This window comes from Schistocerca piceifrons, chromosome 1, assembly GCF_021461385.2.
Source record: "Schistocerca piceifrons isolate TAMUIC-IGC-003096 chromosome 1, iqSchPice1.1, whole genome shotgun sequence".
Taxonomy (NCBI): domain Eukaryota; kingdom Metazoa; phylum Arthropoda; class Insecta; order Orthoptera; family Acrididae; genus Schistocerca; species Schistocerca piceifrons.
Genome location: NC_060138.1, coordinates 688,721,516 through 688,865,694, shown reverse-complemented (window position 1 = coordinate 688,865,694; position 144,179 = coordinate 688,721,516). Strand labels below are relative to the sequence as shown.

Genomic DNA, 144,179 nt, shown 5'->3' with positions numbered 1-144,179 from the left:
AAAAAATGTAACTGATGAGCCAAAGGCATTCATTAAATGGAGTGACTGTATGGCTGGTGAAACTGGACAATGATTGCGTGGGGTTGTCTGCAGTACGTGCCACTGCATAAAATGGCAGTTGGCATTGAAGGACGGCTTACAACCAATGCAAATATGAAGATCATGTGCCAGTGAACCAAATGCAGTATGGCATTGGCATAACATCTTGATCGCTACGATAAGGCTTTCATGCCGCTAAGTAACCAGTGGCATCCTACAGCTCATCTTTGGTGTACACAAAGTCCCGTAGAGGTCAGTCTAGTAACTCGATGCCATTGGCTGGTCACTTATACTTTTTGATATTATATAAAACTTTAACTGAATGGCAAATAATCTGTTACTTAGATATGACTTACAATAATATCCAGCATAGTATTAAGGTTGATATTCATGCATGTATGACATGTATAACATGCGTTGTATCCCACTGGCTACAGATGACATAGGATGACAGGCAAGGAGTGAAGCTTCTGCTATTTAACTCCATGACATCACCAGATACTCAGCAGTCGACATCAGTGGGTGGTAACCCCATTTCTGCTTTATGACATTGTCTCCACATGTCATTATTGGATATAACATTGTATAGTTTTTGTTAAACTTAGTATTTGTTATATTACATATTTCCCTCTGTTCTGTCGTGCTCTAAATTACATAGTATGGTCCAAAGATGATCCATGCTGGGTCAAAACTATCACCTACGAAAAGAAGCATTTTTATGCAATCAGAACTCTCCTATATAATATTTTATTACTTTCTATGCAATGTTTTATTACTTCCTGTTAATCCTTGGATCTCTCATTCTTTCTCCACACAGTTATGAGAGTTTATATACCTATGATTCTCATCCTGTGTTGGATCTACACTCTTTAAAACTGAAGCTCTTTTGCTCTTTCCTGAGACCACCTACTATAAAAAAACTACCCAATCCACTCCACACAGCCCCTGCAACCCATATAGTAACCCCCTACATGTAATGGACTCTTGACCTATTAAACAGAACCCGATATCCCACCACACAATTGAGCAAATGAAGAACCAGGGTTTGTGAACTCTCAGAACAACTGGTGCTGGAGGTCTGAAAATCTGCATCAGTTATATTACAGGTCACTATACAAAAAAAAAAAGTTACCACTTACAAATAGAGGTGTTTTTATGCGGTCAGGACAGTTCTATATGATATTTTATTACCACTGCAATTGCTGCTGTTCCCAATATGTTTACAAAGTTAATACAAAACACTGAAGCTCAAATCATTACAGGCACTAAAAGTTAGCCAAAACTTTTACAAAGGACCTAATGATACTCAGTAAGGATATGTTAAATACAGTATAAGGTGGCGTGTTTGTTGCTATTAGAAGTAGTTTATCTTGTATCGAACATGAAGTAGAGATTTCCTGTGAGTTAGTATGGTTAGAGGTTGTGCCTGACAGCCAGAATAATTTAATAATTGGCCCCTTTTACTGAATCTATGACTCAGATGATATAGTTACCGAAAGGTTCTAAGAAACTTGAGTACCAGCTCATATGTATTCCCCACTCACACAATTATAGATGATGGTGTCTTCGATGAAAGAACATGTTCAAAGCCAGTGATTGACATAAAGCATCATCCAAAATTGTACTAAATACTTCCCAAAAATTATTTGACCAATTAGTTCTGAAGCCCACTCTTAAGTGTAAATGGATGTGAAAACATATTTGACCTCTTAGTAGCAAATAATCTGGAGCAGATAGGGAGCATCAGGATGGATACAAGGACTAGTGACCACAAGGTCATTATAGCAAGACTGAATACCGTAGCATCAAAACTCACCAAATAAATGAAAACTACATCTATTTTAAAGAAGCAGATAAAAACTCACATAATGTCTTCCTAAGGGACAATCTCCATTCCTTCTGAACTAATTCTGTAGGCATAGGCCAGATGTGTCTTAAATTGAAAAAAAAAAAGTAGTACCAATAGCAGTTGAGAGATTTATACCAAATAAATTAATAAGAGACAGAACTGATCCCCCATGCTGTATAAAACATGGCATAACATCATTGCAGAAGCAATGAAAAATGCATGCCAAATTTAAAAGGATGCAAAATCCTCAGAATTGGTGGTTTGACTTCTAATCAAATGTGTGCATATGGGTCACAGTTCATAGTAATTATAGAAAGTCATGGAGTACAATAGAAGTGATATTTCGTGTTCTCCAAGGAAGTGTTATAGACCCTCTGCCATTCTTAATCTATATAAATGATTTAGGAGATAATCTTAGCAGTCATCTTAGATTGTTCACAGATGATGTTGCCATTTAAAGTCTAGTGAAGTTGCCAGAAGATCCCAACCAATTACAAAATGATTTAGATGAGATATATGTATGGTCCACAGTGGCAATAGAACCTAAATAATGAAAAGCGTGTAGTCATTCACAGGTGTACTGAAAGGAATCCATTAGATTTCAGTTACATGATAAATCACACAAATCCAAAGGCTGTCAATCCAACTAAATACCCAGGTTAAAAAGTGTGAACAACCTAAACTGGAAAATAGCTTGTGGGGAAGGCAAACCAAAGGCTCTGTTTCGTTGCCAGAACACTTACAACACGTGTACTGTCACGGAACAGAGGAGAGAATGGCATACAAATGATACAAGTTAGAGTATGAATCATTAAAACAAAGGCATTTTTCATTGTGGTGAGATATTATGATGAAATTTCCATCTCCAGCATACCCCTCTGAATATGATGGCAACCTTATTTAGTACCACTGTACTAAAATAAGAGAAATCAGAATGCACTCACAAAGAGTTTACTGCTCATTTTTTCCCCTCATGCTTTTTGAGAGTAGGATGGTAGAGAAAAAGTGTGAAAGTGGTTTGATGACACCTCTGCACTTCAATGTGAATTGTAGAGTACTCATATAGATTTAGACAAATGCAGCCATTCTTCATCAGGAAAAAGAGAATTTTGAGATCAACTTCTCCACCATGCACACAACGCAATAGCCAGTTGCAGTACTGATGTCGACAAATAGTATCTGAATTGGTTAGTCAATGCACTACCATTATTTGGTAAGGTTTTAGTTTTATTCTGTGCATGCCACTATCACTATCATAAAATACTACTGAGTCAGCAGCCTGAAGTCCTAAATAGTTCAACATTTTTCTCTAATTTCTTTCCAAAGTTGCTCCCAACTCATATACTATACAAACAACTATGACTGTAATGGTCATACTGACAAAGCAATAGGCTGGAGCATCATGAGGTGCTTACAACCTGCCTGTTGTAGCGTTACTTCCACATAGTGCTTGTATCATTTATAAACACTCTCTATGTATTATTTATAGAAGTATCCTTATGAGTCAATGAAGGAGGTGTTTCCACCCTAGGTATATTGTTACGTTGAATGTTTATACTGACCAATTGGTGCCATGAAACACTGAGAGATTGTTTTGCTTGACATTGTAGATCACATACAATGTTTTACGGTACAAGTGCACTATTTAGAACAACCCAGGAGCCATGTGACGTAGCTTTATAAAATTACTATAGATGTGATAAGCATGAACCCCTAATTTAAAAGGAATTTAAAAGCAGAAGAAACTAAACATAGTTTCATAAAAACATCAGGAAACTGAGATACACTGATGAAATTCATGTTTGTCTGGAAGTGTTGCAGACTTATAAAAAAGGTATTTGTCTTGTGCCTGTCTGACTGCCATGAGACTAGATGAATAATGGTGTTAATCTAGCATATTTTATATGAAAAGTTAACATGGGAGAGTAGGAAATTTAAAATGAATATCATCAAGACGTTTAGATACATTGACAGAATCCTACTCAGACTGCCATGAAGGTCATGTAGAGCTCCAGCCACCACAGAGGGGGAGGGGGGGGCAGCAACCAGCAGCAGCAGCAGCAGTTGTTTATATTGTACACAGTGCTTAGTTCAGTGTTTCCTCAGGAACTTCTGTCAGGAAGTGAGTATTATCTGTGTGCTTATCTGCACTGACAACTATTTACTTAAATTTTCCAAAAACTTGCATAATTTTTTTCATGCATTAACCTTTGTATGAGTTGACTTTCCACTGAGAAGTAATTGTTTCTAGATCAGTTTTCAGTAGGCCTAACATAATTTATTTTTGTTTTAAGAAAGTGTGGATTTTGTAACACTAATGTGGAGTCAGAAATTTGAATAGAAATTTTTAGTGCTAGTATTTTATACACATTTTTTGTTTATATTTTGTGTGCATCATAACTTTGGTAGCACCATAGTCAGGTAATTTAATCTCTTGCTGAGGTTCCTTTGTTCTTTCTCAACTAGCCATGATTTCTTTTGTTTGTATTTCTTTTTTTACTTTCTACACAGTTCTTTTTACACAGTATGTACCTAAAGCACACAAGCTGTGTCCTTACTAAATAAAGGAAATGTGGAGACTACTGAAAACTAAATGTGAGTTTCACTACTTTCTAAAACCTCAAATATAACTGAATCAATCATTGAAGATAGAGTTAACAAGTAACATGAATAAATACAAGTCTTATATTGATGCCCAATTTGGTTTCTGAGGTGGGAGAAGTATAACATTGGTCATTATAGAGTACTTGAAGCTCTTGTACTAGCATATCACTGTCACAAGTATATTCTTTGGCTTACCAAAGCATTTGACACTGCTAACTAAAATATTACTAAACAAAATACTACTAAACAAGACAGAAGTACTAGAAGTAAGAGGAACAGCAGATAATCAGTTCCAGTCCAATCTGGAAAATGGAGTGTAAGAGGTTTAGATAGTTCACACATCTGCTGATGATAAATTTTTAGAAAAACAATTTCACAAACAAAAATATAAATATAGATTTTCCTCGGGGTGGTCTACTGAATCCATTTCCGTTCTTAATATGTATCAATATCTTTCCAGACATTATTACAAATAGGAAACATTGCCACTCACCACATAGATGAGATGTTGAGTCACAGACAGGCACACCATAAAGATTTCTAAACATGTGAGCTTTTCACCAAAAGATCTTCTTCCATGGTAGACAACACACACACACACACACACACACACACACAAGCACAACTCAAACACACATATGACTCTGTCTCTGGTCACAGACGCCAGACTGCGAGCAACTCTGAATGGTGGGAAAAGCAATGTGGGTGGTGTGGATAAGAAGGAGACTGGGGCAAGGAGGGGGAGGAATAGCAGGATAGGAATGGGGGATGGCAAAGTGCTGCTTGTGGGAGCATGCAGAGACATGCTGTGGACAGGGTGGAGCAGCCAGGTGCAGTCCAGAGGTTAGACATGAAGGTGCTTCTCCCATCCAGTCTGGCCTCTCTGGCCGGAGACAGTGGTCATTTCTGTGTGAGTTGCGTTTGTGTGTCATGACTACTCTAGATGACAGCCTTTCAGTCAAAAGCTCGTGTTTAGCAGTCCTTTTGGTGAGCCTATCTGTGACTCAACATCTCCTATATATGGTGTGTAGCAACCTTTTTTTATTTTATTTTGTTTATTTATTTATTTATTTATTTCATAATACTGTCAGTATTCCATCGTGGATTTTCCAAACATAGTAAGACATGGAGAAAAAGTTAGCTTTTCTAATGACAGCATCAGCACCGTGACTGATCTTGAATGATGTTTCGATTGGGGAGTATGTAATAAATTAACACTGTGTGTAAAGAAAACAAACAAGATGCACTTCAACACAAAGAGGGAAAACAATTCAGTTATACTAAGCATAAATAACAGATCTATAGATTACGTAACAGAGCTTTTATGGGTGATACTGACTGTCAATTAACATATAACGTATACACAAAGGTGCTGGCAAAAAGAATTTCATTTGGATGTTTTGCTCTTACGGTTCTATTTGTAGTTGGTAGCAGCCAATGTCTCGTAACAACATATTATTCTTACATATACTTTATTTTAAGATATGTGATTCTTTGTTGGGGATCAACGGCATGAACCATCAACACAGTTTTTAATTCGCAGGAAAGGACCAAAAAATAATAAGTAGAAGTAGAACTAGAAGTTATTCAGTATTTCAGTAACAATTCTCTCCATGATCATGGAACAGGAACAGTTTGCACTTACTTTTACCTAGGAAAAACAAACAAAAAGCTCAGAACATAATTTCCTATCAAGGACTAAAATTGTATAACAAACTGCCCATGATGATGTAGTAAAAGATTACCAAATCACATCTCTTTAAAAAGACAACTAAATCATTCTTCATTAAGTAATGCATACTACACAATCAAAGATTACTTGGAGGACTCAGAATAGCGGCTAATAATAGCAGGGGGATAACTACAACACCTCATCACTTTACAATATATGATCACAATGTAATGCATTTACAAGGAAATTGTGTGCCAAGATCTATAGTGCATAATAGTAACATCTCGTCGTTTTCCTGAGTTCATCTCACTCCATCATGGGGGGATTCTGAGTTGGTTTTTTATGTGGACCGAGGGAGGACATAAAAAACAGGCATGGGGGGTAGTTAGATGTTTACAGGCCTGAACCACTTTTAAAACATACTGGAGCTGATACAAGTGTGTAGCAACATGTTCATGGTTCAGAAGTTACCAACAGGTGCCCTTGATATGTGGAACAATGAAGAATAACCTCTTTTTTATAAGTTACCTAGAGAAAATAGCGTGTATATCAAAGGACATTGTACAGTAGATGCCAACCAAATGAGGTGCTGCAGTGCCAAGACAGTGACACATATTCAGGAGGATGGGGTTTGCTCTGGCCTGCCATTTTGATTTAGATTTTTCACAGTTTTCCTAAATCATTTCAGACAAGGCCACAGCCAACCTCTCTTCCTGATTTCTCCTATCCTCATAAAAGCATAATTCTATATTCTGTAAGCACGTATATTTGTGAGCTATATATTTTCATTTTGTTATGGCGACAAATTCTATACCATTGCAAGATGTCCCCTGGATGAACAAACAAACAAATAAATAGATATATTATATAGATTGCTGGTATGACTCCAAAACTTGCACAAAACTGAGTAAGTGTGTTTTTCCAAAATTTATGGGAAGTCCAGTATCAGAGAATCACTTTTGTTGCTTTCACTCTAGTGGATTTATTACAACACTAGTATCATCTGCAAAAAGTACCAATTCTGCTTGATGAATGATAAGTAAAACTTCATTTACATACATAAAGAATAGGAGTCAACCCAAAATTGACCCATGCTGGACTCCCTTCATGAATTCCCCTCAATGGCTAAACTTTTCTCTCCTTCCAACATTGTTTGAATTATTAGGACAAGTTTTTTCAGTCTGTTTGTTCTGTATGATTCAAGCCAGTTGCTGTAAAGCCGTCAATTCCACAAAACTTAAATTTTTTCTAAGAGAGTAACATAATCTATGCCATCAAATGCCTTGACAGACCACAAAAAGTACCAAATGGCTATGTTCAAGAATTTTATTCACCGTAGATCATTTTACAATGATATTGGCTTCGTCATACAAGATGTACTAGTACATACAGAATAATAAAATAAACTTCTGTCAATACATTATAGAATACATTTGAAGCATGGCAGTGTACCAGATTACAAAGGATTGCTTTTAAAAGTTACCGTAACGCAACAAGCTATCTTATAATCTAATATAATATGGTATTTTATTGTTTATAGTATAAACTTTGTAATTACAGATGATTAACCACAGCACAAAATAATATGTTTAACTACAGACAACTTTTAAATGCTTATATTCTCCTCAGGCATATCAAAGAATTCTTTAATGTCATAGAATGGATGATATGACAGCCAGCTGTACCACTTAATTTTAAAAGAATTTGTATCCATAGACTGAGCATGAACTGGCAGTTTATTGAACATTTTGAGTGGGTTAACTTTGTGAGAATTTCCTGTTGTCGCTAATCTGTGGTGCGGTATGTCTAAATTACCGTTAGCCCTGGTGTTGTGTTCGTGTATTTCCCTTCTGGCAATAAATTCTGAAATATTATTTTTAATATAGAGTACAGACACATAGATGTATAGACTTATAATTGTAAGTATTCTGAGTCTGGAAAAAAAGGACGACAGTGCTCCCTATGACCTCTTTTACATATTATACGTATGACTTTTTTTTGTAATTTCAATACGTTTTTGATGTGAGGGCAGTGCCCCCATATAATCAGACCATATGAAATATGTGACTGGAATAGCCCAAAGTATGTCACCCTGAGGTACTCCAAGCTCACTACCTCCCTTAGTTTCAAGAGAAGGTATGCCAACCGAGATATTTTTTCACATACATGATTGACATGTTCCTCCCAATAGTTCTGAGTCAATGTGAATACCTAATTTTTACCGACTTATTGCCTACTTCATTTGATGTTCCCATTAGAAGTTGTTGTGTTTTGTCAGGGTTGCATAGGAGCTTATTGGCTGCAAACCAGTCCAGGGCCTTATCTAGTGTTTCTTTTGTTAGGTTATTCAGATCTGAAATGTTCTGATGTGTGGTAAGTAGTGTTGTATCATCAGCATAACACACAACAGGGTGAGCTATATTTTTAGGTAAATAATTAATAGCGACCATGAAGAAGAAGGGTCCAAGGATAGACCCTTGTGGTACACCTGTGCTGATTTCCATGATGGAAGAATTTAAATTTCTGACTGAAACGAATTGTTTTCGGTTACTTAAATAAGAATTTATCACAGATAAAGTGCTCCCTCTCACCCCATAAAACTCTAGTTTCCCCAGTAGTATGTCAACAGGAATGCAATTGAAAGCTTTGCTTAGGTCACATAATACCAGTGATACCATGTTATTGTTTTCAAAAGCTGTTAAGGTTTGGTCAATGATTTCCAAGATGGCCCCTTTTATGTTCTTCCCCTTTCGAAAGCCAAACTGATTGTTACATAGGATATTGGAACAATGGAGACTGGTCTGTAGCTTTGGGGGAGATGTTTGTCTCCTTTTTTAAAAACTGGGACAACTTTTGATACCTTGAGTGCACCTGGAAAAACTCCAAATTCTACACATTTATTAAAAATATAAGTTAATGGTTTGGCAATTGAGTGTATTGTCTTTTTAATTATGTTATTTGATAACCAATAACAGTCCATACTTGTAGAAGCTGAAAATTTGGATACAGCTTTTATAACATCAGCAGGTGTGACAGCCCTCCATTGAAATGCTAGGTTAACAGGCAGTGGTGTTCCAACAAGGTTCATTGCAGATGAATTTGTTGCTTTGATACTGTTGCTTATTTCTTTAACTGAGTTTAAAAAGTACTCATTTAATTCTTCAGGATCAAGCAGAGCTGTTTCTGTGCGTTTTGGTGTATTCTCTTGTTTTATTATTTGCCAGGCTGCCTTGCATTTATTGGGAGCTCTTTCTATATAGTTCTCCACTGCTTGCATTTTTAGCTTTATAGTATTTTTTGCATTTCAGATATGACCTATGAATGTTCACACTCTGTTCTGCCCCTTGGTCAGAGGCTTGTTTATGCATCTGGTACAGCATATGCAAGTTTCCTCTAATTTCTACTAGCTCTTGTGTGAACCAGTTCAGACTTTTCTTTTTCATTTCATTTGGATATCTAATTTTTTTTACTGGTGAGCAAAATACCATAAATCTGTGTACTTTTTGAAGAAGTTACCAAAGCTAATTTCAGCTTCCCTTCTTCCAGATTGACAATTATATATAAAGTCCCAATCTGCACTTCCTAATCTATCAAAAAACATATTTATGTACTCTTCCTTCTGTCTTCGTACCACTACTACTTTAGATTCTTCAGTTTTAACTGACTGCCTCTTACAGAGTGTAAGGAGTAGTGGCTCATGATCTGCAAGTCCACTTCCTGCAAGTCTAACTGTAAAATCCTCCCTATGGAAATTCACAATAATATTGTCTATACAGGCATTCTTACGTGTGGCACAGTTATTTGTACAATAGAGGTCTAATGATCTTGGCATATTCAAAAATGTCCTAGCAACTGGTCTCTGTGTGTTTACCATTTCTATGTTGGAATCACCACATATAGCAATTCTCGTTTTACTCTTCAATATTTTTTTAATTATTAATTCACATTTTTCAATAAACAAATTTACATCACCATCTGGCGACCTATATAGACTAACTACCACTATATTTTCATTCATTAGTTTTACACAACTAAACTCCCCATCTAGCTCTGAGGAGTATGTAGATACATCAGTTCTGGAAAACATTATTCCTCCTTTGACAAAAATTCCCGCCCCACCATTCTTTCTCTGTTTTCTACATATCATTTCTCTCACAACATACCCTTGGGGAATGAACATATTTACTTGTTCTTGTGTTAACCAGCGCTCAGATACACATATAACATCTACATGCTCAGTGTTACATAAATGTTCTAATCCTAAAATTTTATTTCTAATGCAACGTATGTTAACTTGTAGAAAAGTAAGTAGTTTGTCTCTGTCTGTATTCCTCTGAGAGCAATTTGACTTTATATTTGAAGTTGTACGTTCCATTAATGTCTTTAATCTTGATGCACTGTGATCATATGTGTTATGATAGTCACATACCTGTTCATCCACTTGATGACTCACTTTGTTAACTGCTTTCACCTGTGAAACCACTGCTGATCCCACCAAAAATCCTGGTCCCACGGTTTTTTTTTTCGGGTTAACTGCCGTACTCCACATGTTGGTATTCTCATCCCTTGAGTTTGATTTGCTGTTCTTCTTTTTGCAAGTAAGTCTCTCTTCTTATATGGTGCCTTCTTTCCTGCCACCTCATTTGCTGCTTCTTCAAACTTTTGCACTGTCCTCTTGGGTAGTTTATTGCTTGAGTAATTGTCCTCTCCACACAAACAGAGTTCACTTTTAAGGATTCTGTTGTTATTTGTGCTGGAGTTGTGTCAGCAACAATTCTCACTGATTTTTTATCTGAGACTTCAGTATCCTTCCATTTAAGTTATATTGCTGTTTTGTACACTTTCCTGTTTGTTTCCACTGATTCAAAAATCCTTGTGGCGATTAGTTCTTTACCAGTTGCATTAAGTTGTTGTCGATGTGCTGTATAAAGCTCCTTGTTACTAGGAGTATCAATAAAACAAGTGTTATGGAAGCCTTTCACTATTTTTTTTAGTTTTCTGTTTGCAGATTGAATTTCTTGGTTTACACAAGACCATTCAGGCAGGTCATGTCTATGTGGTACACCAACTACAATCACCTTTGTATTTGTATTTTGTAATGCTGACAAGGCTTTATGTAGTGAACGAATTGCCAACTTGGTTTCATTCTTTGCAACATCATTAGCCCCTGCCCATATAACTGCAAAATCTTCACTTGTCAACTTATGGAGGTCATTGCATTTTTTTAGTATTACACTAGTGGGGGCACCTGGTATCACCTCCCCTTCAACATCATATTTATTTGAAGCTAAGTTTAAAATGTTTCTTGCACAGTCTCTGCCATGGCTATCTGAGGCAACGAATATTTTGGATCTCCTATTCACTGACTGACTCTCAGGAGCAAAGGTTTGCATTTTCATTGCTGCACCCATAGATTGATTTCCTTTTTGAACTGCGTTCTGTGTTGTGGTATGCACACTGTGTTGTGAATCGTGATTTATGTTGGGTGCATCAAATCTGTAGTTTTTGCACATTTCTATCTTGCCTGATTCTCGCTTCTGTAGTTCGTTTGTTAGCAAACATATAATTGTTTTCGAATACTTAAGTTACTTTCTTACTATTCTGAGTTCATTCTGTAACTTTTCGCGCACACACACGTTTTTAACGGGTCTGTTTTGATTTCGTCCATATCGTCACCGTCAGTACGAAAACAATCACTGCATTTCCAGCTTTTCACTCTATTCGTTGAATTTACACACGAATAATGGAATTTGCTGTTACATTTTACACAACACACGCCTTTTCTTGCTGTTTTGTTACAGGAACACAGTTTATTCCACGCTTCCTCACTTATTTCGTAAATAGTATTCAAAAACTGGTCGCGGCATTTTGCACTAGTTAGTTTCAAAGCACAATATGTCCCTGTTCTTTCAACAGATAGCCGTATTTTTAGTTACTCGCCGAGAACAATTACTAATCCACATATACACATCACAATATGTTTAACTTAAGCTCGTTAAACGATCAAAGTAACTTATTTTGTTCACACATTTATCAGCACACACTAGACAGCCATTCCAATTTGTAATTTGTAATTGTGTAATTTAGGGCTTTAATATTTGATGAGCAAATGTATAAAAACCACTCCCATTCAAAAACACCTCCTGAAATCCAAACTACAATGTGCAGAGTAAATTATTTCTGCTTAAATGTTGAGACTGTCCTCAAGTACGAGTCTGTTATTTTTCCACATTTATTGGAGTAAGATGTCAGTAAGGAAATAGGCCAAAAATTATTTAAGTCTTTCTTGTCACCATTATTAAAAAGAGGTTTAACAATAAATTGCATATTCTAATATGGCTGGAAAAATCTGTGTCAATGATGTATTACATAATTATATCATTAAGGACATTATTTATTAAGTCAGAAAAACTTTTCAGAATCGAGCTTGAAATTTCATCAACAACTATGAGCTGTGCTTTAGAATTTTTAATTTCATTGAAGGATGTTGGTGCTACTTCTAGTTGCTTGAAGTTTTGTGGAATGACATTTTTAACATACTATCTTGTCTCTTTGATCGAACTATTTAATTCTATTTTTGATGCTACACTTAGAAAATGATTGCAAAAAGTACTCACAATTTGTGAATTAAGAGTCACAACATTATCATTTAGTGTAATTACTATGGTACCTTGTACTCGACTGGTTGCTCTTTCACAGTATTCTGTACAAATTTAATCTTATTACGGTATCTGCATTATAAATTTATACCTGGGCATGCTTATTTCTGGACCATTTAAGGTCTTTTCTTAAGTATTTTATTCCGAATTCCAAGCAACATTGGATCTTAACTTATTCTGGATTTTACATAAATTTCCCTTTTCATCTTAAATGAGGTGTTAATCCCTTTAGTTGTGCACAGCTTACCTTCTTTATAGCGTTCCTGGGTAACTTTTTAGGACATATGCTTACAAATAGTGACACAAAGTTACTACGGGAATATATTGTATTTCAAATTAGGATCTCTTACTATAAGCACATCATCCAATATCATCTCTTTTAACTTACTCTTAAAACATTGAACCCTGTTTTTATTTATAATAAGGCTCACTGCTTTGTATAAACATGCCTAAGACCTGTGAGGTGCTACATTGTTTATTTCCATTAACTGTGCATCATGATCAGGTACTCAGTTAACAATTTGGTACACATTAATCTTTTCAGCCTGAGCACTGCGTATAAAAATATTATCAATCTGAAGTGCTGGTATTTTGCTGATCATGAGGGAAAATTCACTAGTGAAATCAGACTGAAACAGTCAAATAATGTTTACAGTTCATTATTCCTGTCGAATTCTTTTAAGAAATCTACAGTGAAATCTCCACAAACTACTAACTTTTACATTTTGTCCTACAAGTAGCTCAATAATTCATCTATATTTCTCATAAATAGCTGAATATTTCCTAGAATCGAACAGTAGATTCTTACAATTACAAGAGAAATATTCTGCAGTAATAACCACAAGCACATGCCTCTGCATTTGGATCTACACAGAAACTGCTTGTTTCAATATTTTGGCTTGTGTACATCTGTTATGTTTCAATGCCTCTTTTTCTTCATATTCTCTCTACATGAAAAAGATGCTAATCTATAACTTCTGATATCTATTTTATCTATTCCTGTGGTTACGTGGTGCTCAGAGAAGCACAGAACATTCTTCACTTCAGAATTTTCCACATTTAGATGTACAATTCCATACCAGGTACTACTGATTTAATGGAGTTCTCATCTGCGTTTGTTTCCTTAACACACAGAACATCCCAATAGTGTTTGCACTTCTCTGACAACATGTGTTGCTTAGTTCTCATGATGCTTCCTACATTTTTGTTACTAATAGTCAATGTGCTCTCTACATTTATGTTTCTAATAGTCAATGTTGGTTTTGAGCACTGGGTGAAGTTCTTCATAACTTCACCCAGTGATAGAACTATCAGCTTCTGACAAAAGTCAGCACTGTGCACCGTATGCTCACTTCCAAAGTATATGCCCACTTCCAAAGTATGTGCATTTCACTTACGATCTAGACTGGCAAAACAGAAACTCAAAACACATAAGAAGAGCAGCAGCTAGAATACACAGACATTCCTAAATATCTGAGAGTATACCTTGACAGATTTTTAAGCTACAAAAATCTCTGTATGCAAACTCCTAAGAAACTAGCAAAGAGAGATGACATTTTGAAGAAACTTACTTGAAGTATGTGATGAGCAAATGCTATTGTCCTCAGCACAAGGTAAGGCCCTGTAATTTTCCACTGCAGAGTATGTCTGCCCAATCTTGATCTACTCACATGGAAAACGTGGATATCATCCTGAATGAAACATGGCATTTAACAAGAGGCAGTATGAAGGCTACACTCCTGGACAAACTGAACAGAGCAGCACATTTCTCTGCCACATGGATTCATGATTCAGCAATAGTCTATAAGAACATGTTCAGAAGGACCTTCCATAAAAAACATGTAATGCAGTGTGCATAGAGCAAGTTTCCAGTAACATTAAACTCCACAAGAAGTTTCATGAACAGTGTGAACATGTAACCTCCAAAATGGTATGCCAAACAAGAAACTGAGTCAACATGTATCCAGTTGGAACAGGAAACACTACATACTATGAACAGGTGTTATGGTGTTATACCAGTAAAGGCAAACCTATCGAGGTGGAGGTTAGAAATTGACAGCTACATTTTCTGCTATTGTGGTTAGGCACAGTATGTGGCACATCCATTAGATTGTCCTATTGCGCCTCATACTGGTACCTTCAAATATCTATGGCTAGGAAACAATCCAGCCATTAATGTTGCCTAACATTAGGCTGAAAATTTTAGAAGAGACCATAGATGTCCCATGCCCCCTGGAACCTGGAATACAGTTTTTATTCATTACATTCATTACAGAAATCTCACAGTTCTACAATGTTCTGGGATATATTAAGTTTTTTTGAGTCACCTATAAAATTCAGTTCTTGTGGCAGCACAGATCTCAAAACTAGCCACCTCTTTATTTTTAAAAAAAGGCAATTTTAATGTCATTCTTTGGGCACCATTGGAAAAGATGATGAGGATTGGAGACCATAGCTGAAAACTCAGCTGGACACAGTACAGTAAAAGTCAAAAGTAACGAAATGGAAAATTAGTAGCTGTAGTCTGGTTGAAGAAAATAAGATTGGAACTGTATATTGCACATATGAAAATTGCTTGAGAGTGCCGTATGTTCATGCATCCATACTAAGAGCACAACTTTCCTTACCAAATATTCTTCTTTTGAGGTAGCTGATGTTGCACAACATCACTGCACTAACTATAATGTGATACAATGCATAAATTCAAATCAGGTAGGTAAAATATGTACATTACATATTAGTCAATACTAAGTCTCTGAAGTACTCACTATGTAAGTCAGTGTCAAATAACTCAGATTCAGCCATTGTTGCTTTAACATAATCAAGGAGGCTTCCTATTCTGCAATCTGGATTTGCAAGTAGCTCCTTATCATCTGAAAAAGGAAGTAAAAAATAATCGTTTCACAAACATTTATAAGATACAAGAGCCAATCAAGTTAACTAAACTGGGTAACATTTTATTCAAATAATGAATTCAAATTATTACTCATAATGTTTGAATAGCTTAGAGTATTTCATTTCTTTTTATTTTGCCATCCCATAATACTGCTTGCAGATGTAGACTAGATGAACAAAGGAGTGTACGCGATGTGCCTCGATCAGTTTTTGGTCACATAGTCAACAGTACACACAGCTAAATGTTCTCAGTAATCAATATATATCTCAGTAATCTATATATTTGCTATAATAATGTTGTTGTTCGGGTGGAACTCACAAACGTCTTTTGAAATTGAAGGGAGAATATTTACCTCCTACAATCCGTTGTCAACAACAGTCTGCAGCCAAGAGTGCATACTATTACTTGTCCAGTTAATGCTGTGCTCCCCATTTGCAGTAATTTAAGCTAATGTTCCAAACTCACTATTACTTCATAAAAAGTAAATACCCAAGCGAGACCACTAGAAACAGTTCGCAGATACGACTAGTTATCTTCGACATTCATTCAGCTAGCTGATCTTCACGCAATGCTTCAAGCCCCACATCATATGCTACATGTTAACAATTAAATAACAGTGCACAGTTATTAGTCGCAAATCCCGAAGTAAAAACTCGACTACTTTTTATTGAAATATGAGGTATTGTTGTGGTCAAGCTAAATAGTATCAATAATAAGGTCTTTGTTGATAAACGTGCTGAATAAATTTCGATTGTGACAAATTCTGATGCAGTCCACATTTTGAATTTCGCGGTGTCACTTCTTGAACAGGCTATCAATGCGCGACGAAGTAACTGTCGGCAATCTTTGTTACAGACAGAATCGTAAAAAGTATTTGAAATATTTGTGTTACCTGCATATTTTATCTTGATGAACATATTTTAACGCATGTGCTACACACTGTAGTGCATAGATATTTGTCTTTATGACAGCAAAACATCCAATAATGGGGCCAACACCCTACACGATAACTCTTCTCTTTGGTAGCCAAGGAGTATTATAATACAGTATTTTGACTTTAACTGACAAGTAGACAACCGCACACGCATAACATGGAATGTGCAGCTTAAATTGTGGAGTACAAATACTAAAAGTATACAGATAACGCATTACGTTCAGTCGTACCAAAATGCATGGAATGGGGCGGGGGCGCTGTATGCCTACGCCAAGGGCGTAGTAGGCGCTTAAAAACTGACTGAAAAAAAAAAAGTTTCAAGTATTAATCTGAAGAGGTAGGTTGAGTTCGCCTACCGCTCGTATCCGTATCTTCTACCAGGGAAAAAAAGACGCAAGTTGTTGTCACAGTGCCATTGCATCAACGAGTTATCATGGAGAAAGGACTACTACAGAACAGACATCTGTCGCTAACATGGTTTGTGTGACAACAGTGTGCTCATACATTTCACTCATGTTCAATAATGGAGTTCTCGCTGCTACTTCGGTACGGTATTGTAGGATCCAGCGTTGGCAACGGTACGATCGTAAATATAAGACAATTTAAGACGGTTTGCGAACATACGATCCACCCCTCGGATCATACGTCTGTTGTACGACCTTATGCAGCAGCTAACAAAGAAGGGCAGTCACCAAGTCGGAGAGCACAGGAGCCACCAGCAACAGCAACCACACAGATGAGGTCGTGAGGCCTGGGAGATCATCAGCAGAAGCAGTTTCCAGTCAAGAGAGATGACTGAGAACTAGGAGACCTGCTACACTAAGTGAGGATTTCTTATGGTATCGAGTAAGCAGAAAGAGGACATGGAAAAAGATGTAAGTAAAACTGTCCATCTTAAATACCAGTGTGACAATAGCGAGAGGAATATAAACATAGGACAAAGATATGGCCCAGGTTTAACGACACAAACTGAAAAAATTCACTGCATAGTACCAGAAGCAAAGGGAGCAAGTGAAACGCTTAATATATTACAGGAAGGGGAACTATTAAATTTAAAGCCAACTGTTAGAATACTTCACCAAAATGTTCAATACATAAACAATAAAACAGAGGAACTAGAGGTAATATTACATGAATATAGGCCAAAAATTCTAGTAGTTACAGAACATGGGCTAAAAATAAATCACATAGGAATGTACAACTTGAATATACATATACATGAATATAGGCCAAAAATTCTAGTAGTTACAGAACATGGGCTAAAAGAAAATCACATACAAATATACAACTTGAAGAATTATGTGAAAGCAGCCAGTTTTTGCAGAGCTTCCTATAAAGGTGGTGGGGTTGCCATTTTTTCTAACGATAAATCAACTAAAGCCTTAAATACACTCCTGGATATGGAAAAAAGAACACATTGACACCGGTGTGTCAGACCCACCATACTTGCTCCGGACACTGCGAGAGGGCTGTACAAGCAATGATCACACAAACGGCACAGCGGACACACCAGGAACCGCAGTGTTGGCCGTCGAATGGCGCTAGCTGCGCAGCATTTGTGCACCGCCGCCGTCAGTGTCAGCCAGTTTGCCGTGGCATACGGAGCTCCATCGCAGTCTTTAACACTGGTAGCATGCCGCGACAGCGTGGACGTGAACCGTATGTGCAGTTGACGGACTTTGAGCGAGGGCGTATATGGGCATGCGGGAGGCCGGGTGGACGTACCGCCGAATTGCTCAACACGTGGGGCGTGAGGTCTCCACAGTACATCGATGTTGTCGCCAGTGGTCGGCGGAAGGTGCACGTGCCCGTCGACCTGGGACCGGACCGCAGCGACGCACGGATGCACGCCAAGACCATAGGATCCTACACAGTGCCGTAGGGGACCGCACCGCCACTTCCCAGCAAATTAGGGACACTGTTGCTCCTGGGGTATCGGCGAGGACCATTCGCAACCGTCTCCATGAAGCTGGGCTACGGTCCCGCACACCGTTAGGCCGTCTTCCGCTCACGCCCCAACATCGTGCAGCCCGCCTCCAGTGGTGTCGCAACAGGCGTGAATGGAGGGACGAATGGAGACGTGTCGTCTTCAGCGATGAGAGTCGCTTCTGCCTTGGTGCCAATGATGGTCGTATGCATGTTTGGCGCCGTGCAGGTGAGCGCCACAATCAGGACTGCATACGACCGAGGCACACAGGGCCAACACCCGGCATCATGGTGTGGGGAGCGATCTCCTACACTGGCCGTACACCACTGGTGATCGTCGAGGGGACACTGAATAGTGCACGGTACATCCAAACCGTCATCGAACCCATCGTTCTACCATTCCTAGACCGGCAAGGGAACTTGCTGTTCCAACAGGACAATGCACGTCCGCGTGTATCCCGTGCCACCCAACGTGCTCTAGAAGGTGTAAGTCAACTACCCTGGCCAGCAAGATCTCCGGATCTGTCCCCCATTGAGCATGTTTGGGACTGGATGAAGCATCGTCTCACGCGGTCTGCACGTCCAGCACGAACACTGGTCCAACTGAGGCGCCAGGTGGAAATGGCATGGCAAGCCGTTCCACAGGACTACATCCAGCATCTCTACGATCGTCTCCATGGGAGAATAGCAGCCTGCATTGCTGCGAAAGGTGGATATACACTGTACTAGTGCCGACATTGTGCATGCTCTGTTGCCTGTGTCTATGTGCCTGTGGTTCTGTCAGTGTGATCATGTGATGTATCTGTCCCCAGGAATGTGTCAATAAAGTTTCCCCTTCCTGGGACAATGAATTCACGGTGTTCTTATTTCAATTTCCAGGAGTGTATAACAAAATATGCTACAGAATTGATCTTTGAAGCTACAGCACTGGAAACTAAAATTGCTGGGAATTTATGTTGTGTATTAGGTTTGTATCGATCACCAAATGGTGTAATTAAAACTTCTTTGAACAGCTGGAAGGTATAATCCAACACCTCTCAAAAAATATGCTTATTTGATCATTATAGGAGATCTGAACATAGACACAAGTAAAAATACAGACAATACTAAGACCCTACTGGGCTTATTGTGCGTATTCAATCTAACAATAAAAATAGATAAACAAAACAGAGTAACAAAGCATAGTGAAACTATAATTGATCATGTAATAACAAATATTCCTACATGCTATTGTGACACACAGGTAATAAACTCCACATTAGCAAACCATTTTGCAACCATGATAGACATAAATATTCAGTACAGAAGATATGGGAGATGAGAAGACAGAACTGCCCACATAACATAAATCAGCTAAAAACATGTTAGAGGCAGAAAACTGGGAAACAATATATGTAGCTAAAGATACAAACACCAAATGGGACCAGTTTTTTTTCTTTATTCAATTATTATTATGATTTTACATGTCCTGTTAGTAACAGGCTTGTCAAAAAACAACAAAAAAAGAATAGCTGGGTGACTGGAGAAGTAATCCATACCAGAAATATTCTGAGAGTGTATTATGACCTCTCCAAACAAAAAAATACTGAGGCCTACAACACACTGTGTAAAATAGAAAAGAAAGAGTACTGTAGTTTCATCAGAGAAACTAAACCATCATTCATCAGGATGTCTATAGATAAGGGAAAGAACTACTCAAAAGGTTTATGGTCTTTCATTAATGAAGAGAGAGGAAAAGTAATAAATCGGGCAGAGGACATCTGCCCACTGATGAGTGGGAAAGGCAGTGCAAACCCTCTAGAAATAGCCAATACATTTAACAGATATTATATTACTGTAGCAGACGAATTAATAAGACAAAATAAAACAAATGCCGTAAGTAAATTGTTAAATGCTGCACATACAAATAATAGTATGGTTTTCATACCTACAACAGATACAGAAGTGTCAAACCTAATAAAACAACTTAAAATTAAACATTCATCTGGACTGGATGGTGTCACATCACATCTCATAAAGGAATGCAGAGAATGTATATTAAAACCATTGACACACAAGCTGAATGCTGCAATAGAAGACGATATATTTCCAGATTCACTGAAAGTAAGTAAAGTGAAACTAATATTTAAGAAAGAGAACAGGGATGAATTAGGAAATTACAAGCCAATATCATTGATCTCAACATTTGCTAAAATCTATGAAATGATAATAAAGAAAATAGAATTGTAAGTTTTATAACAAAGTACAGTATACTGCATTCATCACAACATGGTTTCAGAGAAGGGAAGTCAACAAAAACAGGATCGACAGATATAATTAAGGACATTCTTAATTTACTTGACAGGCAACAAAAGACTTGTGGGATTTTTATGGACCTATCTAAGGCATTTGATTGTGTGAACCACTCAAAATTAATGATGAAATTATATCAGTATGGAATTAGAGGAAAATGCTATGACATACTTAAATCATACATTACAAATAGGAAACAATGCACGGAAATCAGACATACTAGTGGGGGAAATACAACAAACTACAGATCAGAATCGCAACCTGTTAAACATTGTGTGCCACAAGGGTCAGTGCTTGGGCCAATACTATTTATACTCTACGTAAATGACTTCTCTTACTATATAAATCAGAGACTTATAATGTATGCTGATGACACAACAATCATTTGCACAGCTGACGCAAAGGAGGAGCTTGAGAAGGAAGTACTCCTGAATATCAAAAATGCAAATAAATATCTAACACAAAACAACCTGTTTATGAATCAGCCTAAAACAATGAATGTAGTATTTCAGACCCAGCATAGTAAAAATTATAATATAAATGGAAAGACTATTAAAGAAGTAACCAGCACAAATTTTCTAGGAACTATAATAGACAAATATTTGGCATGGGGGGAGCACATAGATGCATTGTGTAAAAAGATAAACAAACAGATCTTCATCATGCATAAAACAGCTAAGACTGTGGATGATAAAGTCCTCAGATCAATGTATTATGGACTTGTCTTCCCACACTTGTCTTATTTAGTTCATATATGGGGAAGTGCACAAGCTGGCTACTTAAAAAGAATATTCACAATTCAGAAAAGGGCAGTGAGATGCATTGCAAAAATACCACCAAGTTAGACCTGTCAGCTTATATTTGAAACTATATCTCACAGAGAAATGTATATATAGTTTGAGTGAATACTAAGATGGTGTTTAATTATGTTATACCATTACTGAAATATACCTTTAAAAATTATCATTTCTGTATGTTGTTTGGATTTGTGTGTATATATAATGTGAAACATGTAATATCTTTGTATGCTTATAGACTATTTCTGTTATTTGTATGCAATGAAATCAAGTTTGATGTTAATAGCCTATTGTATGACACACCCAATACTCTCAGCCGGATTTTCAGTTGGAGTCCATGGGCAAAGAATAAATAAATAAAGAAGTAAATAAATATGAAAGTTAACTATTATTAATATTTCATTATATTAATTTTCATAGCTTGTTTAACTTTTGACGATATATTTCACAAATATGATTTTGAGCAGTATGCATGCCAGTCTGTTCAGCTGTGAGATTTCCTAATTTCATTACACTGCGGTTCCGTGACTCCACATATGACGTCGGCACCGGTCCGAGTTGACGTGCTACTCAACGTGTTTTGTGACGTCACTTCCTGCTATTTCTCATTGAGAAGCCATTTCGTCACATGAAACAAAATAAATTCTGCGAAATATCGGTAGCATGCCATATAAAGTAGAACCAATAGAAAGCAAGAACGCTCCCTACTTTCCCAACAGAGAGCAAGACACCGTATTGTGCTTATTTCAGCAGCAGCCTATGTTTGATGGGTTTTATTTTATATACTACACCCCATGCTTCTTTTAAGCACCAACACGTTGAAATGTCTCGACATGAATCGTTATCGGTACGAGTCGTAATAAAATGACTGGAAAAGTCATTTGGGTAGATAAAGAATTTTCGTTTTTAGTTATATTCACATTAGGCCTACAGGTCGTGTGTAATGAGAGTAAGCTGTTTTAAAGCAACGACCCATTTAAGATTCATGAAAACATGTCGTTCTTATTATGACTTATTATACAATTAAGAATCAATAAAAATTTGGAATATAAAATTAAAAAAGTCGAAAGTGCAGGTGCATGTAAGCTTAGCGTAGTTCACTGAGGCATTGCAATAGAGAACGAGCAATAGAGCAGAGAGGTGTTCGCGTCTTCTAATATGGAACCTTTTCTTTCACCTTCGCCTTTTCCAAACAGTTGCGAGAGTTTCATATGAAATTAGTAAAACAATTTCTGTAATATTTGAGGTTATGTTAATATGAGTACGCTCTGTGTCAAAAGTGTGTGTGTGTGTGTGTGTGTGTGTGTGTGTGTGTGTGTGTGTGATTTGGTGAACTTTTATAAGCCCTCTTTCCTGAGTGGACATGTATCTTTCATTTTTGTCATATTACACGTTCACGGGTATAAAAATTTCATTTATGTATATCACAGAGAGAACAACATGACTAGTGTGCAGCCAAGAAACGAAATGTTCCTTTTAGTAGAGCTAAGATAGGAATTCTATGCGCATCCATTTTTGTGAACAAACTGTATGCTTTGCGAGCCAAATAAATCGGACAACCACCGATGGAGAGCACAAAATCACGTCAACCAGCTCGTGCGTGTGCCAAAAACATTGAGTCTCGTGACGTGGGATATCCCATTTGCGTGCACGTCTACGTTAGCTGACTAGTCCCGTGTGCCGACAGCTTTAGGTTGTTCCAGAGATGAATCCCTGTGGGGTATTCACCGCATTGATTGCGTTGCACAGCCCGCAATGCTCATATGTAAGGTGAAAAGGATTACAGTTAAATTGTTGACTCAAGTGAGGATAGTGAGCGGTACAGCAGACGTGTTTAAATATAAGGGGAGAAAATAAAAAATATAGAAAATTCTGGGAAACTAATTCCGAATTTAAAAGTTGGATATGCGCTGATGAATCGAACTCCAGATGTGCAGGATGTAGAATCTGTAATGTATCTTTTTTATGTGAATTGGGATGCATTACAAAATTTTTGAAAATGAAAAATCATGTCAAAAAGTGAAGGGGGTGTCATCTAACTAAACACCTGGCAATACTGAGTAGATTTGTGAAATCATCTACCGCAGAAATATCTTTAAATAATCTGGCTCACATTGCAGAAATTAAATTGGCAGGATTCGTGGGAGAACACGGTCTTCCTTTCAATTTTGTAGATCATCTGGAGGGTTTAGTTAATAGTTGCTTTCCTGATTCTTAAGTCGATGACGCTGTAAGTCTGTGTCACACTAAATGTTCCCAGATAGTATAGGACGCGATAGAAGAAAGCCATAAGAAGAAACTTGCAAAAAACTGAGACATACAAAATTCAGTCCTCTTACTGATCAGCCAAAGGACGTTAAAAATTCCTGATAAAGACACAAATAGAACTGATATTAGAGTTCGGAATCTTTGTGAAATTTTTAAGCCAGGTGAGTATGAAAGGCTAGTGAAGTTGCAACAAGTAAAAACCTTTATTCGAATTTAATACTTTCATTTTATGAGTACAATATTTCTGAAAACAGTATTGTAGGATTTGCATCTGACGGTTGTAATTCTATAATGGGGTCAAGATACACTGTTGCTACTTGGTCAACTGAAAAATGTCTTGGATTAAATATTCACAAATGCATATGTAACTGGCTTCACATATGTACCAGTGAAGCTTTTAAATGTCTTTCTGGGCATTCTGAAGACCTGTCTAGGAACATTCATAATCATTTCAAACCTAGTGCTAAGAACAGACACTAATGCATTAATTTCAAACTTGTTTGTATATCAGAATTTATAAAATGTTGTATGCATCACACAGAGAAGATGGCTATCTTTGCAGGTCTTTGTAGTGAGAACGTCAGAACAGTGGTATGCTCTCCATCTCTATTTTCATTCTAAAGTCTTAGAGGGGAGGCTGTTTGCGGCAGCAGAAATTCACTGATCACTCAGTGACAACTTTTTAAAATTGTCTAATTAATTTTGGCCCATATTTTTAGCAAAATTCACAGATTTCTGGAGTGGCAAAGTTGTTATCATTAGCTTACATGACAATTTGACAAAGAGTTACAGGGAAATATTGCTTTGCTACAAGGAGTGGTGCTATGTCCAATAAATTGATTGACATTGAGCCCAACAACAAGACAAAGTTTCTTCCTGACAGCCAAGTGTATTTAGGAGTTCAAGTTCTGAACGCATTCAGAAACCAGAAACACACAGGGTGTATCAATAAGAACCATCCGATTTGGCATATCTGTATTTCTAAAACTTGTTGTTGTTGTGGTCTTCAGTCCTGAGGCTGGTTTGATGCAGCCCTCCATGCTACTCTATCCTATGTAAGCTTCTTCATCTCCGAGTAACTACTGAATTCTACATCCTTCTGAATCTGTGTAGTGTATTCATGCCTGAGTCTCCCTCTACAATTTTTACCCTCCACACTTTCCTCCAGTATTAAACTGACGATCCCTTGATGCCCCAGAACGTGTCCTACCAACCGATCCCTCCTTCTAGTCAAGTTGTGCCACAAATTTCTCTTCTCCCCAATTCTATTCAGTACCTCCTCATTAGTTACGTGATCTACCCATCTAATCTTCAGCATTCTTCTGTAGCACCACATTTCGAAATCTTCTGTTCTCTTCTTGTCTAAACTATTTACCATCCATGTTTCACTTCCATACAAGGCCACACCCCATACAAATACTTTCGGAAACGACTTACTGACACTTAAATCTATACTCAATGTTAACAAATATATCTTCTTCAGAAACGCTTTCCTTCCCTTTACCAGTATATATTTTATATCCTCCATACATTGGTCATCATTAGTTATTTTGCTTCCCAAATAGCAAAATTCATCTACTACTTTAAGTGTCTCATTTCCTAATCTAATTCCCTCAGCATCACCTAATTTAATTCGACTACATTCCATTATCCTCGTTTTGCTTTTGTTGATGTTCATCCTATACCCTCCTTTCAAGACACTGCACATTCTGTTCCACTGCTCGTCCAGGTCCTCTGCTGTCTGACAGAATTACAATGTCGTTGGCAAACCTTTAAGTTTTTATTTCTTCTCCATACTTTTTAATTACTACTCCAAATTTTTATTTTGTTTCCTTTTCAGCTTGCTCAATATACAGATTGAATATCATCAGAGATAGGCTACAACCCTGCCTCACTCCCTTATCAACCACTGCTTCACTTCTGTGTCCCTCGACTCTTACAACTGCCAAATGGTTTCTGTAAAAATCGTAAATAGCCTTTCGCTCCTTGTAGTTGACCCTGCCATCTTCAGAATTTGAAAGAGAGTATTCCAGTCAACATTGTCAAAAGCTTTCTCTAAGTCTACAAATGCTACAAATGTAAGTTTGCCTTGCCTTAGCCTATCTTCTAAGAGAAGTCATAAGGTCAAAAAAATGGCTCTGAGCACTATGGGACATAAACTGCTGTGGTCATCAGTCCCCTAGAACTTAGAACTACTTAAACCTAACTAACCTAAGGACATCACACACATCCATGCCCGAGGCAGGATTCGAACCTTCGACCGTAGCTGTCGCGCGGTTCCAGACTGTAACGCCTAGAACCGCTCGGCCACTCCGGCCGGCTCATAGGGTCAGTACTGCCTCACGCGTTCCTAAATGACTCCAGAATCCAAAGTTATTTTCCCCAAGGCCTGCTTCTACCAGTTTTTCCATTGTTCTGTAAGGGATGCATGTTAGTATTTTGCAACCATGATTTATTTAACTGATAGTTCGGTAATTTTCACACCTGTGAACATTTGCTTTCTTTGGGGTTGGAATTATGAGCATAAATGCTAACGTCAGCTTTTATTTTTGAAGCACTGGAGGGAGATGCAACACCACATAGAAACAAAGCCTACACAGTTACGCTTGAGAGATCTGTGACGTCACAGATCTGCGGCTAAATACTAGGATCTCTAATAGATTCCCAACAATAAGCGTCTAACGTTAACAGTAATGGGGACACTCGATTACTGACTAATCTGATAGATGTCTCCATGGTCGCGCTACCATGATCCCTTGCGAATCCACGATGATCATTTCTGCTGTTCAGCAAGGGAAGCTTTAAAATGACGTCGAACATATTTGGTGCGTGGCTGTCATCACAGTGATCGTTCCAAAGTATGTGAAATACATAATTCTTCGTAAGACACAACTCTCTGATTAAAAAAGTCACAATAGGCGACTAGAATGTTGTAACAAATAGCTGTAACAATTAGCCGTGTTCGATCCCTCCTCCATCTCTCTCACTCCTCTCCGACCTCCCCTCTCTAGGCATATGTTTGTCGAATAACACATGAAATTTTTCACTGTAGGATTCGAGTTGTATATTGCAAGCCGGGATAGTTTTTGGTTGTTGTTAAAATTCTTAACCTAGGTCAGAGACGATCTTCGGCAGAAATGGCAATCATCATTTAAAAAGGGAAACATTCGACGAGTTACCTGTTTTTTCATGCTTAGCATTGTGCATTTCTTCTCATAATAAAGTAAAAATGTTTACATAGGTATTTTTGTAATGCTTCAGACAAAATAAATCTGTCTGAATTTCTCATTGCAGTAAACCATAAAAAGACAGTTGCAGGGCATGAAAGGCAGAATACACATATAAACGTCATATAAATTACGTATGGAAATATTTGTTCTTGATAATAATTTTTCGAAACACATCATGTCAAGTATGAACATACTTAACTTCTGACCATTTCATAATAACTGACTCCTGACTTTGAGCTCATATTCTGGTCTCATTGCATTACAAACATAGATATGTTATATCTTTCCGGAATCTTGGAAATGTCTAATTTTATTCAGTGTGTGAATATCGTGTCTTACCTGAAATGAGGGCAACATATGCGGTAATATTTAAGAGAAACTGTGCTTTCTCTTGATTCATTCGGCGAGTGTCAACTTTAATGACGCATAAAAATCAGTCCGTGATTAGGAGAAAAATTTCCTTTTACACAGTTTAAAGATGCAACATTATTCTATTTGCAGGCAGATTTTCGTTATTTTCTGATGGCTCGTTTCATCGCTATAATGTGAAATGCAAGACGGTGCGATTAAGCTTAGCGTTGTAGCTATTGCAACAGAGAAGGCACTGGTGTTAAGCTTGAAACTGTTTGGCTACATCATATATCTATCACTGATGAATACTCCTCGAGTTCGTTAGTTAAGAATTTGTCAAGCAATTGTGTTAGTAGCTCCAATATATGCGAGGCTATGGTGTACCGTAGTTGTCATACCAGTGCGCCACCACAGTTGTAATGCGCCAAAGGCGCCTAGTCATCAGTGAAAAACAGCAACTGCATAGTCGCATTCCAGTACAGCATGGTCACATTCAGTTTTTGATGCAAATAGAGGCAAATAATACGGGAATTGCAAATAAATGCTTGATAGGCAAGCACCTCACAATAAATGAACATTTGTATAGCACATTTCAACAGTAAATGGAGAAGTCGATTGGCTAGAATAAATTGTGCAGTGGAGAATGATGACTGAAAAAAACCTGCCTTAATCGCTTTCGCTGCCGGCCTAGGTCTTGCTGCTGCTGTTATTGCAGTCATCCATTTGGAGCGACGGTTCTATTGCTATGTCAAGACGGTGGGCTCTTTGTGCTTAACTGTTTTCAGGTTAGTATACATGACTCACGGAATTCCTCCAGATACTTTGGGGACCACCTTCCAGAGCTGGGCGACACAACTGTAAATTACCATTTATTTTAAAATTCTTGTTCTCCTTTGTTACCTAGTTACAGATGCCTGGATAAGTTCAATGACATTCAATTCGCAATGCACTGTAGGCAACCACACAAGTTTTATTTCCTTCTCCACTGATTGCAATACACATTGCCAACGGTATTTCTGTGTCTTGGAGTGCAGTCGCGCATGTTTCTATAGACGAGCTGTAGTAAATTCCTCATATAATGTGGCATTACATGGAGGATCTACAATATTGTTTTCCATCCATTCAATAAAAGAATCCTGTTTCCATTTCGCATATGGATTTCGTGATACTGTATTTATCGTCATGTTATATGGATTCTGGTCTAAAACAATCTCAGATTTATTTGGTAATTTTTCGAGAATGCTCCTAAATTACTTTTTGTAGCATTTGGCATTCATTTCAGAATGATAATCTGCACCTCCTTTTTGCCCAGTGAAATATAAGCCAGTATTTTGCAGGAACCCATCTTCATTCCCAATGTGACACATTATAATCATTTTCCCTGAACTAGACTGTGTTTGAATTACTCCTTTCCAGCTGAACACTTCCTCTGTGATAAGCTTATACATTTTATCATGCATATGGCATTTTTTGTTCCTGCTAATCAAACTTTCTGGAATCATTTGCACCACACAAGCCTCATCAATTTATTAAATAGTCCATCCAGTGTTGTGGAAATGTCTTATTTCCCGCAAGAACTCGTCTCTTTTGCCTGTTACGTTGTTATTTTCCATCAACACAAGTTTTTGTCAACTTTTCATATCTGAAATCCAATTTCTGAATAGCATGCCAAACAGTTGTTTCACTCATATCAAGAAAATCTCCCACTTCAGTCTTCAACTTTTCCAACGTGTCTTCCACTGCTGTTCCACACAGAAGTCATGGATTTTTCTGCTTATGACTCCATGTGTAAACTCATCCAATACAAACTTCTTCGCCTACCAAAACTCTTTTTTGGTGATACAAGACATTAAGTTTCTCAATATTCTCACAAAATTCGCTTCACTGTGCTTTCACTAATACTGAGACATTTAGAAGTTCTCTTTACTAGCTACACTACTGGCTATTAAAATACACCAAGAAGAAATGCAGATGATAAACAGGTATTCATTGGACAAATATATTATACTAGAACTGACAGGTGGTTACATTTTCACGCAATTTGGGTGCATAGATCCCGAGAAATAAGTACCCAGAACAACCACCTCTGGCCGTAATAACGGCCTTGATACACCTGGGCATTGAGTCAAACAGAGCTTGGAGGCGTGTACAGGTACAGTTGCCCATGCAGCTTCAACACAATACCACAGTTCATCAAGAGTAATGACTGGCATATTTTGACAAGCCAGCAGCTCGGCCACCATTGACCAGACGTTTTCAATTGGTGAGAGATCTGGAGAATGTGCTGGCCAGGAGAGCAGTCGAACATTTTCCGTGTCAGGAAAGGCCCGTACAGGACCTGCAGCATGCGGTCGTGCATTATCCTGCTGAAATGTAGGGTTTCGTAGGGATCGAATGAAGGGTAGAGTCATGGGTCGTAACACATCTGAAATGTAACGTCCACTGTCCAAAGTGCCGTCAATGCGAAGAAGAGGCGACTGAGACGTGTAACCAATGGCACCCCATACCATCACGCTGGGTGATATACCAGTATGGTGATGACGAATACACGCTTCCAATGTGCGTTCACCGCGATGTCGCCAAACACGAATGTGACCATCATGATGCTGTTAACAGAACCTGGATTCATCGGAAAAAATGACGTTTTGCCATTCGTGCACCCAGGTTCGTCGTTGAGTACATCATCGTAGGCGCTCCTGTCTGTAATGCAGCGTCAAGGGTAACTGCAGCCGTGGTCTCTGAGCTGATAGTCCATGCTGCTGCAAACATCGTCGAACTGTTCGTGCAGATGGTTGTTGTCTTGCAAACGTCCCCATCTGTTGACTCAGGGATCGCGACGTGGCTGCACGATCTGTTACAGCCATGTGGATAAGATGCCTGTCATCTCGACTGCTAGTGATACAAGGCCATCGTGATCCAGCACTGCGTTCCGTATTACCATCCTGAGCTCACCGATTCCATATTCTGCTAACAGTCATTGGATCTCGACCAATGCGAGCAGCAATGTCGCAATAAGATAAACCACAATCGCGATAGGCTACAATCCGACCTTTATCAAAGTCGGAAACGTGATGATACGTATTTCTCCTCCTTACATGAGGCATCACAACAACGTTTCACCAGGCAACGCCGGTCAACTGCTGTTTGTGTATGAGAAATCGGATGGAAACTTTCCTCGTGTCAGCATGTTGTAGGTGTCGCAACCGGCGCCAGCCTTGTGTGAATGCCCTGAAAAGCTAATCATTTGCATATCACAGCATCTTCTTCTTGTTGGTTAAATTTCGCATCTGTAGCATGTCATTTTCGTAGTGTATCAATTTTAATGGCCAGTTGTGTATAATAAGGAAATGCTCGCGCCCTATTCTTTTTCGGCCTCAAAGCAAGTACGCACAACAATCACCGTAGGCTTTTCACAACGCCATAAATGATTCACGGTTTCACACAAGTAAAAGGCAACTAGTTACATTATGAGCACTGTCTTACACACCTACTCAGCAACGAATGGGAGAACGATTGTCTTCTATCTGACAGGAAGCAGAAATGTAAACATTGCAACAATCAACAATGAAATGGAAATACTGCTCAGATGTCTGGCAAGATGGCAAATGCAAGCACGCAGCCCATAGAAATGCAAAAGCAAATAAATTAAAGATGTGATGTTAGCGCTTTATATGGATTTATGTGCATAAGAACGTAACGGCCGCGAAAGTAAACAACAGAGCTTGCATTTACAGTTTTTGTCTTATTAATGTTTATCACCATTAGGACAAAACGACCAATTGGAAAGCAACAATTCGTCTGGAAGTTGAGTATGATTGTATCTTTAAACTGTGCAAAGGGAGTTTTCCTCCTAATTGTCATCTGACTTCTGTGACTCCTGAAATTTGACACTCGCCAGAACATGATCGAAGAAGCATGCTTTCTCTTAGATATTATCGCATATAGGGGCTCTTTTCAATTAAAATGTAATATTCTTACACCAAATAAAAGTAGACATTTCCCTGATTCTGGCAAGGTATAACACATCGATGTTTGTCATGTGATGTGACTAGAACATGAGCTCAAAGTCAGGGGTCAAGTATTAAGAAATGGAGTTATTTAAATCATGAATGACACAGGTCCATGCCTTCCAGAAACATTGATTATGATGAATGAAATTAGGAAATGACATTTTTTGAATAGGTATCGTGTTTGAGTTTATTCGCTCATTAACAAATGATTTTGTAGTTACGTCCCCGCACCATACCTCAAGGAGCTAATTCTGGTGCACACTTCGAGCTCTCCTCACTATCCATGGCTTCACCCATAAATATTTCCATTTCTGTTTCTTTTTAAGCAATGTGCTCACCACCAACACTAAATTAAATCCTGTTGTACAGACGACAACCATTCCCAAGCAACTACAAGGAAAAATTTTATGATAATGTAGCTCCAATGAAATACACTCCTGGAAATTGAAATAAGAACACCGTGAATTCATTGTCCCAGGAAGGGGAAACTTTATTGACACATTCCTGGGGTCAGATACATCACATGATCACACTGACAGAACCACAGGCACATAGACACAGGCAACAGAGCATGCACAATGTCGGCACTAGTACAGTGTATATCCACCTTTCGCAGCAATGCAGGCTGCTATTCTCCCATGGAGACGATCGTAGAGATGCTGGATGTAGTCCTGTGGAACGGCTTGCCATGCCATTTCCACCTGGCGCCTCAGTTGGACCAGCGTTCGTGCTGGACGTGCAGACCGCGTGAGACGACGCTTCATCCAGTCCCAAACATGCTCAATGGGGGACAGATCCGGAGATCTTGCTGGCCAGGGTAGTTGACTTACACCTTCTAGAGCACGTTGGGTGGCACGGGATACATGCGGACATGCATTGTCCTGTTGGAACAGCAAGTTCCCTTGCCGGTCTAGGAATGGTAGAACGATGGGTTCGATGACGGTTTGGATGTACCGTGCACTATTCAGTGTCCCCTCGACGATCACCAGTGGTGTACGGCCAGTGTAGGAGATCGCTCCCCACACCATGATGCCGGGTGTTGGCCCTGTGTGCCTCGGTCGTATGCAGTCCTGATTGTGGCGCTCACCTGCACGGCGCCAAACACGCATACGACCATCATTGGCACTAAGGCAGAAGCGACTCTCATCGCTGAAGACGACACGTCTCCATTCGTCCCTCCATTCATGCCTGTCTCGACACCACTGGAGGCGGGCTGCACGATGTTGGGGCGTGAGCAGAAGACGGCCTAACGGTGTGCGGGACCGTAGCCCAGCTTCATGGAGACGGTTGCGAATGGTCCTCGCCGATACCCCAGGAGCAACAGTGTCCCTAATTTGCTGGGAAGTGGCGGTGCGGTCCCCTAAGGCACTGCGTAGGATCCTACGGTCTTGGCGTGCATCCGTGCGTCGCTGCGGTCCGGTCCCAGGTCGACGGGCACGTGCACCTTCCGCCGACCACTGGCGACAACATCGATGTACTGTGGAGACCTCACGCCCCACGTGTTGAGCAATTCGGCGGTACGTCCACCCGGCCTCCCGCATGCCCACTATACGCCCTCGCTCAAAGTCCGTCAACTGCACACATGGTTCACGTCCACGCTGTCGCGGCATGCTACCAGTGTTAAAGACTGCGATGGAGCTCCGTATGCCATGGCAAACTGGCTGACACTGACGGCGGCGGTGCACAAATGCTGCGCAGCTAGCGCCATTCGACGGCCAACACCGCGGTTCCTGGTGTGTCCGCTGTGCCGTGCGTGTGATCATTGCTTGTACAGCCCTCTCGCAGTGTCCGGAGCAAGTATGGTGGGTCTGACACACCGGTGTCAATGTGTTCTTTTTTCCATTTCCAGGAGTGTAGTTTGGTCAAAGAAGTCTGACCAAATCTTTTAGGTTTTCTGTGATTTCCTTAAATTGCTTCAGGTAAATGCTGGAATGGTTTCCGTGAAAGGGCACAGCCAACCTCCTCCTCCATCTTTCTCTAATCTGATAGGACCTATGGAGAGAAAAGCAAAGAAAAAAAACCAGTTATGTGTTTGTGACAAATCTTAAACGCACCATTGCTTTGAATTAGCTTTTGCTTAACTTGCGAAGGATCATGGTAGCATGACCATAGGCACATTTATTGCATTTCTCAGTAGACGATTTTTCTTATTGTAGCCCTAAGACAGCTGTAACATGGCAGTTTGAAAGCATGGATTTGCAGTCACTATGTTTATAACAATTGTTATGACAATCTTGTATGTCATGGTTGAAATAAATGCTTCAGAGTATTAACTTACTTACAAGGGAACCTCCCCATCGCACCCCCCTCAGATTTAGTTATAAGTTGGCACAGTGGATAGGCCTTGAAAAACTGAACACAGATCAATCAAGAAAACAGGAAGAAGTTGTGTGGAACTATGAAAAAATAAGCAAAACATACAAACTGAATAGTCCATGGGCAATATAGGCAATATCATGGACAGAGTTAACTGTAATAAGTTTAGTGTCTGTGTTTTGCGACCGCACCGCAAATCTGTGCGATTAGTAGACGAAAGGATGTGCCTCTCCAATGGGAACTGAAAACATTTGATCGATAGGTCATAGGTCAACCAATTTCTCCACAGGAAAACACGTCTGATATATTCTATACGACACTGGTGATGGCATGTGCGTCACATGACAGGAATATGTTGTCGACCCACCTAACTTGTACACTTCGCGAATGGGTAAAAAGATTCTTCTACCTTGCCCGATTCAGGTTTTCTTGCGGATGTGATAATCACTCCCAAAAAATTGATCGCGTCGAACAGACGGACGGACAGGTAATAATTGTCTGAAAATAAAAAATTAAAATTTTCACTCGTGGCAAGACTTGAACCAAGGACTTCTCATTCTGCAGCTGCTCACACTAACCACGGGACCACGGCACTCCTGAGGTCACACTATGCTTGATCTTGCCTATCTTGTGCATGGACTACTCAGTTTGTATATTTTGCTTATTTTTTTCATAGTTCCACACTTCTTCCTGTTTTCTCGATTGATCTGTGTTCAGTTTTTCAAGGCCTATCCACTGTGCCAACTTATAACTAAACCTGAGGGGGGTGCGATGGGGAGGTTCTCTTGTTAGCGTCTTTTCAAAATGCTGCATATGTGTTGCATGCCCAATTCTAGGGGAAGTTATGAGAATGGTCCTAAAGATAGCATGTTTATGTTGCCGTCTGACAAAGCCTTAAGACCGAAGTGGTTCTCAGCAATTCACAGGAGAGCCTGGATCACCAGTAAACAGTCTGCTGTAAGTATCTGCACATTTATCTTGATTAATATGTGGTTACTTTTTTTTAGTAACGTAATGCTACAGAAATGAAAATATTAACCAATAGGCCTACTATAATGGAGTGTTATACAATGTCACTTTGTGCAGACTTTAGTCAGATTTCCTTTGTCAGTTTGCATCCTATCACTAGATTAACTGTAAGATGTTTAGATATGTGAATCACATTTCATTGCACATGAACTTTTAAGGAATGCCGGCGCATATGACCAACAAACTGCCTGACTCCTTATGGCACCTTTGGACCATAACATTTAAAGTGGCAAAAAAATTATTTAGTACATAGTAGTGAATACTTGTAATATGTTACTAATTCCCATCATGCCTCGTGGCCAACCGTGCAGTTTGAACATCCTTATGATGATATTATTTTATATAGTTCAATAATTGTTACCCTGTACATTACCTCGTTATGTACAGGCTGTTTTCTTATGTCTTAAGTCTGTATATCTCCAGTCCTGTGTGTTGCTTTCTGTGCCAGAGATTTGGGGAGACAGTTCCAGTGTGCAAAGGAAAGCTGACCTGTGGAAGACGATGTTTACACACTCATGAACCTAGGCTCGCTGTGCACCCAAACCTCTTGTGTTAATTGCTCCAGCACACATCTACTCTGGTCACAGGAATCTGCTCTTGATGTACATGAACAGAAGATCCAGGAATTTCTGGTCATCAGGCGATTACTGACATGGAGGCAAAAATAGTTTTTGAGGCTATGCAACCTCCGACACTCTAACAGTTTCTGCGACAAGAGAAGCAGTGCAAAACTGGATTGTGAACTTCACACTTCTCTTACTACAGTTGACTTACTTGAAACGTTTAGCCGATCCTCTTCTCTGTATATGCAGCTGTGTCGATCTCCACAACTTCTCCGAAGAAATAATGCTGGTTAGAGGAACCAAAAAAATTACTACCTCTCTCACTTGAAATAACTCAGTACTCTCATACTTCCAGTTCAGCTCAGGCGTATTTTCCTTTCCACAAGTTTCATATAAGCATACAAACTCTTGCAAGTCAACTGCACCAATACTCATTAGATACAATTAAATATAATCACAATTGCCTAGTTTTAACAACCAAACAATTTATATACGTCCCAGCGTCTTGCTTTGTTCAGAGCTAAGACATGAAGTAAGTTAAAAGTCTATATATACGAAGACAGTAACTTGTTCTCGAAAGAACAGTTACTGTTGATGACCATGCATCTTTTCCCTGGAATAAATGATGACTAACTGACAACCTCAGCTGCCGACAGGTGTTGTTGATATACCTCAATGTAGCACACATTTTCAGCTGTCCACATCGAGGTATATCAACAACACCTGTCGGCAGCTGAGGTTGTCAGTTAGTCATCATTTATTAAAAGTCTATATTCAAATGTTCATTTTTATTTTTTTTCAACAATCACACTCACTAACACAGCAAAGAATAGCATTTAATTATTCTGTGTCCTCTCATCCTCTCACACAGTGTCTGTGGTTCTTGTGGCCAACACCTGTCAGCGCTGTTCGACTGCCTCGCTTATTGTCTTCTCATTACAAACTTCCAACTTGCACACAGAAACCAGTGGCACAGTAGATACGTTTCCGCTCTCTTACTTACTTCTAAAATATTGGGTGTTCGAGATGGTGGAAGGCCGAGTCTCTCTAGAATTTTCATCGAAATTCTTGAGTCACTACAACACTTGTACCCTCATTCTCTGCCATTGTCAAGCAACCAGTTATATCAAGTCTGATGCTTCAACACAAACAGCCAGGACAGATGCTAGTGCGTCTACCATTGTGAAGCAACCAGTAGCCAAGTCTGATGCCTTGATGCAAACTCACAGTGCAGGTGCTGATGTATTCATCAGGTGTTTGCAGCTGCACCTATCAAGGCACTGCTGTAGTTATTAGTTTGCCAGAACCACCAGTGTTGAGTTCTATGGAAAAGCAGGTGACTTCTACTCCAAAAAAGAAATCTGGTTACAAGACAACTACTTCTACTTATTTACCATTTTCCCCACAGAAAGGGAAACCACTGGATGGGAAGGCAAAGCCTAAAAAGCATGATGTCAAGCCCTCTGACTGTAGTGCTTCAGTACCTTCTAATGGGGAAGACTGTTCGATGGACCTAGACATATGTTTGGGTGATCCACTGAGCCCGCCACCTTTTGAACTCCGCTCCTACGCCACAAGACTTGGTGAGGGTTAAACAAAATGATTAAGCTGGGTCCCATTCTTCAATGAAATTTAAATGGTTACTGGACGCATTTGGAAGAATTACAACTGTTTGTACAAGAACAGCCTTCAGGAGACGTACTTCAAGGTCATAAATTATCCTATACTATCAGGATTTTAACCTCCACATGAAGGATGACTTAAGTGGTGACCATGCAAATGGTGGTATGGTTGTGTTCATCAGTAAAACACTCCATTACCTTGCTCATCATCCTCACCATTGAGATACAAGTGGCTATATTGGCAATGTGTGCCATCTCACCTTATAGCATGATCTGTGGAACCCCACCACAGCAACTGCTTGATGGTACACTACTTACTTATCTCATGTTATAATAACTTCGCCCCCATTCTTATTACTTGATGACATCAATCCACATCACATGCTCTGGGGCTCTTCTACTATCTGCCCTGGGAGTCAGGTGACAGAGGCTCCAAATGTCAGTCGATATCTGCATACTTAATACTTGGGATACAACACAGTTATGCACAGTTACTGGGTCATTCTCTGCTAAAGGTCTCTACCTATGCTCTCCTGCCCTCAGAGATACCACTACATGGGAAGTGGCTAATGATTTACACTCCAACGATGACTTGCCCATCTAGATTCATCCAGCTGTAAATACAAGACCTGAATGGAGGCCACCTAAGCGGCTGTTTGGCAGTGTGAACTGGCTGCTATACAGCCAACGGTTTGTCTGCCAATACTGTTATGACACGCAGGAGTGGGTGGACCAAATCACAAATGTGATGCATCATGCTGCTGATTCCTCCGTTCCTACATCTTCTAGCCACACTAAAAGAAAAAGCGTCCCTTGGCGGAACAAGGAATGTCAGTTAGCAGTTAGGAACATGGTGCTGTGTTACATTGGTTTAGGAAAAGAACATGTGGCGTTTGTTTCCCAGCCTTTCGGCAGGCAAGGGATAAAGCTAGGTGAATCATCAAGAAGAGAAAGCAGTGCATGTGGGGAGAATTTTTAATATGCATTAACTGTTCTGTACCAGCAATGAAAGCATGGTAATTACATCTACATCTACATCCATACTCTGCAAGCTACATTATGGTGTGTGGCGGAGGGTACTTTGAGTACCTCTATCGGTTCTCCCTTCTATTCCAGTCTCGTATTGCTCGTGGAAAGAAAGATTGTCGGTATGCCTCTGTGCGGGCTCTAATCTCTCTGATTTTATCCTCATGGTCTCATCGCGAGATATATGTAGGAGGGAGCAATATACTGCTTGAGTCGTCGGTGAAGGCATGTTCTCGAAACTTCAAATTACACGATTACTAAATGATCCTGTAACGAAGCGCACTGCTCTCCGTTGGATCTTCTCTATCTCTTCTATCAACCATGTCTGGTACGGATCCCACACTGGTGAGCAATATTCAAGCAGTGGGCGAACAAGTGTACTGTAACCTACTTCCTTTGTTTTTGGATTGCATTTCCTTAGGATTCTTCTGATGAATCTCAGTCTGGCATCTGCTTTACTGACGATCATCTTTATATAATCATTCCATTTTAAATCACTCCTAATGCCTACTCCCAGATAATTTATGGAATAACTGCTTCCAGCTGCTGACCTGCTATATTGTAGCTAAATGATAAAGGATCTTTCTTTCTGTGTATTTGCAGCACATTACACTTGTCTACGTTGAGATTCAATTGCCATTCCCTGCACCACATGTCAATTTGTTGCAGATCCTCAAGCATTTCAGTACAATTTTCCATTGTTATAACCACTCGATATACCACAGCATCATCTGCAAAAAGCCTCGGTGAACCTCCGATGTTATCCACAAGGTCATTTATGTATATTGTGAATAGCAACTGTCCTATGACACTCCCCTGTGGCACACCTGAAATCACTCTTACTTCGGAAGACTTCTCTCCATTAATGCAGAAGATTTCTGGGAATAAAGGTCCATACCCACTATCTGCCATAATTATTACAGAAATAGCAAACAGCACCTCCGGAAATAGCACAGACGTTGACAAAACATTTTTGTGATTTGCCCTCCACCTATTACATCACTTTTGATTCCATCACAATAGGGAACACATGGAGAAATTGTGACTACATTTTTTATCTGACATCTTGGAGCCATATAACTGTCCTTTCTCCATGCTGGAACTACAGTCGGCACTAACTGACGCGTGTGACACTGTTCCAGGACCTGACAGTATTCAACATGACATGTTATGATACCTAAGCCTTTTCAAGCAAATATGGGCTGAAGGCTATTATCTGGATCCCTGGTGGGACACAAACCTTATACCACTTTTAAAGCCATGGAAAGACAGGTTTTCTCTAAATAGCTGCAGGAGTGTTGTGCTTACTAGCTCTATAGGAAAGACCTTTGCACAGATGATAAACTGACACCTAGTGTGGACTCTCGAAACCAAGGGATTGCTCGGCTATTTCCAATCTGGATACTGGAAATACCGGTCCGTGTCTGACAATCTCCTCCAATTAGAGGAAGTGATACAAAGATTCATTCCTACGTAAACAACAGTTTAATAGTAACTTTTTCGATTTGGAGAAAGTCTATGATACCACCTGGAGACACATTATCTTCCATAAACTACATAAATGGGGATTTCATGGGTATCTTCCCATCTTGCTGCAGTCTTTCCTCAGTGAATGATGTTTCTGGTATCGAGTCGATGCTACATACTCCAATCCATTCCCTCAATGGAATGGTGTTCTGAGCATCACCCTTTTTTCTACAGTTATTAATAGTACCTCTTCCACAATGAGGAACCCAGTCAATTATTCTTATTTGTGGACGATTTTGCAGTATTCTACTCTTCCTCCAGTCTCCCAATTACTACACATCAACTACAGCTGACCCTTAAGAGGCTGGAGTATTGTGCCTGATGCCTCTAGTTTTAAATTCTCCAAAGATAAAACTGTATGTCTTTAATCGTTCACAACAGTGTTTTCCCTACCAGAACTCCAGCTGAGGAGAACCATCTTGGATTTTATGACTTCACTGAGGTGGTTGGGCCTCACTTTTGATCAGAGGTTAAGTTGGCTGCCACACCTGTATTACCTATTATGCAGATGTATAATGGCACAAAACATCTTAAAATGTATTAGTGGTATGAACTGGGGAGCAGAATGATTCAGTTTTCTCGCACTCTATAGAACCATCGTACACACACAGTTTGACTAAGCCATCATAGTATATGGATCAGCTAGGCCTTCTTATTTACAGATGTTGGACGCTGTAAAACATGTGTTAGGCTGGCAAAAGGTGCCTACCAAACCAGTCCCATACCTAGCCACTGTGCAGAGGCTGGTGAGCCACCTCTCACCATCTGGCAAGAACTGGCTCATGGAGTGACGTGTACAAAATTGCAGTCCATCTCTGATCATCCTGCTGTCAGTGTTAAAGCTGAACAACCCATATAACACAGGTTTACTGGTCGGCAGGTTGGTAAGCCTTTTTCTGTCCACATGAAGAAATATCTTGAGGAACTTGGCATACCTCACATACCAGTTCTTAAACAGGGATGGGGCAAAGTCCCTTCCTGGATGACTGACAGGTCCATTTTTAACTTGGACACGATAGAATACAACAAGCTCACAACCCTACCTTCAGTTTTAAGATGGATTTTCAACGCCATTTTATTGGAGCACAAGGTGGTTTTTCACCGATGGATCGGAGCAAAGGGACAATGTCACTTTTACTGTTATCTTCCCACATTTTATCATTGGACTCTGCCAACTAAGCCACTTCTTTGTGTACTATGCAGGTCATGAAGGTACTGCAGCACATGAAACTTCTTTGTATGACTAGATCTACTGGAACTTGTATCTGTCACTATTGTTATGTGGCCTCTCTTTTCGTTTTCAGAACAGTACTCTCCATTCTCGAGCACCACGATCTTGTGAAGGGTGTTGTTGATCAAGCTGTTTAGCACCTAAAAATTTTAAATCCACCCATCCATCCAAACCAAAAGCTCTGTTCAGTCCCTCTGCCAATCACACTCTAAATCTTTGTGGAGTTCATGCAATCTCAAGTGTTCCCTCTAGTGTGTCCTGTTTTAGAACTGCAGAGAAGGTATATCCATTCTTCTCATCTTTTCCATGTAGATGGGCATTACTTGCAGGGGGTGAAAAACACAAGCAAAAGTTTGAAACAGTTGTCTGATACCGGAGTGGTCATTACAGTTCAGATCATCATAAAAGAAAAGATGAAAACAATTGTGAACACTTTGGAAGATTCAAAGGCAAACTTTGGTACTAGATCTGCACCAAGCTTGCTCCTTTCAACAATTGTACCTCTTTGACTGACATTAAAGTTTGGCACACAACACTGGAGGAAGTAAATGTAGTTCAATATCTACAGTTTCCAAAAATGACTTTTGACAAAGCACTCACTAAATTAAACATCCTAAATGAGTTATTAGTAATGGAACAAACTAAAATTATACACAATGCTGTTGCTTTTCGCACTAAAAAATACAATGATATGGACATAAACACTAACCAACGAGGAAGGAGGAGGTTAAATAAAATGATGCTGGGTGAACAAGCTCACAAATAAGAATTATCTTTGCTCTACGGTGAACCAACAACTACTAGCCAATTAGTCATTTAGTAATTTAAAGAAAAGTTTTATATAGAATTATTTTAGTGACATTGACAATGTTAGTAAAGTAAAGGCACAGAAACATGTAGTGTAATAAATAGTACTAACTTTCTCATGGTAAAGTTACAAAACTAACTGATATGGTTTCCAGACACATAAAATAAAACAGGACATGTGGCCTGTAATTGAAAAAGTGTCATGATGATCTCTCCATTGGCAAAGATTCTGGAATAGTCCCCCATTTGGATCTCTGAGAGGGGACTGCCAAGGGGGAGGTTACCATGAGAAAAAGCTTGAATAATCAACGGAAGGATAATGTTCTACAGATCGGGGCATGGAATGACAGAAGCTTGAATGTGGTAGGGGAACTAGAAATCTTAAAAAAGGAAATGTAAAGGCTCAATCTAGATATAGTAGGGGTCAGTGACGTGAAGTGGAAAGAAGACAAGGACTTATGGCCAGATTAATGTTGTTGTTGTGGTCTTCAATCCAGAGACTGGTTTGATGCAGCTCTCCATGCTACTCTATCCTGTGCAAGCTGCTTCATCTCCCAGTACCTACTGCAACCTACATCCTTCTGAATCTGCTTAGCGTATTCATCTCTTGATCTCCCTCTACGATTTTTACTCTCCACACTGCCCTCCAATACTAAATTGGTGACCCTTGATGCCTAAGAACATGTCCTACCAACCGATCCCTTCCTCTTGTCAAGTTGTGCCACAAACTCCTCTTCTCCCCAATTCTATTCAATACCTCCTCATTAGTTATGTGATCTACCCATCTAATCTTCAGCATTCTTCTGTAGCCACATTTCAAAAGCTTCTATTCTCTTCTTGTCCAAACTATTTATCGTCCACGTTTCACTTCCATGCATGGCTACACACCATACAAATGCTTTTAGAAATGACTTCCTGACACGTAAATCTATACTCAATGTTAACAAATTTCTCTTCTTCAGAAACGCTTTCCTTGCCATTGCCTGTCTACATTTTGTATCCTCTCTACTTGACCATCATCAATTATTTTGTTCCCAACTCTTCTACTACTTTAAGTGTCTCATTTCCTAATCTAATTCCCATCAACAGCAGCAGAAAATGGTATAACGGGAGTATGTTTTGTTATGAATAGGAAGGCAGGGCAGAGAGTGTGTTACTGAGAACAGTTCAGCAATAGGGTTGTTCTTATCAGAATCAACAGCAAACCAACATTGACAACGATAGTTCAGGTATACATTCCAACGTCGCAAGCCGAAGATGAAGAGATGAAGAAAGTGTATGAGGATACTGAAAGGGTAATACAGTATGTAAAGGGTATGAAAATCTAATAGTCATTGGAGATTGGAATGCAGTTTTAGGGGGAGTAGAAGAAAAGATTACAGGAGAATATGGGCTTGGGAGAAAGAATGAGAGAGGAGAAAGACTAATTTAAGTTCTGTAACAAGTTTCAGCTAGTAACAGCGAATACTCTGTTCAAGAATCATAAGAGGAGGAGATATACTTGGAAAAGGCCGGGTGATACAGGAAGATTTCAGTTAGATTACGTTGTGGTCAGACAGAGATTCCAAAATTGGATACTGTATTGTAAGGCGTACCCAGGAGCAGACATAGGCTCAGATCACAATATATTAGTGATGAAGAGAAGGCTAAAGTTTATATTTGGAAAAGGCCGGGTGATATGGGAAGATTTCAGTTAGATTCAGTTCAGACAGAGTGTCCGAAACCACATACCAGATTGTAAAGCGTACCCAGGAGCAGACATAGACTCACATCACAATAAAGTAGAGATGAAGAGTGGGCTGAAGTTTAAGACATTAGTCAGGAAGAATCAATACGCAAAGAAGTGGGATACGGAAGTATTGAGAAATTATGAGATACAGTTGAAGTTCTCTAAAGGCTATAGATACAGCAATAAGGAATAGCTCAGTAGGCAGTACAGTTGAAGAGGAATGGATATCTCTAAAAAGGGCCAAATCAGAAGTTGGGAAGGAAAACATAGGTACAAAGAAGGTAACTGCGAAGAAACCATGGGTAACAGAAGAAATACTTCAATTGATCGATGAAAGGAGGAAGTATAAAAATATTCCGGGAAACTCAGGAATAGAGAAATACAAGGCGCTGAGGAATGAAATAAATAGGAAGTGCAGGGAAGCTAAGACGAAATAGCTGCAGGAAAAATGTGAAGACATCGAAAAAGAAATGATTATCGGAAGGACAGACTCAGCGTACAGGAAAGTCAAAACAACCTTTGGCGACATTAAAAGCAAGGGTGATAACATTAAGAGTTCAATGGGAATTCCACTGCTAAATGCAGAGGAGAGTGTGGATAGGTGGAAAGAATACTTTGAAAGCCTCTATGAGGGAGAAGATTTGTCTGATGTGACAGAAGAAGAAACAGAAGTAATTTTAGAAGAGGTAGGGAGGGTCCAGTATCAGAATCAGAATTTAAAAGAGCTTTGGAGGACTTAAGATCAAATAAGGCAAAAGGGATAGATAATATTCCACCAGAATTTCTAAAATCCTTGGGAAAACTGGCAACAAAACGACTGTTCACGTTGATGTGTAGAATGTATGAGTCTGACGACAAACTATCTGACTTTCGGAAAAGCATCATGCACACAATTCCAAAGACTGCAAGAGCTGACAAGTGCGAGAATTATCGCACAATCAGCTTAACAACTCATGCATCCATGTTGCCTACAAGAGTGATATACAGAAGAATGGAAAAGAATATTGAGGGTGCACTAGATGATGATCAATTTGGTTTTAGGAAAGGTAAAGGGATGAGAGAGACAATTCTGACGTTGCGGTTAATAGTGGAAGCAAGACCAAAGAAAAATCAAGACATGTTCATAGGATTTGTCAACCTGGAAAAAGCGTTCGACAATGTAAAATGGTGCAAGATGTTCAAAATTCTGAGCAAAGTAGGGGTAAGCTATATGGAGAGATGGGTCATATACAATACATGCAACAGCCAAGAGGGAATAATAAGAGTGGTGACCAAGAACGAAGTGCTCGTATTAAAATGGGTGTAAGACAAGGGTGTAGCTTTTTACCCCTACTGCTCAATCTGTACATTGAGGAAGCAATGATGGAAATAAAAGAAAGGTTCAGTAGTGGCATTAAAATTCTAGGTGAAAGGATATCAATGATATGGTTTGCTGATGACCCTGCTATCCTCAGTGGAAGTGAAGAAGAATTACATGATCTGCTGAATGGAATGAACAGTCTAATGAGTACAGAATATGGATTGACAGTAAATCGAAGAAAGACGAAGCTAATGAGAAGTAGTAGAAATGAGAACAGCAAGAAACTCAACATCAGGATTGATGGTCACAAAGTAGATGAAGTGAAGGAATTCTGCTACCTAGGCAGTAAAATAACCAATGATGGACAGAGCAATGACGACATCAAAAGTCTATCAGCAATGGCAAAAGGGGCATTCCTGGCCAAGGGAAGTCTACTAACATCAAATATTGGCCTTAATTAGAGAAAGACATTTCTGAGAATGTATCTGGAATACAGCATTGTATGGTAGTGAAACATGGACTTTGGGAAAACCGGAACAGAAGAGAATCGAAGGATTTGAGATGTGGTGCAACAGACGAATGTTGAAAATTGGGTGGACTGATAAGGCAAGGAATAAGAAGGTTCTGTGCAGAATCGGCGAGGAAAGGAATATATGGAAAACACTGATAGGAGAAGGAACAGGATGATAGGACATCTGTTAAGACATGAGGGAATGGCTTCCATGGTACTTGAGGGAGCTGTGGAGGGCAAAAACTGTAGAGGAAGACAGAGATTGGAATACGTCCAGCAAATAATTGAGGACATTGGTTGCAAGTGCTACTCTGAGATGAAGAGGTTAGCACAGGAGAGGAATTTGTGGGGGGCCGCATCAAACTAGTCAGAAGACTAATGACAAAAAATTAATTTTCTATTATTCTGTTCTTTATACTCTTATCACGTAACTGCTGTGCTAAATGCTGATTTGCATTCGAAGTTTCTCAGTGATCTACTTTAAGCATGTATATTACAGTTAGCAGAGCATGAAAGTACACAAATTATAAAAACCGATCTTTTTTGTCAGCCATTGCATCTATATTATTCATTTTTTTAATAAAATGTACACTACAAACACACCAATTTAAAAGCAGATTGTGCAGCATCACTTGGTTTCGGCACCCCAGGCCTCCAGTGGGTTTAGTCCACCACTGCACCAACCACACTGTGTGTGTTTGCCAGTAAAGGATTCTGGTGTGTGTGTGTGTGTGTGTGTGTGTGTGTGTGTGTGTGTGTGTGTGTGTGTGTGTGTGTTTCAAATTATTGACACTGCTTGTCCTCGTCCTGCCCATGCTGCCATTGTTCTTTGCTCAGTCAAAAAAGTTGAACTCACTGAGATGAAACGTCCCTTGTGAGCCTATTCACTGAGTCTTTGAGATCAAGAAGCCACATTCAGCCTAAATAGTCAGTTATTATTTGTAAACACCTGCTGTAAAGATAGCAGCAGAAGTATGTTCCTACATATGTTACTCTCAATAATTCCTTTTTTATAGTGGAGTAATTCCTTCTGGGTCTCAATGATGGGATGTTAAGCAAATAGATGTTCTATTCCACTTCCTTCCTGTGAGAACACACGTCCTACTCTGAAAGTGCTGGTGTCACATAACATGATACAGGGTTTCTCATAGAATCACTGTGCAAGTATGGGGCTAGACATAATAAACTTCTACAACAGCACAACAGTTTCTTTGTACTTCACAGTCCAGGAGAACATTCCTCCCTTTTTTTAGTCATTGCACAAGAAACCTTGCCATTTTTGAGTAATCAGGCATAAATTTCCACTAATAATTTGCCACACCAAGATACAATTCCAACTCTCTTATCACAGAATCTGCTGGGAAAATATGTACAGCTCTTACATGCTCCACATTGGGCTTGATTCCTTTCTACATAATGATATAACAGCACCACACCACCTGCAGAGCGAAGTGACATTTCCCAAACACAGGATTGTACATGCAGCTCTGAGTCTTTCTAGCACACTCAGCAACTTTACAATCTTTTCATCAATATTATGAGAAAAACCAATTATGTCATCTAGATAGACCATACACTTCCCACACGAATCCTCACAAGACTCTGTCTGGCACATATTTAAATGTGGAAGAGGATGGGCAGGCCACTACAGTATACTCCTAACTAGTTTTTAGAATTTTCAGTTCACAAAAAGCCTCGTTCATTAACAGAAAGCTATTAATGATATCTATCTGGACCTGCCTGGAGAAATTTTGGAAAAACATTCTCTCTTCACAGATCAAAACAGGTGCAACATATCTGGTTTTTATGTATACTAACTGAGTGGGAGAAAATCGATAAGGGTACTCAACATAAACTATTGTAAGCAGAGTAAAGCAGGGACATACGTCATGGTCTGGGATTATATAAGTTATGGAGGTGTTTGAACATAGTGATAAATTATGGAATTTTTAATATTTTGTTATAAAAACATTCTACGAAATAATTACTAAATGTATAGATGCTTGAAACTGACTAGGAATCTAAATTCCAACAGGATAATGACCCCCACTGAAGGTCGAACACACGAATGATTGATCTGCAATGCACGTCACTTACAAACTACTACTCCATTACCTAGCATCAATAAAAAAATTGTGGTTCACAACTGGCAATGAAATCAGGAAAAGGCAGTGCTCATTGCAAAATAATAACCTGAAAGATGAAAACAGCTTGGGGCAAGAGAGAACCAGAAGTCACAGCTACTCCTAAAGATTTCATTGCCTGAACACTATAGACAATAACAAGAGAGAATGGACTCCATATGAAATAATGAAGGCTCAGGAAATCCCAATGAAGCAATACTTTTTATTTTATTTGGTATTATTGTTTCTCCTTCATTGTTTAATCTTTTAGAGGAAATAATTTTAAATTTTTGCTTCATGAAATTAACATTTGTAAGTTCTTTGAAATTTGTTAAATGTAATACAAGGTCTTAATTTCGTGCCAATTGTGTGTTGGAGTGAAATGCGGTTGGCATTCCTACAAACACCTGAGTTTAATGTGTAACTGTCTGTCTGTTATTATTTGGTGCTGTATTGAGTACAATGCTGGGTCACAGTTTGAAAATTTTGAGATGGCAGAGTTAGAGGAGCAATGTGTCTGCATTAAATTTTGCTTGAAACTCAAGACATCCTTTACAGACATACACCAAATGATGCAGGAAGCCTATGGTGATTAGTGCTTTAAGCTCTACTTAATGTTATATGGTTCCCATGGTTAAAAATGGCCACACAGAAGTTAAAGATAACCCTTGTTCAGGACACCCTTCAATGTCTACCGAAGATGCTCTTATCATGTCAGGAATGTCAAGATATTGTGCATGCCATCGAAGACAACACTGTCCAAGAGATTGCAGAACATAACTTTTCAGTTGGATCATGTCATGAATTCCTGACATCATCATTTTTGGAATGCATCGTGTTCTGCCAGGTTCATCCCATGGCTCATGAGCCATAACCAGAAAGTTCTTCAGCTCGCAATCTGAGAAGAGCTTCTGGATTGCACAAATGAGAACAAGCTGTTCTTTAAGAGAATCATAGCTGGTGATGAGATGTGGGTCTACAGTCATGACATTGAGACCAAGCTTCAGCCTTCACAATGGGTCGGGAAAGGTTCTCCAAAACAAAAAAAGCTTGTCAGGTCATGTCAAGTGTCAAAGCCATGCTCATAGTTTTCTTTGACTCTGTTGGTGCGACTATTGTACAAAAAACGAAATCACTGTGTTGCTTCATCCTCCGTACTCTTCAGACCTGGCTACTGCAGACTTTATTATTTTCAAAGTTGAAAATGCTGTTGAAAGGATAAAGCTTTGCAATGATCAGGGTGTATATGTGGACAAGGAAAAAAAAATTCTCGGATTTCCCAGTAAAAGATAAACTTTCTCCCGGGTGGAAAATACACTTTTTCCATGTTAAGTGACAGTATACTAGTCTTAAAAACTGTAAAACTTACCAAGCCTTTGAATGATTATGGTTTTATGCACTGGTGTAGAATTTCCTGACACTTTAGGAAACTAAATTCAGGAAAAAAACACGTTTTGGAAAGATGTCCGATGTGCAGCAACATGTATAGTGTGTATTTTCTTGTTACGAGAGTATAAATTCGAATTTCACCAAACATCGCATGTTACTTTCCAGAGCATTGTAATCGAGATTGCGATGTGAGTTTGTAAGCCAGTCATAGCTCATGTCACGTGATCTCGCCAGCTGATGACAGCAGATATTTAGAGCTTAGGACACGTAATGTAGTCAGCCAATAGCAACATCACTGCTAAGTAGTACGAACACAAAAAAAAGAAAAGTTAATGGTTTAAATTAATATACGTAGTCTTGTTACAAGAGAAGCTAAGCTTTCACATATAATGTTGATCTTTTTTGTGCATGTTACACTTTAAGATACATTGAACACATGTGCCAGTAAAATTTTTAATCACGACAAATGTCTGGTCTTGAAATTATTCAAAATGGTCATTCTCAAAGCATTGATTTTTAAATGAGAGCCAAATGCTCTGTAGCAATGCAAGATAGTGGCACCCTCCCCCCCCTTTCCTCGAGCGTTTTAGGTAGGACCCCAAAAATTACAATCAACTTTTCAAAAATATGTTCATTTTGTAGCACACATCTTTCTGAAGTGTCTGAGACATAAAACATGTGTTCGAGGAAACATGAGACATTTTATTTGGTCGTAAGTGTGCCAAAGTGCAGTGCCACAACTCTTCACACAGCTATCTTCTATTACACGTCACTGTATTTCGCTCTGTGGAATTCAAACGTGTAATATTTTGTAATGGGTGCCATCAAACTATATTCAGGACAGTGGAAATTGAAATGTCCTGTGGTACCTAGCTCTCTTGCTCCCAGGAGGTCGGTTTGAAAAAAACACTCACAATTAATACTGGATGGAATTATTTGTAACCATAAGAACAAGAACTCTTTATTACCTATTAGCTAATAACTTGCTGTTTTGTGTGACATAAAATTAAATATAGAATACATAAAACCAGTAAAGACAAAAGACAAGCCAGACAATACACAGATCTTCAGTCCTAGCATTTTTCTCTACTCTTGCTACAGCTTTACATGGCGTGCTTTCCTTTCTATGAAAGAATCTATTACCTCATCAAAGCTCGTCAAACTTTTTGCTACATGAAAAAATGAAATGTCGCTGTCTAATATTGAAAAAGCTGTTAATACAAATTGTAACAAAGACTGGTGTGGTTTCTCGATCTGATTACATGTATTTTGTCACTGTCTGCCAGATAAAACAAAATAGGCCTGCCTAATATTGCAGCAATTGTAATACATGCCAAATAAACGAGACATTTTGGCACAAATTGTTATTTTTTATAACACGACAGAATATAATTCACGAAGTACCAAGTAACAGGCTATTAGGCCACCTCACGCAAATAGTTTTATGTTAGACAATAGTTTCACATTTCGTTCATACGCTCCTGCTTCTGAAGCACGAGATCAAAAAGTAGTAGTACGACGCGTTTCCTGCTCTTCTCCCAGAATACAACTTTAGCAGATGCTATCCGGGGGCTGTACAACTGGCTCTTACTAGTGTAACAGTCTGGCCAAACATTTTCCGTCAAAATTTCATTTTCTTGGATACACTGAGAAGATAATACGTAATCTTTCTTAGCTCTTATTCCTGTTACTCATTTATTTCCATTCTGGTAGCCTCAACCTACGGATTTCGCAAGTAATTATAACAACACTGACAATTCCCCAGTTAACCATATAAACAGCAATTGGCATTCAACCATTCGGCTTTATTCCGCTCAGCTTGTGTAGTCCCGTCCCGTTTCATGCGCAGGAAAGTTTATTTGTAGATGTGATGGGGATTCCCCTGGCAGAGACATCACATACATTATACACACATTCAAAAATCAACTTATGATCCATTCAGAAATCAACTTAGAATTTGTCCAAAAACCTATAGGGATGAGTTTCAAAATCATATGAACAATCGATACACCAATGTGCGCTGGATGCTATGCGCTTTGTGAAACAAGTTCTTTTTCCTCAAGAATATGAATATGACTGCTTGTGCATGAAACTAAAGGACTTAGTAAGCTGCATAGGTACATGTAACAAAATAATTTTCTTTTAATAAGATATGTAGAGAAAGTATAAATACATATATAAATATGTACATATCATATCATAAACAACAACAACATCAACATATATAAATTCTCTTATCTATATGAGTATTGCAGGTAGGACACAATATGGTAAACAGTGTTTACAACATACTTAATGACTTGTCAGTCAACAACATATTGTCATATTGTCATGGTGGTACAAAATATTATCAGTAACCTTTTAAAAACTGGCACAGTCAAAAGTATAACAGAGATTACACTCTGCAAGGAAGAACAGCTTTAATGTGAAAGGCCAAATACTTTCAGAGCATTAAATGCAGTTGCTAGAGCAACTTCTTCAGGTCCTTTTCTCATAAACGCCCCAACCATTTCGACAATTGCAGGAAGTGAACATGGTTCATTTCTCTGAAAGGTACAGTACCGCTGCAAAAATGTGAGAGACCTAGAACAGAAAATGAAAACTACAAAATTCGAATAAATTAAATCCTAATTTTAAAATATCTACTTAACCAATGAGTCTTCCCAAAGTTTGTTCTGTTTCCAGACTAAATATCAGTGCTATCAGTCTTTATAAACTCAACACATTTATCCATTAAGCACCTAACAATTTCCTCCATTTTATTTCCATTCTAGATACATCTTTTAATATTATACCAACAAGAATAATAGCTTACACAATTTCCATTCCTCATAATTTGCAATAAGTCACTTATTAATTTTAGCACACTGTGCTAACATACATAGTATTCTTAGGGGTATCGTTTATTCATAAAATCTAAAATAAAACCTTATAAAATAAAAAATAGAAGTAAGACTAAACTCTCCTAACCAAGCCACAGTTTTATCATTGCTCCATTTTTTTCAAAGAGCACAAGATGAATAATTAAGTCTTCTGGAATCAAAAGGAAAAAAATGTTTAACTTATACTCTCACAAGTGAGGCTTCAAAAAGATGAGTAACACTCCTCGCACCCACCATTTTAATGTTCTGTCAATACATTAACTCAATGTTTATTGAAAAAGCAATTACTTAAGTTACTATGAACAGACAGCATCATGGCACTGTAAGGAGCATTTAGAATTTTGGACACAAATTTTCTAGTCAGAAATGAAGCTTCATTGAATTGCTGTGCCACCTCCAAATGATAATTTGTTTTTGTGAAACACCATGGTAACCTTTCAACAGAATCATCTCATTTGGTCATGACTGTGTTTTTGTTGGGCACAAGATTTTGCAGAAAAAAAAAACTGGAAGTTAATCAAGTGAAAAATCATACCTTTCTGTTAGAGCCTCTTTAACATGTGGGGGCAACTTAGATGCGCGAGTGTTGGGATACATGAATGGAGAGTCAGTTTCCACCATCAACTGTTCCAGTGGGATGACACCAGATTCTAAAAGCTTTCTAACTCCATTGTCAGATTTGTCCTTGCATAAATAACCTGAAATAAAAGAAATTTATCAATTTGAAGCATAATTTATTTTAAAAAAAATATTGTGATTTTCCTGTCCATATTTGTCCCGGCTGAAGTAAGATGACTAAACAATAACACTGCTGAAAAGATTATAATTGACACTTCTTCTTTCATCTCAAGTCACCAGTCTAGAACGCAATACAGCTCCAAGATGATTTTTTTCCCTTTCTTTTTTTTGATCCAATTTCGTTCCTGTCCCTTGCCAACTTTTTGTTTATACCTTTATTATCCTTTCTTAATGTCTGGTGCTAATACGTACGACAGCTCCACACTTCCATTTTTTTTAAATTTGTTTTATACTAGAGAATCTACCTGTTTGTATAACTCCTACTTGTCCTCTCAGTTCCTTCCGTGTATACGTATAACCACTTTAATGGGGACGTCATGGATTTGGGTTCAAGAAATTGATTTTTCAAAAATATTTTTCTTCTTACTCTACAGATATTTACCAAACGGGAAAGCGCTGGTAGATTGGCACAATAAAAACACACACAAACACACACACAAAATTTCAAGTTTTCGCAACCCACGGTTGCTTCATCAGGAAAGAGGGAAAGACAAAAGGATGTGGGTTTTAAGGGAGAGGGTAAGGAGTCATTCCAATCCCGGGAGTGGAAAGACTTACCTTAGGAGGAAAAAGGGACAGGTATACACTCGCACGCACACACACGCACACACACACACACACACACACACACACACACGCACACACACACACACACACACACACACACACACACACACACACACACATATATCCATCCGCACATATACAGACACAGGCAGACATAGGCCCTTACATATGTCTGCCTGTGTCTGTATATGGGCGGACGGATGTGTGTGTGTGTGTGTGTGTGTGTGTGTGTGTGTGTGTGTGTGTGTGTGTGTGTGTGTGTGACCACGGACAGTGTCTTTCAGTGTTGGAAAAAGCAAAAAGTCACTAGGAACCAGGTCAGGTGAGTAGGGAGCATGAGGAATCACTTCAAAGTTGTTATCACGAAGAAACCGTTGCATAACGTTAGCTCGATGTGCGGGTGCGTTGTCTTGGTGAAACAGCACACGCGCAGCCCTTCCCCGACGTTTTTGTTGCAGTGCAGGAAGGAATTTGTTCTTCAAAACATTTTCGTAGGATGCACCTGTTACCGTAGTGCCCTTTGGAATGCAATGGGTAAGGATTACGCCCTCGCTGTCCCAGAACATGGACACCATCATTTTTTCAGCACTGGCGGTTACCCGAAATTTTTTTGGTGGCGGTGAATCTGTGTGCTTCCATTGAGCTGACTGGCGCTTTGTTTCTGGATTGAAAAAAGGCATCCATGTCTCATCCATTGTCACAACCGACGAAAAGAAAGTCCCATTCATACTGTCGTTGCGCGTCAACATTGCTTGGCAACATGCCATGTGGTCATCCGTCAGCATTCGTGGCACCCACCTGGATGACACGTTTCGCACTTTCAGGTCGTCATGCAGGATTGTGTGCACAGAACCCACAGAAATACCAACTCTGGAGACGATCTGTTCAACAGTCATTCGGCAATCCCCCAAAACAATTCTCTCCATTTTCTCGATCATGTCGTCAGACCGGCTTGTGCGAGCCTGAGGTTGTTTCGGTTTGTTGTCACACGATGTTCTGCCTTCATTAAACTGTCGCACTCACGAACGCACTTTCGACACATCCATAACTCCATCACCACATGTCTCCTTCAACTGTCGATGAATTTCAATTGGTTTCACACCACGCAAATTCAGAAAACGAATGATTGCACGCTGTTCAAGTAAGGAAAACGTCGCCATTTTAAGTATTTAAAACTGTTCTCATTCTCGCCGCTGGCGGTAAAATTCCATCTGCCGTCCGGTGCTGCCATCTCTGGGATGTATTGACAATGAACGCGGCCTCATTTTAAAGCAATGCACATCTTTCTATCTCTTTCCAGTCCGGAGAAAAAAAAAATCGGAGGCCTTAGAACTTGAATGCACCTCGTACAGACATACTGGAACACAGTAAAACTATGTTTAAGAAACTTAGGTTTCAAGGTAACTGGTTTACTGGGGGGGGGGGGGGGGGGGATGAGAGAAAAGAGGACACAGCCCCTTGACGCGAAAAACATAACCTCTTGGTTACATCATCAGAAACAGGAATGTGAGTGATATTGATAAGGATATCACTAGATTCTGGCTTTTGATTTAGAACTTCTCTGTCACACTATAAAGCTGTTGTTTGTTCGAGTTGACTGAAATGGTATGGAATGCACGTCGCCTGGAACAAAGAAGAGTGGGAATAGCTAGCGATTTTAAATTACTTTGTAGTAAATGTGGCTATGAATTTTCATTTTTCTTGTCTATGAATCTAACAGTGGTTCCTACAAAAGTAATTTTAGGTTAACATTCCTCCGAGATGCCTTGGATGAGGTACGGAAGGAAGTAATTTATAGTGTAGTTTCCTGAACATGCTTCCACCATGTGCGAGGTTTGACAAAAAATAACGAAATTTCAGATGCTGAATCTGATACTGCCAAAGTTTCAGTGAAGAAAGCACTAGAAGAACTGGTTGAAATAAACCAAAAAGAAATAGATGCTGGCTTAGACATTGACGACAATGAATCTACTGCAAAAATATTGTTGATCTCTTTAAAGGGCCACACATCTCGATATGATGGTGCAGCTTTAACTGACACTGATTCAGGTAAAGTTTTAGATACAGAAATTATGTCTATATACTGCCACCAATGTGCAATTAGAAAAAAGTCCAACAATAAACATAATGAAAAACTGCGGTAAAAAAAGTGTGCAGTAGCATGTTCCAGAATTTATAAGGGCTCAAGAGGGGCATGGAGGCCTCAGTAGTTGTGTGGATTTTCTACAGATGGGACGAGTATGGCACTAAGTTCACTAAATATCTTTGTGATTGAGATTCTTCTCCTTTCAAAGCGGAAATAGATAAAAAAAACCATACAAGACCCCAATAGAAAATAAAGAATGTTTTGGCCACATCCAAAAGAAGCTTGATGGTAGGTTTCTTTTACTCCTAAAGGAGGAAGAGTACTGCTTGAGGATAGATAATCACTTGTAGAAAAAACATGCTTACTCTTAAAGAAATTTATTCTCTTATGGGAAAGCTATTAGGAAAAATAGGACAATTCACGAGCAATGGGCAAGCTGTGTGGGCAATTTCTTTTCACAAAATATCCACCTAACACAAACACATAATCTGTGTCTGAAAGACAATTGGTGTAACTATAACGCAAGAAATTACAGCGACTTGCTGTAATATTCTGGAATGGTACTGTGCCTTGGCACTCACCTAGACGCCACCTAACTGTCGGTCTGTGACCAACGTGTCACTTAAGCCAGGGACTCCTTGGTATGTGGTGTGCATGACATCGGCAGCAGCCACATTACAACAAACCCACTTTTGTATGTATAAATATTAGCCAACTGGCCAGGTAAGCTGAATAAGTGAGTTAACGTGTTAGTGTCCACTATAGTATTGGCTTCCATCATTCTGACAGGACCGCCTACCTGGGGGTCCACCTGCAGCATTAATAGGTCAAGGGTCGAACTGAGGCCCTCCTGGCTTATGAGCCACTGGGCAACTGCCAGCACCACATGCCACACAAGGGCTCACACCCCAGGCATCTATGCTGCCACCACTCAACACGGTCGGGGGCAGACACCAGCACATACTGTGCTCGGCCGGCCGTACTAATCTGTCACATCAGCTCCTGACACAGCTCAGCCACCCGGACAGGGTTGCAAGAACCATCCACCATCATGCAGAGCTGTGCATAGCTGCCGACATCTCTACAACAACGCTTACCTGTCGAGGCATGGAGGTTTGAGCCACACTCAAGTGTCCACCAGGGACGGGCATGAGCTACTAATACAGACTGCTGGAAAGTAATGAAGGGATTCTGCTGTCATATGAATTGTGACTCATCCCAACTTACTAACCTTCACCAGACAAACCCACAATGTTACATCACAAACACTTGCTACCAAAAGCTGTTATGAATGTAATTAGGCCCATAGTCAGGTTTATTGCAAACCCTGATTTCCTGAGAGAGTTATTTTTTAATTTGATACCTGGAAAGTATCACAGCACACAAGAAAACATTTTTTTTCTCTGACAATATATATAGATGCACACAAGCGCATCCCCCCCCCCCCCCCCACACACACACACACGCACACACATATTTAACACTAAGAAACATTCACAAGTTAATTAAATTTATTATGTGGGACAGAAGGTCACAGACATATGCAACGGTGGAATATGTTTAACTGATGTATTTGCTGTCATCCGGAACTCCTTCGGGTCACCAAGAAATGATCACACTGAGCACCAAGTAATGACTGACGTGCTGAACAGTTTGACGTTCTGCACCAGAATCATACCCAGAATGATACAGAAAAGGCTTCCCGCTGTCTCTACCATTACCATGAATAATATCCATGAAGTCATTGTCACAATTGGAGAAATAATGCTTGCGAATATCTACGCACCACCGGGAACTGTGTGGCCTGCATTTGCACCCTACCATGCTGAGGAAGTCTATTCATGGGAAAACAAGAGAATGCAAATGAAGCCCCAAATACCTGAATTTGAATGAAATGTAAGGATATTCTATTGACATAACATACTATAAATAGGAGTCTATGATACAATTTTATATTTCACTGAGGGAGAATAATGGCAGAATTGAAGTTCTGAAGAGTGTTGGTGAAAATCTAGGTGTTTGCACTGCAAAAGCATTTTACACCATCGGTCAGAGTACATAAATGATGCCGAGAGAGCAATGTCTGATTTATAAATACAGGCTAGACATTTTAGAAGGGGAGAGAAGAGAGACCTGGAGAATGAGGAGAATCCAATACGGTGACTTTTAAAATCAGGTAAGCCTATTACACATTGAAATATATGAACTAAATCTTTCGACTGCATTGTCTCAGTTTTACACTTTTTTGGATTACTAGAAAGAAGCCTTTCCTTAGAAAGTATAGGAGCTAATGCTATGAAATTTTCAGGAGCTGTTTGAAACATGTTGTCAACTTACTGGAACTAAAGAAATACAAAATCCTTTATTGAATTATCTTTTATAGGATTTTCGTTAGAGAGAAAACTTTGACTGCGACAGTATTATGGAAAGGAAAGTTACTACTCACCAATAGCAGAGATGCTGAGTCACAGATACACACACCAAAAAAAAAAGACTGTTGCAAATAAAGCTTTCGACATTAACGACACATTTACGCATGGCAATAGATGGCTGACAGTAGCCATTGTACGAGGTGGGACAGGTGTTCCAAACGTTTCAGGACTGGAAAGTTTCGTCGACAGAGAAAATGATGTAAAATGAATGCATACACCTTTTCCCTTACACCATATAAATACAGTTTCATTTACAGATATCTTACGTCTATTACGTGTATACAGGAAGAATCGTGAGGGTGACATATATGTGGATTTGCCAAAGTCTTTATTTGCATTTTCGGTAACATGATACGTCTTGTAGGCGATGATGTCTCTGTCGACAAAACTTTCCAGTCCTGAAACATTTGGAACACCTGTCCCACCTCGTACAATGGATACTGTCAGCCATCCATTGCCATGTCGATGCTGAAGTTCAGTTTACATCCACAGAACACTGCGGGTCCATCTAGAAGCGAGTGTGCAGCAACAGATTTTATTGTATTTTTCTTTTTGTCTGCCCCTGAAGTTGTCATTTCCACATCTTCAATGGTCTTGTATATTGTATGTCTTGCACGACGACGTAGTCTTCTGTAGCGCATGCTGGCGGCATTCAATGCAGTTGCCTGTGCGACAGCAGCAGCGCGTATGAGCCGCTGGCGCGGGAACGCTCGCTTATGTAAGCGCGCGATAAGCGCTCAGTAGCGGCCGCTGTAGCAACTCGTCCCCACGCGTTATCAGCCCCGTGTTAAATAGCCTGCACAACTCGGCGGCTCGGCCCTAGTAATTTTAAGGGCCGAGCCTACTGCTGGCGCGGTGACGCAATCGCGTGGTTGCGCAACCAGCGGCCGCGCGCCACCAGCGATGACGCTACTTGCTGCAGCATACTCTATGCGCTGCAGGGGGGGGGCTGCGCCCCCTCCTGACCCCCCCTGCCAAAAAAAAACTCCCAACCTAACCTCGTATTCAGGGCTACGCTACAGATCAATTTATTTATGAAAATACAATGTACAATCACCAACAAATTTAACATATTCACATACACCTTTTCCCTTACACCATATAAATACAGTTTCATTTACAGATATCTTACTTCTATTACGTGTATACAGGAAGAATGGTGAGGGTGACATATATGTGGATTTGCCAAAGTCTTTACATCCATTGCCATGCGTAAATGTGTCGTTAATATCGATGCTGAAGTTCAGTTTACATCCACAGAACACTGCGGGTCCATCTAGAAGCGAGTGTGCAGCAACAGATTTTATTGTATTCTTCTTTTTGTCTGCCGCTGAAGTTGTCATTTCCACATCTTCAATGGTCTTATATATTGTATGCTCGGCCGCACAGTTACACGTAACTGCACAGTTGCTGCAGCACCAGTAGGGATCTACATTTCTACAGATGCCCGGCACAATACAAATTTGGCAATTTTCAGCTACTTTTTTTAATACTTTCATTGCCTCTTAGCAGCTAAAATTCTAACAGTGCATTTCTTTCGTTGTATTCTTCCTGTGTAAAAACTTTCAAGATCAGTTTCCACATAGTCTTATTGGACCATTCGCTTGTCAGTGGTACACAAAAGTGGTTGCAAACACATCTAATTATGAAGTTATTGGTAACTTGCACAGCTTGTAATTTACATAAAACAATGGAAAATCCAGGATGAAATAACAACATTGTGAAAAGGATAGATCACTACTCAATACATAGAAGAGACACTGGGTTGCAGACAAGCAAAACAAAAAGACAGCTCTACATCTGAGCTTTTAGCCAAAGGGCCCCCTCCTGAAGCAGAAAACACACACACACACACACACACACACACACACACACACACTGTTTCTGGTTGCTGACTAGTCCAGTCTCAGCAGCCAGAGATGGTGGCCATGTGTGACAGTTGAGGTCATGTGTGTGAGTTGCACTCGTGTGAATGTGTGTGGGTTTTCTTCTCCAGAAGGTCTTTTGGTCAAAAGCTCAAATGAATAGCTTTTTGCTGTTGTTGTTGGGCCTCTGCCTATCTGCAACTCGACTTCGTCTCTATATGACAAACAGCAATCTATTTTCTTTTTTTGTAATTTAAATACTTACTCATAATATTACGATTCAACACGAAATGGAATGAATCCGCCAAATGAGAAGAGAAGTGGAAAGTGAATAGAAGATCAAGATTTTTTGGGAGAGTTCTGAGATGGTTTGGTGCAACTGTAAAAAAGCTACTTACAAAATACTAAGGTGACCAAGTCTAGAACACAACTTGTAAACAGGCAAGATGGAACATCAACTTGTTTCAGTACCAACCCTGACAGTAACGTGTTTTTTCTTTCATTTTTCATGTTTTACAAAGAACATATAAGGTAATTACCCAAAATAGGTAATTTCATTTTCAGGCCTTGTTTCACCAAAACTAATTGTTCAAGATATAGTTTCTGTCACTAATAATGATAGTGTATTAAATTGCATGGAAATAATTTGCATAAAGAAATTTTCATAATTTAAGATGCTTTACAAACACATGGAGATTTGCAGTGAGGTGTGACTGAAGTTATATTTCCTCAGTTTAGAGCTCTCATCCTCCTCCTCTTAGTCAATATCTTACTTTTTCCAAAAATTTACTATTTAAAATTTTATTCATAAATAAAATTATTGTATTCTACAACGTTCCACTCTTAACCAAAGATTATTTGCACAATTCAGTCCCATATTTCTATAGCCCTGATTTTTCAGATTTCAAAAATGCCCACTTTCACTGGGAAAACTTCTTAGTTTGATGTTTATTAGATCAAACACATTTAGCCATTTTTGGCAGTATTTGTGAACCCGAGAAGAAGTATACGTAACATTCACAACATAGTTCTACAATTTTGTCAATTTTCCAGATATCCAACCCATAATCAATCTTATAATTTCATGTCACCTAATTTTGTTCTTTTTCCTACTGTAAGCCTGAATATAATGACAAATTTTAATTATTATTCCTACATACTTCTATAATTAGTTGCACAGGACAGTGCTTCAGTCAGCCTGTAGTTCAAATTCATTCTATCAACAGCTTTGTGATATTATATTAATAACTCACAATTGCAACAAATCAAAATTTGCAATGGATTTGTTAGCTAAGTGGAGTCCCATAGTGAAATTTTACATTACTATTCAAACCACTGACAGTAACATAATTAGCCTGGCGATATCACGTGTTAAATGAACATTATGCAACTAGTGTGTGGAAGAAGAATTTACATGCACCATATCGGTATAACCGTGTTCTAATCTGCTACCTATGATATGTGATATGGTTTGTTGATGAGTGTAGCTTACGTATTTGCTGTAATTATTGAAACTCACAAGTGTTAGAAAGCTGATTATCACAAAAATAAAGGTGTGTTACCACAAATGTGATTGAGATTGAAAGCTACATGCTGCAGTTTAGTGTAAGTTATTTAGCGAACATCAATCCAACCACTTAACAGTAGTGTGAACTAAACCACTTATGTGATACGAGACCACTGAAGGCCAACAACCAGATAATGTAAGTTATTTACTCTTGTGTTTGAAGTCTTTGTCGAGTAACCCTGACACGAGGCGTTTATGGAAAGTGTGATAGATTGTAATAAAGAAGCTCAGGAAACATAATGGGAATCATCTGACTATAGGCAATGTTGTTATTATGAAGCACATTGAGGGGGAGAACAAATTAAACTGGCTATTTTTAAAATTATAAAACATAACTACTGCACAAACTAACAAACTCATATGTCCTTTATTAAATAAAAAAATGTTGAGTTAATGAAGAAGTTGGTATCACTTATTTCTGACACTTTGTTAAGTTTAGTCTTGGTCAATGCACTTCAATCAGAGGTCCCCTTACACTCCTACAAGCTGTGGTGAATGGAAACAGTATTCTCAAACTTTTTTCTGATAATAATGAATTCTTGCCAGAAACCGTTCTCCACAACATTGAAAGTTCCATTACATCAAAATACACTCCTGGAAATTGAAATAAGAACACCGTGAATTCATTGTCCCAGGAAGGGGAAACTTTATTGACACATTCCTGGAGTCAGATACATCACATGATCACACTGACAGAACCACAGGCACATAGACACAGGCAACAGAGCATGCACAATGTCGGCACTAGTACAGTGTATATCCACCTTTCGCAGCAATGCAGGCTGCTATTCTCCCATGGAGACGATCGTAGAGATGCTGGATGTAGTCCTGTGGAACGGCTTGCCATGCCATTTCCACCTGGCGCCTCAGTTGGACCAGCGTTCGTGCTGGACGTGCAGACCGCGTGAGACGACGCTTCATCCAGTCCCAAACATGCTCAATGGGGGGACAGATCCGGAGATCTTGCTGGCCAGGGTAGTTGACTTACACCTTCTAGGGCACGTTGGGTGGCACGGGATACATGCGGACGTGCATTGTCCTGTTGGAACAGCAAGTTCCCTTGCCGGTCTAGGAATGGTAGAACGATGGGTTCGATGACGATTTGGATGTACCGTGCACTATTCAGTGTCCCCTCGACGATCACCAGTGGTGTACGGCCAGTGTAGGAGATCGCTCCCCACACCATGATGCCGGGTGTTGGCCCTGTGTGCCTCGGTCGTATGCAGTCCTGATTGTGGCGCTCACCTGCACGGCGCCAAACACGCATACGACCATCATTGGCACCAAGGCAGAAGCGATTCTCATTGCTGAAGACGACACGTCTCCATTCGTCCCTCCATTCACGCCTGTCGCGACACCACTGGAGGCGGGCTGCACGATGTTGGGGCGTGAGCGGAAGACGGCCTAACGGTGTGAGGGACCGTAGCCCAGCTTCATGGAGACGGTTGCGAATGGTCCTCGCCGATACCCCAGGAGCAACAGTGTCCCTAATTTGCTGGGAAGTGGCGGTGCGGTCCCCTACGGCACTGTGTAGGATCCTACGGTCTTGGCGTGCATCCGTGCGTCGCTGCGGTCCGGTCCCAGGTTGACGGGCACGTGCACCTTCCGCCGACCACTGGCGACAACATCGATGTACTGTGGAGACCTCACGCCCCACGTGTTGATCAATTCGGCGGTACGTCCACCCGGCCTCCCGCATGCCCACTATACGCCCTCGCTCAAAGTCCGACAACTGCACATACGGTTCACGTCCACGCTGTCGCGGCATGCTACCAGTGTTAAAGACTGCGATGGAGCTCCGTATGCCACGGCAAACTGGCTGACACTGACGGCGGCGGTGCACAAATGCTGCGCAGCTAGCGCCATTCGACGGCCAACACCGCGGTTCCTGGTGTGTCCGCTGTGCCGTGCGTGTGATCATTGCTTGTACAGCCCTCTCGCAGTGTCCGGAGCAAGTATGGTGGGTCTGACACACCGGTGTCAATGTGTTCTTTTTTCCATTTCCAGGATTGTATATTTTCGGTAGATTGTCTTCACTTTGACTGGAATTCCAGTATCTCAGAACATTTCGCCATTTACAGTAAGCAGTCCTAGAACTCAGATATTTATTCATCAATTTTCCAACTAAGGACAACAGTAGTCTAAAAATGAGCCACTTCCCCACTTCCATTGATGAGCATTATAAGTTCTAGCAAAATTGAGATACCCTCCACTTTACTTTTGCATTCATAAAATTCCCATTTGTTAGGAAATCTGGCAACTTTATCTTGTCTCTTAAAATATTCACTGCACAAAGGGTGTTCAAAAAGTTTTGCACAGCTGTCTCCAATTTTTTTATTTTTTGCAGGAGAATGAAATATTTTGTGAACATACTTGGAACATTTAGCTATAAGTTGGTGTATAAAAGCATTTTCTTTTATTTACAGGTTAGCTATAATGGACCGTGAAGTACATGTCAGGTTGCGACAACAGTCGGTGATGGAGTTCCACTTCAAGGCCGGCGATGACTCTGCCACATCAATTCACAGGAAGTTGCTCCCTGTTTATGGTTGGATTAAAAGAGGGGTAAAGGATCAAACTATAAGGTCATCAGTCCTTTGTTCTGAATAAAACAATGCCACATGAGTGAGAATAAAACAAACGAGACTGACAACTCAAAACGGAATGAAAGGAAAAATCACAAGAACGATGAAGGGTAACAAACATGTAAATGGACAAAAGGGGACAAGAAAACCAAGGACATGCGCTAAACCGTAGATCAAATAGTAAAACCCTCCTTCATGAATAAAATGTAAAACTAAATCAGCCGATGTGGCGTTGCCACATCAAATTAGCGGCAACAAGTCCAGCAACCCAAGATTTTATTGGTGGGCAGTCAAAGTGGGACAGTGCACCAGAATATGGGCCACTGTCAACTGGGCATTGCACCGACACTAAGGCGGGTCTGCACGGTGCAGGAGGTAACTGTGGGTTGCCCAAGCATGGCCAATGTGGAGCCGGCAGAGGACAACTGATTCCCTGTGAGAGACCTGCATGGAAGCCTTCCACACATTCGTAGTCTCCTTAATGACATGCAGTTTGTTGTGTGTACTGCTATGCCATTCCATCTCCCGAACCCAAAAAACCCTATAGCGTAAATCAGAACACAGGTCAGGTTCAGAGATGCCCATCTCCAGAAGCAGCTCCCACATAGCCTGTTTGGCCAGCTTGTCGGCAAGTTCGTTGCCTGGGATACCAACATGTCCTGGGTTCCACACAAATGCCACTGAATGACGGGACTGGTCCAGTGCATAGATGGACTCCTGGATGGATGCTACCAAAGGATGGTGAGGGTAGCACTGGCCGATAGGTTGTAGGCTGCTCAAGGAGTCAGTACACAGAAGTGAGTCCCTGGGACATGAACGGATATACTGAAGCGCACGGGAGGTGGCCACCAGCTCTGCAGTGAGTACACTGCAGCCACCGGGCAAGGAATGCTGTTCAAAATGGCCTCTGTGGACGTAGGGGAAGCCAACACGACCATCAGCCAACGAGCCATCAGTGAAAACCATTTCAGAGCCCCTGAACACATCAAGAATTGAGAGGAAATGACAGTGGAGAGCAACAGGAGTAACTGAGTCCTCAGGGTCATGCAAAAGGTCCAGACAAATCTGCAGCCTAGGTCTACTCCATGGAGGTGTATGTGGACGGACCTGAATGGGAGGTGGTAAAGGGAAGGACTCCAGTTCAGACAGAAGGGATCACACACGAACCGCAATCGTTAGCCCTGATCTGGGCCTGGGCCACCGATGCAGGAGATGAACTGCCACGGGTGGAAAAAGGAGGAGGTAATACAGATGCTCAGGAGAACTACAAATGTGTGCAATGTATCTGGTGAGCAGTTGTGCATGTTGGATCCACAATGGTGAAACTTTGGCCTCCACCAGGACACTGGTCACTGGACTCATTCTAAAAGCTCCCGCTGCTAGGCGAACACCACAGTGATGGACTGGGTATATCACATGCAATGCTGAGGGCGCCACCAAACCATAAACCAGACTCCCACAGTCAAGGTGGGATTGAACAAGGACTTCGTAGAGCTGCAGCAGATAGAGCGATCTGCATCCCAGTTGGTGTTGCTCAAGCAGCACAGGGTACTCAGGTGCTGCCAGCACTTCTGTTTAAGCTAATGAACGTGAGGCAGCCAAGTCAATAGGTCACCGAAAACCAGTCCTAAGAATCAATACGTCTCCACTGCAGTGAGTGGATCATCATGAAGGTAAAGTTCTGGTTCCGGATGAACTGTACGATGCTGACAGAAGTGCATGACACATGACTTAGGGGCCGAAAACTGGAAGCCATGGCGGGAGTCCATGACTGAGCCCTGAGGATGGCTCCCTGTGGGTGCCGCTCAACAACACCAGTACTGGTGGAGCAGTAAGAAATATAGAAGTTACCGGCATACAGAGAGGGTGTGATGGACAGTCCTACAGCTGCTGCTAGACTTTTAATGGCCACTAAAAATAGTGATACACTCAATACAGAGACCTGTGGGACCCCATTCTCCTGGATATGGGGGAAGTATGGGAGGCACCAACTTGGAAACGGAAAGTACCGAGCTACAGGAAATTGTGGATGAAAATTGGGAGCAGCCCTCAGAGACCCCACCCGTATGATGTGGCAAGGATATGATGTTGCCAGGTGGTGTCATACGCTTTGTGTACATAAAAAAAAGACAGCAAAAAGGTGTTGGTGTCTGGAAAAGGCTGTTCAGATGGCAGACTCATGGGACACAAGATTATCAGTGGTAGAGTGCCCCTGGTGGAAGCCACCCTGAGATGGAGCCCATAGGCCAAATGACTCCATGACCCAACCCAACCGCCGACACACCATATGTTCCAGTAGCTTACAAACAATGTTGATGAGGCTGATGGGCCGATAGCTATCCACATCAAGCTTTTTTTTACTGGGTATGAGCACCAGAACGATGGTGCTCTCCCACCACCGTGATGGAAAGACGCCGTCACACGGGATCTGGTTGAAGATGACGAGGAGATGGCGCTTGTAGTCAGACAAGAGATGTTTAATCATCTGACTGTGGATCTGATCTGACCCAGGAGCTGTGTCGACGCAATGTGCAAACGCAATGAGGAGCTCACACTCCGTAAATGGGGTGTTATAGGGTTCACTGTGGCGTGTAGTGAATATGAGGACTTTCCTTTCCATCTGCCGTTTGAGGGTGTGAAAGGCTGGGGGTAGTTCTCCAATAGAGGATTGAGCATAGTGCTCAGCAAAGTGCTTGGCAATCGCATTAGCGTCGGTACATAGCACGCCATTGATGGTAATGCCAAGGACACCTGTTGGGGTCTGGTACCCAAAAAGACATCTGATCTTTGTCCAGACTTGGGAGAGTGACACATGGCACCCAATGGTCGACACTTACCTGTCCCAACACTGTTTCCATTGTTTTATAAGCTGGCGTACACGGGCACGGAGCCGCTTAAAGGCTATCAGATGCTCTAGGGAAGGATGTCACTTAAGTCGCTGTAGAGCTCGCCGACGCTCTTTAATTGCCTCAATGACTTCTAGCGACCACCAAGGGACTGTCGCCAGGGGCCCCTAAACAGTGATGGATTGCATTTTCTGCCGCAGAAACAATTGTGGTAGTCACCTGCTCAACAATCACATTGATGTTACCATGTGGGGGAGAGTCAACGGTGGCATCAGAGGTGAAAGTTTCCCAGTCTGCCTTGTTTAAAGCCCATATGGGCAGGCGTCCATGGGCCTGATGCCGGGGCAGTGACAGGAAGATGGTCACTACCACTCAGGTCATCATGTGCTCTCCAGTGGATAGATGGGAGAAGTCCTGGGCTGCAAATTGATAAATCAATGGCCGAGTAACTACCTAGAGCCACGCTGAAATGTGTGGCGGCCCCAGTATTTAAGAGGCAGAGGTTGAGTTGTGACAGTAAATTTTTGACATCTCTGCCTCGGCCAGTAAGCACGGTGCCACCCCACAAGGGGTTATGGGCATTAAAATCTCCCAAAAGTACAAAAGGTTTTGGGAGTTGGTCAATTAGTGCAGCTAATACATTCAGGGGTACTGCACCATCTGGAGGAAGATATACATTGCAGACAGTTATTTCCTCCATTGTCCGTATTCTGACAGCCACAGCTTCAAGAGGGGTTTGAAGGGGAACAGTTTCACTACAGACTGAGTTTATGACGTAAACGCAAACTCCACACTGCACTGCCGGAACCAGGTTTCCTGGAGGGCAATGCCGAAAGCAGGTGTAAAGCTTAACAGTTGCTGTAACTCAGCCAAGCAGTGGAAGAAAACACCACAATTCCACTGGAGGATGACATCATGCGACTGGAAAGGCATGGAGCATTCAATGATGCAGTTTAAGCCTCAGGGTCGCCTGCTGCCACCGACTTTTTGCCTGAGCAGTCTATATTCATTGTGTCTGAGGGTCCAGTGAGATCCAGGTCCTCAGCAGATGCCAGAATCTCCATCCCATCATCAGACACAGAGCTTGTAGGTAGTGGTAGTGTGGGTGCCACCACAAGTTCCTTGCTCTTGGGAGTATTTTTTTCCCCCGATTTCTTGCGCTGTTCCTTGGGTTTACCTGGCTGGGAGGACTTCACAGAATCAGTCTCCGGGGCTGAGGATGCCCTACGACCACCTGCTTTTGGGCTCTTCAGCCACTGGCAGGTGTTATCTTTCTCACTAACAGAAACCTGGGAAGGAAGTGACCCAAGGGACCCCTTCCTAGTGAGAAGAGCCAAAGAAGCCTTACGCTTCTCTGGCTCAGAAGTAGGGACTGAAATCTCCGATGGTTGGGGGGGGGGGGGGGGGGGGGGGGGGAGATTGCTTCCAAAGTAGGTGGTGTGGTGCGGGAGCAACAGGGAGGGAAGTGCTCCCCACCATCAAGGGGACAGGTCTCCCTGTTCTGACAAGGGAACCTCACCATCGCACCCCCCTCAGATTTAGTTATAAGTTGGCACAGTGGATAGGCCTTGAAAAACTGAACACAGTCAATCGAGAAAACAGGGAGAAGTTGTGTGGAACTACGAAAAAAAATAAGCAAAATATACAAACTGAGTAGTCCATGTGCAAGATAGACAACATCAAGGATAGTGTGAGCTCAGGAGTGCCGTGGTCCAGTGGTTAGCGTGAGCAGCTGCGGGACGAGAGGTCCTTGGTTCAAGTCTTCCCTCGAGTGAAAAATTTTCTTCCTTTTCGCAAAGTTATGATCTGTCCGTTCATTCATTGACGTCTCTGTTCACTGTAATACGTTTAGTGTCTGTGTTTTGCGACCGCACCGCAAAACCGTGCGATTAGTAGACGATAGGACGTGCCTCTCCAATGGAAACCGAAAACATTTTATCGCAAGGTCATAGGTCAACCGATTCCTCCACAGGAAAAACACCTCTGATATCTTCTATACGACACTGGTGACGGCATGTGCGTCACATGACAGGAATATCTTGTCGACCCACCTAACTTGTATGCTTGGCAAATGCGTAAAAAGATTCTTCTACCTTGCCCGATTTAGGTTTTCTTGTGGATGTGATAATCACTGCCAAAAAAGTGATGAAAACACAAGAGTTTGTCACATAAACTGCAACAAATGAATGCAACAGTTTCACAGTCACACAGTTTTCCCTGTGCTCTGTCAAAACATATGTTTTTAATGTTTTTAAATTTTTCTGTGTGTAGACCATCAAATCCTGCATATGTCCAAGCAAATCTGAACGTGTCCTGGAATTTTGGAGAGCTAAGTTGATTATGAGTGAGTGCTGAACTTTGATAATTGACACACGATCACGTAAACAATATTGCTCTGTGTACCTGTGCAGCTCCGCAAAATAATTGTCTGAAAATAAAAAATTAAACTTTCCACTCGAGGGAAGACTTGAACCAAGGACCTCTCGTTCCGCAGCTGCTCATGCTAACCACGGGACCACGGCACTCCTGACCTCACACTATCCTTGATGTTGCCTATCTTGCGCATGGACTACTCAGTTTGTATATTTTGCTCATTTTTTTCATAGCTCCATACAACTTCTTCCTGTTTTCTCAAGTGATCTGTGTTCAGTTTTTCAAGGCCTATCCACTGTGCCAATTTATAACTAAATATGAGGGGGGGTGCGATGGGGAGGTTCCCTTGTGAGAGGCGACAGGAACTCGAGGAACTGATGGGGTGACAAGAGGAAGACCGCACTGCAGTTCTTTCTCTAAATCCTCGCACAAACGAAAAAATGGCCGACATCGAGATAAGTGTCCAAGGAATAGAAAATCAACTGAAATCACTCAACAGAGGAAAGTCCACTGGACCTGACGGGCTACCAATTCGATTCTACACAGAGTACGCGAAAGAACATGCCCCCCTTCTAACAGTCGTGTACCGCAAGTCTCTAGAGTAACGGAAGGTTCCAAATGTTTTGAAAAGAGCACAGGTAGTCCCAGTCTTCAAGAAGGATTGTCGAGCAGATGCGCAAAACTATAGACCTATATCTCTGACAACGATCTGTTGTAGAATTTTAGAATGTTTTTCGCTCGCGTATCATGTCATTTCTGGAAACCCAGACTCTACTCTGTAGGAATCAACATGGATTCCAGAAACAGCGATCGTGTGAGACCCAACTCACTTTATTTGTTCATGAAACCCAGAAAATATTAGTTACAGGCTCCCAGGTACATGCCATTTTCCTTGACTTCCGGAAGGCGTTCAATACAGTTCTGCACTGTCGCCTGATAAACAAAGTAAGAGCCTACGGAATATCAGACCAGCTGTGTGGCTGGACTGAAGAGTTTTTAGCGAACATAACACAGCATGCTGTTCTCAATGGAGAGATGTCTACAGATGTTAAAGTAACCTCTGGCGTGCCACAGGGGAGTGTTATGGGACCATTGCTTTTCACACTATATATAAAAGACCTAGCAGATACTGTCGGAAGTTCCATGCGGCTTTTCGCGGATGATGCTGTAGTATACAGAGAAGTTGCAGCATTAGAAAATTGTAGCGAAATGCAGGAAGATCTGCAGCGGATAGGCACTTGGTGCAGGGAGTGGCAACTGACCCTTAACATAGACAAATGTAATATATTGCGAATACATAGAAAGAAGGATCCTTTATTGTATGATTATATGATAGCGGAACAAACACTGTTAGCAGTTACTTCTGTAAAATATCTGGGAGTATGCGTACGGAACAATTTGAAGTGGAATGATCATATAAAATTAATTGTTGGCAAGGCAGGTGCAAGGTTGAGACTCATTGGGAGAGTCCTTAGAAAATGTAGTCCATCAACACAGGAGGTGGCTTACAAAACACTCGTTCAACCTATACTTGAGTATTGCTCATCAGTGTGGGATCCGTAGCAGGTCGGGTTCACAGAGGAGATAGAGAAGATCCAAAGAAGAGTGGCGTGTTTCGTCACAAGGTTATTTGGTAAGTGTGATAGCATTACGGAGCTGTTTAGCAAACTCAAGTGGCAGACTCTGCAAGAGAGGCGCTCTGCATCGCGGTGTAGCTTGCTGTCCCGGTTTCGAGACGGTGCATTTCTGGATGAGGTATCGAATATATTGCTTCTCCCTACTTATACCTCCCGAGGAGATCACGAATGTAAAATTAGAGAGATTTGAGTGCACACGGAGGCTTTCCGGCAGTCGTTCTTCCAGCGAACCATATGCGACTGGAACAGGAAAGGGAGGTAAAGACAGTGGCATGTTAAGTGCCCTCCGCCACACACCATTGGGTGGCTTGCAGAGTATAAATGAAGATGTAGACAACTGTTATTGCAACAAAAACAGTTGCATATGAAGAGGTCATAGCCACAGGATGTAGGCACTTAAATTTCCTCTTAGCCTCAGTATAGGTCGGTCAGTCTAGGGTCTTATAGTCCATGCGTTTCCTCTCTTCCTGTAAAATCCTGCAGTCTGGCGAGCAAGGTGAATGATGTTCTCCGGAGTTGACACAGATGGGAGGCGGGGCACATGGAGTATTGGGATGCGATGGACATCCACAATCTCGAAAGGTGTGGTTGGAAGTACAGCAGGAAGACATACGGCCGAACTTCCAGCACTTAAAGCACAGCATGGGGGGAGGGATATATGGTTTGACAACACAGCAGTAGACCTTCACCTTGACCTTCTCAGGTAATGTGTCACCCTTGAAGGCCAAGATGAAGGCACTGGTGGCAACCTGGTTATCCCTCGGACCCCGATGGACGTGCCGGACGAAATGAACACCTTGCCACTATCGACTGGTGCGCAGCTCGTCGTCACACTGCAAAAGCAGGTCCCTGTGGAATATAATACCCTGGACCATATTTAAGCTCTTGTGAGGTGTGATGGTAACAGAAACATCCCCCAACTTGCCACAAGTGAGTAATGCCTGTGACTGGGCAGAGGATGCTGTTTTTATCAAAACTGACCCAGAGCGCATTTTGGACAAGCCCTGCACCTCCCCAAACTTGTCCTCCAAATGTTCCACAAAAAACTAAGGCTTCATGGACATGAAAGATTCCCCATTAACTCTCGTACATACAAGGTACTGGGTGAATAGGCTTCACTGCCATCCTTAGCCTGGCATTCCTCCCATGGTGTGGCCAGGGAAGGGAATGACTTGGGGTCATATTTCTTGGCACTGAAGTTAGCCTTTACCCGCTTAGAAACTGCTGGCGGTGGACCACCAGCAAGAGATGATGAACTATACTTTATGGCGTGTCGTCCACCCTGATGCCACCAACTCCTACCAGGGGCCCTCCCCACGGGTGCCACCCAGCCAGAGCAAAGACCACCTGGCAGGATGGCCATTGCTGGGCATCCCGATACCCCAGGGTGATGGGTATCTACTCAACATACGTGGGGAGTTGACGGCGCAGGCATCTGCAGAGCAATCCCTGTGTTGTCAGGGGGCTAGAACCAGCAGGGTACATGGCGGCCCCACCAAAACTGACTGGCTACCATGCTTGATATGAGGTGCAAAGAAGTCCATGGTCATCGTCAGCACAGATAGTGACAGTGCATAGGAATGGTGGAAAATGCACCCAGGATGGTGTCCTCGCCCAAGAGATGGAGAATGGGCAGGATTGCAATGCGACAAGAAAGTGGGCTAAAGATCTCAATGCATGACGGACGCGATGCACCATGTAAGGCACCCTTCCACAATTGGCTCGCTCTTCGGGAAAATTTTGAAAATTGGAGGTCAAACCCTACAGGGGACCACCACATAAAGGCCGAAACATGTGAGACTCCTTTTAGTCGCCTCTTATGACAGGCAGGAATACCTCAGGCCTATTCTAACCCCCGGACCCGCAGGGGAGCTCCCTGTTTATCCAGCGGTGGTTGCTGAGGTTTAAAGAAGGTGATTTCTCTTTACTGGACTATCCACGATGCGGTAGACCATCAACACCAGTGAGTGATGTAAATGAGGGGACCATTGATCAAATTATCCAAAATGACAGATGTGTGATGACACGACAGCTTGCTGAAATGACTTGTTTGTCGTTGGGTAGTGTAGTATCAGTAGTACAGTCACTAGGGTACAGAAAAATCTAGGTGCCTATATTATTGACAAGAGAAATGAAAATGATGAGGAAGAATGTGTTCGAGGGTCTCATTAAGAACTTTACTGAAGAGTGGAAACAGTGTTTTGACAGCATCATTACCCTGAAACACGGTTGTTTTTGTTCGATCCTGAGAGCAAAACCCAATCCATGGAGCGGTGTTATCCGGGTTCCCCTCAGAAGAAGAAACCAAGACTTTCACGAACAGCAGGCCGAAAGGTGATGGCCTCCTCCTTCTGGGATCAGTGTGCTGTCATTTCATTTTCATTGACGTCTTGGAACCTGACTCGAATTATCACATGATGCTTAAGGAATTACATTATGAAATGAGACACTTAAAGTAGTAGATGAGTTTCGCTATTTGGGAAGCAAAACAACTTATGATGGTCAAAGTAGGGAGGATATAAAATGTAGACCGGCAATGACAAGAAAAGCATTTCTGAAGAAGAGAAATGTGTTAACATCAAGTGTAGAGTTAAGTGTCAGGAAGTCATTTCTGAAAGTATTTGTATGGGGTGTAGCCTCATATGGAAGTGAAACATGGATGATGAACATTTTAGACAAGACGAGAAGAGAAGCTATTGAAATGTAGTGGTATAGAAGAACACTGAAGGTTAGATGCGTAGATTATGTAACTAATGAGGAGGTACTGAATAGAATTGGGGAGAACAGAAACTTGTAGTACAACCTGACTAAAAGAAGGGATCAGTTGGTAGGACACATTCTGAGGCATCAAGAGATCACCAATTTAGTACTGTAGGGAAGTGTGGGGGTTAAAAAGAGTAGGGGAAGACCAAGAGATGAATACAATAAGCATATTCAGAAGGATGTAGGTTGCAGTAGTTACTCGGAGATGAAGAGGCTTGCGCAGGATAGGGTGGCATGGAGAGCTGCATCAAACCAGACTTTGGTCTGAAGACCTCAACAACAAAACTTCCCAGCAGATTAAAACTGTGTGCCAAACTGGAATTGGAATGTAGCTCTTCCTTTTTGCAAGCAATGCTCTCAACGACTGAGCTGTCTAACTGGGAGTTTCAAAACAGCACACACACTGCAGAATGAGAGATGCATTCAGTACGAAAATATATTGTGTTATTTTGGTTAGTTCAGCTGGCGAACAAATGACTGACAAAATAATGACAAGTGAGAGAACAATTTGGTGAAACCACTGTACAAACCATGCCAAGTGGCCAGTTTCAGTATGCAATAGCCATTGCCAACTATACACAAATTTCAAATAGTGCTGTTTATCGTTTAGTTCTGTAAGACGGGGCTGCTGTTGCATAGTGGCATGAGCTAAACACTGTATCTGCTGAACACTATTTAAATACTAGTATACTAGTTGAGTACCAGTATTGCAGCATATGTATGTATTTCAATTATATTAGTCCATATCCCCCCCCCCCCCAAGCTCTCTCTCTCTCTCTCTCTCTCTCTCTCTCTCTCTCTCTCTCCACTTCCTCTGCCCTTCTCTCGGTCCGTCTCTTAATCAAATGCTTTTTATTCTTCACTCACCTAGGGGGTAATTAACCTGCAGTCGAGAACCACTGCTCTATGCTATGGGCTAGAGAACCAGTACTCAAGGCAGAAGATGCTACATTTCTACTACCTTTATTATACTACTTGCATATGAATAGTGAGAATAAAATGACAGAGATTAGCATTGTTGCACAAACATACATGAATGAAATGACAGTGAGTGAATAATATTGGCAGAAAGAACCATCCACCATGAACTGCACAGTTCCTTGCAGAGTGTATTTGTCAATATGTCAGCTAACTCCTAAGTATTAATCTCCCATCCTGTTCAACTTTGTTTTCAATCTGTCAATGTGTCCCTAATGAGACTGTCACTATTTACAAACTAGTACACTGGTTGCATGTCATAATGTCTACTACTCTGACAATCTCATTACCAAAATTCTGAATAATTTGGTTCAGTCACAAACTTTCCTAAATCCTGTAGTCATTTGTTCAACAAACAGTGAAAGACCATCTTTCTTGAATAAATAGCTTCAGTTCCAAAAATTCAAAAAGCAATTTTTACTGATTATCAACTCAATAAAATACAAAATGAGGAAGTAATGATATTTCTATCATGAGGCAACACAGTGAACAGTTTTTACTGCAATGAAAACAAAAATCTCTTTCAATATTTTTGTGGAAAAAAGCAAGGTTACATTACCTGTTATTCCCAGGTATATTCCCATTTTGATATAGCTTTCTGCTTCTTCGAAAGTTCCAGAAAAACAGTGTATAACAACAGAAGGCAGGTTTTCCTTATACTTTTCCAATATTTTGATTAAATCTTTATGAGCATCCCTTTCATGCAGTAACAGGGGTTTACGCAATTCACATGCCAGTGCAACCTGAAGAATGAAGTACTGTTAAATGCAAAATATATGAAACATATGGAGTTATTCCTTTTCTATGCAGAAAATCAATATTGCTAATTGACAGGTGCACACACTGTTCAATAGAAACACAAACATACACATGAAATTCAAGCTTTCGCAACAAACTGTTGCCTCATCAGGAAAGAGGGAAGGAGAGGGAAAGATGAAAGGATGTGGGTTTTAAGGGAGAGGGTAAGGGAGTCATTCCAACCCCGGGAGCGGAAAGACTTACCTTAGGGGGAAAGAAGGGGTATACACTCGCACACACATACTTATCCATCCGCATATACACAGACACAAGCAGACTTTTGTCAACGTGAGGCAACAGTTTGTTGCGAAAGCTTGAATTTCATGTGTCTGTTTGTGTTTGTTTGTGTGTCTATCGACCTGCCAGCACTTTCGTTCGGTAAGTCACATCATCTGTGTAACTATGTCTGAACAATTAAAATGTGACGTATCAATGGTTTTTTTAGTACAACATATATAGCAAAATGACTAGAAAGATGATGTATAATATTCCATATTAAACATTACAATTGTGCTTGAGGTGTCACACTGAAGCCAGTAATCTAAGAGAAAGCCAAACACATCTAGACAGTCATAAGTGTAAATTCGTGACTTTATGGGTAAGTGTTGGAGAAAGGGTTTAAGTCCTGAGATTATCTCCTTTATCTACAAGAAAATAAAACTGTAATGCAATTCAGAGAAAAGTGATGGCATACCACCTCCTAGAAATCAATTCAATTGTTCAAACCAAGCTTTAAGTTAATGACTAAACTTATTTAATATCACCATGAAAAATTATTTTAACAGATTCTGTGTGCAGCCAGAAAATATTTCTGCTGTAACCCATCCCTGACAGTTCCTTTTCTGAATATTTTCACCAACCACCTTAATACTCTTGTCAGTGATCAAGTCCATTCAGGTACAGGAACAAAAAATAAGTTTTGGAAAGATCTTTCATGTGCAGCAACATGTACACTGCATATGTCATAAAGGAAACAAGATATCAGAGGATATTCCAAGATCATTAAAATTTCATGAACCATACTAATATGCATAATTCTGGTTAAAGTACACATTCATATGTACCAATCTCCAATCAAATAGGCCTCTACCTGATATTAAGGTTTTCATTGTGGTTTTTGGGATGTAAATTTTGCTTTGAGTACTAATACTGTATTATGTCATGTTTGGTACTTTAATATGGCATAATGCCATATGTGCTAGAAAATGAAAAAGTGCACTTGAAATGCAGCAAACACTCGAAACTAGCAGTAGTGTGGAATTAAACACTTCATTTCAAATAAATTGACTGCCTCACTGGACAAGATCACTAAAAGCCAAATTTCTTTAGCAAACCGACAAAAATAACTTCATTGTTCTTGACCGTCAGAAAGGTGGAACTAAAATAAAATCTGAAACTAATGACATATTTTAGTTTTCCGTAATTATGTGAATGTATTTAATCATTTATCTCACTTGATAGCTTCCAGTCACAGAAATCTGTTTTGTCCTTATTTGAAGTGAGAGCAGTAAACGAAGAGGAAACAGCAAAATCACTAAATGTAAACATGGGTCACGTGGAGTTCACCCACCTCCTCACTACAGCATAAAGTGCTCTGTGCATCAGCTCCGGATCTACGATATTTCCGAACTGGGGCAATACTAGATAGTGGCATCAGCTAAACAGACTACATTAGGGCTGTTTATTGTATCATTTTAACCTATCTCTAGCATTTTAATGCCCCCACCCGCAATTTTTGTGTATCACAATGTAGTGTTTAAAATGAAGAGAAATATTTCGTCAATACTTAAGTTGATGAGCCTGGGGAAATGGCAATACATTTAAGAAGACTAGTCCTGTCTGAGTGAATGGCAATCTTGTGAAGTCCATGAATTCTGAAGGCATGTAGTAATTCAAGCCTGTCTTTCTGTTGAATCTATGTTGGACCATGCACGAATTTAAACGTTATTTACATTTTTAGATTAGTGAAATATAATTGCTATAATTTAAACTATTTCAATGTGCAAATCGTCTTTGATTACCCTACTGCAAGTGCGCACTGTGAACAGTTTTGTGAACATAAAATGTGCAAGGTATGCAAAATTTTAAATTGCTACCACAAGCCAAGATGGAAAGTATAAAGGAGAATTTGTTGTACTCCAAATGAATCCCAAGCGATAGCAGGGAATACCGAACTGCGAGAAGCAGTTACTAATGCAACTCTTCTTATAAAAACTATTATTTGAACTGTAGTGATACAAGTTTTTAGAATAAAAAAACTTAACAACAATGGGACAACACAGCATTCTGGATTTCATTATGTTCGAAAAATACTGATGATTTTTGTATTTTGGAAAGAATTTTTATTTATTCTTCTACATTAACATTATCCACTACCAAATAATTCCCATTAGATATTATACACTAATATCAACACTTTCTCCAATACCTGAAACACTTTTGGAGAGATATTTTAGTTCTCTCAATGGTTTTTTTTAATTATTATTTTTTTAATCTCACCTATGCTTGTAAAACGATATTCCTTTAAGATTTCTTTACTTCTTGGTGATGGAAAAGTTACACAGGAGCATGTCTTACAAATATGGAGCCTAGGGCATGAATATAATATTGTTTTGGTGAAAAATCCATGAACAAGCAACACATATGAGCAGGTTCATTATTGTGGTGCAAAAGTCATGAATTGTTTCAGCAAAAATTTGGGCTTTTTTATGGATAGTTTCACACAAATGGTACCTAATTTTTTAAGTTCTACTTCTTACTGACTGTTCAACTTTATGGCAAGAATGTATGGTGCACAATGCCACTGAAATCAAGGAACATAGTAAATATAAGTTTCAATATTCCTTTCACACATTTCATACCTAAAACATCTGAAAAAATGTCATGGAACAAACTAATAGATATGTCACTGTCACTGTCACTGTCACCACCACCACCACCACCACCACCACCAACAGCAACAAAAACAGTTTCTTTGCTAAATCACAATCAATCAATCAATCACTTTTTTCACTTTTCCATAATTTCACAAGTTGATGAGACTCGCCAAAAGCAATATTTAACAGTTCTAAAACTTCACTCAATTTTTTTTATCAAACAAACTTTCATAAAAATTATATGATTTATTTTTATAGAAACTGAATCACTAAGGCTACCAAAACATATGAAAAACGTTTTGACAGCTGGCAACAGCCAAAATATCCAATATGGCTCACACTGTATAGATCACACACATTTACCACCCCGACAATGTAAAAATTGTGTGAAACGAACTATGACGACACGTGAAATAACATTCCTGTTACTTTTTAAACAAACTTTGTACATATTATTTTTGAACTCAAGAAAATGTGGAAAGATAAAGACTTTTCAATTCTGCAGCACTATGAGTAATTGCTTTTGTGAGCTAGATAAGAACATTAGCATCTTTACCAAACATTTCAGTCATTCGTTGAAACTTGCTGGCAGATTAAAACTCTGTTCCAGGCAGGGACTCGAACCTGGGACCATTGCCTTTCATGGGCAAGTGTTCTACAGGCAGAGCACATGTCTGTGAAAGGAAAAGGTCCCAGGTTCAAGTCCCAGTCTGGCGCACACTTTTAATCTGCCAGAAAATTTCAAATCAGCACACACTCTTCTGCAGAGTGAAAATTCATTCTGGATTTCATTCATTGATGTGCATCTCCACAACAAGGAATATTTTAAATGTGAAACGTCATTTGTGTTGGCATTCTCAGAGCAAATTACTGTTGAAACTGTAGTAAGACAGCTCAGAAGGTAAATATTCCAGGCTTGTTCCCACTGTTTTACTTAGAAACATCTATTCTACCAACTTACAGTACTTAAAATGACATTTCCAGATGTTTTATAGAATGTAAATAATGTCTTACTTTTAAAGTTGCATTGACTGTAGCAGTGAATACGAGTGTGTGTGTGTGTGTGTGTGTGTGTGTGTGTGTGTGTGTGGGCGGGCGGGCGCGCGCGCGTGTGCAGGTGTACGTGACAGTGTTTAAATTGTGTGTAATTTGCTCAATTCACACCATCCATTAAGTGCGTGCATGGTTATGGATGCAATTAGCATTGATAGGACAACGCTGAGGATTTGGCAATGCAAAATACCTGCACTGAACTCATCCTGAAGATCTGGATGGGCGACCAAAAGCAGAGGTGAGTGTCGGCTTACAAAGATCTTCTGCAGCGCAATGAAGACGACTCCAGCTTTTCGGAAAATGTTGCCACTGGAGATGAAACTTGGATATTTGAATATGACCCGGAAACAAAGTGCAAAGTTCCAAATGACACACTGTAGCTTCAAACATCCAAAAAAGACTCAAATGAGCAAATCGAGAGTAAAAGCCATGCTCATCATTTTCTTCGATCCTGTGGGGGTGGTCCACTATGAATTTGTACCTTAGGGGCAGACAGTGAATGGTGCTTTTTACCTAGAAGTGCTAAGAAGACTGAAGACAAGGGGTCAAGTCATAGGCAAAAATTGGAAATTGCACAATAACAATGCACGCAGCCACGCCTGCTCCTAGGTCCACCAACTACCTGACAATAAATAGCATCGAGCATGTGACAATTCCCCAAACCCCTTACAGTCCCGACTTGGCACTAGCAGACTGTTTCCTATTCCAAAAAATGAAATCACCCCTGGAAAGGACTCCACCACAAGACTAAGTGCTGTTAAATAAACTTGCACATGTATCCTTTAAGACCTTCCAAAATCTAAGTACCGGGGAGTCTTTAACTCATGGAAAAGCCACTGGCAAACGTGTGTCAAGGGCTAAACTTTGAAGAATTTTGAGGCATTGTAGTAATAACCAAAATAAATCTATTTTTCCATTATTTTTCCTGGTACTTTGTATACAAACCCTGTATAAAACTCAGTAATTAAAAAAAGGAAACAAAGCAAACACTATTGTAGAGGTGTGCAAGTTAACAGGTGAGAACGAAAAGCACAAGCACAAGGTATCTCTGTTTGAAACTAAACTGGAAATACTGGAAGGAGGTAAAAGGATGCAGTCAATGAGCAATAAAACTGCTTACAGTGTGGAACAGACAACAAATCAATTGATTTCAGTAACTAAGCTAATTATCAAATACCTACAGACGGGTGAAAAAATGAGTTACCAAACAAAGATATAAATTTGAAATACACCTTATGACAGCTCAGACATTATATTGCGATGCTATAGCAAAATACCATTCAACAAAAAATAAAGGGTGATATGCATAGTAAAAATGAAGAAGTCCAAATCATTACAACTGAAATTAAACTGAACTACCAATGAATCAAACCACTTCAACTGCATCATTCAATGCTCGGGCTGAGTACTGACACAGTACTTTTAACAAACACTGTTCTGAGTTACATCATACTGGAGCAGCAAAACAGGTGTGGCAGTGAAATGGGTGGTTTTGAATAAACCACCACCAACGATACCAATTTAATCACAGGGATATAAAAGAAATACAACATTAATTTACAATGTTTGCAGTTTACCGTATTTACTCGAATCTAAGCCGCACTTTTTTTCCGGTTTTTGTAGTCCAAAAAACCGCCTGCGGCTTAGAATCGAGTGCAAAGTAAGCGGAAGTTCTGAAAAATGTTGGTAGGTGCCGCCACAACTAACTTCTCTCGTCGAATATATGTAGCGCTACGCAGGCATGCTTCGCAGGCACAAAGACAAATACTGGCACCAAAACCTCTGCGTCAGTAAATAAATAAAAAAAAGGTGGAGGACGAGCTTTTTTTTCTCCGCCCCGAGTTTCGACCACTGCACTTTCATACATTATCCAACGAAGTAAATACAAATTCCGTATTGTTCCTCTTCGAACGTAGCAGCATTTCAATGTACTACGAAAATCCGACTGGCAAGACTGTTTGGGATATTTGTCAATATGGCCAACTCTGCTTTCTGAATTTTTTCCTAACTGTGAGAAGAAATGGTTGCTAACAGGAACTTTTATGAATTGTGAATCACATGCAGTATTCTCTTCACCATAAGAATAATACGAATATAAACATTTTGCCATGTATTCTTTCGTGTTTGCTGCTATCTCATTTAAATCCTGTCCGCCTAATAAACTATGAAACTAGAGTGAGACAACAGCAGACGCGGAAGAATATACATACCATGTCATGTTTATATTCGAATTGATCTTATGCCAAATACTGATACAGTCAAAAATGAAGCACGGCAATTGACTAGATTTTTAAATCTAAGATGACTCTAATTCCTGTGCACAATGTAATGTACTAAAGAGGCGTCTGCAAAGATTTTCAAACGGAAAAAATTTTCGCTAAATTCTCGTTCAGAACATCTTCTATCATAAGCAGTCTATTATTTGATTCTTGTTGATCATTATCAAAGAAAGCAGCAGTGTAAGTAGCAACGAATAGCAGTCTCATGCCATTGTTTCGCTAATGAGACGATTCCTCTCTGTTTTTTTTTACTTGTAAGCGGCGGTAGCGTGCACGAAAGCAAGCCATGCCGCGAGCGGCGACAGGCCGTAAACCCTCATTTTCAGAATGCGACAAACAATGCATGACACAGTACAGTAATGCATTTTCAGCTTTGAGTGACGGAAACACCTATAACAAAGAGAACTGCACTTGTCAGATCAAAGAAAAATAAGCAATCAATTCAAACCAGACGAAGCACGTGAAAAAGGAAGGGTACCCGTATAAATACGGACGGAGCGCCTGACGCATAACAACGGCTACCTGGTAAAGCTTAACTGCTAAGCTTACGACTCGAACCAAACTACTACAGCTGTATCGTCATTCATTCAACCTAAATTGTGTCTCATATTACAATGGACCAAGTTTGTTTCGATTTGGAAGTGCGGCCTAAAACTTTTCTCTCCCCTTGAATTTCGAGTCTCAGATTTCAGGTGCGGCTTAGATTCGGGAAATTTTTTTTTCCTCGATTTCGAGTCTCATTTTTCAGGTGCGGCTTAGATTCGAGTGCGGCTTAAATTCGAGTAAATATGGTAAAGTGACCCACATTTCAAGCCAACAGAAGTCAGACATTACACCTAGCAAGATTGGCACTCAAATTCAATAAGTTCCTGACAAATTTGATCGCTCAATTCCTGGATGGTGTATCATGGATCACACCAGAAGATATGAGATTTCAAATGACCCCAAGGGAAGAAGACGTCATGCTGAAAGAGCAGTGGGTCTTGAAGGCTAGGAAATGCCTCCATTCTTGGAAATGAGATGACCAGGAAAGACATTCTGCAGAACATTAACAGAACGCCACAAGGAGTGGCATGTGCCCCCCACCCCCTTGCTGGAAAAATGTTTTTGCAGTTATAGGAATATCAACAAGCTGTCACACTAGGAAATAGCTCAAAGCATTAACACAACATTCTGTATCACAGTAACACCACTGCCAGGACCAACTTAAAAAAATAAGGCCCTATGATATCAAACAATGATACATCACACCACACTACCACTTTCTGACAGTGAAGTGGTATTCACATGACTAGTATCTAAGGTTTTGCTTGTTAACACAGCCTGACATATAAAAATTAGCCTTATCACTCATGATCAGATTGTTGCACTGGCCTAGGTTTTCGTTCACAACTTTCAACAATTCCCAACAAAAGCACAGTCTCTTTGAGAGGTCATCTTTATTCACTTTTTTGGATGGTATTGCAATTCCCAATGTAATATTTGCTGTACACTGTGATGCAATATGTCAACTGCAGTACATGCTTGCGTGCAGAACACCTGGGACTTTGGCTGAAGGCTTCTCCCAATCTCGCAACACTTTCTGACGTGTGCATGTGTTTAGCACTTCCACCTCCCTTTCAACACTGTATTACCCATTTCCTCAAAATTCTGTACTCACACTTTGATAGCATGTGCCAACAAGACTGGGACATGATGTGTGTGAGAGTAAAAAGCGTGAAACACACACTACATGGCCCATAGCTGTCGCTGTTTTTTGTAAAATGCCTTACACCAACAGCACATTGTTTGCTGGTCCATGACACCACCTTGACTCAACATCGATGTGTGTGTCAATGGCAAAGGTTTTTGTCCAGATCGCATGACTCCTGTTTTCCAATTCCTAACATAACAATCGCCTGTTTCGGAGTCACACCTATTGTACCTGTTTGTTCCAAATATTTCCAATTGGTTTAAAAATAAGGTTTCAAGACGGCAGAAGGCACTGTGGCTATGTATGTGTGATTTGTGTTTGTATGAATCTTTGTGTGCAATTCATATTTCCAAGGAAGGCCTTTTGGCTGAAAGCTTCAATCATTAGTTGTCTTTTCATTGTGCCTCTCTGCAACTCAATGCTTCTTCTGTGTGGTGAGCAGCAATCTACCCTTTTCATAATAATGTTGTTATTACCTGTACATCAAGGATTTTCCATTGTTTATTTCTTTTAAGAGCAAACTCAAATAAAGTGTTTGTAATAACCATAATTTTGATTGCAGAGAAATCTACCAAATCTTCACCTTTCATTTATTTTCCCCCAAGCCAAAATTTCCTACAGTCTTATTGGCTGTATAGGATCATATTATGGCATTAAAATCACCCAGATTGCAACATTATCTTTTTTTTAATGTTTTAACAGTTCTTCAATGTTCTCCATACACAGTCTCCACTTCTTCTAAGTCACGAGCTGTTGGTGGGAAATGTGTGTGAATTACTACCAAAGTCCACACAACTACTACTATTTTTACCATCACTAACCAGTTGCCAACGTGGTAAGTATTGTGAAAATTATTTGACCATTTTCCTCTTGTTACAATTTACATTTCATGCTTTCCTTTTCTCTCATCACCACTACAATTTACTCTAAAACCATCACTGTAGTAATCTCCACTTCCCTCCCAGCCTGTCTTACATATACCTAATATATCTAGTTCATTTTTCCTCATCTAATCTTTCACTTCATCCAGTTTTCCTGCTTTGACTAATGTTTGTATATTACGCCTTCTCATCTTCATCGTGGTTTTAGAGAGGACTAAGACCTGAGGACCCCTCTTAACTCTCCAGCCACATCTCGTCTTCCATGAGCCATGATCAATAGTTAATTCCTCATTAGTATCACCTCCATGGTGGCATTCCACTGAACAAGATGTATTAAGTAATAGGTTACGACTAACTCTAGAAACCATGAAGTGATTTGACTGACCATTCTAAACTTTCGCCTGCCTCTAACGACAGTACATTTTTTCATAAAACCAACTATTTTGTGACTGGTTTCTTTCCAAAAGAGATTTCACTGTAAAAATTACAGACATATATTAATACTCCCTGCTTTTATTTCTCACCATACACCTATAATCGTGGCAGCAGTCCTTCTGACCATGTAATGCTTATTTATGCGCCTAAGCCATCTGAGAATGCTGAAAATGATGAGTTGTGTTGGAAGTGACTGACACGGTGTAGTGATGCACACTGAAGCTTCTGTGCTAATTATTACATCTCGCTATAAGTAAAGTGCTTGGTGGTGCATAAGTTTTGAAACAGATTTTGAAAATGGCTCCTAAGTTGTTAGACAATGAAGCACCAAAATATTTAGAACATCTACAGCCAATTTCGGAGCAAGAGCCTGATCGTAGTGAAATTGAAAGATAAGTACAAACTACTAGCGATGATTCTATAGCATGATAGTGCTGAATCAAGAAAAACTATACCAATGACTCTTATAGCAGCAAGACAGACTCCTCCACTGAAATCAGCATATCTTTCGGCACAGAATGACATTTGATACAACAGAAGAAGACAGGGAGGAAGAAAGAAGTGTCATCACTTCACTTTTTTTACAGCTGGAATTCAGAAAAGAGATTGAGAGATTTTAGATCACAAATGCAGCTGAAAAACTACAAAAGCAAAAAGTTTTCTGACAGACAGTAGGACCAAGGCCACTTGCTAAGAGAAACATCAAAGTTCACAGCACTACAAACTACTACTTAGTGCCTGTACGCAAATGGTACAACAGTGAAACATAAAACTGTGCACCGAGATGAAAGCTCAAAAACGACTTCAAAATAGTAACTGGTGTGTTTCTGTTTCTGAAGTTGACAAAATGTTGCAGCTTTGTGAGTTTGTGGCTTTCTTTGCACCCAGGGAATTGACACTGATATTAAGTGGTAAGTGATATCGAAGTCTGGAGTCATTTAAAAATTGTTTCTCGCTTTACAGCTCTGGACAAAACATCACAATTGATGATGGGTCTTAAGACACATGTAGATTAATACCGTACATGGCAGATAAATTTGCCATCAAATTTTGGTTATCACTGGATGCAGACACCAAACAGATGTTAAACTTATTTCCATGAGACATCAACCAGAGAATCATAACATTTCCAAATACTTTAGCACGAAACTTGAGGCACCATTCCTTTGAATGGGAAGGAATTGTGATTATAGATATCTCTTCACATATTTGCAAAAGGCCACTATACTGAAGAGTAAACATATCAAGCCAAATGAGTTCAGCGGACAGCGATCATCAGAAAGAATGTTCTAAGCACCACTGTTTGATACTACTGTGATGAAGCATGGACATAAAACCTGGTTTATTTATCAAGAGAAAGAACGAAATAATGTTCCCATTCTCAGTATGCTTCATTCAAGTATAGAAATTGGGAAAAACTCGAAAAGTATTCCAGAATTTTAGATTAAAATTAAATGTGGAGTAACTATACTGGACCAGTTGGCTATAAAACATATAGTCAAAGAGCTTCACAGATATGGAAAGTGAAAATGTTTTACAATACATTGGCCTTTGCCTGAATAAATGAACCGACTTGACATATGTGACAGCTGGAAAAAAAACTTGTGTTTGGAAAATGTATAAAACTTTGTGTCCGGAACTCAAGTTGTGTGTTTTTTTTTTTTTAACACAATTTTACTTTTTTTATACTCCATGAACCACGGACCTTGCCATTGGCGGGGAGGCTTGCGTGCCTCAGCGATACAGATGGCCCTACCATAGGTGCAACCACAACGGAGGGGTATCTGTTGAGACGCCAGACAAACATGTGGCTCCTGAAGAGGGGCAGCAGCCTTTTCAGTAGCTACAGGGGCAACAGCCTGGATGATTGACTGATCTGGCCTTGTAACACTAACCAAAACAGCCTTGCTGTGCTGGCACTGCGAACGGCTGAAAGCAAGGGGAAACTACAGCCGTAATTTTTCCCGAGGGCATGCAGCTTTACTGTATGGTTAAATGATGATGGCGTCCTCTTGGGTAAAATATTCCGGAGGTAAAATAGTCCCCCATTCGGATCTCTGGGCGGGGACTACTCAAGAGGACATCGTTATCAGGAGAAAGAAAACTGGCGTTTACGGATCAGAGCGTGGAATGTCAGATCCCTTAATTGGGCAGGTAGGTTAGAAAATTTAAAAAGGGAAATGGATAGGTTAAAGTTAGATATAGTGGGAATTAGTGAAGTTCGGTGGCAGGAGGAACAAGACTTTTGGTCAGGTGAATACAGGGTTATAAATACAAAATCAAATAGGGGTAATGCAAGAGTAGGTTTAATAATGTTTAAAAAGATAGGAGTGCGGGTAAGCTACTACAAACAGCATAGTGAACGCATTATTGTGGCTAAGATAGACACGAAGCCCATGCCTACTACAGTAGTACAAGTTTATATGCCAACTAGCTCTGCACAGGATGAAGAAATTGATTAAATGTATGATGAGATAAAAGAAATTATTCAGGTAGTATAGGGAGATGAAAATTTAATAGTCATGGGTGACTGGAATTCGAGAGTAGGAAAGGGGAGAGAAGGAAACGTAGTAGGTGAATACGGATTGGGGTTAAGAAATGAAAGAGGAAGCCGCCTGGTAGAATTTTGCACAGAGCATAATTTAATCATAGCTAACACTTGGTTCAAGAATCATGAAAGAAGGTTGGATACATGGAAGAATCCTGGAGATACTAGTAGGTATCAGATAGATTATATAATGGTAAAACGAGATTTAGGAACCAGGTTTTAAATTGTAAGACATTTCCAGGGGCAGATGTGGACTCTGACCACAATCTATTGGTTATGAACTGTAGACTAAAACTGAAGAAACTGCAAAAAGGTGGGAATTTAAGGAGATGGGATCTGGATAAACTGACAGAACCAGAGGTTGTACAGAGTTTCAGGGAGAGCGTAAGGGAACAATTAACAGCAGTGGGGGAATGAAGTACAGTAGAAGAAGAATGGGTAGCTCTGAGTGATGAAGTAGTGAAGGCAGCAGAGGATCAAGTAGGTAAAAAGATGAGGGCTACTAGAAATCCTTGGGTAACAGAAGAATATTGAATTTAATTGATGAAAGGAGAAAACATAAAAATGCAGTAAATGAAGCAGGCAAAAAGAAATACAAACGACTCAAAAATGAGATCAACAGGAAGTGCAAAATGGCTAAGCAGGGATGGCTAGAGGACAAATGTAAGGATGTAGAGGCTTATCTCACTAGGGGCAAAATAGATACTGCCTACAGGAAAATTAAAGAGACCTTTGGAGAAAAGAGAGCCACTAGTATGAATATCAAGAGCTCATATGGAAACCCGGTTCTAAGCAAAGAAGGGAAAGCAGAAAGGTGGAAGGAGTATATAGAGGGTCTATATAAGGGCGATGTACTTGAGGACAATATTATAGAAATGGAAAAGGATGTAGATGATGAAGAAATGGGAGATACGATACTGCGTGATGAGTTTGATAGAGCTCTGAAAGACGTAAGACGAAACAAGGCCCCGGAAGTAGACAACATTCCATTAGAACTACTGACGGCCTTGGGAGAGCCAGTCCTGACAAAACTCTACCATCTGGTGAGCAAGATGTATGATACAGGCGAAATACCCTCAGACTTCAAGAAGAATATAATAATTCCAATGCCAAAGAAAGCAGGTGTTGACAGATGTGAAAATTACCGAACTATCAGTTTAATAAGTCACAGCTGCAAAATACTAACACGAATTCTTTACAGACGAATGGAAACACTGGTAGAAGCCGACCTCGGAGAAGATCAGTTTGGATTCCGTAGAAACACTGGAACACGTGAGGCAATACTGACCTTACGACTTATCTTAGAAGAAAGATTAAGAAAAAGACAAACCTACTTTTCTAGCATTTATAGACTTAGAGAAAGCTTTTGACAATGTTGACTGGAATACTCTCTTTCAAATTCTGAAGGTGGCAGGGGTAAAATACAGGGAGCGAAAGGCCATTTACAATTTGTACAGAAACCAGGTGGCAGTTATAAGAGTCGAGGAACATGAAAGGGAAGCAGTGGTTGGGAAGGGAGTGAGACAGGGTTGTAGCCTCTCCCCAATGTTATTCAATCTGTATATTGAGTATGCAGTAAAGGAAACAAAAGAAAAATTTGGAGTAGGTATTAAAACCCATGGAGAAGAAATAAAAACTTTGAGGTTTGCCGATGACATTGTAATTCTGTCAGAGACAGCAAAGGACTTGGAAGAGCAGTTGAATGGAATGGACAGTGTCTTGAAAGGAGGATACAAGATGAACATCAACAAAAGCAAAACGAGGATAATGGACTGTAGTCGAATTAAGTCGGGTGATGCTGAGGGAATTAGATTAGGAAATGAAACACTTAAAGTAGTAAAGGAGTTTTGCTATTTGGGGAGCAAAATAACTGATGATGGTTGAAGTAGAGAGGATATAAAATGTAGACTAGCAATGGCAAGGAAAGCATTTCTGAAGAAGAGAAATTTGTTAACATCGAGTATAGATTTAAGTGTCAGGAAGTCGTTTCTGAAGGTATTTGTTTGGAGTGTAGCCATGTATGGAAGTGAAACATGGACGATAAATATTTTGGACAAGAAGATAATAGAAGCTTTCAAAATGTGGTGCTACAGAAGAACGCTGAAGATTAGATGGGTAGATCACATAACTAATGAGGAGGTATTGAATAGAATTGGGGAGAAGAGGAGTTTGTGGCACAACTTGACAAGAAGAAGGGACCGGTTGGTAGGACATGTTCTGAGGCATCAGGGGATCACAAATTTAGCATTGGAGGGCAGTGTGAAGGGTAAAAATCGTAGAGGGAGACCAAGAGATGAATACACTAAGCAGATACAGAAGGATGTAGGTTGCAGTAAGTACTGGGAGATGAAGAAGCTTACACAGGATAGAGTAGCATGGAGAGCTGCATCAAACCAGTCTAAGGACTGAAGACCACAACAACAACAACAACAACAACAACAACAACATACTCTTACCTCAAAATGAGTGAAATCACAAACAAAAATAACTATAAATGAAAATAATTTATGACTTAAGTTTAAATATTCTTTTCATAAAGTTATTTTCTCAGTAGTTAATAGTGTATTAAAACAGAAAAGAAAGATACCTCTACCACTGCAACCGGATTCCCCAATGCTCAAGTTTTAGATACATACAAAGTCTGGTGGTTCTATTGGTCATAGGCTTTCTTTTACTGCCATACCTCATAATTCATTTTTTAAAGGATAACTTCGATGATGACGGTGTCCTATCCAGTCAACCTCTTCTTTCTGCACATTTATTCAATAGCATGTACATAATGCCAGGCTATGTAAAACATTTCAAGAAGTATGAGTACCATATTATTTCACAAACTGGCCGAGGCCCCCATACAATGTGCCAGGAATTTTCCAAAATTTATTTTTGCTAGTATTCTCTAATGTCCTCTAGTCACCAAAAAATTATTACCCATTTTCCTAAATTTAAGATGCACATATTTTCCTAACAAGGAAAACTTTCCATCCCCCCTCCCCCCCCCCCCCCCCCCAAGGTTTTGTGGTAAAGATAGCCCAGTGGATAGCCTGTCAAAAGCTGAACACAGATGAAATATGAAAACAAGAAGAATGTGTACTGAACTGTGAAAAAAGGCGAAACAGAAATGGTGAACGGTCTAACTGTAACAAATGCAATATCGAGAAGTTGGACAGCTGCAGCGTCACAGTTAAATGGTAATGGTGTTGGTGTTGGACTGCCACTCTACAAGCCACGTCCAAAACTCCCTCGTGCCTTCCCCTCCCCCCCCCCCCCTCCCCCCCGAACATTATGAATGGTCCGTCCCGTCATGGAAATGTTTGTTCTCTTTCTGTGGTCTTGGCAGTTGTCATACAACACATCGGTTATAGAATATGAGTCATGTGGTAAGAATACATTACCAACCCAAGTAAATGTGATGAGTAATGAGAGCAGGCAAGATATCACATACATGTTTCACAGAAATGACAACAACAAATAAACAGGTGTGAACTATGTTGCAACAAAGGGATTCCAGAGTCGAAACTTCCAAAATGGAATGCAACATCAAAAACATTTAAAACATATGTTCTGACAGAGCACAGAGAAACTGTGCAATTGTGAAACTGTTGCACACATTTGTTGGAGCTTACATGACAAACTATTATGTTTTCATCATCATTTCCTTGGGAGTGATCACATTCACATTCATACAGACACCTAAATCGGGCAAAGAGGCATATTTCACTAGGCGTACAAATTAGGTAAACCAATCAGAGATTCCTATACAACACACGTCCTGTCATTAATGCCATGCCTTGTCATCAAACGTTTGCGATTCTAATTCGAAAGCCACCTCCTTTTAGCAGCTAATAGAGTAGTTATGCAGACTCAACTGTCTTTAAAGGTCCCTTAACTTACACTTTCTTGCAAATGGACATTACACCACGACACAGACACAAATTTGAATACAGTGAACAGCAGGAGAGGAAAAAAAAAAAATGGCACAAGTGAGGTCTGAACACAAGTTGCCTGCTTGGCAATCCAACACCTTGACCGCTTAACCATGACACCGTTGCTAATTATCGTTGCTCCATATTGCATATCTTGTCCCTGGACTGTTCAATGTTAATTTTAATTTTTTTTTTTTTTCACAGTTCAGTACAACTTCTTCCCGTTTTTGTGTTTGATCTGTGTTTAGTTTTTGACAGGCTGTCCACTGGGTCCTCTTACCACTAAATCTGAGGGGATTGTGATGGGGAGTTTCCCTTTTAAGTATAACATCTGTAACATATAAGCAGGGAGAAGAAAGAAGAAAAATAAAGAATGAATTACACTATTTGGAGCAGCACACTAATTATAAGCAAAAAGCTACAAATAAACATGCACACACACACACACACGTACATGTACACTTGTGAACAGACATGCACGCAGTATACAAAATATAATATGGATAGTGTACTAAAAACACCACAGAAAAAGCAAATTACAACAAAATAACGTGAATTCAATATGAAAAACCCAACGTAATCAAAATATGAAGTTGAATGTAATTTACATAGAAATGGCGGGAGGGGGAAGATGATTAAGAAATCCCACAAAGAATGTGTCTATGCAAAATGCAAAACAATACTTTTAACTACAAAAAAAGTCTTCCATGACACTTACCAAAATTTAGGAGAATACAGGACCTTCTGTAAAAACACACATATTACAAAGTTGACTATTTTATTTGGCCTCCAACACTAGCAAAGGTATACTTATAAAAATATTCATACGTAAATGATATCTTTGTAAAATACGAATTTCATTGTATGGGCTTAAGTTTTTCATCTGGTAAATTACACAATGAAAAATGTCAGTTTTCTTCTCCATATTTTAAACCAATTAGCTACAGGCAGTAATGGCATTCATGTTCCCCTGAGACATTAGTGGTTTCTAAATTATCGAAGCACACACAACTGTCAACTACAGCATCTCAAGCCGAAGTGTGTGTGTGTGTGTGTGTGTGTGTGTGTGTGTGTGTGTGTGTGTGTGTGGGCGCACGTGCACCTGTATCTCTCATTCTTTACAAACGAAGTCTGTGGCTGAAAGCTACATCTGAGTGTCATATAATCATGCCTGTCTGCAACTTGATGTGCCTTCTTTGTGGTAAGCAGTAATCTATCTTTTCCTACATTGTTAACTACATGTTTTAAGTTTTCTTACATTTGTAACTACAGGTTTCAATACACAGGTAACATGGTTACTTCATTACTTTCATGTTTTCAAAATTCATTTCTCTGAAATCAACGAAGACTATTATAGTCACGTTTCAAATAGAACTCTTTGAAACGACAAATGGATTGAACCCGCAGCTGAAAAAAAATATCCTTCAAAAATCTACTTCCCAGTTGCTGAAAAAGCATCAAAGAGCAGAGCCAACTATAAAATTTACCAGCAATGTTGAATCTTTAGGGTTACGATTTTTCCTTCAACTGGTATAGTACAAAAACATATTTTGAATGTGAGCAAAACCTTCCCAAGCCCTGGTCTAGGAGACAAGGAACAGGAAATGGTTGGAAAAAATTATGGAATTTCAATCTTTCCTGCTAATCTGTCGTTACTTCCTAATAATTTTCTTTACACTGTGTTCCTCCTCACACCACGGACTATTCCTTCCTTTCAACAACTACGCATTTTGACAGTGTCCTATCATTACTGGTATGAACGAATTTTGAAAGCTTCCAAAATCTCGGAATCCAACTTCAAAAACTGTGTATATGACTCTTTCTCAAGTGGTTCGTTTTAGCGGCTCCTGTCATAAGGTAAAACCAAATTCAGTAGCAAGGATATATAAGTGTTGCCCTTATTTACAAAAAAATATGATATAAACGATATGATACTGTGCTTAAAACAAGTTTACAATCTCTATATGATCTTGAAGAAACTTTTTTCTGGATCTGTTTCCAGTGTGTGTGTCACAGACTCCTAGATTTTCTCAATCACGTCAAGCTTCAGGTACATTTGTGGTTCTGGGAACAAGGAACAGTCCACAGATGACAAATCTGGTGAATAAGTTAGAGGGTTTTAGTATTTGGAGATGACTTTAACCTACCGAGTATAAACTGGGATGTCTATGGAATCATTGCATGGGGTACAAACAGTCATTCAAAGTACTTTTGAACGAGTTTCCTACTTTGAGCAGCTAGTTCAACAGCCCACGCTCAGTGGAAGTATCTTAGATCCTGTAGCTAGAAATAAGCCAGACGTTACTGACAATTCCATAATAAAAATGTCAATTGGTGATCATGATGTCATTATATCAACAATTAAGTAAGTTAATAAATCAGGTAAGAAGGCTAAGAGAGTGTTCCTACTAGGAAGAGCAGATAAGCAGTTATTAGTATCTTATTTAGACTGTGAACTGACCTCACTTAGTTCCAATTAAGATGGACATAGAGGAACTATGGGCAAAGTTTATGCAGATTGTAAATTGTGGTCTGGAGAATTACGTGCCTAGTACGTGGGTTAAGGATGGAGAAGACCCACCATGGTTTAACAAAAAGTTTCGGAAAATGCTGAGGAAGCAGAGGCTGTCGCACTCTTGGTTCAAAAGAGAACACATAAATGACAACAGGCAATGGTTAGTAGAGATTCGTGCATCTGTGAAAAGATCTGTGAGTGAAGCATACAATCACTACCACTGTCATACCTTAGCAAATGATCTGGCAGAGAACCCGAGACAATTCTGGTCACATGTAAAATCGCTAAGTGGGTCTAAAGCTTACATCCTGTAACATGTTGACCAGTGTGGTGTGGCAGTTGAAGATAGCAAAATGAAAGCCAAAGTTTTAAATTCCTTGATCAAGAAATTGTTCAAAGAGGAGAATCCTACAATCTACCATTGTTTGATCATTGAACAGCCTCCGATATGATATATAAGACACAGTAATAAGCATTCCTGGTCTAGAGAAAAGACTGATTGGGCTGAAAACAAATACAACACTAGATCCAGATGCAATGCCTATTCGGTATTTCAAAGAGTACTTCTGACACTGGCCCCTTACCTAGCTCGCATTTATTTTGAATCTCACCCAGCACAAAGTACCAAGTGACTTGAAAAAGTGCAGGTGACCCCTGTATGTAAGAAGGGCACAAGAATGGGCCTGCAAAATTACTGACCAATAGCTCTAACATCAGTTTGCTGCAGAATCCTTGAACATATTCTCAGTTCAAATTTAACGAATTTTCTTGAGACCGAGAAGCTCATGTCCATGAATCAGCATGGTTTTATAAAGCATTGCTCATTCAAAATGCAGCTTGCCCTTTACTCACATGATACAGTGCTAACTATAGATAAAGGAGAACAGGCAGGCTCCATATTTCTAAACTTCTGGAAAGCATTTGATACAATGCCCCATCGTGGGTTGTTAAAGAAGATACGAGCATGTGGAAGGTTCACAAATATGCGAGTGGCTCTCAGACTTCTCAAGTTATAGAACCTAGTATGTTCTCCTTGATGGTGAGTGTTCATGAGAGACAAAGGTATCGTCAGGAATGCCCCAGGGAAGTGCAATAGCACCACTATTATTCTTTTGGAAGTGTGATAGGACTGCTCTTATTCTTTATACACATAAATGACGTGGCGAACAGGGTGGGCAGTAATATGCAGTTGTTTCCTGATGATGCTGTGGTGTATAGCACTCACTCTGTCATCAGGCCACAAGTGGCCCATCGGGACCATCCGACCGCTGTGTCATCCTCAGCTGAGCATGCGGATAGGTGGGGTGTGTGGTCACCACACCGCTCTCCTGGTCATTACGATGGTGTTCTTTGACCGGAGCCGATACTATTCGGTTGAGTAGCTCCTCAACTGGCATCATGAGGCTGAGTGCACCCCGAAAAATGGCAACAGTGCATGGCAGCCTGGATGGTCATCCATCCAAATGCCAGCCACGCCCGACAGCGCTTAACTTCGGTGATCTGATGGGAACCGGTGTATCCACTGCGGCAAGGCCATTGCCTGTGGTGTATAGTAGGATGTCGAAACTGAGTGACTGTAGGAGGATACAAGAGGACTTGGACAAAATTTCTAGATGGTGTGACGAATGACAGCTAGCTCTAAAAGTAGAAAAATGTAAGTTAATGGAGATGAGTAGGTAAAACAAATCTGTAATGTTCAGATACAGCATTAGTAGAGTCCTGCTTTACACAGTCATGTCATTTAAATATCTGGACATAACACTGCAAAGCGATATGAAATGGAATGAGCATGTGAGGATTGTGATAGGGAAAGCAAGTGGTCAACTTCAGTTTATTGGGAGAATTCTATGAAAGCGCGGTTCATCTGTAAAGGAGACCGCATTTAGGACACTGGTGTGACTATTTGCGAGTACTGCTCAAATGTTTGCAATCTGTATCAGGTCAAATTAAAGGACAACATCCAAGCAATTCAGAGGCAGGCTGCTAGATTTGTTACTGGTAGGTTCGAACAACATGCAAGTGTTACACAGATGCTCCAGGAACTCAAATGGGAATCCCTGGAGGGAAGGCGACATTCTTTTCAAAGAACTCTACTGAGAAAATTCATACATTGCACATAAGGACCACAAAAACAAGATACGAAACATTTGAGTTCATACGGAGGCATATAGACAGTTGTTTTTCCCTTTCTTTATTTGCAAGTGGAACACAAAAGGAAATAACTAGTAATGGTATAGGTACCCTCCACCACATGCCATATGATGGATTTTAGAATCTCTCTGTAGATGTCAAAATAGTAGATGTGACTTGCTGATGGTTTGTTGTTTTGTTGGCAAAGAAATCTGGAGTGTGTCATGTAAAAAAGAATAAATAAAATAAAAGAGCAGTAAAAATTATCTCAATGGAGGTATACACGCTGTGTTTTGCGATCAAAACAATACAATCAAATTCTTCTTCACCATTGACTTTTGAAAGCAATTTTTCCACTCCTGTAGATATTTCACATACCTATTTAGAAGTTTTATTTCCTTACCACGTAAGCATACCAGCATAGCTGTGGCGGTGTGCATTTTCTCTGACTGTGGCCTCCTTTGGCCTGTTGCACAGTGGCAGTTTTTGCAGAGGAGTAAAATTATTGTAATTACTTGAGATTTTATTGAGGCCTCCACAAGTAATATACTTTGTTATTGAGCACAGTGTGACCATTTACAACCAACCTTCATGACTGCAATCAAGTTATTTCGAGAGAGGAACTTTAAATCAATTAATTTTAATTCTGAACAAACATACTAACTTGTATCTCTAATAATGGACAAACTTGCATCAGAGACAGCATTATGATTTTCAAATCAAGTGTATGTAACTTCAACCAGTTATGAGCTGTAATGTGACAGACCAGGAGACAAAATTATGAAGTTCTTAATGCCAGAACTGATGATAGTCCTGAAACACAGGTCGTGTATAAAAAAACAAATTTTTTAAGCGACTGATAATATGACCATTCTTGATTGCACTTGGATATGTTTATTCCTTCATGCTTATATAGGCTTCTTTTTGGCTTTCAAAATCAGTTTTATATTAATGCCTGAAATCACATGCTCAAACTGTTTACTTTGGAAATGTTAGATGTATAATATTCATTACGTAATCAATCAGAGTCAGACCAAATGTTAGGACTGAAAATTCATCTCTTAATCAAAAAGTAATTTATTACCTTTTAGAATTAACTGTTAGCATAATGCAACTAATGAAATTTTATACAGAAAAACATACTTAATGATGATTTAACTTACGTAAAGTGAATTTGCAATTCTGGTAGAACATTTTTCAACACTTGGATTTATATAAAAGTATAATTGGAGATTTATCATGTTCAAGCACTAATAATTTTTCAAAATACATCACTTAGCAATTATTGTAATCTGCAACAGAGTTCTAGCTAAAATTTGCAATAGTTACAATGCAGGACCAATCTGTGTCAATTTGTTCCATGTACAAGTTTTGTAACATTTTGGTGCAAATGAAAAGAATAAACAGATCATAAAATAGCAATATTTGTCTGGTTATTACACAACATTACAAAAAGAAAAACCCAGGCAGAATTGAGTTACACTTCCCAGAAATAAGTATTTTCTTAAAAATTGATTTAGTTGTGCTTTTTAATTCAGTGTTTTTGACTCTTAATGGTGCACATTTGCAATTTGTTCCAATTAAATCGTCTATAGTGTTTTAAAAGTTCAAACATGTATCAGTGACTTTTCATAAATCAATGAATGGTTACATTACAGAGACCTGAGATATGTTTCAAAGAATACATTCAAAACATTACAATTTAGTGCACAAATTTCTCATTGATTTGGTGTAGTGCTCTGTTCTAAGATCACAACCAAACTCTCGGTTGTTTAGTGTACACAGGAAACTATTAGGTGAAAATAGGATTAACTGATGTGTACTTCTCCACCTGTTCATGTGGTGCCTAAATTTTAGTTCTAATAGCTTTTCTGTAGGAGCAGTTCAAAACCAGTAAAAAGCTTGTGCCAAGTGTTTGCATAACTGTCAATTAAGGATAACAACACTTAATAACACAGCTCTACTGTTCACTTTCTCCCTTATCATTGCATGGAGGACAAACTTTGTACACAGTTTCTGCTAGTTCAAACCTTCATGCAAGTTACTATAAACCACTGTCAATTCTACCATTAGATACATCTTTTTCTGACCGTCTTCGATCAATTTAATGACAGTGTTCAACTCAGTGTTGGTTCACTATACTACTCAATCACGGTATTATTGCACTTGGCCGGTACTGGAAACGCGCATTGATGTTACAGTAAAGAAGTACTGTGGTGACTAAGGAATGTACATCATACTGCCAATGTTTTCAGGTCAGTTGTGCATATACTACTAATCCCGATTATGTGCCTACTCACGATAAGCTAACCAAAGCATCCTCACTGCCAGGTGCAATAATGTTTTGGTCGACTATGACAACTTCTGAGGCCATTTACGTGCGTGTCTTCAAAAACAGCTCCGTAAAGGAACTTAGCTGCTACCACCCCCCCCCCCCCCCCCCACACACACACACACACACACATGTTGTAGTAGACAGTCACAAACTTAAAGAGTGGCTTTACTGATGCCTCTCAATGTGACCAAGTATTATAAGAACCATCTCAACATTGCTGGTGCAGGAAAGAGGCACAGTAATCACAACTGTAGGGAAACAGAAGTGGATGAGAACTTTATCATTATTCTTCAAACAAACAGTACAACAGTCTGTGGTAACAGCACTTGTCCATTAATTCCTAATGTATACTGTAGCTCATTTGTATTTGCCAATCCAGTGAAATAATGCAATCTGAAGAACAAAAATGGGATTATAAATCCCCAAAATTATACTGAACTTAGCAGTACAATTTCTTAACAGTACAAAGAGTATGCAAAAGTGCAGACTGTTGGCTAGAATTCTACGACAAAAATATGTTCAAGCATAATGATGATAATTACATACTTGCAAAGAAACACATCATTCACTGTTCATACCTGCTGCACATAACCCACAAATGGTATTGTGGGAGGGAGTGAGGAACACAACAATATACACTTGCACTCACCTCTGGAGTGTGAACAATATTACCCATGCCCTGTAAACAATATCAGCCATCTGTTGCATAGCCTGTTTTGGCATATGACCATGTCTGTAAACTGTGTAACTTCAATGCCATCAATAACCGAAACTATCAAGACAATTTGGGTTCACAAATATATACTAAGGATTTTTTGCCCCATCATTTGGTTAATGTAGCAAACTATCTCTTAGCTGTTAAATTACTAATTACCTGTTTCTCCAACACCTCTCTCTGCATATCCGGTGTAGAAAAATCACGGTTGTAATCTAATCCACATTCTCCAATAGCTACACATTCTGGATTTGATGCAATATCCCTTAAATCATCTAAATAGCCCTCTGTCCAGGACTTTGCATCATGTGGATGTATGCCTGAAATTTAAAATTAACTATTACAATCAGATGACGTCTTTAAGGGTAAATTAGAATTTAAAAAATGGAAAACAATACACTGGGGTTGCATATCCTGCTCCTTCTCTCTCTCTCTCTCTCTCTCTCTCTCACACACACACACACACACACACACACACACAGTCTCTGGCTACTGAGTCTGGCCTTAGCAGTGAGAGACTGTGGTCTTTTTTTGTGTGTGTGTGTGTGTGTGTGTGTGTGTGTGTGTGTGTGTGTGTGAAATGAAATATGTCACCAACTGAATACACACAAGGCTCAAACAACTCTATCCAATGCTAAACAAGCAAAGCACTCAACACAGGAGAGTCCATAAAAATGATTCTTATTAGACATATGTAGCTCCAGTCTGAGGATATGCAGCTCCAACATGACCACACAGCATGCAGGTCACACAGCACAAGGTACCGTAAATCATAAGCAAGGCCCCACAACACACACGTAGTGTGGACGTGCACAATGGATTCCGCACTGAGAGCTTAAGAAAGTACTTGATAAACTCTACATATGAACCCGAAACATTTTAATAACCCCTTCATTCTGAGTCTAGGAATTATGATCACAACCACAGGTGCAAACATAACAAACCAAAAACACTCCTTCATAATGAAAACTGGCCACCTATGGCTAAGTTCAAATATATTAACATGATATCAGTAACCCCCATCTCTGAGCAATACTGACTGGCTCTGCCAGCTACAGTTGTTGCATAGCTGAACATCGTGCTATCACAGAGAAGTTGCAAACATGTAAATCAGAAACAAAACATAAATGATAATTTACACTGTGCAGTCAATTTTACAATCAAATTGACCTCTCCAATAACATTTCGTAACATTATTTGCCCAGGAGTCCTTATTAGCAACCATCAACAACAGTAACTTCCCCACTACTAATAATCAAGGTATGAAAGGTCACTGCTTGCAGCATATTCTGCTAACAACCTTACCACTCTCCCAGACTGTCAAGAAGGATTTTTTCCCTGATAACTTGATGTGGAATTTCTTAAACCTGGCCCTATACAGCTACTGTTGAAAAGTTTCTGTGCACTACCTCAGGTGGGACCATATTAAGAGCTGATCCCACTCAGACAAATGGATATCATCATAAACCTGCATCCTGTGAATTCAACTGTGGCAAAGTAACACTTTTGCAGAGGTGACAGTACCCTTTTCTGTGATGGTCACCTCCCAAGAGGGGCGTCAAGGGGCTCCACTTCTTGTGGCAACACTTGGTCATGAGCTGACATGGAAAGATATGATGCAAAATAGCCAATCTGTAGATGCAATGATGTTTTTATTTCAATAGTTGGAGAAATACAATATAATTAAATGTAACAACATTAACATACTAAGTGATAGAGTGCAATCAAACTGAATTTTGGGAGAAAAACACTTCAACAGCACTTCCTGCTTTTGCCACACATTATCATTTTCATTACTGGGTTACAGTGTGTTATTGGACTATCACCCTCCTAATCTCTGAAATTTTGGGTGTTGTGACAGGCTGATCAGTAACATGCCCAAGGACTCTGCTAGGCTGGACCATTAAATAAAGGTTATGGTATCAGACTGACTTTTAGCGCAGCTTACACTATAATAAATGCACTTTTCCATTTTTAACCACCCTCCATCATAAAACTAAAAGTCTAGGGAAAATTCAGAAAGCCTGTAACAAATTATGTACAAGTACCCAGTGAGTATTACATATCACATTCACTGGCTTTGTCAACTCAATTGAAGTGTCACCTTCCAACATAACTATACCTCAGGCTATGCCACAAATCAGTCACCACAATGAAGTTTCTGCCTTTCTAGATGAAACGATTAATAACAACTCAGCATAGACTGTGCAAAAGTCCTGTATATACCTACACAAGTAACTCCTGTAAACAACAAAAGCAGAAAATGAAGAGTGTGTCATCCACACTACAAACGTAATTCATGTTATTCTGGCATAACTATCAAGACTTTTGATAACATCATAGATAACATTTTCATTTAAAAGGCACACATGTGATTTTTTTTTATAACACTTATAAAACCTTCAATATGCAGCAAAAGCAAAATCTGAATGAAAGTCTGCCCACAAAAATGATCATTAACTCATATCTTAGTGGTATGAAGAGGTATCTACAACAGAACCAGCGAAAGAAGTACCTGACAACAGGCAATGCTGTTGCCAGCTTTCAATCGTAAATTGTAAACTGTTGCAGGTGAAAACAACAGTTGTCTACTGAGCTGCAATAGCACTTAAGCATTGCAACGGGACTAATACAAAATCATGTTGTGTGACTGGTTGAGTAAGACTCATGAAGCAGCTGCGCCAAGCCCACTGCAACTATCAGGGAGCCGGCCGGTGTGGCTGAGAGGTTCTAGGCGCTTCAGTCTGGAACCGCGTGACCGCTACGGTCGCAGGTTCGAATCCTGCCTCGGGCATGGATGTGTGTGATGTCCTTAGGTTAGTTAGGTTTAAGTAGTTCTAAGTTCTAGGGGACTGATGACCTCAGATGTAAAGTCCCATAGTGCTCAGAGCCATTTGAACCATTTGAACTATTAGGGATCTTCTTTTTCTGCCTCTACAATGGTCAACAGCTGTTCACTAACTAGTACGTACTATCCCATTTGTTGCCTCCAACTGGACAGGGAGACACGTTACCAGCATCTGCGCTCTACTATGAACACACAGTGTGTGTGGACTGACTTTTGTAAAATTTATCCCAAAGGTTTACATTGACATCTGAGTGGATAAGATAATTAATCAAACAAACTTCTTTCTATCATGGAAAAACTATGAAATTTCACTTTAAAGCAGGCACATCAGATACTGGATCTTTACCTAATGTAAAGAGCAGGTTCTCTTAATTTGAAGGCTCCTACTCAAATTTCAGAATGATGGTAGCCCAACATACATGAGGTCATGTTATAGCTGTAACACATTATCAGAGCCTAATGACCTACATAGGAACACCTAGTAACTTTGCCTGAATCACTTGTCAGGAATTATTTTTTTAAGCTCATTAATCTATTAAGTGCAATTCACTGCCTTCACTTTCACACCATTATGCTCTCAATGAGCCATGACCCCTGTCTCCACAATGAGGCAAAATGGTGTGAGACAGCAAATAAGTGTTGTTCTGTGCATGTAAACTTTCACTGGTTTACTGAGTGACTAGTTTATTTAGAACCTCATTTGTCTTGGCAGCCAACTGTAGTTGTCATGGCTGAATGTATGTGCACATGTACTATGCAATTTTATTTAGTTATGACATCTAGCTGTTTAATAAGACCAATTTTCTGCACTACGAAGGACAGAAGTGAGAATCACCAGTGGCATATGTAGTTGGGACAATTGTAACAACTGTCAAGTCTACTCAAATAAAGGACACCTGAAGGATTTGAAATAAATGAAGACACACCTGCTTTCTGTTTCAAGGCTATGTTTTCAGTGATGCTGTCAACATCCACAAAGATGATGATTTTATTAACAGAGAAACACGCTACAACCTTGGCATGGTGCAGATCACCACTGGCTAAGTGAAAATAATGTCAACTACAGAGTATGAACACAGCATTAGAATGAAAGTGTAGATACTTTGCAGTTTTTTGGGCATTACAGAAGTGTCCGATTCCAATCATTTGCTTTAACCCATGATGTCATCAATATGGTGAAAACTGCTACTTCCAGCATATACAAAATGACAATGACACGAACAAAAATAAAGAAGACACAATAATGGCTCACTCCGAAAATAAAAATGAAACTAATAGGACAACCACGGAAAATTGTTCATGTAGTGCAAGCACATGCTAAATATACAACAGTAAAAGAACACCACACCATCCCAAAACAAATAGTATAAAAAATTTAAATTACAGCATTCTGCTATACCAACAAAACCACGTTAATCGGATGTTTCCCTTCACCTATACAGCTCAAGTGCAGCTATCAATACCAAATAACCAACACCTACAATTCCAAAAAGGGGAACCAACCCCCCCCCCCCCCCCACACACACACACACACACACATTAACTTCACTGTGATATCCACACCTAATGGAAAAAAAGGAAGGTTCTTTCCAGACAACAACCACCAAACTAATCAGACCTAACAAAAAAGAACCTCAATCACTAACTATGACAACCAAAACTCAAATGAACCCAATACCACAAGTTAAACTCAGCAAGTCCACATCTGCCACAAGAGTGCGCCATCAAATACAATAGCACGACATCTACAATCACAACGAACTCAAAAACTCCATGCTGTAATGACGTCTCACACCACACCATTATGTCATGAGTCAAAGCAGACGGGTGAAATTAGATGCTTATGCTGACCCAGTTTTTTTGTATTAGCAGTACACCCAATGACCTAATTGGATTGTACTATTACCGTTGTGTCACAGCTATAGGTCACTGCTTGGTTTTGGCACATTCTTGTTTCACTATAATATCATTCTCGTAACCAGAAGCAACACAAAATGAATGGTCCACTGTCTTGAGGAAAATATCTCAAATGTTTATAGCAGACATGGTCTGAACCCGAGATTATAAACAATGAAATGGAATTACCTGCTGTTGAATACAGTGTGCCAGGAAATATTCTTGTAAGGCGAAGGGCTTCCTTACTTGAACGCAGTGACGTGCCTGTAACTATTATTTTTTGAACACCTGCAACACAACCAATAAAGTCTTATTGCTATCACAATTCAATTAGTTTTCAAGATAATATTTGCCTGTTCTGCTGAAACAAATTTCCTGTTTCAGAAAGCCATCCAAAAACTTTACACAAAATATTCATACAGCATGTCATGGAATTTGTCACGTTTCATGTTCTGCAACCCTCCCTCTTCCCAATACCAACACCATATAAAATCAGCAGCCACAGAACAGCACTCTTATAAAATTAGCCAATGCACTGCCAGGTAGTTATGACTTTTTCCCACAGTGAAGCTTAAGTTTATTTACTTATTTCTTGAAGGCTCACTTGCCAGTGATGTAGGATTTGTCACCATAATGCAATGGGGATGACGAGCTCAAAATATATTGGTACATGTAGAATATGTATCAATGTTTTCATCATGATGTCTTGGTCTTTCTGAAGGAATTACTTGGATGGAATTATTTAGCAAAAATATAGAAAACGTGAACCAGGGTGGCTGGATGAGAAAATGACAACCTTCCGAATGTAACATCAGCGCCTGAACTACACTTCCTCATTCGGTTGATCCCTCTGTACAATGTTTGTTTATTTTTGTCCATCCAAGTCTCTTTTTACTATTACGTATATTGTACGCAGAAAATCTTTTTACCTATTGTTTTACAACTTGAAACATACATTTTTTTAACAAACTAGATCTATTAATGAGACTACATACTGTACTGTACATTGAGAACTTATTTCTACAATTAAAACCTCTTATGAATGGTGTGTTGTCACACTGTGAGTGCTCTGAACCCAAGTAAAAGCAGTTTAGCAATAAATAGGCTGCCACAGTCTTTTTAAAGCTCACTACTTGAAGATAAGATTTTTTTTGTTTTTGAGAAGTCTGTTATACAGTTTCGTTCCTGTATGATATATACTTTTTTTTTGCATAATGTGGTGTTGCAATATTGCAGTAACTAGGAAAATGGTTTTCTTTCGTCAGTATACTTTTTTCGACCCATTATGTAAATGCTGAGAGAGAGAGAGAGAGAGAGTGAGAGAGAGAGAGAGAGAGAGAGATTTTTATAGATTTTCTGCTTCTTTCTTGTTTCATTATTTTGGTAATTGTCTTTTGTTTATGTAAACTGTTTTGGTCTGGTGTACAATCCCCAGAAAATGATACTGTACTTCAGTAATGATGTACATGAGCAAAGTAACTTTCAGTACCAGTGTTGTTGCAAAGAATTCTTTCTTCCTTTGATTCGACTGTATACACAATTTGAACTTGTTAACTTATAATATAGAATTTGTTAGCTGCTGGTACTCAAACTGATTCCGCAAAACCTTCCTAGATATCAGATAAGTATCATGGCCATATAGAGAGTAATTTCGAAATTATATAGAATATTTCGAAAAAAATATGTAAATAACAGCTAACCATTTACGTATAATCTCATTCTACGTCAATCAAAGGTGTATCCATTAGAATGTGTTACGTTGTTCACTAAAAATTTTAAAATGTGCTGTTTTGTGATATGCAACGGCTGGTACTCAAGTAGTATTTAATTATTTCGTGAAGAGGCTTATGAAGCAAAACGGTCAGGATTCAGACACCTGCATTTCATACGTCTTACACTCCCCAACTTATGAGAACTGTCTCTCACCAATATCTAACTACTTAACACAAGATTTATAACATCGATGTACTTGAAAATCAACATACAATTAAAAAAAATGTTTGTACAGAGTTTTTAACTGCAAATAACCGATACTATATAGACTCGCATAAACAACTAAATACGTAGTTCCCATACTATTATGACGTGCAGGCAAATTACGCCTCTTAAAATTCAATTATATTTTTAAAAAAGACAAAGTACTGTTTTCGCATGGAGGTCTGAAATAAAGGGCGTGATTAACCAATATAAATACATCTCCCGAGTCAAATATGTTATATATATGTACTAAACATCATCAAATAAACGCACCGGCGTCTTTAGCTCTCTGTACAACGGAATCCAAATCCCTGCCATACTTTTTATTGGTTAAGTTCGCACCAATATCAATAAGAATGTAATTTTCGTAGCACTCTTGGAGCGGAGAAGTCACAGGTTTCTCGCTGTCATTTTTGCCTTCAGTAGCATTACCAGAATGTGTAGCCATTATACGATGTGGAACGGATTACAAACCGTAAACCTGCCCAGAGCAACACCCTCAATTGTTCTACTATCTACACTACATGACTCATGCAGCGATGTTTACAAATTATCAAAGACTTACGCACATGTAAGTGTTTTGACTAATATGCTCTATTGTCAAATCTCGTCTCAAATAAGGGTCATAAAATTCTTCTACCACGTAACAAGGTACATTCCTTGTAATCTGAACGCGTTGCAGAGGGAAAAATTTAGACCCCGAATTCTTTTAAGTTAAGCCCGGTCCACACGCAACGATCTGTCTGCGCAGACATCGGCGCAGATGTCTGTACATGCAAAAGATCGCTGCAAATGTGGTGTGTTCACACGACACAAACCCCAATCTACTACTCGCCCGCCATCTGTCGGTGTAGAAAAGAAATATCAGTGGCAAGCGACTACGCTCCCCGAAAACTTCAAAATTTAATTCAGTTATTTTGAAAAATAGAAATGGAGGAAGTTCTGTTGTGGTCTGTGTTCGCAACTTGTGTTGCAAAAAACATTCAGACCAACCGCAGGAAACAGAGAAAGCGGTCAAAATGGTGCAGACAGTGGCTGCTAAAGCGAAAGCAGTTTTGTCACGTAAATTTACTGCGAGAGTTGCAGGGCGAACCTGTTTTGTTTTACATAACCTCGTGTTCCATTTCCTCGCACATTGGCACTCCAATTTCATCTTCAATTGTACTCCTGCTTGGTCTTGGCGTTTCTTGATCACTAAGAAAGCCAAGTAGATCAAAATACCATAACGTTGGCTGGTATACTTGATCTACTCCTACACCAGATCTTCTAGATTTCTGAACTTTGGATAACTCTTTTCGGTAAACAGTTCGCTGACAGACTAATTTACTTGACTTGCCTTCATGAACTCATCTTTCAGGAAAGCGTAAATAGCTTCACATGTGTTGGGTATTATTTCACTCAATGCTTGTTTCGATATTGCAGATGAAAATTCTAAATCATTGTAGCTCCTTCCTGTTGCTAGGAATCTTAATGTTACTGCCAGGCGTTCATGAGGAGAAATTTCCCTCCTCATACAAGTATTTTTCTCATAATATGAGGGGTTACATGCTTTAAGAGATAATTATAAGTTTCGACATCCATCCGCAAATAATTTCGCCAGTTCGCAACGAAATTATTTTTTTATTACCGTTTCTCTGTTTGCCGAGGCGCCAACTGCCCGCAATTTTTGAATTAGAGCATTGTATGCTGCTGTCTTTTTGTCTCGGTCACTATATTCTTTACTTTTAATCTTCCACAAACATGGGTGGTTTCTGTATATTTCAATGAATTCACTCGAGAACACTGACGAGTATCACCCATTTTAATGCCCTGTGCACACAAATACAAACACTAGACTGAGCAAACAGCTGTTTCGCGCCAGATTTGCGACGATCTCCTGTCCACACGCTCCAACTTGTCTGCGCAGATGTGGTTTGAACCGACAGATTTGAGAGGTTTCGCTCAAACCTCCAACTCCAACTTCCAGGTTTGCACACACCTCAGGTTGGTGCAAATCTTCTGTCCACACGCAACGATCTGTCTGCGCAGATGTGATGTGCGCAGACATTTGCGCAGACAGATCGTTGCGTGTGGACGGGCCTTTACTTCTCATCATGATAATCTTTCCGCATAGAACTTGCAGATTCTGAAAAGCGACCAATTGATGGAAACAGTGTGAAACTCGCAATACTAAATAATCTGGTAGAAAAATGATTGCCGAAACGTTCCGTATTTAGTTTTCTCATACTACGTTCATGTTGGAAGGACTCTTGGTGATAAATCACTGCTATTAGATTCTCCTCCCGGCCCCTGTCTCCACCCAACCTGACCACCAAAGACCATTTGAAATGACCGTAGAGGATTATTATTATTGTATACTACTGTTCTTCTACATGGCTGAATTTTTCTGTAGATTACTCAATAAAAACGTATAATAATATTGTGCTAGATACAGTCAGATAAGAAACGTTCGACAATCAAAATGCTGCTGATTTATTTAACGATAATGGCAAGACGGCACCAAATATACATACGTTGTGTTAGCTCCAGAATTGAATACAGTATCAAAACACAGTAGAAAAGTGCTTAATGTGCAACAAATACGGCGTACATCACGATAATACGTGTGTTTCGTGTTACATTATTAGGAAAGTCAGCGAAAGACGTAGTATGCAACAATAGTATGTACAACATCAACGTCGTACTGCAGAATAAAATATCAAAAACCAGCAAAAAGTACTCAGTGTGCAACAATAACAATACAACGTATGTTGTGATAATGAACATTATTACAGAAGTCGTGAAAAAAGTAGTAGGCAAACAGAAAAACATATCAGTGAGATAGAGTGTACACCATCAACCTCGTACTACGAAAAACGCAAACAGAAAAACATAACAGTGAGATAGAGTGTACACCATCAACCTCGTACTACGAAAAACCAAGTTTCGAGTTGGTCATGGATAACTACTACCGTGAAAAGAAAGCAGGCACGGCCGCTTGACAGGCGGCCGTGAAGCAGGGGAAGGTATAATGTACATAAAATGTGTATCATTATAAATGTGCGAAAGTGAATCCAAGGCAAAAAATTTATAGTCGCGCTGTGATAAAGACGGTCTCAGTAAGAAACTTACCGACAACGACTGTCCAGGCGAAAGCATTGCGTTTCTAATTGAAGAAATACATGGATTAAATCACAAATGAGTTGAATGTAAACTAAAGCAGGGACATGAAATAGGCACAGAATTGGCAATCAATACGACTGCTCAAAATCTTAGTCATAATGTTTACAGAAAGTGTAAGAAAACGGTGAGAAATGGTGCCTGTGTACTGAATGTGATACTGTGGTTCACTATCGTTGTGGGAAGATTGATTCCTCATTAAAAAGTGATGGAAAATACACAAAACAATGGAGATGCGATTTTTCCAGGCATAAAACAGAAATAATGGATAGGGACAACGCTACATATGAACCAATTGAACCTGATAACAGTGATAGAGAAGGAACACACTAAGCCCACATAAACAACTAGCTAATTAAATTTACTAAAAACATTTAAAAGCCGAGACTGTATAAATATATCTTTATTTAACACAACCGGTTGCGACAGACTTTTTGTCATCTTCGTATCTTAAAAAATCTTTTTGTTGTGAATGGTTCATTTTAAGTTGGACTTAAGGCAAAGTTGTTGTCAAAAAAAAATTTTAATACCTGAAGGTGAGAGCAAAGTCTGTCGAAACCAATATTTTTAAATAAAGAAATATTTATGTGACCTTGTCTTTTGAATCTTTTTAGCAAGTTAAACAGATAACTCCTTCTGTCTTCTTCAAATGAGACAATTCAATCTAGGTCATTACTATTTCAGGTGCAAGTAGACTAGACCAGTCAGACTGGAGAAAAGGTGGTAAAGAAGAAATTGTTTAATTGAAAAACAAATGCAAACTCTGGCACTAAATAGGTCTTTCGAACCTCTATCAAACTTAATCAATCACGAGAATCTGACAGTATGCCAATAAGTTGCCAGCCATTCTAAGCCTTATTCCTGCAATACTAAAATGTATACCTACGAGTGTATGCAGATAGCCATGGAAGAAATGTTGCTTGAGTGATGAAAGAAAAGCATCTCCAAGATGTTACAAGTACTTTTTAAACCAAATTCTTGTATCCAGGATGAGGCAGTAAGAAACTCTGAGTTGGATGCTGTTCTTTACTGGGACAAATGATGTGGCTAGAAATGAAATGAGAAAATTTCAGCACTCTCTAAGTGAAATATTGTATTGTCTAAGAAACGTTAATACCGCAGTTTTCTTCAGTACCTCACTGACATGATCTATATGGTTATGTGTCAATACAGAAGTTGAAAAGCATGTGAAGCCACATGTAACATCTGTAAAAACGTAAAAATGCATTATTTGTGTATATAAGTAAATCAGGAACTAGATTCCATACAACTTATGGACATTGTTTCAATAGTCTTGGTATGAAATATGTAAGGGAAACAATGAGGAACTTTCTAAAAAAGTGGCATTAGACTTTGGCACTAATCTGTATGCGAGTACTTGTAAGTCACTTCCATACATTGAAATGGAAGCAGGTGTACAGGAGCAGGGAAACTTGAGTCGCTGACCAAGCCTAGTCCACATAAGGCTAGGTCACTTCCAAATGATCATGACCATAACCATGCTAAAAAAACAAGACCTTTTAGGCTAAGTGTTAGGACTGACTATATCGAGAAAAAAATGTCCCTAATCTATCAGAAAATAGTCAGTGAGAAACAAACTCCCTGCGCTGGAGATACTCTTAGAAAAAAATTGTTGTGAAATATTTTGTCTGAATGAACAATGACTGAAGTAAGAGGAATGTAGCTTGTACACTCCAGCTGGCTCCACAAGCCTAACTGGTTACTATGGATGAGAGAAGATGAAGGTTGATAGTGTAGTAATGTTCGTCAAAGAACAGTTGTCCTTGAAAGACAAAGTAGTAGATATTAAACATTTAACTGCAGAAGGAAACTGAAGCTGTTGCTATCCAATTCCCTGGTGCAAAGTGATTATAATTTCCGCATATTACCCATCCACAACAGACTTTAAAGCCTTTATGGAGTGCATAGAAAATTTGTTACCGGTACTATCATTACTCTTGAATATAAGACATAGAATATTAATCATTGGTGATATTTATTTAAATGTCTTAGAGGAAAAATTCTTAGACTAGACTCTTTCTAGATACTCTAAGGTCACACAACTTTCACAGTCTGAATGATAAACCTACCAGACAAAATGCTTGCTTAGATTTGTCATTTCAGATATACATAAAAATGAGACTCACTTGAAAATCATTAAGTGCTTGCTATCTGACCATGATGACCTATTCCTGAAACAGTCCAGAGTTGGAAATATTCACAAACACGAGGCTGAATCCAGGGCAATGAGACTACTGTATGATGTACACATAACAAATCTCAGATATGATCTGAAACGTGCTGGCTAGAGGTCAGTTCTTAATTTGTATCAGTCCTGTTGTGAAGTACATGAAAATTTCTTACATACTGTAACTTACGCTCATACCTTCAATAAATGCTGCACTACTTCAAACACCAAGACTACTTGTGCAGAGAAAAACAGGAAAGGACACATAACTAATTGATACACTCCTTACCTGCAAAAACTAAAAATACTGCTATTCTAAGGCAGCTTGGAAAATAGAGCAGAATCTGAGATAAAAAAAAGCACACTACCTATTCCTATTAGTTCAGATTAGCTTAATCTCAGCTTTTCCAATTCATGGAAATACACTCATAATGATGAGATAGTAACCAGTAATCACACAGAACCAGCCTCAAGTTGTCTTGCTGCATGCAAACTTTGAAACCAACCACCATAGTAATGGTGAGTTAAATGGAAGTCTATCTCCCCTAAGGATATAGCAGATTCAGTAGCAAAGCCAAGAAAATGAAGAGTAGTATGGCCTTTTCACATTTATTTTATAACAAGTTGTAGGAATAATAAGGCATCCTCTATGCTGCATTATAAGCTGGATGGCTGAGGAAAGCACCTTGCTGACTGTTTAAAAGTCAACTGTAATTTCACCTTTGCACAAAAAGTCCAAGCAAGGGGAAAACACAGCCACAATATTTCACAACGGGCATGCAGCTATACTGTATGGTTAAACAGTGACAGAATCCTCTTGGGTTAAATATTCTGGGGGTAAAATAGTCCGCCATTCAGATCTCCATGTGTTGACTACGAGGTGCATGGTTTCATCAGGAGAAACAAAACTGGCGTTCTGTAGATTGGAGTGTGGAATGTTAGATCCTTTAATTGGGCAGATAGTTTAGAAAATTTAAAAAGAGAAATGGAGAGGCTGAAGTTAGATATAGTGAGAGTCAGTGAAGTTCTGTGGCATGAGGAACAGGACTTCTAGTCGGGTAAATGCAGGGTTATAAATAAAATCAAAAAGGGGTGATGCAGGGGCAGGTTTAATAATGAATAAGAAAAGAAGAACGTGAGTTAGCTACTATGAACAGCATAGTGAACACATTACCATAGCCAGGGTATACTGCCCATGCACACCATGTGGTACGAGCTTACATGCCAAGTAGCTCTACAAACGATGAAGAGATTGGAGATACGTATGATGAGATAAAAGAAATTATTCAGATAGTTATGGGAATCGAAACTTTAACACTCATGGAGGATTGGAATTCGATAGTGGGAAAAGGAAGAGAAGGAAAAGTAGTAGATGAATATGGACTGGGGGAAATGAATGAAAGAGAAAGCCACCTAGTAGAAATTTGCACAGGGCATAATTTAATCATCGCTAACGCTTCAGCAGCAGATTGGTGTTTAACGTCCTTTTGACAATGAGGTCAATAGAGACAGAGAACAAGGTTGGATTAGGGAAGGATGTGGAAAGAAATCGGCCTCGCCCTTTCAAAAGAATTTAGGTATTTAGAGATAGAAATTAGCGATTTAGAGACATCACAGAAAACCTAAATCAGGATGGTCAAACACAGATTTTAACCACTGTCTTCCTGAATGCGAGTCCAGTGTGCTAACCTCTGTGCCACCTCTCTCGGTGTGCTAACACTCGGTTTAAGAATCATAAATGAAGGTTGTATATGTGGAAGAGATCTGGAGACACTGAAAGGTTTTAGATTGATTATATAATGGTAAGAGAGAGATTTAGGAAACAGATTTCAAATTGTAAGACATTTCCAGATCATATGTGGACTTTGACCACGATTTATTGATTATGAACTGTAGATTAAAATGACGAAATTCGAGAAGGGTAGGGATCTAAGAAGAGGCGATCTGAATAAGTTGAAAGAACCAGAGGTTATTGAGAGTTTGAGAGGGAGCATTAGACAATGTTTGACTAGAACGGGAAAGGAATACTGTAGAATATGAATGGGTAGCTTAACAGATGACATAGTGAAGTCAGCAGAGGATCAAATAGGTATAACTACAAGGCCTAGTATAAATCATTGGATAACACTAGAAATTTTGAATTTAACTGATGAAAGGAGAAATGTACAAATGCGCCAAATGAAGCAAGTAAAAGGGAATATAAAGGATTAAAAAATGAGATGGACAGGAAGTGCGAAATGGCTTAGCAGGATTGACTAGAGGATAAATTTAAGTATTTAAAAGCATATTTCACATGGTGGGCGGGGAGGGGGGGGGGGGGAGAGAAGGTACATACCACCTACATGAAAATTAAAGAACCTATTACAGAGAAGAGAAGGTGCTGTATGAATATCAACAGCTGAGATGGGATACCAGTATTAACAAAATAAGGGAAAGCTGAAATGTGGAAAGAGTATGTAGACGATCTATACAAGGGAAATAAACTAGAAGGTAAGATTTTAGAAAGGGAAGTGGACTTGGATGAAGATGAGATGGGAGATATGATACTGCATGAAGAATTTGACAGAGCTCTCAAAGATCTATGACTTATCTTAGAAGAGAGGATAAGGAAAGACAAATCTGCATTTATAGACTTAGAGAAGGTAACGTTAGCGACAGCCCTGGACAGGGAACAAGTCCCGCCCATTCACTCTCCTCCTCACTTATCCATATGCTAAGCCCCACCCATGGTCTGTCGCATGTTCTCACATCAAGGTTGTTAGTATCGCAGATATGCCAGTCATAAAAACAAGCGAGAAAATCAGTAATTAGTACGAAATTCAGCTTCTTGCGGTACCATTGTGAAAAGAGCGTATTATTAAAGAAAAAGATATATATATTGAATATGTGAGAAGAAAAATCATCAATAAAAAACAAAAATAAAATTGGTATCATTACTGTCGTTTTTATTTCATAGACTTTCGTCTCTACTACATCAAAAAATCTGATATTTGTTAACTGCAGTGAGTGACAATTTCATCCAAGTCACTCTGTGTAAGAAATTCTGTAGAGAAATATTTATTGGTGGTAATGCCAAGGATACAGTTTACTGACTCGATTGTCTAAAGTCAATGTTGTGCATGAAGAAGCCAAAATCGATGTCTTGATTTGTTTCTGATTACCTCACCAAGACTGAAGGATAAAAGAGTGAGATAATGTAGAAATGCGTAATACAAGCAGTCAGACATTTATATATGTGACATACTTTATTAGTATTTGCATGTGTAATAGGTGAATTTTTACTTGTAAACTCTTGTGACTACTTGCTTATTGCAGACACGAGGTTACTTTGAGTTCTTCTTTAGTGTTTGAGATATTTAGAGCAGTTTGTTGTTAAACATTTGTATATAATTTCGTCAGTGCCGTTCCAACTCATCTTATCGTACTTTAATGTCTGTTAGATTTCGGTTTTGACAGAAGTTATCTTGTGTATGATAATTTTATTGAAAGTGAATATCTATGTTTCATCCTGATAATGTATTAATTCAGTAAATATCAACATTTCCAGTTTACTGCAATATATTCACACAGTTTGACAACCTCCTGATAAATGACCAGGGTAGTGAGTAATCATATGAATTGTTTTTTATTTCATACTTTCTGACTTGTTCTACACCCATGAAAATCATCTCATTTTTGGTCTATGTAATGAAAACTAACTCTAATTTGAACTTAATAATTGGGATGTGGGTGTAATAAATATGTTAGCAGAATTGAACAGCACGAAACAAGCGATACATAGCTTTTTTATGGCCAAAACCAATGTTCTTGATTGCATTGCTAACTTATTTTTCCACCCTTAAAACTTTGCAGCAAAACTTAAAACTGCGTGGATCACATACGCAGAAAGTTTGGATTTCACTGGCAGCAATACAGTTATTTGGCTCCCCTCCCTGCATGCAGAACATCAGACAAATTTTGTATTTTGTCACACATACTGTCTGCATTCTAAAAGTTAACTCTCAGCTAGTATGTTGCTCTACATTCTCTAAGTTCTTCTCATTATTATTCTTCTGATTGTGCTTTATAAATAGGCTCCAAGCATTGATGTTACAGTTAGCAGAGCCAGTTCTGTTGATGGTGCGAATGAAGCTCTCTGCTGTCTTTCGAACCTCTGGAACAGTTCTGACGCGAATTCCAAGAAGTGGTTCTTTCATCTTTGGAATCAAATCAAAGTCACAAGGACTTAAGCCGTATTACTGTTCGTTTTTTATCACAACACTTTCAAATCTGTTACTATAAACTGATAAGGGGAGCTAACTTCATTGATATGGGTGCATCTGGAGAAATCTTGTGTACTTGGATGGGCGAGGACTTGGCTAGCTCCATTCATTCACGAGACGTGGAAGGTAGCGGTCTACTTCAGGTCGGTCGCAGATTAAATAGGTAACAGTGCTGCAGGGTGGGTTGGTCAATGACAGTGTGAGGGATTTTTCAGTCATTAATTTTACCCTAAGACTTTGAGATTACTCTCTGACCCCCATCACTATGGAGATAGAGCGTAAATTAGGCACTATGTTTGAGATGTTAGAACTATGTAGAGCGCTCTATGGTATACTTTGATGATGTATGTGTTTATACAATTAACAATAAATGGATGTACTGCACAGTCATCTATCTACATTCGCAATGATACTCGCAAAGTAGAGAGGGGCGGTTTAGCTATGAAACTGAAATTAGGAAACGTGCTGTCACAGCATTGCTCTCTGTTGAAATTACTGTAAAAATGCTAAAATTGTTCATACTATCAACAATATGCTTATTATTAGAGTAGATTGTTGGTGTCTTTTGCACCCCATCCATCCACTGGTACGCTGTTGGTTACCACATAATGACTGACTGATATCGCTTGTTTGAGTTGGAGAAATAGTTTTGGGGGAGGGACAATACTTTCTGGGCATGGATAGCACCGCAACAGCGATCGCGTACCTGACTGTATTTAAAATCATACAGTGTGTGTGGCATGTTATGGTAGCCGGAGTAACAAGATGATTTACACTATGAGAGGTCTAGTTTTCTGCAAGAGGCAATGGATCAGAACATGTTAATGTCAATTTATAACCTGACATACACCTCGAAGTCGTGGCGGAAAAACAAAATGTATGGCGGTGTACAACGCATGTTACAGCAGAAAAAAACAATGTTTCAAACAATGATACAGGGTCACAGGGAGTGTCTCTTGCGACTTACAGTATGGTCTGTGGGCTATGGTCATCCTCCTACAGTACAGGCGATGAAACTGTAAACTGATCTGTGCAATGGATCAACACTTGTATAAATAATAGGATCGTCACATGTGCTCGATGCCGGCATGCATGTGGTATTTGTTTTCGACATATGGGATGAGAGAGATGCAGTAAAAATCTTATCAAGTTCTCTATCGGATGAAGTTAGTGGAGCTTTATAGTTAGTAATTTTTCTCTGGTGGATAGATAAGAATAAAGATGATAGAATGTTGGGGTGATACACGTGAACGGGCTCCGAGGGACATGGATCTATAGTACCTGATTGTAGTTTGTAGAAGCACCACAATGCAGTAGCAAAATCCACGTCCTTCCCCCAGTTCCTGTACTGTGTTTTATACTTCCTCTTGTTGCATGAGCAGGCTTCATTTCCGTTGAATGGTCAAAACAGAATTCTGTCACAGTAACTCAGCTTCGCCTGTTTCTACACGGATTACAGGAGGTGGTAGATATAGTTTCCTCTGGCCCCTACTCAGTTCCCACTTACATTGAAACGCTCAAGCGCGCAAAGCTGCAGGGATGGTAGCGTAGAGTCTAAGGGGGGAGTTGCAGGAGGCATAGGGGCTACCTAAAATGAGGAGGGGAATTTTACTGTAGCAGATAGGTTCGATAAGATGACTCATTTCGAGATATGAGAGTGCTAGAAATATGATTCACTAGTGGCTATAATCATTAAAAGACTTCTCCATAGGATCGAATGCAGGTATGTGCTTGAATGGGAAGGGGCGGGACCAGATTCCAAATCCGAGATGGTATTTCTAGCGGATAGCGTAGCACTAGAGATCTGAAAAGCTAGTGTACATTTCTTACGACCTCAATCAGCACACCATCTACTACTGTTTGTGACCCTTCTCAATCAACCAATGCCTACAGCCCACTTGATATATCGCAGAACCTCTGACACGGTGTCGAGACAAAATACATGACGAATACAGGAGGCAGTGTGATGGGGTTGCAAATAGCGGTGTCATACCATGTCCCTTAGCCGAAGCACTTTCAAAATTCAGCGATTTTATGATGAGGATGCATCGTGGGCTACGTGTAATGGGACTGCTGGTCTGGTAATACACATTCCTACGATCACCATCATGGTATTTGTCTGGAAAAACCATGATTCGTAGGAAATAGCTTTTTACATGAATACTTGTCTGCACATGTAGAACCAAGACCGCTTGTGACAGTAACATACAGCAGTTGTTGGGATCAGGTTTCTTAACATCTGGCGGTCTGTAAGACAATTAAAGCTTTCTTTCTAAGACACAGTGGTAGCACTCACAAGAAACACTTATGAGACATGTTGGTCCATCATTGATTTCCGGTCAGTATTATTCTGTATCGCCAGCGATCAGTTATTGATGAAGTATTATACTTAGTAGTGGGGGATGCGTGATTGGTTCGCCATAAGCATCATCCTTATAATCCTTTGAGGCCCATGAATAAACATAAGAAGAAAATTATAACAATTTCTCTCAAAATCGACTTTTACTGTCTCAATAAGCAATAATATAGTGTAATAACAATAAAATTTATATTCCATAACAATATATTCTAGGTGGTTTCATTGTGAAACCACTGGGCTGTTAGGACAGTTTTCATGGCTACATTTTCTTATGAAATTCAGTGAAACAGTGTTTTGTTTTTGTTAAGCACAACCCCACATTACACGTTTTGCAGAATGATCTTGTCCGATGTGGCTCTTTAGCAATACTACATTGTGCACATCTTCGAGATGGTCCTTTTTCTGGCATATGGGATGCACTGTCAAATCGCTTTTCTGGTGCAACAAATTGCTTGAATTTGTTCCGCTGGATCTGAGATCTCTTGCGATTAGGAGTTGATGACGAAGTTGCTCCAACTAGACCAGCAATTACAGACTGAATTGCTTCAGAGTTTTCTCATCATTATCACAATGTGCATTATAAATGATGCAGGCATTTACAACAGTGACATCAAGAAAGTGCCAGAAAATTCTGTGTCACTATTTCTTGCTTTTTCTATCAATCTCATAGATTGATTTCAACATGTTGGATTTGTCTACAAGCCCAATGTAGGTACTGTAATCCTTTACAATATCTGGTCACTAAATTTCTGTGCGAGAACCATCTTTGGACTTCCGAGATGCTGTGTTCACATTTTCAATGTTGTGGAAGTTCGAAAGAAACTGTATTGGTTTACGATCTTTCCAAACCAATGCCGTGGTATCTTGGCCACTAGGACGAAACTGGAACTCTCTTCGGGACATTTTCTTTTCATTTTCCAAATCTTTGGGAACCCAACTCTGCCTTTCCTCGCTGTCCCACAGGCATATTTTCCTTGTTCCTTCAGATCGAGCATCAGGGGACAGAAGTAAAATAATTATCAAAGTACAGCTTGTGATGCTTTCCTGCTAATTCTGTTTTGCAACTGTGGCACCTAAACACCTTTCTACCTCCAGACCTATTTTCCCAGTCTAAAGCTGAAATTTGCCAGTACCCAAACTTTGTACCCACATTTTATGGGTTTTTGGGGCATATACTGCTTTAGGTTGGATCTACCTTTGAAACAAATCATTGACTCGTCCACAGCAAGGTGTTCTGTTGGCTTATAACTTTCTGCTTAGCTCTTGCTAAGATAGTCCAATAGTGGGCATATCTTGAACAATTTATCAAAGCCTTTTTCTGCCTTTTTTGATTGCTGGCTGTTATCATTTGCATGAATATTGCCTAGCAACCACGAAAATCTATTCCGAGGCATGAGATCTGAAATGTGTGAATCACAGAGAACTGGACCAGAGGACCAATAATCCCTACACGAAGGATATTTTCTTATACCCATTAGTAAACTTATGGCAAGAAATTTCTTCACTTCGTCAATATCGGTTGGTTTGAAAACTGTGGAACCTCCAAGCTTTTGAGTTGCATATAAATTTGTTTGATACACTAGATGGTCTAACAAATCATCACCAAATATTTCAGTGGGACGTGATTTGTTACATGGGATATTTGAACCATATTCCTGTAAAAACTCAGTTGTCGCATTTGACAGTATCTGTTGGACCCATTCAATATGCTCATTTATTTCTGTATTTATCATCACACACATCGCTGTTATTGTTGCACTACAAACGTGAACAGAGTCACTTTCAGCACAAACACCTTCATTCACATCCTGTTCAAATTCAATTACGCTCTCATCAGGTAAAAGAAGTCGAAGTTCTTCATCAATTTCGACTGATTCACTTCCAGTATCCGAAGCAGCCGACTCAGTATCACTTGGAATTTCAGCAAGTATGTCCATTAGCATATTTATGGTAAGGTCACAAGCTCTGAATTGCTGATTTACTCTTGATGGTGGTCTATTATCTCCAAAATGACACGCTGTGAAGAATAAAAGAATTTACCATTTGAAGGTCGTTATGTCCCGATGGTTTCATGCTGAAACCACCTACATATTCGTAAAAAAAGCTAAACTTTACATTATAATTATCAGTAAAAATATCTTCCAAATATCATAAAATGAAGCATAAGAATAATCCATTACCTGAAATTCTTATTATCTGCTGTATATACATCACAAAACAATTTTATGTGAAGTCTGTGTCGTAAGCGCGTGTACTCGGCGCAGCACCACACAAATAATGCTTTTACCCGACAACAATCACTTCGCTATTGCCACAAGTAGCTGGCGCTGACGCTAGATATCACCAGCAATCAACGTGGGGTGGTGGTTTCAAGAATGAACCTCTGGATTGCAAAAGCAGGCAAAGCACAAATGTGGTTTCAGACTGAAACCACTTGGCTGGAAAGGGATAAAGTATGTGTTTGTGTTCCGATATGTGCAAAGGAAATGACTGTGTCCAGTTGTAAGGAAGGTATGGATTCGACATAGAGTACTGTGATAGCAAAGGGAAGAGTACGTTAAGTCATAAGAATGGTACTGGTATTTCTATTTCCAGAGCCGCAGCCATCAGCAGGGTATATTTTCGATACTACGCTCATTGTCAGGTATAGTTCAACTGAGACCACAATCGTAACATTTAGTTGTAAGTACAGTAATAAAATATATATGAGGCTGGATTATTTTTTTCTACAGCGATTCTGTCTCTGCTTGCTTGTCTTGGAGCCCCGGTGATCTGTGTGGGAACGATTCAGGTTTCCTGTTAATGCAGGAGCCGTCCGAATGCAAAGGTCTGTTGAAATGCAGGACTGTAGCTGAGTTAACTGTGTCCTCCTCTAGACAGCCGAATAGCGAACTAACACTTAGTGTGTGTTGGATAGCTTTCGTGATTGAGAAGATTGAATATGGATGTGTGTTTGCACTGGACCGTTACTCCCTTCCATGTAAATTGTTCGGTTGACTGCTTCTGCGCATTTCGCGCTTGTATTTAGTTGATGTAAGATCGATTGTGATGTGTGCATATAGCAGGTGAAAGACACATTTGCTGATTCTCTAGTCATGAGAAACACCTTAATTGGCTTTGTAAATTATAGGGATGATTTGGAATCTGTTACATCACCAACATCAATGTGCAGCAAGTGTAAACATAATTTTCCTCTATTTGTTTCGAGTTCTCACATAAAGGTCTTCAGAGACAGTATAAGTTTCTAGTTAGCCAGTGGTTTACAGCACACCCCATGTAGATAAATTTTCGGGTTTGTAGGAGACTGCTGTGTGTTTAACATCGAGAGGTGCCGCGAAAATGTTATAATATTATGTCAAACCGTGCGAAAATACATATGTTCTTGTAATCCCAGAGTCTGGAGATGCTCGTAGAAAAGCGAGCAAGCAAGCAGGTCCAGACCAGAAACAGTAATGCATTTGTTTCGAGGGGAAATGACCCAAAATTTGTAGAACACTTCTGAGAGTGACTTTGGCCCACTGAGAGTGCTCTGGTCACCTGTCAGGAGTGGATGACCATAGACCTCCCAGGAAAATACCTAGTGCTGTCAGTCATTGCAGTATATGTACGCATGATGTAAAAGGGGGGCGATTTTTGTGTGGGGTAGGATACGAATTGTATGTTTACTACATTGACACGGTAGGCGGTGATATATTCCTTGGTTGAAGATCAGTTTTACGGTCTAATATTCAAGCTCCTGTACTCAGGGGAGAGCAGTGTCATTGAGTAGGGGTCTTTCCATATTTGATGATCTGTAGGCCACTTTGCAAGGTCTAATTGTAGGAGCAATATCGCAATTTGTGTAAAACATCTTTTTTTTTTTTTTTTTTTTTTTGCCGCTGGAAGTCTCATCTGCAGGAAGAAAAAGAAAAGGCAGACAGTGCTTCCACACTGGCGCCATCAGTAATTCGGCGGGTAATTTCGATAAGAGCCAATCATAATGTGCAATTCATTCACAAGACATCGTTTGTGCTGGGGTATAGGAGTTTCTACGTAGCAGTGAGAACGTTTGCGTATGTTGGAAGCATGAATGGTAACACGTGATGGATGGGGTGCCACATTAGGATCATGAGGAAGAATGCGTTCGACATTATTCTGCCCTATTTTCGTAAACAGGTTCTGTCAGGGCGAGAATTTCCATGCATACAAGCTGAGACATCAAGAAAGTGAGCGTTAACTATTTCTGGGACACTATACAATTTCCGAGAGGTCGACATGGCTCTTATTTTTACGTAGCCATGTGATATCGGAATAAGATTGAGAACCTTTTAGATGGTGAGTCGCCACTCTGACGTTCTGTGGCGCTGTGTCGGTTACACTTGGCAGTTAAGCATGGCTAGACGCCTCTTGCGTGTTCTGTGAGGATCGCTAGGGCGAAAGCAGCCTGTGCTATTCTGGAACACATTTCTATAGCGCAGCCTGTGACGTCAGCATCAGCAACCGTAAACACACGGTCGCGCAGTCCAGAGGACGACTTGGCGCTTATTTAGATAGACATGTGATGTCAGTATAACATTTGAAGAACTTTCACATGCTGTCGGCAGTGGAGTGAGAGTGGTGGGTCATGCTGGCTAGCATCCAACGTCTATGCGTTCTGCAAATAGGTCTTCGCTTCCGTCTGATCGCATCAGCAATGGTGCCTAGGTGAACATGTACTTTGAGAGGACTTTCTCAGGCACCAAGTATGAAAGGGATGTCGCCACCTCATGTTCGCGGGGTGTGCCGGTGCATCTCGTCTTCTGGGAGCATGTGCGATAGTCTCCTGTGTGGTCAAATGGTCAGCGGGCAGCTGGCGGTGTCTGCGCATGTCTGTTGCATTATTTTGTGAACAGGTCTGTAGGTTGTGCTATTCTTTATTTGGGCAGTTTACAAGTTGTTTTCGTGTCTGCATCATTTGGGAGCAGTTTACATGTCTATACTGAAATTATTTCGGTAATTTAGGAGTTGTCTGCAGACTGTTATTTAGGAGTAGTTTACAGGTCTGCGGGCTGTGTGGCACGACCCCAAGCATGTCAGAGCATGTGTTTTGTATCAGTTTGATGAATATACTATCTCTCAAAACCCATCCCTGAATAAATCGTTCCAAAACAAATGATGTACACTCCTTCCATACTCTCTCCTGCAGCCCAGCGCAGGCTGAGTCATTTCCCCCTCCAGACAGTCATCTTGGATTATGTCATGGAACAGACGACAGCGTCCTCTGGTGATAGTACTGTGTACTAGGTCCAGACATCGTGGTGACCACATGTTTCCTGCCATTTTTCCCCACCATCATGGGTTATGTCACAGAATGGACGACAGAGCTCTCTGGTGGTGGTACTGCCTCTTATTGTTTAAATAAAATATGTTGTTGTTGTGGTCTTCAGTCCTGAGACTGGTTTGATGCAGCTCTCCATGCTACTCTATCCTGTGCAAGCTTCTTCATCTCCCATTACTTACTGCAACCTACATCCTTCTGAATCTGCTTGGTGTATTCATCTCTTGGTCTCCCCCTACGATTTTTACCCTCCACACTGCCCTCCAATGCTAAATTGGTGATCCCTTGATGCCTCAGAACATGTCCTACCAATCGATCCCTTCTTCTAGTCAAGTTGTGCCACAAACTTCTCTTCTCCCCAATCCTATTCAATATCGCCTCATTAGTTATATGATCTACCCATCTAATCTTCAACATTCTTCTGTAGCACCACATGTCGAAAGCTTCTATTTTCTTCCTGTCCAAACAATTTATCGTCCATGTTTCACTTCCATACATGGCTACACTCCAAACAAATACCTTCAGAAACGACTTCCTGACACTTAAATCTATACTCGATGTTAACGAATTTCTCTTCTTCAGAAACGCTTTTCTTGCCATTGCCAGCCTACATTTTATGTCTTCTCTACTTCGACCATCATCAGTTATTTTGCTCCCCAAATAGCAAAACTCCTTTACTACTTTAAGTGTCTCATTTCCTAATCTAATTCCCTCAGCATCACCCGACTTAATTCGACTACATTCCATTATCCTCGTTTTGCTTCTGTTAATGTTCATCTTATATCCTCCTTTCAAGACACTGTCCATTCCGTTCAACTGCTCTTCCAAATCCTTTGCCATCTCTGACAGAATTATAATGTCATTGGCGAACCTCGAAGTTTTTATTTCTTCTCCATGGATTTTAATACCTACTCCGAACTTTTCTTTTGTTTCCTTTACTGCTTGCTCAATATACAGATTCAATAACATTGGGGAGAGGCTACAACCCTGTCTCACTCCCTTCCCAACCACGGTTTCCCTTTCATGCCCATCGACTCTTATAACTGCCATCTGGTTTCTGTACAAATTGTAAATAGCCTTTCGCTCCCTGTATTTTACCACTGTCACCTTTGAAAGACAGTATTCCAGTCAACATTGTCAAAAGCTTTCTCTAAGTCTACAAATGCTAGAAATGTAGGTTTGCCTTTCCTTAATTGTAAGGTCAGTATTGCCTAACATATTCCAGTATTTCTATGGAATCCAAACTAATCTTCCCCAAGGTCGGCTTCTACCAGCTTTTCCATTTGTCCGTTAAAAATTCGCGTTTGTATTTTGCAGCTGTGACTTATTAAACTGATAGTTCGGTAATTTTCACATCTGTCAACACCTGCTATCTTTGGGATTGGAATTATTATATTCTTCTTGAAGTCTGAGGGTATTTCACCTGTCTCATACATCTTGCTCACCAGATTGTAGAGTTTTGTCAGGACTGGATCTCCCAAGGCCGTCAGTAGTTCTAATCGAATGTTGTCTACTCCCGGGGCCTTTTTTTGTCTCAGGTCTTTCAGTGCTCTGTCAAACTCTTCACGCAGTATCGTATCTCCCATTTCATCTTCATCTACATTCTCTTCCATTATTATAATATTGTCCTCCAGAACATCGCCCTTGTATAGACCCTCTATATACTCCTTCCACCTTTCTGCTTTCCCTTCTTTGGTTAAAACTGGGTTTCCATCTGAGCTCTTGATATTCATACAAGTGGCTCTCTTTTCTCCAAAGGTCTCTTTAATTTTCCTGTAGGCAGTATCTATCTTACCCCTAGTGAGATAAGCCTGTACATCCTTACATTTGTCCTCTAGCCATCCCTGCTTAGACATTTTGCACTTCCTGTCGATCTAATTTTTGAGACGTTTGTATTCCTTTTTGCCACTTCATTTACTGCGTTTTTATGTTTTCTCCTTTAATCAATTAAATTCAATATTTCTTCTGTTACCCAAGGATTTCTAGTAGCCCTCATCTTTTTACCTACTTGATCCTCTGCTGCCTTCACTACTTCATCCCTCAGAGCTACCCATTCTTCTTCTACTGTATTTCTTTCCCCCACTGCTGTCAATTGTTCCCTTATGTTCTCCCTGAAACTCTGTACAATCTCTGGTTTAGTCAGTTTAGCCAGGTCCCATCTCCTTAAATTCCAACATTTTTGCAGTTTCTTCAATTTTAATCTGCAGTTCATAACCAATAGATTGTGGTCAGAGTCCACATCTGCCGCTGGAAATGTCTTACAATTTAAAACCTGGTTCCTAAATCTCTGTCTTACCACTATATAATCTGTCTGATACCTTTTAGTGTCTCCGGGATTCTTCCATGTAAACAACCTTCTTTTATGATTCTTGAACCAAGTGTTAGCTATGATTAAGTTATGCTCTGTGCAAAATTCTAACAGACGACATCCTCTTTCATTTCTTACCCCCAATCCATATTCACCTACTATGTTTCCCTCTCTCCCTTTTCCTACACCCGAATTCCAGTCACCAATGACTATTAAATTTTCGTCTCCCTTCACTATCTGAATAATTTCTTTTATCTCATCATATATTTCATCAATTTCTTCATCATCTGCAGAGCTAGTTGGCATATAAACTTGTACTACTGTAGTAGGCATGGGCTTCATGTCTATCTTTACCAGAATAATGTGTTCACTATGCTGTTTGTAGTAACTTACCCACACTCCTAATTTTTTATTCATTATTAAACCTACTCCTGCATTACCCCTATTTGATTTTGTATTTATAACCCTATATTCACCTGACCAAACGTCTTTTCCTCCTGCCACCCAACTTCACTAATTCCCACTATATCTAACTTTAACCTATCCATTTCCCTTTTTAAATTTTATAACCTACCTGCTCGATTAAGGGATCTGACATTCCACGCTCCGATCCGTAGAATGCCAGTTTTCTTTCTCCTCATAACGATGTCCTCTTGAGTAGTCCCCGCCCAGAGATCCGAATGGGGGACTATTTTACCTCCAGAATATTTTACCCAAGAGGACACCATCATCATTTAATCATACAGCAAAGCTGCATACCCTCAGGAAAAATTACGGCTGTAGTTTCCCCTGGCTTTCAGCTGTTCGCAGTACCAGAACAGCAAGGCCATTTTGGTTAGTGTTACAAGGCCAGATCAGTCAATCATCCAGACTGTTGCCCCTGCAACTACTGTAAAGGCTGCTGCCCCTCTTCAGGAACCACACATTTGTCTTGCCTTTCAACAGATACCCCTCCGTTGTGGTTGCGCCTATGGTATGGCCATCTGTATTGCTGAGGTACATAAGCCTCCCCACCAGCGGCAAGGTCCATGGTTGATGGGGGGGTAAATAAAATAGTGCATGCAAAATACTAAAGATTATGTCTAGCACAGGCTAAGTCCTTTTCCTGCAATCCCTAGGAAGAGGTGGTGTTTACGAGACTTAGGTTAGTGGAGGTAGCCCAAGCGCCCTTTCTTTCCCACCATTTTCTTAGGTTAGTAGAGATAGCCTAAGTGACCTTTATTTACCACCAAAATTCAAACTTTGCACCAATCCCTAGAAAGAGGTGGCTGTCGGATGATTTACGTTGGTGGAGGTAGCCCAATTTCCCTTTCTTTCCCGCCATTTTTCTTACATTAGTAGAAATGTGTTACATTATCCTAATGGAATTTGAGCTTCCGCTATTTTCTGGCGGAGGGGATTAGGTTATTGGAGGTAGCCCAATTGACCTATCTTCCCGCCAAAATTCGAACTTCCCACCAAAATCAGCCATCTTGAATAACGCCATGGCCACCATCTTGGATGACAGAACTTTTGGGGCACCCTGTGGGGTAGAACTCTCCTGGGGTGGGTTGACATCATGGCCATCATCTTGGATGAAGTCCTTGTGATGGCACTTTTGGGACACCCTGTGGGGGTAGAACTCTCCTGGGGTGTGGGTGACATCATCGCCGCCATATTGGATGATATCATCAAGATGGAACTTTTGGTACACCCTGTGGTTTAGAACCCTCTTTGCCCCAATACTCACTATGTCATCTGGACACAGCAGCCAACAGAACTGCATGGACTACCCTAGTGTGCCTCCCGTCTGACCCAAATTTTCAGCTTATACCACACATTATTAATGTAGTGCTCCTTGCCATGAGTAACGAGAATGATGGGGAGGAGAACTACAACAGTAGTGTGTGGTATAAGATGAGAATTTGTGTCTGACTGGAGGTGTGCTAGGATAGTCCGTGTGGTTGTGCTGACCATCATGTCCGGATGGTTTAGTGGTCAGTGCATCTGCCTAGTAAGCAGGAGACCGGGCTCAAATCACGGTCTGGAAAAAATTTTCAACTTGACCCACTGATTTAAATCGGTGCCCACTGGCAGCTACTGTCTTTAATTCCCTTGTGTCTTCAAAAATATTTTCTTACGTTTCTTAACTTTCCTTGTAATACACTTAATCAAAGATGCCATCACAGCCTTATGATCACTGATACCCTCCTCCCTGTTGACTGGTTCCAAGGGATCAGGTCTGTTTGTTGTTAGGAAGTCTAAGTCTGCATGAGTTGGTTCTTTAGTTATCCACTCTAAGTAATTTTTGGACATGGCATTCAGAATAATGTCAGACAAATCCCTGTTCCTGGCACCAGTTTTGATAGCATGATTCTCCCTGTCTATACTTGGCAAGCTGAAGTCACCCCCTTTTACAACAGTATCAACAGGACACTTCCTCACGACATGCTGCAAGTTCACTCTGAAACGCTCTATCACTAGTGTGACACAGGTGGCATACAAAAGTAGCTGGATACAATTATTGACCAAACTTTGGTGCATAACTTTACCAAAATTAATTCTGGTTTAGAATCTATGATAACCTCACCAGATATTACCGAATTCCTTGCTGCAACAAATATACCGCCACAATTTAGGATTGCTGTTCACCTCTACCGACTTTCTGTTTCTAATACTATCTAGGCAATACAACCTTCAATAAGCGATACTAATTCTGGGACCTTTCTCTGCACGCATGTGCAGTTTGCTAATATCATATGAACCTTTTCTATATCTAATCTGAGAAGACGAACGTTCTCTGAGATTATTGTGGATGACATAACTTATATTTTGGCAGGCTCGATTTTGCGAAGTTGCCCAACTGTGAAATGTGGCCATACAAAGGAAATCCCGATGCTATCTTATTAATAGACTCTTTCTCCTACTGTACTGGCCGCATAAGCTGCATTTGGTTTTTGGCATCGTCAAGTAGGCTCCTCCACAGCATTTCATCCTTGACAAATTCTTTCCTTCCTCCAAGTATCTGAAGACCCTTGGCCATCTGGTATCTCCATCTTATTTTCGGTCTACCTAAAAGTCTTCGTCCTTCAGATTTCTTCTCTGACACTTCTCTCAAACTTGTTCCCTCCTCTCTTCTACAGACATGCCCAGCCCATCTCAGGCCTTGTCGAGGCTTCGACAACAATATCTGTTTCATTATATACCCCTCTGACCCCCAAATCTCCAGGTGCCAGACACTCAGATCGGTACCAAACGCTGTGTGTCGGAAGAGTATCAACCAAAATACCGATATAGTTTGTGCTGTGTGCTGTCGTCTAGTAGCAGATGCGTAAACGGCAATTAAAAGTAACACCAGAACTACAGAGTATAGGCAATCCGTATCGGTGAGCTCCAAATCTGAAGATCTCTGGTAGATAGGTTGGTAGAACGTCAAATCGTTGCTCTAAAGGTCACGAGTTTAAAACACACTGATGGCGATTCTTTTTAACATATTACGCATGAAATTGTTATGTGGGAGAACATTTTTCTACCATGTAAAAGGGCGTTTGAGAATCTGTAGCAATGTTTTTTTTGCAGCCTGCTTTCGCTTCGTTAGATGAAAGTAGCTAACCTATGGAGCACATTTGTATAGATAGGTGTGGTGTTATATATACAAATGTATGCTATAGGTTTGCCACTTTCAGCTAATGAAGAGAAAGCAGGCTGCCAAAACAACATTGCTATAAACTCCGAAACGTCCTTTTACATGGCAGAAAAACGTTCTCCCATATAACAATTTCACGCGAAATCTGTTAAAAAACTCACCATCAGTAGGTTGCGAACTAGGTACCTTTATTATGAAAATCTGGCGCCTTGCCAAGTCCCCCACTAGAAATTTTTGCTTTCATATCTCACAGATATGGTTTGCCTATAGTTTTGATGTTACTTTCAATTACCGTTTACACTTGTTCGACTGGACGACAGCACACAGCACAAACTAAATCGATGTTTTGGTTGATACTCTATCAACGCACAATGTTTGGTACCTATCTGAGTGTCTGACATCTGGAGGTTTGGGTATGAGCTCCTTCCTCTTTCTGCTTCGCCGTTCCACTCTCACAAATTGGTCCAAATACCTTCCGCATGATTTTATTTTAGAAAACCTTCCTTTTCATCTCTGTATACTTACCCATTCTCCATATTTCTGCCCCATATAATAATTCTGATCTGACTGTAGTTTTGTATACCCTTATTTTAGTTCTCCTGATAACATTTTGGATTATAGTAATTTGTTGAGCGAATAAGATGCTCTGGATGCCGCTTTTATCCACGTTTCTATTTATTATTCCTCATCATTTCTATTATTTGCTAGAGTCGCCAGATATTTAACTCTTCTGCTTCTTCAGACACCTTGTCATCAATGTGTATGGTTTTTTGTCTTGTAATTTCCTTCTAGCTACATAAATGTCTGCCTCCAGTAGCTGAAGGGCCAGCGTGACGGATTGTCAATCCTCTGGGCCCGGGTTGAATTCCCGGCTGGGTTGGGGAATTTTCTCCGCCCAGGGACTGGGTGTTGTGCTGTCCTCATCATCATCCTATCATCCTAATCGACTGCAGGTCACTGAAGTGGAGTCAAATTGAAAGACCGGCAAATTGAAAGACCGGCACCCGGCGAACTGTCTGTCCGACGGGAGGCCCTAGCCATATGATTAAATAAATAAACCTACATAAATTTCGTTTTTTCCATCGTTCACCTCTATTCCAACTTCCTTTCCTTTCTGAAATAGTTTTCTTGCCAATATTTTAAGGTAATCTAGATTTTCAGCAATTAATGCTACATCATTTGCAAAGTTCAGTACATTCATTTTTATTCCTATGGTGATTCCCTCCTCTGCTTCACTTGTTGAATCCAGTGCTTCCTCTATTATTACAATGAACGAGAATAGTGATATTCCAACTCCTTGCCTGACTCCTTTTGGTACATCCAAGGCCATGGAATATTCCCCATCCATTTTCATTAGCCCTTTTAAGCCTTCTAGAGCAATGTTTACAAGATCTGTAAACTTGTATGGTATTCCAAACTCCTGCATTTTTCCCCATATGTTTTCTCATTTAATGCTATCCCAGGTTTTCTTAGAATCAAAAAACAGTATTTCCACTGCTTAGTCGTATTCTCAATATTTTGGTGTGGATTATTTCAGTACAAATATCTGAGCAGTGGTAGATTGATTCTTCATAAATCCCACTTGTTTCTCATATACTATCTCTCTTAAAATAGTTCCAAACTTTTTGGGAGAATCTGGGAGAACGCTTTGTAGGTTGTGCTAATAATTTCTGTATACTAGTTTATCGCCCTTTTTATGGACTGATACTGATTCTTTCTATTCATATGGCATTCTTTTATGGAAGATTTCCCTACTGGGTGTAAGTACAGTTCAAATAACAAAGACGAGAAAGCTGAGAGCGAACAGTACTTAATTAAGACTGAATATACATAAGCATGACTACACATGCGTTTGTCTCACATTGCACACATTGTACAGATATTCCTGTGTAGAATCGCTACTTTCTGTGCCCAGCGATTCTGATACCTCTAAGCTGCACTATCAACGTCGATATCCCCGCAGAGCGCCCCTCTCCGTGTCTCGGTCCCACTCTCCCCCCCTCCGCCCCTGTGCTGAAGAGCACTGCGGAAAGCTGTGTGTGGCTGTCATTGACTGGTGTGGAGTATGCAGATGTGCGTGACCAGCTGATTCGTGGCTGCGATAAGGACCAGACACAGCTGGATCATTTCTTGTGGAAGCATTGCACAGGTGCACCTGACAGGTCATGTTACGTCAAGTGTAGGTGCGGTACACGACCAGATGATTTCTCGGAGAAGTGTTGAACAGATGTGCCCAACTAGTCATGCTATGGAAGGCGTGTAAGTGAGACACGACCACACAGTTTCTCCGAGAGTTGTCGCCTATAGTGCTGCTGTACATCTGATAAGGTAGCAGATGGCGTGGCAACTGTCTGGTGCGGTCATATCAAGTTTCAGAAAGAGTGTTCGGGGCTGCAGGCTGTAGTGAAGGAGGTGGTGTGTCAACGGGTACATCTTGTGGTGTGGGATGCTGTTCATTCAGAACAACATGTTTGACTTTTTCCTCTCCAGCTGACGAAACATATGCATGTAAAAAACCACGTTTATGTAGTATTTAAATAGAGACCTTCCTACTGTGCACGCTGTGATATGGTGTATCTGAAAGAAGCGTGAGCACAGATCATCATCAAGACACAAAGCCGATCGAGTGCCTCTACCTACAGTGGTAGGTTCACTTATACTTTGGCGTCACGGCTTGGCAAAACCTTGCAAGGCAACAAGGTAACAGACAGTGCTGATAATGACAATGCCCAGGGACAGTTGAAGAAAGTGTAAGAAAAATGTCTTTCTGTTACGAGATTCTGTACAGAAGCGATTATATCTAATTATTTATGTGAATTAAAAATTGAAAACAGATCTATTTGCTCGTAGCCGTAAATGTTCTTATAGATTGGATACGAAATACAGAAGAGTTATTGAAAGATGCTTATGTCGTTTAGTAGCCTTTAGTAGCGTAGTTCACAGCTCTCTTACAGCCTTCGACCCTCTGCAGAAGGTAAAGAAGTCACAGGGCTAAATTTTGTGGCACTGCGTAGCAAGTTCAATACATCAATAAACTTTGAAAAAGGCAACCGTGAGAAAGATACAATTAAGGTAAAAGTTATCGCGAATATTATTTGGATAACAGATCATTTGGCTTAGCCCAGCTGCAGAACTTTTTGGTTGCACTCCAGCCCACATCGGCATGTGGACTCTTCAGTGGCGTCTGTCAGGTGAGAACACTCATGCAGATAATTGCGAGGGTACCGTGTGTTGACAAACAATATGAAATATAAGCATAGTCGACTTTTTGTGGTAGCACAATTGCTTGTTTGACTCATTGTATGCGGGCCACGATCGAAGTCGGTGTGGTGCCCTGCGAGTGTTCACCTCAGAGGTATTATCGACGATTGTGACACGTACGCTCTTTGGGACGATGTCTTTAAGGTTTATATTGATAAGGACAGGTTCTTCTGAGTCTGAAGAAGTCGAGTGCATCCTGGATAGCAGTCGGTCGTCACTGTCATTGTATGTCCTTGCAGAGTCATCTCCATTCATTGGATCATCATCCTGTAGGATCTACACAGGTTTTAAGCGATTCAATGATCGCGAGAGTCGTCGCTTTGCTGTTGAGCATAATGTCGAATTTGTGTGCATCCCTCTTGACGACTTTGAACAGTCCTACGTAGGGTGGCTGCAGTGTCAGTTTAACCGTGTCATCATGCAGCATGAGCTAATCAAAGGACAACAGCGTTTTCTGCACAGATATCTTAGGGGTTGAATGCAGTGTGGGCATTAGCATATACGTAGGTCTGATGTAGTCTTTCACACATTGAACCAGAGTGGGAAGGTCCATCTGTTCAGAAGGTGGCATTGGTAAGACAAAATCGACAGGCAGTATTAGTGACTCGCCATATAGAATCTTGGGTAGAGATGCTTGCACATCCTTCTTGAATGCTGTTCATACTCCTACAGGAACCCACAGTAAAGCCTCTGGCCACAACCCCCCTGTGGCACATGAGAGCAGCTTTAAATGTTTGTGTCGCAGATTGATAAACCTTTCACTCTGGCAGTGGTATGCTATCATGAGGTTATGCTTAATGCCACATAGGTTACATAGAGCTTCGAATAACGCCAACTCAAATAGTCATAATGACAAAGGTGAGATAAATCGAGTTACCCAATTATCTACAAATGCGTGAGTTGTTGATTCTGCTGTGATGTTCTCCAGCGGTATGGTTTTGACAAATCACGACACACTGTCGGTCACAGACAACATTAACATCCCTCTGATTCGAGGGTTGAAGGCAGATCACTTCAACTGTGAAGCTGTAGGCCTAAACTTTTGAGAAAAGAATTTGTATCGCTTACTGAAGGTTAAAATGTTATCTCAGACTGGAATATTTATCGTAAGGATAGGTAAGCCCCCAATGGTGGCAGCGTGTTTACTGCAGTAAAGAATTCCACAAAATCTATCGACGTTATCCTGGATTCCGACGGTGAATTGATCTGGGTGAAGTTAAACTTCAAAGATCGGTCAAAAATACTGATCAGATGCTTTTATAGACCGCCTGCATTAGGAGTTCTAGTGGTACAGCACTTCAGATATAACTTGCAGACTATCGTTAATAATTTTCTGATCTTACTGTTGTAATAGGGGGTGACTTCAAATTGTCATGTATAGATTGGAAGTGTCATGTGTCAAAACTGATGCCAGACGCAGGGATTCCTGTGACATTATTCTGAATGTCTTATCCGAAAATTATTTTGAGCAGATAGTTAGAAAAACAACCTGTGAGTATAACGTCTTAGACCTGCTGGCAACAAACAGACCTGAATTTATCGAATCAGTTAACGTAAAGGAAGGTATCAGTGATCATAAGGCTGTGATAGCGTCTATTACAATGGGTCTGACAAAGAATGTTAAGAAACGTATGAAAATATTTTCGCTTAGCAAGAGTGGCAGGATACACATTTCAGAGTCTCTGAGCAGTCAGCATCAAATTTTCGGTAATGAGGACGAAGATGTCGAAAACGAATGGACAAAATTCAAAGGAATCGTGCAATATGCCCTAGACAAGTATGTTCCGAGTAAGGTCTTAAGGGATGGGAAAGACCCACCATGGTTTAATAGCAATGTTAGAAAACTGCTACGTAAACAAAGAGAACTTCATCTCAGTTTCAAGAGATGTAAAACCCAGCTGACAAACAAAAGCTGAACGAAGCGAAAATTAGCGTAAGGAGAGCAATGAGAGAAGTGTTCAATGACTTTGAAAGCAAATTTTTTTCGGAAAGATAACAGAGAGAAGAGCGAAATACTGAATTCCGTCTTCCATGGAAGACTGTAACACGGTCCCTCCTTCCAATCGTCGTACGAACGTCGAAATGGCAGATATTGAGATAACCGATCGCGGAATGGAAAAACAACTACAATCGCTTAGTAGACGTCAGGACCAGACGACAAACCTGTAAGATCCTACAAAGATTAAGCGAAAGAACTTGCTCCCCTTCTAGCAGTAATTTATCGTAGATCACTTAAGCAGCGAAGGGTACCTAGCGACTGGAAGAAAGTGCAGGTCATTCCTATTTTAAGGAAGGGCTGTAGGACAGATCCACGCAATTATAGACGTATATCGTCGACTTCAATCTGTTGTAGAAATTATGGAACATGTTTTATGCTCAAGAAATATGACTGTCTTGCAGAAAGAAAATCTCCTCTATAAAAATCAACATGGATTCCGCAAACAGAGGTCCTGCGGAAATCAATTCGCTCTGTTCCTTCATGAGATCCACAGCGATGTAAACAACGACACTCAGGTTGTTCCTTGACTTCGGGAAGGTAAAGGACACCGATCCGCACTGCCGTTTAATGAAAAAAACACGAGCTTATCGAGTATCGGAACAGATTTGCAACTGAATCCAAGACTTCCTTGGAGACGGAACTCAACAGTCACTCTTAACGGAACAAAGTCGACAGATGTAAAGGTAATTTCCCGAGTACCTCCATGGAACTCATATAAATGACCTAGTAGAAAGCGTCGGATGCTCTCTGAGGCTGCTCGCAGATGATGCATCTATAACAAAGTAGCAACGCCAGAACGTAGTGACGATTTGCAGAATGACCTCCAGAGATTTGATGAATGGTGCAGGCTCTGACAGTTGACCCTGAGCGTAAATAAATGTAACATATTGAGCATACATAGAAAAAGAAGTCCATTACTATATAGCTACACTATTAATGACAAACCGCTGTAACCACTATCTGCAGTAAAATACTTAGGAGTAACGATCCAGAGCGACCTAAAGTGGAATGACCACATAAAATAAATAGTGGGAATCGCAGAAGGCAGATTCAGATTCATAGGAAGAATCTTATGGAAATGTAACTCATCCACGAAGGAAGTGCCTTATAAGGCGCTTATTCGACCGATTCTTGAGTATTGTTCATCTATCTGGGATTCATGCTAGATACGACTCATAGAATAGATAGAGAAGATCCAACGAAGAGGGGCACGTTTCGTCACGGAATCGTTTAGTCGGCACGAGAGGGTTACGGAGATGCCCAACAAACTCCATTGGCAGACGTTACAAGAGAGGCTTTGTACATGACAGAGAGATTTACTACTGAAATTTCGAAAGAGCACTTTTTGGGAGGAATCAGATGACATACTTACCCCCACGTTCGTCTCGTGTAATGACTATGAGGAGAAAATTCAAAAAATTAGAGCCAGTACGGTAGCTTACTGACAATCATTTTTCCACGCGCTATTTGCGAGTGGGACAGGGTTGGAGGGCTCCGTTAGTGGTACAAAAGTACCCTCCGCCACTCATAATTAGGTCTCTTACGAAGTATGACACAGATGAATAAACGCAGGACTGATTCTCGCTTCCCATGAGTTATTGCAGTATAGCTCTGATCACAGTGTCACTGACATCTATGGCAATGGTGAGATGTGTATTTGGTGTAGGATGAGGAAACGTAATTGCTCATGTTAGACATTCCTTAGCGAATCAGATGCAGCCTTCATTTTAACGGTTACAGACTACTCGTTTTTTCTCCTGCTTGTTTGGACTGGTGAGGGCATCAGTTTGGGGTGCTTATACTGCTGCTGCTTGCAGTAGGTTATGCCGGCAGAAGTTCAAGAACCATAAGGAGCTTCAACGCTCATGGTAATTCAGAGAGTTGGGGAGATGTTTGATTTGATCAGTTTGGTCAGCCAGAGGTTTGATTCCTGTCGTGCTTACTGTATTTCCTTGGAAGTTTATTTCTACCTTCCACAGCTGAGACTTTTCTTTAGTAGTGAGCATCACCACGTCCTGCAAGATAGTGTGAACTTGTTTGAAGTGCTGGTTGTGTTGCTGAGGAGTGCCAGAAAAAAAAGAGGAATCCATTAAGTAAGCATATTAGAAGTCAAAAAGCATCCCATCTATGAAGCACTGCCACATTTGGGCTTCGTACAGCATGAAGAGTATTCAAAGAGACGAATTGGTGTGATTATCACCCTTTTTGTAACATCGTCTGGGTGCATGGGATTTCGGCGGTATGCCTTTTTACAGTTGATCATAATGAAGATCATCGCTCCTGCAAGTAATTGTATGAAGTCCTGAACATTCGGTATCACATAGCTGTCATACACTATTCAGGGGTTGAGAGCTCCGTAGTCCCTATAGAGTCTAATCGTTCTGTCTTTCTTCCACACAAGTTTTATTGGTGATGTCCACAGGCTGTCTGAAGGGTGGACTGTTCCTGTGTTCAGCAGTTTGTCGACCACCGCCTTTGTGGCACACAGGTTAACTGGACTAGACAAAGTGCTTTTTATCAAAGTGGTGGGCTGACTGTCATTCGAAATTGCTGCACTCTGCCATTATGGATCGCACATAGTTGTGCCCTATACTGTGTGAATTGGAAAGGGTGCCTATATTCGATGCACTGATTGGTGAGGCAGAGTGAACCATACCCAACTATGTTGCCTGAGGTGTGCCCAGGGCAACTGACTACACAGATACTGACAGTAAGGCCAGGACAGGCAGGGATGGCATTGCTGTATTAGCTCACCTGTCCTCAGCTGCATGCTGGGTGCGCGCAAGTTTCTTCTAGTAATCATGTGCCAGTGTAAGATTAGTGGACACATCATTTATACACTGTCAGAGAGTCGCATTTTTGTGGTGGGGTGTAGTCAAAGCCAAGCGGCAGTTGAGGTACCTCTGATGCATTTTCGACAGGTTTTCCTCTGACGTGACACACTCCTTGACTGTGTCAGAGAACATTTGGTAAAAATCCACATTCATGTTTTGTTAATATTTAACTTTCTTTCTTTTTAGTTAGATATTCAATAAACTTTCTCACAGCTGGAATAAATTGTGTAATAAGTAAGTTTTCATCAGTTTTCTAACCTCTCTTTCGTTTTTCAACATTAGTTAAAAATAGTTCAATACCATTTAATTGATCATTGTTCAGTTTAATATTAACTGATTATTCTTGCCACTAGGAAGCAAAGTATAACCAATAAGTTATTCATCTACACTGATTAAAAATTAATATAGAATATTTTTATAAATGACATCCATTTAGAGCAAGCAGCAGGCTTAAGCCTGCTACAGCTAGTGGAACATTTAATCCCACTCCTAATTTTCGTTTTCCATAGATTACTCTTGTAATTGCTGTTGCAGCTAATTTTTCACCAATTAAAGCATCTATTCTTCAATTAATTGAGTTCTTTATGAGCATCATGTCGTTTTTCTAAATCTTTATTGTTTCTATACATGAATTCAAGTTATTTAAAAGCCTCCTCTAATGGATTTATGCTTTCATCTCCTGTAGATAATCATTCTTCTAATTTTGTTCCAGGACCTCAAGAAGTATAACCAAGAAGTTGCAGTTCTAGAGGCAATTTATTAATTAATGTATTTACTAATCCTTTACCATATTTTCTGATTTCCAAAACATGTGAGGAAGATTATTCAAAATCTAATTAAATATGAATTTCCTTTTAGATTGTTGATGTTGAAATCATTAAATTTATTTGTGAACACTGGAGTTACTCCTACTGTTTCATTACGATAGTTTTTATTTTGAGATCATTCTGAAACATGAATTACCATTAATCTATCGATTAAACAATAAACATCATTGATCCAAATGTATTTCATTGGTTTTTCTATATATTTTCTATTTAAAACTTCAACAACTTTTTGAAACGAATCATTAGGATTTCTTTCTGAAAAACTAGGAAAATAATCTTCAACTATTGTTTTCAAATTATTATATTTATTTCCTTTATTTTATTTGCATTACTTTCATTTATGATGCTCCGTTACGGAGCATAGGGGACCCGCTACAAACAGCATTTCAGTCAAATAAAATTCTAGCATAATTATGTAAATCAATGGAATCAAATTCGTCACCTAAATCATTCATAGTAATTCGGTTTTACTTAATAGATACCTTACTGGTAATCCATCAGTACCTTCATATTCTTTTCCACCAATTTTCAATTTATCACAACTGAATTCAACTGAATATTTACCAGTATATTTAAAACTACCAACAAATTTTAATCCAAAAATTAATATCTTCACTATGATTGATAAATTCTAACATTCTTTCACTAATATTTATTTTTAACATCTTTGTCTTCTATTTTTTTCTTTCTTTTTCATAATTCTCTAACAGATTATTTATTCCTGATTCACTTAACATATAATATCTTTTATCACTATAATGCTGTTTCATTGTTGGAATATTGTGAAATTCTTCTAAATAATATTGATTATAAGGAATCAACTGTTTTTCAACTTTTCTGTTTGCTTCAATAGCTATCAAAACATTATCACCTAATCCTTCGATTCCTTGTTTGAGATTTTCAATTGCATTGATAAATGGGTCAATCTTATTTTTAAAGTTTTCGTTTTCTGTTCTTGGTTGTTTTTTCATTTTTAAACTCTTCTTTTAATTGTTATTTTACTTTTCTATTTGTCTAGCTTTTTTAAGAACCTCTGGATCATATTTTCAAAACATTTATTAACGATAAAAAACAATAATCAATTTCATTTTACATTCATCATTTATTTTCAGTGCTTACATTCAGCCTTTATGTTCAAGATTTATGCTCAACATTCAAAAAAATCTTAAACTTTTTCTCTGTATTTACTGTTATTAATTTTTATTCTCATATATATCATAATATAACCAAATTAGTAATTATTCGAACATTTACTACACATTTCTTTAAAACCATCAAATTTTAATTCACCCCAACAGTCCCATGATAAATATGACTTAAATTTGTATCATCTTGTCTCAAAATATTTAAAAAATCAAGATTATCTGAAACTGATTGTTTCGGTATTTTTGAATATGTTTGACAGAAATAAAAACAGTCTGTTCCTTTGTGACAACCTCTAATAAAATAGTCTCTAGCTACATTTTCATTTTCAACAATTAAATCATTAAAAACTATGGCTGGACTATCTTTAAATCCATATAATGCAATAATTTCATCATTATTTGAAGATTATTTTTATCTTGAATTTTTTCACATTTTTTATATACTGTTGATATTTTGGCTGATCTAAGCTTTTAGAATAAATGTGCAAATCTTTAATTTCATTCCCATTTAACCATCCTGGAGTTGGAATATAATTATCAATCATTAGTGTTGTCTTTCAACAACCACTTGGTGCTATTATACAACACCAAATAGTTTATTTTTTAATTTTTATCTGGAATTCTTAGTTTTGGTTCCAAACCAGTCATTTATTTACGTAAATTTTATGAATAAAAATTGGAAGATTATTTTAATTGAGCGATAATTCATCTGTTCTGAAAAAGAACATTAATTTTTCCAATAAGATAAACTTATAAAAATGTTTCATTAGTTGGTTTTTATTCAAACTTTTTAACTCCAAATATTACATTGAAACTCCTGTTTGTCAATATGGTTTGAAAAATTTATTCAATTGAAAGAATCTAATATGCACATTAAAGAAGGTAACATTTTAAACAGAGTTACTATCAAAAGTGATGTTAAATTACTTATGGGCAAAGAGAGTATTGGACAAATTTTAAGTTTTAAAGAGCAAATTATTGAAGCTAATGAAAAAACAATTGCTGATAATGTTCTTAAAATTATTCTGTTTGAATTATAAAATAAAAATTTTCATATGGCTTATGGATTGTTTGTTAAACGTAATGATGCTTTTCATAGAGAAACTAATTTTATTGTCATTGAAACCTCATGCTGTATTTGGAGAGCCAACAATTTATGAACCAAATTATTCTGTAAATATTCCAATTTTTGATAGTATTCAGTATATAATAATTAGTATAACTGATGAAAATGATTGTTTCACTGACTTCAGTGGTGCTTGTGTCACAGTAATTTTAAAAAAAGAGTTAATATATTTTTCCCTGATAAATCTTGAACAAAATCGAGAGTTATCAATTTTACTCATTTCCTGAAACGAGAAAACAAAAAAATAATTTACATATCCAAACAATGAAGCAGAATTTAACAATAATATTGGTGATGTTGGATTCATCCTCATTATTCAAAATACAATATGACATTTGATGTTATTCAACCAGATGGAAAAGATTTTTTAGCATGTGATAGTAAATCAAATATTAAAGTAATTGGTAATTATTTATTAAAGTTATTTGATTTTTTTACAATAAAAAGTAAATGATATTTTGCCTGCTATAGAATATTCATTTATTTTTTCATCAACTCTTATTCAATTAACTTCATTGCTATCAAATTAATTAACTATGGAAGGACATATTATTAAGAATGGTACAATTGAAAACAAACAAAATAAAGTAGTAATTCGTGCATTACAATTATCCGAAAGACTTCTTAAGGATTTTAAAGAAAAAAAATTGGAAAGATAGATTTAACACTAATTTTCACTTGGAGTTCAAGAAAAGCTCAAGAAGATTCTATTCCTGGATGGGCTAGTAGCAATGATAATAGTACACTTCCAAAAGAAGGTAAAATTATTGTTAAAATTATGAAAAACATTGTTCCCACTGGTAAATATGAACCATAATATTCATTTGAAATAGAACATAATTCAATAGAACAAAATTCTAAAATTCCAGTTTATTATTTTTGAATCACAAACAATTTAAATTGTTGGATTAAATGGAAAAAAATTTGGACTAGGTATTACTAATTATTATAATTCTGTGGAATTTGATATGCCTTACTTTATTTTTGTTGTTTTCCAAACAAATCAACAAAATAATCAATTAAATGAATCTTCTTTATTTGATCATTTTAAATTACAGACTATCTATGTAAAAAAGGGAACAAGTAAAATGTTTCCTCAATTTTTTAAACTTCTTCAGTTTTTTAAAAGCTTCTGATGATTTTAAAAGAATAACACAATTAAATAACAATGTAAATGTAAGTCCATTCAATTTTATTCAAAATTATCCTATCTATGTCATAAATATGACTAGGAGACTACTCAAAAAACAATGAAATTATTTGCTTCTTTTAAATGAAAGTATCCCAAATGATATTGCTTCACATATAATTATGTATGGTAAAAAGAATTTAACTTATAATTCACAACACAGAATACTTACTGAAAATTTCTAGTTACTTAAATAAAAAACACTGGAAAAATTATAGAAGTGTTCCCAGTTACTTCATGTTTACATTTCTTTTTGAACTGTTTTCAAAAAGATAGAGGAAAAATAAAAACTGAAAAACTTAGATATTAAAATTTTAAAACGTTTATCAAATGTTTTATCTTTTAAAAATTGTTTTTTGTTTATAAATAAAACCAAAACAAAATGATCATGAACAACAGCATTGAAAAATTCGTAAGTGAACTTAACAGCTATAGTAATTGCTATGTGGAAGTATTCACTAAATTAACAGAACTGAAAAAAGAAGAGTCGTGCAATGTTTCAAAAGCTGAAATTTTGATAACTAAATATGGTCAATAAGTTCCATTACTTTCAGATGATAAATATAACATTACTCTTCCAGTTCGTTACACAAAAATCTTTTCAGTCTATTCAGAAGTCGATTACCAATTACAGAAAGTTGTTGCATTAAATTTTAATATCAAGGTAAAAACAAAGGAAAAATCATTCAATTCATGTTATTTAATTTGAATAAATTATAGAATTTTGTATTTTTTAAATTTTTAGCTGGATTGAAGCTGATTACATTTAGTTTGTTGAATATTAAATTTCAACTAAATAAATTTATTTTTTAATTATTGATAATTCGTTTAAGGGTACAGATAAATTTTTGAGTGGGGGATACAGCAAACTAAAAACTTGGTTTATATCAGGGAATTAAAAAAAATGGTTTTTGGACCAGATCTCTCATGCATATACTACCCCTACACTCTCTGCCCAGTAATGCTCATGCCTCCGAGAAGCGCTATCAATGTCAACATCCTCTCTCTTTCTTTCCAAATGTTGGTCATGAGTTTTCGTACTTGTTTGCAATCGTATCCTCAGTTGTTGTTCCACCTTTCCCTGAAGTCATGTTTTAGTATTTTGATTGTGTCTACTGCCTCTTTGAATTGGCATTGCAAATGATATTTACGTTCTTCCTCCATTTATGAACTTCCATCTTCAACAATTAAATGCTCCACAGAACATTCCGTCCATGTTTACATACATTTTGTTGTTTCTGAAACTGTCTTGCCATTTTTAACTTTAATGCCCATCAGTTGTGGTATTTAGCCTTTTCTAATGAACCTAATTGATCTATAAATATCTCTTGTACTCGATGCTCATTTATCCTCCTTTGCCGTTTTAACTAGACTTTTGACATTAGCTCTCTTTTCCTGCCTGAGACGATTTTTGATTTCCCCATTAGCATTTTCATATCCTTCTTTGTTTTCGCCTTGAATATTCATGTAGGTATTTTTCTTTGCATCTCTTCTTTGTTTCACTTTTTCCTCACTTTCTTCCAAGAACCATGAATTTTTCTTCCTTCTTTCTCTGTTTCTGTGCACTTCTATTGTTGCTGCTTCCACATTTGTTTTCATCATTTCTCACTGACCTTCAGTGTTTAGGTTGTCTTCCAGTGTTAGAACCTCAAATCCGTTTTGAACATTACTAAAGAAATCTCATGTCTTTTCATTATCTTTCATTTTTTGTTTCAACAGTATTCCATTCTTTTATACTATTTCCTCCCCTTGGCTTTTCTATACTTATTCCTTGTGATAACACTATCATGGCTGTGCCTGCCTTGGCTCCTCCTAAGGTTTTCACATTCATGGCACTGCTTCTGTATCATTCGTCCACATGGTCTGTTTGGTCTACCATCTGGTGACACCCAAGTAGCGTTGTGTATATGCTTATAATACTTAGCTTGACTACACTTGCATAGCTAAGAATTCTCACTCCATTACAGTTTCTTCCAGTGTGTAAACTATCTGTTCCTGCTATTCCTTTCAAATGCCAACTTTGGCATTGGCACCTTCAACAATACGCCTAATATCTTGTCCTGGTGTTATAATGCTACAGCCTCCCCAAGATCACCAAGAAGTGTCTGATACCATACCACATGCAGAATATTTTGGAATGATGTAAATTCTCATGATTGCTAATCAGTTGTTGGTATTAACAAAAATATGTAAATATTCCAAACTGAATATCACATCGTGAAATTGAAGTGATGGTTGTTTAGCAACAAATATTAAGAGGCTGTGGAAATGTTGGCATAAATAACACCTGTATTTACCATAACTGGAATCAGAAAATTAGCTAACACAAAAAACCTCATTCCGATTCAAAAGAAAATAACAATTATTATCTAGTAATTTAATTTGATTCGTTATTCATTTTTATGTAATTCATTGTATTTAATGGTGCTTGTAAATTATGCAGGTAATTAATTACTTCTTGTTAATTACACTACCCTAGTTTACAAAATGCTGTTATCTAAGAAAACATATGTATATTTAATTTATGTAATCTGGCGAAGCACGATTTGTATACTTTGAACAAATGTTAGCAATAAAATCCATACAGTCACTAATTATGAAATTAAAGTAAAATCAAAATAATTGTTAAAATCAGATTGTGAATTAATTTTCACACATAAAACCAAAGATGATGATAAATATAATATGTTATTTTACATTATATGTTATACCATGGTCAAATAAAACAACAGTTAAGTTTAGATGAAATTGTTTTTAATTGTTACTTTTGTAATAAATTAACAATGGTAAAAATTGGTAAATTTGTATATAAAGCGACGCAGCAATGCTGCGAGAAGGTCAATCAGTCAGTGTTCTTTTTTAACTCAGGAGTCTGTGCAGTTCGGTTGTCAATTAAAGTCAATAAATAATTTTGTGAAGCTTGAAATTTTTGTGATGTTCTTATCAATCATCAATGAACCAGGCAAATGCAAATTAAAGCTAAGTGTTAACCATTTGAAAACATCGTTAGATGTGGTGGATTTGAGCTGGGATTGATGTTTCAAATTGAAACTGTGTTTAATGAGTGTTTGTTTCAGGTAAGGTAAAAAAACTTGAATTCTGGGCAACTTTTGCACAGAGAATTCATGGAAAGAGTTCATGGAAAGATAAAAAAAAATTTTACCTGCTGTGGGAGGATCGCAAATCATATGTTTTGGATATCATTACCTGATAATAATGGACCAAACTCATGGACTGCACCGCTGGAATTCAAATGAGTAACTGTTCTTTGACTTTTCTAACATTAAAAAGTGTTGTGTGACGAGAACACGAAAATGAATGAAGAGAAGCGTGTAGGTCGTGAATCTGTATAAAACACTTCGAGTATCAGTGAACTATCATCCAGCAGTAATCTAAGTGTAGATCAAAGTTTTGCTGGAGAGGGTTCCAGTGAATTCCCAGCATGTAAGGCTATGAGTCCACAGGAAAGAGAAGAAATAGTCAAGAAAGTAATGAAACAAGAAGGGAAAAACAGACATGAAAAGAAGTTGAAACCTACAAATTTTGAAATCGATGATCTGGTCCTGGTGAAGACACATGAAAAATCCACATCTATGAACAATAAGTTAAAGAAATTCTTT

The 144,179-nt window shown here is 39.4% G+C and overlaps 1 protein-coding gene and 1 pseudogene across 1 annotated transcript; both read right to left on the bottom strand.

The window, feature by feature from the left end:
- Positions 1-50,925: 50,925 nt before the first annotated feature.
- On the bottom strand, positions 50,926-105,522 carry LOC124709811 (3'-5' ssDNA/RNA exonuclease TatD). The gene is made up of 6 exons (XM_047240871.1): positions 105,255-105,522; positions 103,194-103,292; positions 98,420-98,580; positions 74,639-74,822; positions 52,118-52,280; positions 50,926-51,283 (listed from the first exon to the last, which is right to left on the bottom strand). Exons 1-6 carry the CDS (start codon positions 105,427-105,429, stop codon positions 51,121-51,123), a joined length of 945 nt encoding a protein of 314 aa, XP_047096827.1. The 5' UTR covers positions 105,430-105,522; the 3' UTR covers positions 50,926-51,120.
- Positions 94,504-94,621, bottom strand: LOC124717247 (annotated as a pseudogene).
- Positions 105,523-144,179: the final 38,657 nt, after the last annotated feature.

Coding starts and splice junctions, on each gene's coding strand:
- LOC124709811 (XM_047240871.1), bottom strand. CDS start 105,429: ATGGCTACACATTCTGGTAATGCTACTGAAGGCAAAAATGACAGCGAG. Junction 103,293..105,254: donor ACAGAGAGCTAAAGACGCCG/GTGCGTTTATTT, acceptor GTTGTGTTGCAG/GTGTTCAAAAAATAATAGTT. Junction 52,281..74,638: donor AATATACCTGGGAATAACAG/GTAATGTAACCT, acceptor CTTTTATTTCAG/GTTATTTATGCAAGGACAAA.